This window comes from Panthera leo, chromosome E1 (genome assembly GCF_018350215.1).
Source record: "Panthera leo isolate Ple1 chromosome E1, P.leo_Ple1_pat1.1, whole genome shotgun sequence".
In the NCBI taxonomy this organism is placed as follows: domain Eukaryota; kingdom Metazoa; phylum Chordata; class Mammalia; order Carnivora; family Felidae; genus Panthera; species Panthera leo.
The window spans coordinates 60,398,414-60,522,975 of NC_056692.1; the positions used below are offsets into that span (position 1 = coordinate 60,398,414).

General features: G+C 57.1%; 2 protein-coding genes across 13 annotated transcripts in view; both read right to left on the reverse strand.

Annotated features, from left to right (window-relative positions):
- The window catches only part of FASN (fatty acid synthase), an 18,431-nt gene extending 5,778 nt beyond the window's left edge, over positions 1–12,653 (reverse strand). The window contains exons 1-26 of one of the 3 annotated variants that reach the window (XM_042915103.1): positions 12,429–12,653; positions 10,599–10,732; positions 9,698–9,850; positions 8,367–8,540; positions 8,067–8,267; positions 7,805–7,927; positions 7,603–7,718; positions 7,358–7,492; positions 6,268–6,730; positions 5,989–6,176; positions 5,633–5,822; positions 4,801–4,895; positions 4,556–4,690; positions 4,268–4,471; positions 3,967–4,082; positions 3,528–3,703; positions 3,253–3,444; positions 3,089–3,169; positions 2,791–2,970; positions 2,381–2,560; positions 2,098–2,301; positions 1,317–1,621; positions 625–1,017; positions 379–543; positions 178–296; positions 1–69 (exon numbers count right to left, since the gene is read on the reverse strand). The exon at positions 1–69 is cut by the window's left edge and continues 86 nt beyond it. In XM_042915103.1, coding sequence (XP_042771037.1) covers positions 1–69; positions 178–296; positions 379–543; positions 625–1,017; positions 1,317–1,621; positions 2,098–2,301; positions 2,381–2,560; positions 2,791–2,970; positions 3,089–3,169; positions 3,253–3,444; positions 3,528–3,703; positions 3,967–4,082; positions 4,268–4,471; positions 4,556–4,690; positions 4,801–4,895; positions 5,633–5,822; positions 5,989–6,176; positions 6,268–6,730; positions 7,358–7,492; positions 7,603–7,718; positions 7,805–7,927; positions 8,067–8,267; positions 8,367–8,540; positions 9,698–9,850; positions 10,599–10,725 — 4,484 coding nt within the window. In that variant the 5' untranslated portion in view covers positions 10,726–10,732; positions 12,429–12,653. Of the gene's footprint in view, positions 70–177; positions 297–378; positions 544–624; positions 1,018–1,316; positions 1,622–2,097; positions 2,302–2,380; positions 2,561–2,790; positions 2,971–3,088; positions 3,170–3,252; positions 3,445–3,527; positions 3,704–3,966; positions 4,083–4,267; positions 4,472–4,555; positions 4,691–4,800; positions 4,896–5,632; positions 5,823–5,988; positions 6,177–6,267; positions 6,731–7,357; positions 7,493–7,602; positions 7,719–7,804; positions 7,928–8,066; positions 8,268–8,366; positions 8,541–9,697; positions 9,851–10,598; positions 11,913–12,428 lie in introns of those variants that run through there. The other 2 variants (XM_042915101.1, XM_042915102.1) reach the window with 2 other exon arrangements.
- A 3,031-nt stretch (positions 12,654–15,684) lies between these two features.
- On the reverse strand, positions 15,685–117,522 carry CCDC57 (coiled-coil domain containing 57). 10 transcript variants are annotated; one of them, XM_042917192.1, is made up of 22 exons: positions 117,340–117,510; positions 108,061–108,183; positions 107,123–107,348; positions 106,460–106,874; positions 103,872–103,980; positions 97,162–97,263; positions 95,640–95,797; positions 95,472–95,546; positions 91,815–92,015; positions 87,989–88,147; positions 83,816–83,978; positions 83,041–83,169; positions 75,737–75,959; positions 74,926–75,078; positions 69,080–69,183; positions 66,406–66,564; positions 61,964–62,150; positions 53,371–53,505; positions 53,022–53,113; positions 45,076–45,207; positions 44,423–44,639; positions 15,685–16,064 (listed from the first exon to the last, which is right to left on the reverse strand). In XM_042917192.1, exons 4-22 carry the CDS (start codon positions 106,864–106,866, stop codon positions 15,862–15,864), a joined length of 3,108 nt encoding a protein of 1,035 aa, XP_042773126.1. In that variant the 5' UTR covers positions 106,867–106,874; positions 107,123–107,348; positions 108,061–108,183; positions 117,340–117,510; the 3' UTR covers positions 15,685–15,861. The 10 variants fall into 10 exon arrangements, with proteins under 10 accessions (XP_042773126.1, XP_042773125.1, XP_042773123.1 ...); XM_042917191.1 differs by lacking the exon at positions 108,061–108,183 and adding an exon at positions 116,574–116,844; XM_042917189.1 differs by lacking the exon at positions 108,061–108,183 and adding an exon at positions 116,574–116,844 and having other exon boundaries at positions 117,307–117,510.
- Positions 117,523–124,562: the final 7,040 nt, after the last annotated feature.

Genomic DNA, 124,562 nt, shown 5'->3' on the forward strand with positions numbered 1-124,562 from the left:
AGCTCCGAGGAGCCGGGGTCCAAACTGGGGGTGCGGGACGTGCTGCTGAGGTTGGACACCAGGATGCACCTGTGGGCAGCCGCACAGGTGAGACAAGGCTGCGTGGGGTGGGGTTGGGGGGGGGCATCAGGAAGGTGAAGGAGGGCAGAAGGCGTGCAGCCGTGTCGAGTCCCTCACCGAATCCGGTGCCCGCCAGGCTCTCTGCGGAGACAGTTCACCAAGCCCACGACGCCTGAGTCGGGGCAGCTGGTGGCTGTTAGCCACACGGGCTGCTGGGAGGAGTCGGCCAAAATGTTCTGCAGGATGACAGAAGGGTTGGCCTCCGGGAGGGTCCCCAGGCCCAGGCACATGGTGCTGGGGGGCCCAGCCGAGACTGACCTTCAGGGAGTTCACCCACTGGAAACCGGGGTCCTCCACAGGCAGGAAGACAGGGCTGTCCTGTAGGACCGGCCGACGGCACAGGAAGAGCACAGAGCCGTAGAAGGACCTCTTCAGGGCCACCAGGTGCAGGGACGCCCCGGCAAACAGACTCTCCCACTCGTCCTGCACGTGGGGGGAGCAGTCAGTGCTTGCCCCGCCCCCCGGCCCCACCCCCCGGCCTCCGGCCCCGCCCCACCCCTGCACCTGGCTTAGGAGGCTCTGCTGGCCTCGCCGCGGCTCGGGGCAGGTGAGGAAGGCGACTGTCTCTCCAAGGGGGTGTCCTTTGAGCAGAGCGTGCAGCAGCAGGAAGCCGCCCTCCTTGAGAGCGGCCCCCATGTTGCCAACGGCCGTGGCCGGGTCACCGAGGCTGGCCACCGCACAGTTACACAGGAGGAGATCAGCTGAGCCCAGGCTGCCAGGGGCGGGGTCTGCAGGGTCCCACTGGCCCTGGGCTATGCCGTGCTGCTGCAGCTTGGCCTGCACGGCCTCCAGGGCCTGAGGGTGGCGGTCAGTGGCCGTGTACTCCAGCTGCAGCGTGGGCTGGGTGTTAAGCAGTGCCGGGATGTGAGAATACAGGTGGCCATCGCCAGCCAGCACCTGGAGGTGGGGACAGCTTCCTGGATCGGCCGCCACCAGGCAGGCGTCCCGACGCAGGCCGGCGACGTCTGCCAGAAGGGCCCACCCGCTGACCTGGCCCAGGAGACCGCCGGCTAGCGTCAGCCCCGTCTGCGGCGCCCACGGAATCCCCTCTCCGAGCCCGCTGCTCGGCGCTCGGGGCAGGACGGCAAAGGACGGAAGGGCAGCAGGGCCTCTGACCGGGCGAGCTCGCGGACTGGTCTGGTCTGCCCAGCCTGGGCCCGCACACGTTATGCTGGGCTGTCCGGACGGGCACCCACCTCCACGACCTTCATCTTGAGGCTGGGCATGTTCTCCAGGGCGGTGTCCACGCAGGCTTTGAGCGCCGGGGAAGCGAGGAGGCCGCTGAGCAGGGGGTCGTCCTGCAGCAGGGGCCTCTGTTGGGCCAGCAGCTGGCCCAGCTCCAGCTGGAGGCCCCCGTTGAGCTGCAGCTGGCAGGCGGCCGCCAGCAGCCGGGGCAGGCCTTGCTTTGGAGGCTCCTGGGGGGCCTGGGCCCCGTCCAGCCCAGACACCACCATCTTCAGCCCCTGCTGGGCCACCTTGGTCTGCAGCGCCCGTGCCAGCCCTGGGGAGGGACGGGCACCGGACAGGGGTCTCAGCTGGGCCAGTGTTCCCCGAGCCCCCTCCCCCCGCCCCCACAGCAAATGCCCACTGCCTGGGCAGTCCGGCCCTCTAGGGCTAGGAGCTAGTAGCCTCCAGAGGGGTTCAAGGGGGCCGTGCTCCCCATAGAGGTGTGAGCCCCACAGAGAGTGGCCTCGGGACCCTGACCTCCCCAGCTGCACCCAGCCCACCAACCACCCCCCGGCTATCTGCATGGGTGCGAGCGCTCCACAGGGGGTGGGCTGTGGGGCCGGGCCCCACCGTGGGCATCACACCCAGGCGGCTGGCCGGGACACAGCTGGGGTGGGGGTGGCCCGAATCCATCCTGGCTCCCTGTGCTCTCCCTGAAGTCTGGGAGCCTCTCGAGGAGGCAAGTCGAGGCCCCTGGGGAGCAGCAGGTTGCAAGCAACGGCGGGGTCCCGGTGGGGGGCTGGGCCTCACCCCTGCACAGCTGCAGCCCCTCCTGCAGGGCCGTGTCTCCAGCCAGGAGCCCCTCCTCCGTGTGCGGCGTGAAACAGAACTTCTCCAGGATGGGCGCAAACTGCTCCTGCTGCCGCCGTGGGGCCATCGAGGCGTGGAGGCCCGAGATGAGGACGCCGCCGGCCACCGTGCTGTTCAGACAACTGTTCACCACCACGTTGACCGCTGCAGAGAAAGGCTGAGTGAGCACGGGCAGTGCCCAGTGCAGGGACACAGGGGTGCGGGCACTGGGGCGCGGGGCTACCTTGGGCCCCGCCCAGCAGCGAGTACACCCTGCGCTGGTGGGTGGCGGGGTCGATGCGGACAGAGGTGATGCGGGTGGGCAGACGCAGGCCACACTGGGCCAGGCCCAGGATGGATGTCTGCAGCATGGCGTCCAGGAACGTCACCCAGTTGTTCTTCCACAGCAGCCGGCCCGCGTTGCCTGTGGAGAGGGGCCGTCAGTTTGGCTGGGCAGGCCTCAGGCTCATGGCACCCTCTCCCCCGCATGCCTTGACCCAGGCGCCCTTGGTGGCCCCTCACACCCAGAACAGCCCTCTCTCCACGCGGCTTGGGCACCTGGAGGCCGGGTGGCAGGTCAGGCTTGGTCCGGCCCTGAGGGAGGTGGCCCTGGGGCCCATTCCTGGAGTGTCGAGGGGGGATCTGGCACCCTACCTTCGAGGTTGGCCTCGAGGATGCCTTGAAAATGAGGGCCGTAGTCATAGCCACGCAGCCTCAACTCTTTGTACACGTCCCTCTGGCTCAGGCGGAACGTAGCTGTGGGGTCCGTGGTGTCCGGGCCGTCCCGGCTGTCGAACAGCTTGGCGTCGGGGTCCTCCCACTGGTAAACCTTCCCTACAGGTGGGGGACAGGAGAGCCTGTGGGCGGGTGGAGTGGAGCTGGCAGCCAAGGGTCCCCTCGGAGGCCAAGCCCAGTGGAGACCCTGCAGCCGGGCCAGGCACCATCTGCTCACCGCTCACTATCAGGTTGCCGTTCTCAGACACCTCGAAGGTACGGGAAGCCTGTAGGAGCCGCACTTCCAGGGGCACGGTCCCTAGGGACGGCAAGGAGGGAGATCAGCGGCGGGGGTCAGCGGCCAGCCCTCCCACCCCGGCCCTGGCGGCCAGCCCGTCTCACCGGTCTTGGGTAGGACAGTAGCCTGGTGCAGTGTCACGTCCTCAAACACCACGGGTACTTGTTCCATGTTTTGACTCAAGGTCCGTGCCAGAGTCTTCCAGACCAGGCACAGGTAGCCGGTGGCGGGGAAGAGGACGCGGCCGTCGATGCAGTGGTCCACCAGGTAGTGGTCAGGGGATTCAGGGCTGACGCCTGCACGGGCCGGGCCTCAGTGCCGGTGCCCAGGAGGGAGCACCCTCGCCCCCCCCCCCCGCCCCCCCTCAGCCCCGACTCACTGATGTTGCAGACGGTGGAGGCAGAGGAGCCACTGGAGCCGCTGGGGAAGTCCTTGGCGGTGGGGACGTCCCAGGTCTGACTGTGGTCCCACTTGATGTGAGGGGAGATGAGAGGAGTGCCCCGGGGCACCGGGAACTCCATGGGTGGAAGCAGGCCATTGGGGTTGACGTCGAAGCTGTGGGTGGGGCAAAGGTTTGAGGAGCTCGCCCAGGCCAGGTGGCCTTGCCTGGGGCTACCTTGTCCTACCCACGGCCAGCCGTCTCCCAAAAGACCCGGGGCAAGGCCAGGGTAGGGCGAGGGCTCGGCACCTGCCAGCCCACTTCCCGGGGAAGACCTCACTCTGCGGCCTGGTTAACACACCTCGTTATGGGGGACAAGCCCGGAATGGACGCACCCCCGCCCAGACCCCCGGTCCCCCAGCAGGGGCGGCCGACTCACCCCAGCAGATGCAACTTGCCCACGTTGCTGAGGAAGAACTCCAGGTTGTCTCTTTGGTCCTTCTTCATCAGAGGGATGATGGTACAGCTGGACTTCAGGCCTCTCTTGAGGACGGCCTGGGAGAGCAGACGGGCTTGGCCTTCCTGACTCGGTCCCCCGCTGACCCCCGGGCCCGGCAGACAGGCTTGGCCTTCCTGACTGGGTCCCCCTGCCCCCGGGGCCCAGACCATCGGCTTCTCTTGGCCGCTGGCCCCAACGCGCCAAGACTGCTGCCCTCACCCCGGTTCCCACCAGCGCGCACCTGCAGCAGGGCGTGGGGGGCGATCTCCAACACCACGGCGTCCCCGGGCACGTGCCACAGCGCCTCCTGGAACAGCACGGGGCTCACCAGATTGTTGACGTTATACTCCGCCGAGAACGTGCGGGCCAGGCTGCCCTGCCACTGGGCCTCGGGGATGGAGGTACTGAGCCAGCGTGCCGAGCGGGGCCGCGGCTCCCGGATCACCTGTGCACAGGACGTGGGTCAGGCCTCTGCTGCCCTGCCTCCGGGAGCCCCCGCCTCCGGGGAGCCCAAGGGTGGCCAGCCCACCTTCTTGAGGGCCTGAAGCAATGTGGGGGCGATGGAGTCCATGAAGTAGGAGTGGAAGGCCATGCCGCCCGTCCGCACCTCCTTGGCAAACACACCCTCCTGCTTCAGCTCCGCCACGAATGCAGCCACCTCGGCCTAGGGACGGAGATGTCAGGGGGCTGGACGAGTGGATCTGGGCCATCCCCCCAGGGCGCCTGAGGGACGGAGCAGGGACTTGGGGACAAGCCTCGCCTCCTAGGCCCCACCTGCGGTCCCGAGATGGTCACTGTGTCCTCAGAGTTGTGGCAGGCGGGCACGACACCAGGGGGGCAGCGCTGCTTACACTCCTCCCAGGACAAGCCTGTGGGCAGGGACGGCCTCAGGGGGCAGCTGCGGGGAGCCAGGGGGCCCTGCCCGAGAGCAAGACACTGCCCAGGGCGGGCCCTAATGACAGGGGTACGGTAATGACAGCCGCGGAGCGGTGCCTTTATGGGCCGCTCTCACTCCTGCTGTGTTTGATCTCAGGGGAAGGTGTCCTCCCTGGTGCCCCACAGGCCAGGAGCGGGCTTGGGAGTTAGGTCTGGGCTCCTAACACCTCTCCTGCCAGCTCTTTAGGGCGGTGGCTCTCTGAGGTGTCCCTCCCAGCCTGCCCGAGGCATGATCACGTCCGCCCCTTCCCCTGAAGCCTCCAGGAATAGGAGAGCCAGGACCAACCATTCCGACAACCCTGGGGCTTCATGTGTGTGTGTGTGTGTGTGTGTGTGTGCGTGTGTGTGTGTGTGTGTGTGTGTGCATACGAGGGGAGAGCTGTCCCCACCTGGCTTCAGCTCAGGCGCGTGGAAACGGCACCAGCATTTACAAACGCGCCTCAGTAAACGTGCTAGATGTCAAGGCCAGGGGGAGTGGGAGGCCACTACGGCGGGTCCTGAAAGGGTGCTGGGGTCTGTCACTCTGCTCTGAGGACGGCGGCCAGTGCGGCCCCCCCAGGACCCCGCCTCTGCCCAGCGTGAGTACCAGGAGTGCTAGGAAGACAGACCTCCCTGGACACCCTTAAGGCTGCGGGCCACACGGGATGGGGGACCGTGCGGGGACACCCACCGATGGCCGCCATGGTCCCCGGTGGGATGTTGGTCTCCTTGATGCACTGGCCCCTCCAGTAGGCGGCGAGGATGGCCTCCTCCTGAGAAAGGCAGCCATCTGCGTAGCCGCAGGCCACCTCACCCAGGGAGTGCCCGATGATTCCGTCGGGCCGCAGACCCATGGAGTTCAGCAGGTCTATGAGGGCGATCTGGGGGTGGGGTGGGGGGGGGGGTGGAACACAACACATCATGCCAGTCCTGGGGACACCAGGCTGGCCACGTGCACGGTCACAGCAGCCTTGTCAAGCCCGGTGCCCGCTCCCCTCCCCACGGTTTCTCGTCCTGCCCACCGGCCCCCAGGCCCCGCAGGTGCACCTGGATGGCGGTGAGGCTCACGAAGGCGTGGACGATGTCATCAAAGGTGGCCTCGTCTGTGCTCAGCAGCAGCTCAGACACCTGCAGTCCCAAGGGCTTCACGGCCTCGTCGGAGCGCAGGATGGAGTCCCGGAAGCTGCCCAGGCGCATGAGGCTCAATCCCATCCCGCACCACTGTGTGCCCATCCCTGTTCCAGCGAGAGGCGTCAGGGGTGGGGGCCGCGCAGCCCTGACCACCCGCGCACCCGCCGGGGAGGGCCTGGGGAGCAGGGTCCTCACCCGAGCAGATGAACCAGAGCGGACGCTTGCCAGCGGCCACCTGCTGTACCTCCTGGCTGCCGCCCTTGCCACCCAGCACGGTGTAGCCCCGGAAGGGCATGGCGGTGGGGGGGATGGCCGCGATGTCATTGAGCATGCTCACGAAGGCCAGGTCCTGGCTGTGCCGGTGGCCTTGCTCCAGCAGGCAGTGCACGGCCTCCGGGGTGCGTCCGCTGGCCCGCAGCAGACGGGGCAGAGAGGCGTGCCGGGTGGGGGCCGAGGGCAGCCGCGGATTGGGCTGGAGAATGACGTGCACGTTGGAGCCGCCGAAGCCGAACGAATTGATACACACGTTGCCTCCGCGGACGGGCAGGGGCTGCTGCACCACCTGCAGCCGTCCGTCCTGGAGCGCAGGGATCTTGGTGTTCGGGCTCCGGAAGTGCAGGTTGGGGGCCCAGAGCCCATGCTCCAGGGACAGCAGCACCTGTGGGTGGCTCGGAGTTGGTGGGGCGGCTGACCTCACACTCCCTACCTGGGGCGGGGGTTCCCCCTCCTGAGACCACACTACAGGCCCTGCCCCCCACATTCACCCTGCCGTGGCACAGGGACCCGGTGACCTAACCACACGCCCCTTCCCCTCTCTGGGCCTTGTGCCTTCACCTGGGGCCCCACTGACCCTCCAGGCTGATGGGCTAGGGGACCTGGACACAAAGGTCCCTCCCAGGCCTCACCCCTAGTCCCGATCCTTGCAGGAACTACAAACAGATTCCTGTGTCAGCCCGAAGGAGCTGAGAGCGTCAGGAAGCCCCCACCATACCCGGAAACTACCACTGCTTGGTCTCCCCACAGACCACCCAGCCCCCACTGGCTGGTGAGGAGGCTGTGGGACCGGCGGCGGCGGCGGCAGCGGCGGGGGGAGGAGGGGGGGTGAAGGATGGGCCACCTGTCTGGGGGCGTCCCAGCCACTTCACCTAGCTGAGGGTCTGACCCACAGGGAGCCAGGGTAAAGACCTGTCCTATACTCGTGCCCTGCTGTCCGGGCCTCGATGGCTGGCACCCCACAGCACAGCCTTGCCTGGCACGCGGGATGGCTCCAGACCAGCCCACCCACCTTGGCCAGAGCCGCGAGCCCTGAAGCGGGCTCCGGGTGCCCCATGTTCGACTTGGTGGACCCGATCAGCAGGGGCTCCTGGCGGGAGGGACACAGGACTTGGGCGATACCGTTCAGCTCCTGGGGGTCCCCCACCTGCAGAGGACAAAAGGGAAGGTCAGGACCCCACCTGGGCGCCTCTTAGGAGCGAGGCGTGGACCCCACCTAGGCGCCTCTTAGGACCGAGGCGTGGATGTGGCTCTCACCTTGGTCCCTGTGCCGTGGGCTTCGATATACTCGAGGGACTCTGGGCTCAACCCAGCCGGCTCGTACAGCGAGCGGATGAGCTGTTCTTGCGCCTCCCCGGAGGGGAAGGTCACACCTGCGGGAGGAGCCAGGCCTCAGTCCCCAGCCGCCGACCGCCTGCGGTGGGCTGGCCTGGCCCCTCGGGCCCCCAGCCGCACCCACCTTGCTCCTTGCAGCCGTCCGTGTTGGTGCCGGCGTTGAGGATGGTGGCATACACACGCCGGGCCAGGGACTTCTTGGTCAGCAGGACGGCCACCACGGCCTCCGCACGGCAGTAGCCGTCCCCTGAGGGCAGAGGACACCTGTGTTGGCGCCAGGCCCCCGAGGCCGGGAGCTCGGGGCGGAGCTGGGCGAGCTGGCGTCAGATGGGAGCCGGGGTGCGAGCACCGTCCGGCGGCCCCCTCACCCCCCGCCCGCAGCTCACCGGACTCGTCGAAGGCCTTGCAGGTTCCGTCGGGGCTCAGCATGCCGAGCTTCATGAACTGCACGGAGGTGTTGGGCTTGAGCAGGATGTTGAGGCCGCCCACGATGGCTGCGGGGCACTCTCCCCTGCGGATGGCCTGGTAGGCGTTCTGAAGGGCCAGCAGGCTGGAGGAGCAGGCTGTGTCCAGAGCGATGCTGGGCCCTGCAAGCGAGAGGCTCTAACAGGGCGCCCCCCACCACTCGCCCCAGTCCCCCTTCCTGGGGGGAGCCAGAGGCCGGGAGGGGCCGGGTGGGGACCCACCTTTAAAATCAAAGAAAAAGGAGAGGCGGTTGGCCATCATAGCCCGCTGGCAGCCCACCATGCTGTAGCCCAGGAGAGTCTCGGGGTCTCGGCTCAGAGCCTCTGAGGCCTCCGAGCCACTCACGCCCACCCAGACGCCTGTGTGTGTCCCTCGCAGGGTAGCCGGGTTGATGCCTGCAGGAGACAATGGTAGAGCCTGGCAGCCAGGCCTGCTAGAGAGCACCCAGCCCGCACCCACTCCAGGGGCGAGGCCTCACCTCTCGGCCTCTCTGGCTTGGGTGTGGGGGGACCTCATCTCAGCCTAACTCTGGAGGGGCCTGAGCAGGACAGCCGGCCCAGGTAGGGCTGAGGACAGATAAGTGGGTCACGAGGAACCAGGGGCCCAAGGGACAGATGGGGCTCCAGGCTCTGGGGTTAGGCAGAGGCCAGAGACAGCTGGAGGTAAGGACAGAAGGCAGCATTGTCCCCAGGATACTCCCCTGGCCCCTGGTGTCACCAGCAGGGTCTGGCAAGCCCCGATGACCAATGAGCACCCAAGCACCAAGGGCAGCCTACTCTAGGACGGGCTGAGATAAGGAGACAGAGGAAGACAAAGGCTAAGTGTCCAGGCTGGGAAAGGAGGGAGGGACCCTGGCCAGCCCCTGGGGAATGGCGTCCAAGGTCTCTGGGTGGGGCCCGGGCAGTGGGAAGCCTCTGCCCGTCCTTCGCCTCAAGGTGCTGTGTGCAGGTCGGGCGCCGGGCCTGGCCGGCACCTGCTGCAGGGTGAGAGAGCCGAGAGGCCAGGACTGGCCCCCACCCCCACCTGCCGAGGCACCACACCCACATGGCTGGCCTCCTCTCCATGCCCCTGGGGCGGCAGGGACAGGTGTGCTCCCCGTGACAAAGGACAGCTGCCTTGAGGTACCCGTCCAAGGCCAGACACGGCCCAGAGAGAGGAGTGGAGAGTGGGAGTCCTGGGGGCAGCATCCCGCCTCCTGCCCTGCCTGGCACTCCACCGGGGCCCCGAGATCAGCTGTACGTTGGGGAGGGAGGAAACTGGGCCACCGGGGCATGTCAGGGACACCTTGGTGTGCAGTTGTGAAACCCCCGACCTGCTAACAGGCCTACGCCTCCCAAGACCATTGGCCCTGGACCAGGGCCCAGGAGAGCCACGGTGGCTTCTGCTTCTGCCTGGATTTCTGTGCTTTGTGACACTTCTACCCTGAGCACGGGTTGCTTTTAGAAGCGAGAAAGGGTAACGCTGTCGTGTCTTCTGGGGGAGCGGGGACTGCAGAGACCGGCCCCCGGCCCTGAGGTGGCCACAGTTGGCCAGCGGCCTCCCGAGGACCCACCTCCATCCAGGATGGCCTCGTAGGTGACCTCCAGTAGCAAGCGCAGCTGGGGGTCCATCGTGTGAGCCTGCTTTGGGTGGACCCCGAAGAAGGAGGCATCGAACTTGGACAGGTCCTTTAGCTTGCCGGTACGCTTGGGCAGGCCGTAGAGTCCTGCAGACAGAGGCAGGTGGAGGGCTGTGGGCCCCGAGTGACCGACCGCAAAGTCCCTGCTGTGATGGGGAGGCCGCAAGCTCTCCAGGGGGACCAGGCAGCAGCCCCAGAAGCAGGGCCTAGTGCTGCTGGGCCTGGGGTGCCACTGGCAGCACGTGGCCGACTAAGACCCCAGCCGTGCTCTGAGAAGGGGACCCACTGGGCGGGCCTCAGAGCAGGGCACAGTGGGGACGGTGCCTCCCCCAACCCACCGCTGTCCTAGCTGGAGACCCTCTCTGCCTGGCCTGCCGTTGCCTGGCTGCTGAGATCGGGCCAGACTCTACCGTGCTGACTCACATCCCGTAGATCAGGTAGAGCCGCTCTGCAAAAAATCCTACTGGGCGGGAGGGAGTCAGACCAGCTTCCCAAGAGAGCTGGTGTCTTATCTGACGGCCCGGGACTCGTGGGCCGGCAGGGACAGAGTAGTGGGTGGCGGGGCCAGAAGCACCTTCCCCGCCTGGCCTCACCCCGGCTCTGCTCCCCCAGCAGATCACCTGGCTTGACTATGACATGGGCGGACGCACGCCCGGGTTGGCCCCCGGCCTCCCAGTCCCCGGCTCCGAGGCCCCTCCGGGCAGCAAGGCTCTGCAGTTAGGACTGGGACTCAGGCTGGAGCTGGTCTGCTCCGGGCAGCCGGGAGGCTGCACCCACAGCAAGCACAGGAGAGGGGCGTCCACGTGGGAGGGGAGCCTCAGGACCACCCACTCACCTGCCTTCCACCTCCTGTCATCGTCTGTCACCATGTCCACGCCGCCGATGAGGTTGGCCCAGAACTCCTCCATGTTCTCCGACTCGGGCAGCTTCCCGGACATGCCAGCAATCACAACGTCCTCCATGGCTGCTCTGTGCAGGGGGAGTAATGTGGGGGCCTGGCGCTGGTCATATCCGGCTGCCAGACCACCAGGCTGCAGCCTCTCCCCCGGCTTTCTAACCCCACAGCACCACCTACGGGTTTGTGAGCGGTGAGACCAAGATCCAGGAGGCCAGCTCCTGCGCCCTGGGCTGGCCAGGACAGACGCCTCAGGTGCATGGGGGAGTCCACACTGGTCCAGCCAGCCCCTACTTTTCACTGGGACGACTGGACCCTCTGGCCTTTGGCACTGGCCTGGCACTTCTGGGGCCCTGGCCTGGGGTGACCACCCCCCCCCCATGGCCCTGCTGCCTCATATCTGGACCCCAACAGTCCCTGCGACCTCTGCAACCTGCCGCTGGGGTGCTCCTGGGAGAGGGCCTCACAGAGGGCAGCAGGCAAGGCCATCCCAGAAGGGCCGAACTCCTCCTAAGACAAGACCGCTGGGCACTCGATCTGTTAAGAGCTAACCCGGTGAATTAAGCAAACAAAAAAGAAAGGGTACCGAGATTTGAGGAAAGGAAATATGGCAGTGGGGGAACGCCGACCCACTCTAACCAGTGGGCCCTGCACTCCAGTGCATCCCAGGCCGCTCTCCATGCTGGGGGCAGGGGCCGACTGTCACTCAGGGCAGCCCTCAAACTGCACCTAAACCTGGAAGGGCTCTGGGGAAAAGACGGCCCCTGCCCAGAGTTGGGCCCACCCAGCCAGTCTAGCCCCTCCAGCAGGCAGAATCGTTCCTGCTTCTGGCCTGCAAGTGCTGCCCAGGCCCGCACACCTGTGCAGGTGAGGAGGCAAAGGGACACTGCTGGCCTAACTCCACACAGCCTGCCTGGCCATCCGGACTAAGGTCCCCTAGGCCCCCCCTGCAGAGAAAGCCCAGGCCACCCTGGGCTTAGGGGTCCAGGAACGGGGCCCCTGGACAGCCCCTGAAGAAGGGTGCAAGGCCAGGGTTACTCTGGCAACTTCCGCCAAGGCCCGAAGGCCTCGTGGCACTAATGAGCGGCAGGCACGGCAGCCCGCCGCCCTCCCGGGTCTCCGGGTCCCTCTGAGCAAGGGCGCGTGAGCCGAAAGCAGCGTCCTCCTTGGGCGGCGCGGCGGCCCCGAGTCCCGGCCGGGAGGGAGCCCCCACCCCCGGCGCTGAATAAAGAGCCCTTTGGCGGCCCGGAGGCTCCAGCGCCCGGGCGGCAGCTTCCCCCTGAGCGCGCCCGCTGTTCTCCCTACTTGCTATTCACGCCGAGTCCGGCGCGGCCCGGGCAGGGGCTGGAGACCCCGCGGCGCCGACCTCGCCCCGCCGCCACCGCCAGCCCGCCCTCCAGAACTTCGGGGTTCCGCGCGGCGCCCACGTGATGGAGACTGGTGCCCCCCCCACCCCCGCCGTGCTCCCGGAGTCCTGGATCGCGCTGGGCCGCGTCCCTCCGGCACCGGGCGCGGGGGGTGCCGCGGGCGGAACGGGTCGGCGGCCAAGCCCGCGTGGCCCAGCCCGCAGCCAAAATGGCTGTTCGCGGCGCCCGGGCGTGCGCCCCTCGCCATCGCCCACCTGCCCCGCCGGGCCTCCGGGCGCCCGAAGCCGGCGCCCCGATCACCCAGGCCGGGGACTCGGACTCGGACTCGGAGCCCGCGACCTGGCCGGCCGACCTCTCCCCTCGGGCGTCCCCCGGGCCCCGAGCCCGGCCGAGCCGCTCATACCTGGTCTGGGCGCGGGTGGCGGGCGGAGCGGGCGGCGGGGCGCGAGGATGGAGCGCGGCGGCGGAGGGGAAGCCGGGCCGCTGCCGTCTCTCTGGCTCCCTCTAGGCCGGCGCCGACTCTATTTAACCGCGGCCGTCCCCGCGCGGACACGCCACATGGGCTGACAGCTTGGCTGCGCCGCCCAGGCCAATGAGCGTCGGGGCTGCGCCCCGGGACCCGGCGCGCCGCCGCCAGTGGGGTGATGCGGCGCGCCGCCGAGCCGCCGGGACCCGGCGCGGGGGCGCGCAGGGCTGGGGGACCCGGCGCCCGGGGGGCGCCACGGGGGGCTCCGCATCACCCCCGCCCCCGGCTTCCGTGCCCCGCCCCCCGGGCCCGTGGCGCGGAACCGCCGGCGGCGCACGCGCAAGCGCAGGGGATTGAGCCCGCGGCAGGCCCCCGCCCCCTCCCGGGGCCGCCCCCAGTCCTCGGGCCGCGGGGGCCACGTGTGCGCGCCGCGCGGGTGAAGTTGGGCGGGGATGTGCTTGGGCCACTGTGGGGTCATCGTGGGGGCACGTTCGGGGCCGGCCGGACCCCCGAGAGGACGGAAGGACGGACGGGCCCCGGATCTGGCCGCGCGGAACCGGGCCGGGGGGATGGGGGTGGGGGTGGGCGGGACCCTCTCGTCGCCGCGGCCAATCGGGGGCCGGGGGCGTGCGCGCCGGCCCAATGGCTGCGCACGAGTGGGCGTTGCTAAGCGATAGGGTGATGGGCCGGGCGGCGCGGCGGTCGTTGACCCCTGCCGAGGGCGCCCCGGGCGGGGTCACTGCCGGTCAGCGCAGCTCGGCGTGGCCAGGCCTCCCCAACCTCGCGGGCCGGCGCGCGCGCGCCCCTCTGGCTCCCGGAGTCCGCGGGGTGGGGCGTGGCACGGACACCAATTGGCGCGGTGCGAACAAAGGCCCCCCCTCCAACGGGCAGAGGTACCCGCGCGCGCACGTGGCCACTCGCCCCCACGGGCGCGCACACAACCGGCGGAGTCTCAAACCCTGCGTCTGGGCGCCTTTTCCCTGCTCACGTGGTTACCGAACTTGCAAAAAGACCTAGGCTTCCAGACCAAAAAGAAACAGGCGGCCCGTCTAGGGGTCACCTGAGAGTCCAGGACGACCGCCATCCAGCCCTGGCGACCATGCCCTGCAGGGCCGGGCCACCTGATGGGCCCCCACGAGGGCTCTTTGTGAGGCCAGAAGAGCCCCTAGCGGTCCCTTGCATGGCCAGAGCCCCGCTGCTGCTTCGAAGCCACCTCATTGTCTGGAAATCAAACGCTGCTCCCTGGGCTCCATGGCGACCCCTTCCGCCTGGCTTTCAGGAGCCCAGGAGCTGTGTGGAGCAGGACACTGGCTAGGGACACTCAGGGACAGCACAGAACGGGATTGGCACCGCGAGTCCCGACCACACAGCTTCACTTGGCCACGTGCCCCTGCATGTCCCACAGTGCTCACCAGACCCGTTAGGTCCCATTGGCAGCTGGGTGCCGGGATGCTCCAGTCTCTCGGGTGGCATCCTGTCCCTGGGGGCTTCCCACCAGGAAAAGGAGTGGGGAGGGCCCTAAGGCCAACAGTTGAATTAATGTCCTGAACAACCTTCCCATGGGTTTTTTTTCTCTTCCGATTTAATAATTTTTCAGATATCCTGCACCCCGGGTCAGGACCGGCTGGACCGTGCTGCACAATACTCCGGACTTTTGGTGACTTAAAGTATCCCAGGCTCACTTCCTGCTGCTCACTGCTGCCTGCCAGGGGCCCAGGTGATGGGGGCTGTTTCCAGGGCGACACAGCCTGGGAGGGAGGGCGTGGGTCTGCACCACAGAGACGGCTCGGGGACTCGCTCACGGGCTCTAAGGTGTCTCCGTGGGAAGTGACAGGACACCTCTACCCAGTTTTTCAGCATAAGGAAGTCACACGGCCGTGCCCCACTTCTACAAACAGCAGAGCACCGGGACTCCTGCCACCCCTGGGCAGGGCCGCCTCCCGGCTGCTGCTGCTTCCTGGCATGTTGGGAATGACCCTCCGTTGCCTGGGCAGGTTCCTAGAAGTGTGGCCCCCTAGGACGAGCCTGCAGTAAGGGTGTCCCCCCATGCCTGCGTGTTCACATGGAGCTCATTGAAGCACATTACCGAGGCACAAGATGGGGCGGGGGCCATTTCAAGCCCCTGGGACCTGGCCTGTGACCCCTCGGTCCTGCACCAGGCGGCTGCGTTGGACAAACACCACCACCACCGTTCGCGGCCTCACCTTGTGACGTGCGTCTGCACACCCGCTACACCTGTGAGCCAGGCAGGCAGATGACGCCGTTCACATTTTACTCGAGGGCAAACTAAGCCACAAAGGCCACATGATGCATACAGGTCACACGGCAGCCCAGCGGCCCTCTCCCGTCCTCCCGGTTCAGTGACAGCCGGCAGCCCCAAAAGGGAAAGCCTCAGTGCAGAGCGCCCAGGCCACCTGAGGGCACAACCACGCTCTGCCCGGGGTTGGGGACAGGCTGTCTCCGTTTCTGAGCACGGCTGCAGGCAAGGAGTGCTCTGGCTGTGCCGACCAGGTGTGGACGCCAAGGGACAAAAAGGCTGAGGGCTCTGGATGAAGGGGGCAGCACAGGCCCTGGCCTCCCCCACGCTGACCCCCGAGACCAGGGACCGTGGTCCCAACTGCTGAGTTCACTGCAGAATGCGCCCGCGGGTGTGAGGGGTGCGCGCTCACGATGTGGGGCGTTTCTCGGGCACCGAGGTGTGGCCGTGGTCTTGCGGTGCTTGGAGCCCAGGGGATCGGGCGCCCGGCTCCAGGCATCTGGGCGTCAGGAATGCCTCACTGCGGGGTGCACGTGGGAGGCTCTGGAGTGACCCGCCGCCGTGGTGGCCTCACGGGGCCGGCTGAGGACCGGAAGGGCCACGTCCACCACAGCGGCTCCCTGACGTGAGCGCCCTGGCACGCAGGCCAGAGCTCGGGGACCCGGACTGGCCACGGGGGCTCACCCTGACCCCCAGCTTTCACTTCTCCCAGGAGGGCCCCTCACACACACAGCGCTCTGGGGATGCTCCGTGTGCGGGCGTTCTGCTCCCCGTGTCCCCCACCACCCTCAGCGGGCTCTGGGGGGGCCGTGGTGCCTGTGACCGCCCCCCACACCCCCGCCGTGGAGGCCGGCCTGGACTCCTCTCACGTGGCACTCTCGCGCTGATGCCCTTTCCCAAGGGGGACAAGCAGACGGCTCCACGGCCCAGAGAGAGCACGGGAGGTACGGGCTTTAATGGCTCCAGGCTGGTCAGTGGGGCACCTCGGTGGCTCTGGGAGCCTGCTCTGAAGCTCTCTGCCTGCACCCCACGCTCGTGCACACATGGGTGCTTGTGCACACGCACCCCTGCCGCGTGATCAAAGCTTGGGGCCCCAAGCTCCGACAGGGGTACTCAGTCCTTTAAGTTGTAGTTACGGATCTTGGGGGGCCTCTGGCAGCATTTAGTTTCTGCAGGGTGAGCCCTGGCAGTTCTGGCGGGCCTGGCCTTGGCCTGGGCTTCTGTCTTCACCCCTTCGATGGCGAGGGCAGCCTGTGCGCCCACGGGGCTCCCGTCAGGGTGTCTGAGGCTGTCGGCTGCTGGAGGTGCTGTGAGCTCTACCAGAAGAACAGCAAGAGAAAAGCACGTCACACCACAAAGGGCAGGAAGGGGCAGGCAGCCGGGTGCTCAGGAAGCTGGGCTCCCCGAGTACGAGCCGCTGTGTTTCTTGCCGGTGGGACCCACACCCCCACACTGGGCACTGTCACCAGAGCCCGTCAGCCCAGAGGTCTTTGCAGGGAAGCCGTTCAACGGTAGCAACTGTGCCCTGGGGTCCTGGGACACGAGGTCTCTGTGGGCACGTGCTCTCCAGCTGTACCGCAGGGCCCAGGCCTGCCCCTCCACTGGGCACTCTGGACATTTGGCCCTGAAAACGTCATCCCCTGCCGTGACCGTTTTGTAATGGGTCCCAGGGGGGTGCCGAGGTTAATGGTTGACTCGTGGCCGGTCTCAGGCGCTTCCCCAGCTGCCAGCTGCCCTCTGCATGCTGGCCATGCCTGCCAGGCACCTCCAGCCACCCAGCAGCCCCAACACACACGGCCAGGCACAGGCCAAGGACGCGGGAGCTGGACCACGCGTCACAGGCATGGGCTGACACTCCGGGGCCACCCTTCCAAAGCACCCACAACAGCGAATCTGCACTAGGGCGGGGTAGGAGAGTTTTGTCTTTCAAGCTTTTCTTATCTGCCAAGCTTTTAGAACTACAGATGTATTTCTTTTGTGCAAAAAAAAAAAAAAAAAAAAAAGAAAAAGAAAAAGGGAAAAAAAGTTGTTATTAAGCAGCAGTTATAAGAGACGAGCTAGAGTGGCTCCCTCTCGTGAGCTGGCCCAGCAGGTAGGGCCAGGACCTCCGGAGCCCCAGGAGGGTCCACGCGGGACGGGACCACCACCCCAGAGTGTACAGACGGGGAAAGGTGGGGTCTGGCAGCAGCATCTCATGCGTGAGACACATGGGGGACACGCGTGCCATCTGCCCAGGGTGGCTGAGCCCGTCACCCTGGGCCCGGCCAGCACAGGACTGCACACAGCATGAGCGGGGAACGCTGGACGGTGGGGACCCACCCGGGTGAGACCTGAGGACGGGCGGATGGGACAGAAGCGGGCCAGCCTGCAGCCGGTGATGTCCACTGCACTTCCCGATCGTGTCCCCAGTGCTGTGAGCTGCAGTTCGGGTCCCTGGCCCTCACCCAGAGCCCCTTCTGTCATCTCCAGCCACCTGGCTCCTTTCCCTGCAGCCTCCCCAGGGTCACACACCCTTAGGTCTCCCTCCTACGCCCTGGGACCGAATCCTGGGGCCAGGCCCTGCTCTCCTAGTGCCTGGCCTGCGGTCACCGGGGTCCTGGGGTGGGGCGGTGGTGCGCTTGGTCCCTGGACGCTCCTGTGCCCCTCTCTGCTTCCCAAGGCCATGGCTGCTTCTCTCTCATGAAGGGAGGGCCTGTGTCTTTGGTTGTCCAACCCCGGACCTGTTCCTCCTGTGCACATGCTCTCCCGGCCTGCATCCTACAAGCAAACCCGCAGGCTCGGACTTCCAGGCAGCCCCTTCCTGCTACCCTGCCCCCTCTCTGTCCCGTGATCCGCTTGGTTTCCTTCTGGAAGGCAGCAGCCAGTGGGGAGGGACAGGGTCACAACCCTGGGGGCTCCCCCCCCCCCGCAACAGTGTTGGCACCATGTGCGGCCTTGGGGAGAAAGGCCAAGAAGACCGCCCACGGAGCCCTCCCTGAGGAGGAGGCAGATTCCCCCAGGGCAAGAGCAGTCCGGGCTCAGGCATGAAGCTGGACAGGTCAGGCCCGTTCATCCCCAGCACACACCCCATGACCATGATGTGTGTCTTCCCTGCTTAACCTGAGGTGTGCCCTCGAGCAGGCCTGTGGCTGCTTTGTGGAAACGCGGCCTCCTCCACGCTGCCCTTTTGATCCCTGCCCGAGCCACTCTGCAGAGCCCGGCCTGGGATTTCTCTCTCTGCTCTGGTCCTCATCAGGCTTCAGTGTCTGAGCACAGGACTGGCCTCCTGTGTGCAGCTGGCCCAGCTCCCACCCTCAGGAAGGCTCAGCGAGCTGCCCGAGGCCTCCAGCTGTGAACCGGTCCCCGTCTCGGAGGCTCCCGGGACTCTATGTACACGGGTGGCGCTGGTCCCAGCTCCCTGGGTGCTCAGGGCCGCTGCTCAGCCCCCTTCTGACCTGGGGATGCTTCCTGGGGTTGGGGGGTGGGGGGCGAGCTGCCCTGAGCACGTGCCACCTGGGTCTCAGAAGACTGCCGGGCCCAGGGCTGTCCTCGCTCTCCAGAGCCTCCCCTGGGGCTGGGGGCGCTGCAGGCCTCAAGTCCCAGCCGTAGTCTTGGACACAAGGGATGAGGTCTCTTTGGCTGGCTGCAGCCTCGGCTGGTCCCTCCGGGCCTTCAGCGTCCCCTCCGCGCCCCCGCACGTCACCTGACACGCTGACGGACGCTGCTCCCACGGAAACCTCGCACCTGCTTCCGTGGGAGCCCTCGCGCCCCTGGGTTCAGCCCTTCTCAGTCTCCTTGCCCCTCATCCCAAACCCCCTTTTTGATTAGTGGTTATGAATTAGATTATGTCTTGCTCCCCAAAACCTTCCAAGGCTTCCCGGCGTGTTGGGATGGAACCCAAGCCTCTAGCGAACAGTGGATGTGGAGTAGCCTGGCTTCCCGACCCCGTGTGTCCGGAAGCTGCAAGCTTCTTCCCAGGGCTCTGGGCCTGACCTGAGTGACCCTGCAGGAAACTGCTGTCCGCCCTTGGTGCAGAGGCTCCGGGCACACATTCCTGGACTCAGCAGGTGGAGGGGGGTGAACAGGAGACCCCAGATCCTTCCTCGAGCTGCTCCTGGCCTTGGGCTGGGGGCACTGATCACAGACCAACCTCCTTGTGAAACATACCAGCATCTCCGTGCTGTCCCCTTCCTTCCTGAGGTTAACACCCAGCACCAACCCCTAATCGCTCCTTCCTAATATTTTCAGGGCTCCCCCTGCCCCCAGTTCTGAGCTTACCCAGGCCTGTCTACTGGGGCCTCTCAGTGTGGCCCAGTGTGGCTCCTGTCCTGGGCCTGGGAGCACACTGGGGCCCTAAGGAAGGGAATTTAGGGGAAATGCTCCGTGAGTACAGGCCTTGAAGAGAGGCCAGTTCTGGCCTCGTCCAGGGCCGCCTTGTCCAAGGTGGGCAGGCAGGACCTGGAGAGCAGTCTCTGCCTTCCATGTGGACTCTGTGCCCTCTCCAGGGCCTGAAGCTCAGCTGTACAGGAAAGAGGTGCTGAGAAAGGCCTGAGGTGGGGCAGGTGGGTGGCAGGTCTGTGGGTGCAGGGGTGGGGGGCAGGGCCAGGGCAGCCAGAACTGGAGATCAGGGAGGGAGCAGAGAGCGGTGGCCAGGAAATGAAGCCTGGCTTGCCCCCAACCTGGAAGGCAGAGGCGACGGCAGAAAGAAGCCTCTGGGCCCCAGAAGGGAAAGGAGGCACACAGAGCACGCTGGAGGTGTGCGAAGGCTGAACTGGCTTCCGGACACCGGGGCCGTGCTTGTCTCTGCCCTCACCCAGGACCCGGGGCTGCGTTCGGACAGCAGGCCTGTGAGGAGCTGGGTGGGGATGGCAGAAGGCCAGGGGCGACCAGATGGGACGGGGCGGGTTCTGATCTGCCTCCTTCCCACAGATCTAAGCCTAAACACTAGGTACACAAGGTAAGATTCGCACTGTGCACGGGGACAGTGGGAGGACAGTGGCAGGTCCTCTCCCGTCAGCCAGGCAGGCTCACCCTCTGTCGCTCACTCTCCCTCTCCCTCTCCTCTCTCTCTCTCTCTCTCTCTCCCTCTCACTGCTCCAGGCGGCCGGGGACCCTCACACGTTAGGGGCTGCTGGTCCTCATGCCCCCCCGCCCCTCCCCCCCCCCCCCACCGCCCATGGCAGTGAGCTGCCCTCCGCCTCTCTTGGCAGGGGAGCAGCTGTGAGCGGCTGAGGCAACACTCTCCTTTTCCACGAAAATGAGGCCCCTTGGGAGGACGGCCCCTCGGCCATGGGCACACAAGCTGCCATCGTGCTCAAGGCGCTGTGAGCCACTGTGGCCACAGGCATCCCCACACCGGACCAGGCCCTCAGGTTGCTCTCTGGACATCTGATGATGGCCTTCGGGACCCCACGGCGGCTTTCGGGTAGCCCAGGGGGAGGGGCAAAGGGACAGAGCCGCCAAGAGCAGGCACAGCTCCATCAGGTGGCCGGCAGGCCTCCTCCGCTGCTCCCTGTTGGATTCCAGCCGCGGTGGGCAGCAGGGCGGCCGGAGGTGGCTCCCAGGAGCCTTTCCCTTCGGCAGGGTTGAGCACGTGAGGACAAGTGTCACGTGTGCCGAGTCCCAACACGCAGCCAGACGGGGCTCTGAGCGAAGCTTTTTGTGCACACGCCTGCCTCATCCTCCACGGGGGCTGTGGTGACCCCGGCCTGCCCGCCACCACCAACCAACGCAAAGGGAAAGCGGGTGGCACCCACCCCCCAGGTAAGGAGCGTGGCCTGCCCTGGAGGCTGCCTGGAGGAAGCGGCCGAGACAAACTAACTGGAGACTCCTCTATCACGAGTTGAACTTGGGGCAGACAGTCCCAAGTCTGGGCAGTTCCCATTTGCCTGGCTCCTCACGGAAGAGCGGCCCCAGCCTCACTGGGGAGGCAGGACCGGGCTCAAGGCCTCCGTCGCGGTGCTGGTGCTTGGTAAATGAAAGCAAATCTGATGAATGTGTGCTTCCTCCCCCACCCTCGGGCCATACCCGCCACCTCTGGCCTGAGACGTGAGCCTAAGAGAAGTCAGACGGCAGGGCGGCCCTCTGCCCACGAAGCCCGGGGCCCCGAGCTCGGCTCAGCTTCCAGCCAGCTACCTGTGGGCTGGTGTGTGACACAGGAGGCCAGCAGACGGCAGGGCTGCAGGGACCGGTGATCTGGCCCAACCGGGGGTGCCCAGCCCAGGATCTGGGTGGAGGTTAGGTGTCCCGGGCTCCCGACTCCGTGCTCCCGGACAGCACCTGCTCCCATCAGTCCCGGCACAGCGCCTACCCCCTGGGCCAGCAGGGAGAGGGTCGGCCCCTGCCCAACCACTCTGGGAGGGGCCAGCGGAACCACGTTCCGGCCTCAGCGGCCTGCAGTGCTTCTGGGTGCTCTCCAGCGGACATTTCCAGAATAGGCTCTTCTACAGAAAAGGGGAGCTGGCTCCAGGGCCTGGGGTCACCATGTGGACGCCTAGGCAGTATCACTCTGGCTCTCAGAGGTGCAAGTTCGTATCAGAAAATGCAACAGCCTTCCCAGGAAAGGCCCTGTCTGCCTCCCGCAGTGATCGGGGACCTGTTCCCAACCTCCCCGGCTTCTGTGCATACTGGTTTAGGGGCACGTAAACCAGAGCAGTGAGCCACTACCATCCTGTGAGTCAGTGGCCAGAGGTTAGCCTCTCGGCCAGGTTAGCTCCTTTGTCCAGCACGTTGCGGGCAAATGGCCAAGGCTGCCGGTCTGCGTTAGCTCCCGGGTCAGTGAACCGTAAATGCCGCAGACAGGACAGCGCCTGGTGGGGTGTGAACCCCCGAGCTGGGCCCCCTTCTGCGGACAGCTGGGCTTCCCACTCGTCCACAGGGTTCCCTCATCCCCACGGGGACCAGGTCACAGAGTGAACTACGAAAGCCGCACATCCGTAGCGGTTCCCATCAACGGCCTGAAACAAAGGCATCCCACGTGCCCGTGTGTGACTGCATCGTCGGGACTGCGGTGACTCCGGCAAACTGAGCTACAAGTGAGGAGCGCGTGCGGTGGAGCCTTCCACGCGCCGGAAACCTGGTCACAGGAGCCGAAGACGCCCCGGAAATACCTGTCACTGTCCTTCCCGAGGCACAGGAACAAGCCCCTCCCTCCCGGTCACAGTCACGCTGTTCCTGCACCCACCGCAGGGCCGGAGGGTGTCCTCCTGGAGCGTGACGGCGGAGGACAGACTCTGGAGGAGGCAGAACTTACACGAAGCCTCCGCGTCCTTGTGCCGAGTTCTCAGACACGAACCTCTAAACACCTGCAGGGACTCAGACACGAGGGTTTGTTAAGCAAGGGGGAAACAAACCCGGTTTTATAGAAGGATCTACACTGAAAACCCTCTCGGGAGAAGTGCTGACATAAGGAGAGAAACAGATCCAGAAGAAGCTACAACGGGCCTGAGCAACAGGGAAATCAGAACCCTGAGCACGACACCAGCGACCCAACGTGAGGGTTCCAGCCGGTGGGGGGGGGGGGGGGGTCTCGGAACCCGGCAGGGCTGCACGAACGTGGTTCGGAATCAGTGACGCTAAGACAAAGTCAAAACACGAAACTTGTAACACAGCAGAAGCCAGCTGGACTTTTCCCATGAAAAACAGGAATGTGGAAGAACGAAACAAAGAAAGAAAGTAGAGCAGAAAAATTAAATCCCAGAGGTAAGAATTTAATAAATACAAATAAGTTAAACTTGCTAATGAAGACAAAAAACTCTCAGACTAATTGAAAAAAAAACCCAGGGTCCCATGAGATGTTGTGTGGAGGACCCATTTAAAATAAGACACACAAGGGGTGCCTGGGGGGCTCAGTCGGTTAAGCGTCCGACTTCGGCTCAGGTCATGATCTCGCGGTCCGTGAGTTCGAGCCCCGCGTCGGGCTCTGTGCTGACAGCTCAGAGCCTGGAGCCTGTTTCAGAGTCTGTGTCTCCCTCTCTCTCTGACCCTCCCTTGTTCATGCTCTGTCTCTCTCTGTCTCAAAAGTAAATAAACGTTAAAAAAAATAAAATAAGACACACAAAATTTAAAACTAAAAAAATAAAACACAATGATACAACAAGTGTCATCACCGGGGAATAAGGACTCTGTACTGGTCCAGGTCTGGCTTCAGAGTATATCTGAAAACAACTGACAGAGCTACAAGGGAAAAACAGATAATTCAGCACAGGCACATGGAGACTGTAACTTGTCCCTACTGCTCACAGACAGACAAACCCACACAGAGGTGGCAAAGGCTAATCGAATTGATTTGCCTGAGTTATCAGACACACAGACATCTAAACCGATGGGCAGAGAATAGAATTTCTTCTTCAGCAAATGGACCATAGGCAGAATCAGACCACATGTCAGACCTGCCATAGAGCAAGTCTCAATTCCTTCCAGACATAATGCAATAAAATTAGAAACCAATAGCAAACCCTCCAGGGTCCCTTCAGATGTGAAACTGACACCACATTACGGATTCATCCTTGCGTTAGAAAGGAATCCATAAAATGAATTAAGAACTATTCAGAACTGAGTCCCAGAATTTGCAGGACACAGCTGACACCCACTTCTTGGGGACCACAGCAGCTCACCCGCAAGGAGGTGAGCTATACTTCCAGCAGAAGAAGCCAGAGAGAAAGCAACACAACAAACTGAGGGGAACAAGACGTAAAATTGTGAAGTTAGAGGCGGACTTCGGTAAACCAGAAGCCCCGAGGAAAACCGCATACAGAACATCAGCGGAGCCCAAACTGTTGCCTGTGGTGACGAGAACTTCTGCCAAGACTGATCCAAACAAGGGGGAGCAAATAAACACAGCAGGGGATAACTGGGCACAAGTGAGCGTTAACAGCTACCCACTAATACACTGAGAAAACCTGGAAACAACAGAAAACTCCAAAATCACAACCAAAAGACAGCATTTGAAATATCCAGTAACTATTAAGGAAATTGAACTGCTGAGTGATTCTCTTGCCAAAGGCCCCAGGCTCAGATGGCTTCACAGGTGGTTCTACTGAATTTTCACAGAAACCAAATTTTCAAGGGACAGTATGTTTCCATCTTATTCAAATTACTCAGAAAAGTAAAAAAGAGTGCGAGATGCCTGGCCAGTTTTATTCCCAAACCACACAAGGACAACGCAAGAGACACAGGACGATTTAACTTGTAAATACAGCTACAAAAACTATATATAAACATTATCAAATCACATCAACCAAGTATTAAAACATAACATCGTTATCAAGTCAAGTTTACCTCAGTAACGCAAGGCTGGCTTATTTTCGGAAAATCTACCACCATACTTTACCACACTAATAAATGAAAAAGAAAATGTTTACCAGGATCAACGCCAAAAAAAAAACCTGACCAGGCTTAACACCTATTTGTGATGAAAACACTTAGTAAATCAGGGGCATAAGGGACAATTTTAGCTCGACAAAGGCTGCGTTTTAAAAGTGCAGCAATCACATTTAGTGGCGGACCCGGCCTCACCACCTTCGGGTTCACGAGTGGCAGAGATGCCCGCCGCGCGGGTGCGGGAACCTCTCCGGAGAACCGCACCCACCTTGTGAGCGTAATATCCGGAACGGCAACGAAACTCCAAACAAGACTGCCTCCGGTTTCGTAAGTGAGCGCTCGCTGGAACGCAGCCAGGTCCCTTATCACATCTGTGGCTGGAGGGGCTGCTGGTTCCCGGTGGCCTTTCCTTAGCAAGGGGACAGGGGTGTGACCTAACTGTGCAGTGTTCTCCAGAGATGGGATAAACCGCTTACGAGCCCAGAAAACCGATGTTACACCCGAAACTAATAGGAAATCGTTTGCCAGTTATCCTTCAATAAAAAAACCACAGAGAGAAAACGAAAGCGGGTTTGTTCTATAAACTGGGCTTAATGTTTTTTTTTTTTAAGTCGAGGTACTTCTTCAAACCGGATCTCGTGCGCAGGCCTGAGGTGTCGGCAGTTCGGGCCGGGACGAGGGTAGGAGCTCGAGGCTCCTTCACGCTCGCGGCGGCCCAGGGACTCCTGAGGCCTGAGCGGCCCGGGCCGCTGGGAGGGCCCTGCCTGCGGTAATGGCCTTCCCCGGGGAGCTCCTAGCTTCCACCGTGCGGAGTAATTAGGAGAGCCGGGTAAATAATAAGGGTTCCGCAACCAGCAGATGGTGGTGTCACCGTGGGGGAGCCCGTTCTGCTGTGACGCGCTCGGCTGCCCTATGCTAGGAACGGAGAACAAATGCATGGCCGTGGGGCAGGAGAGACTGAACGGCGACGTTCGCCGGGAAACTTCACCGGACCACGGCCGCTCCCTGATGTGTGGGTGGCGCTGACCGCAGCTGCTCCTTATTTTAGAAAGTTTCGGGGCGCCTGGCTCAGTCGGCTGAATGTCTGACTTTGGCTCAGGTCACGACCTGTGAGTTCGAGCCCCACGTCGGGCTCGCTGCTGTCCGAGCAGAGCCTGCTTGGGAGGTCTGTCCCCCTCTCTCTGCCCCTCCCCCACTAGCACGCGCACACGCATGTTCCGTCTCAAAAGTAAACGTTAAAGAAAACAATTAAAAAGTTCCTACTGAGTTACAGCTTACAGGCAACAAAATGCGCCCATTTGGGGCACCTGGGTGCTTCGGTCAGTTGAGCATCTGGCTCTTGATTTCGGCTCAGGTCTTAATCCCAGGGTCACGGGATTGAGCCCCATGTCACACCCCGTGTGGAGCGTGGAGCTTGCTCGGGTCTGTCTCTGCCTCTGTCTCCTTCTCCGCCCCTCTCCCAGACTCAAGCTCTAAAAGATTTTTTTGACGCGCCCATTTTTAAGTGTACATTTCAACGGCGTTTATCTACGTACGGAACGTTTTCATCACCCTGCAGCCCCAACCAAGCACTGACCGGCCTTTTGTCGCTACTGGTCAGACCGGCCTTCTAGAATACACTAGGTGCTTTTTAAAGTCTGGTTCTTCCGGAGACCAAAGAAATGTTTCTTGGGATTCATTCATGCTGTCTTGGGTATGCTAGCTCTTTTACTTGTGGAGCAGCGTTCCGTTACACGGCGGCACCCTTGGGTATCCCATCCATCTGGGGGTGGGTACTTGTGTCGCCCCCTACGTGGGCAGGTCATGAATGAAGGTGTTGTGAACACTGATGCTAAAGTCTCCGGGTGCACGGATAGTTCTTTTTTTTTTCTATTTGAGAGACAGCGTGGGCAGGGGAGGGGCAGAGAGAGAGGGAGAGAGAATCCCAAGCAGGCTCCGCGTTGTCGGCGCAGAGCCCGATGTGGGGCTCGAACCCACGAACCGTGAGATCGTGACCCGAGCCAAAATCAAGAGTCAGATGCTCGACCGACTGAGCCACCCAGGTGTCCCAGAGCTTGGATATTTCTATTTCTTCTGCACGGTTACCTCAGAATGGAGCGGCTGCGTCGTGCAGTGAGCGTACGTGTAACTTTTTAAGAAGCTGGCAAACCGCTTACCAGAGTAGTGGCACCATATTGCGTGCTGCCACAGTGTGCGTTTGGGTTCCCACTGCTCCACATCCCTCTACCACTTGATATTGTCAGGCCTTGAAATTCTTTTGGTCATTCGAGCCAACGTGTAGGGGCACATCGTTGTGGTTTCAACGTGCATTTCCCTGATAACCAATAATGTGGAGCATCTTTTGTGGGCTTATTGGCCACCTAATTATCTTCTTTTGTGACGATTCACTGAATTCTATTCCTGAAACCAATACTGCACTGTATGTTAACTAAAATTTCAATAAAAACCCTCCAAAAACCAAAAATACAAAAAAATCTTTCAAAAATTGTCTTTTCAAGGAGTTTCGCTGTATTTTATTGTATTTGTTTCTTATCGACTTTGTATGTTCTGGATACACGTCCTTGACGCACACGGCGTCTCTCCCAGCCTGAACCTTGTTTTCCCGCCATCCGCACGGCGCCACTGGACAAGCGGAACTCTGCACTGTTGATGGGAGTCCCACCTATCAGTGTTTTCATTTATGGTTCAGACTTCTTGTACCCCAAGGGATCTCTCTCTGCCTATCCAAAGTCACAAAGATTCTCTACTGTGCTTTTTTTTCTAGAAGTTTTATAGTTTTAGCTCTTATGTTTAGGCTTATAATAGATTTTGGCTTTTTTTTATTATTATTATTTTTTTAACGTTTATTTATTTTTGAGACAGAGAGAGACAGAGCATGAACAGGGGAGGGACAGAGAGAGAGGGAGACACAGAATCGGAAACAGGCTCCAGGCTCTGAGCCATCAGCCCAGAGCCTGACGCGGGGCTCGAACTCACGGACCACGAGATCGTGACCTGAGCCGAAGTCGGACGCCTAACCGACTGAGCCACCCAGGCGCCCCGGCTTTTTTTTTTTTAAGCAGGCTTCACGCCCAGGGCAGAGCCCGACGTGGGACTTGAACTCACAGGACCCCGAGTCAAGACCTGAGCTGAGATCAAGAGTTGGACGCTCAACCAAATGAGCCCCGCAGGCTTCATTTCTGTATTTGGTATAAGGGAAGGGTCGGGGTTCATTTCCCCCCCTCATGTGCATGTGTAGTTCTTCCAGCACAATTTATTGAAGCAACTATCCTTTCTCCTTAAATTACCATAGAATCTTTGCATTAACCAAAAAATCAGTTAGTGTGTGTGTGTGTGTGTGTGTGTGTGTGTGTGTGTGTGTGTGTCTACCCACTCCTCCCTGGACATGTATACACTTTGCCAAAACCATGCTGTCATGATCACTGTGCCTTTACCCTGAGTCTCACAATTAGGTAAAATCTTTCAACTGCATTCTTTGTCGAGACTGCTTTGGCTATTCTACATCCTTTGCATTTCTGTGTAAGTTTTAATTTTTGATCCCAATTTTAAAAAGCCTGCTGGTTTTGACTGGGATTGTGGTAAGTGTATAGACACATTTTGGAAAAAATGACATCTTCACACCGAGTCTTCCAGTCCATGAAGATGGTATGTCTCTCCATTATTTAGGTCCTAATTTTCTCTGCAATGGTCTTCTTTGGTGCACAGATACTTCGTTTAGTATATCCCTAAGGACTTCATAGTTTTGGATGCTACTGTAAATGGCATTCTTATTGCCTTCCAATTCTCATTGCTATGTACAGAAAGATAACTGATGTGGCACCTTGACCTCGTATTCTGGGCCTTTACTAAAGTCGCTTCTTAGTTCTCATAGGTTTTTTTTTTGTTTTTGTTTTGTTCTTAAGGCTCCTTAGGATTTTCTATGTACTGATCACACAGTATGTGAATAAACACAGCTGTACTTCTTTGGCACTCTGCGTGTCTGCCCCCCCCCACCCCCACTCTTGTTCTGCTTTATGCCAAAGTTGGGGCCGGCAGTGCCGTGTGGGGTGGAAGTGGTCAGCGCTGGCATTGCCTTTGCCCTCGGTGATACGCCAGCTGCGGGTTTTCTCTAAGAGCCCTTTGTCAGACCAAGGGAGTTCTTCTCTAGCCTGCATCTGCTGGCTTCCTCCTCTTCTGGCCTGCTCACCTTTCTATTTCTTCTTGAGTCAGTTTCGGTAACTTTGGTCTTTCGGAGACTCTGCCAATTTTATGTAGGTCAACTTGTCAAACTACCGGCACGTGGTTGTTCTTCTTCCAGTGTTGTCTCCTTAATATCTACAGGACCTACAGTGACATCCCCCCCTTTCACTCACGACACAACTTGTAGAGCCACCGTTTTATCTGAGTCAATAGCACCGCGCGTTTGTCAGTTTTGTTGATATTTTTCAAAGAATCAGATTTGGTCTGATTTCCTATATCATTTTTCTCCTCTCTATTTCACTGTTCCCCACTTTTACCCGTATTCTTTCCTTCGATAAACTTTGGATTTAATCTGTTCTTATTTTTCTAGCTTTTTATGGTGGAGGTGTAGATTACTGACTTTAGACCAGTGTTCTCTCAAAGAAGCATTTAGAGTCTTAAGTTTCTAACTACTACCTGTGATTTCTTCTTTGACCCATGAGTTACTTAGAAGCGTTCTGTTTAGGGGCGCCTGGGTGGCTCAGTCGGTTAAGCGTCCCACTTCAGATCAGGTCATGACCTCACGATTTGTGGGATTGTGCCCTACATTGGGTTCTGTGCTGACAGCTCAGAGCCTAGAACCTGCTTCAGATTCTGTGTCTCCCTCTCTCTCTCTCTGCCTCTCTCCTGCTCACACTCTATCTCTCAAAAATGAATCAATGTTAAAAAAAATTTAATAGAAGCATTCTGTTAATTTTCAAATTTTTTGGACATTTTTTCTGCTCTGTTCTTGATTTCCAATTTAATAGTTTTGTGGCCAGTAAATACAGTCTGTATGATTTCAATCTTTTTAAATTTACTGAGACTAGTTTTACGGCTCAATATATATGGCCTATTCTGTCGAATGTTCCACATGCGCCCGAAAAGAATCTGTATTCTGCTGTTGTTTTTAGAGGGGTCCACACCTGTCATTTAGGTCAGGCTGGTTGACAATGTTGAAATCCTCTATATCCTCACTGATTTTTCTGTCTACTTGTTCTGTTGATTACTGATAGAGAAGTCCTAAAGTCTCCAGGTATAATTATGGACTTCTCTATACAGTAAAACCTTGGTTTGCGAGCATAATTCGTTCTGGAAACATGCTTGTAATCCAAAGCACTTGTATATCAAAGAGAATTTCCCCATAAGAAATAATGGAAGCTCAGATGATTCATTCCACAACGCCAAAATATTCACATAAAAATGATTACAATACTGTAATATAATACAAAATAATAAAGAAACTACAAAATATAAAGAAAAAACCAACAAACTAACCTGCACTTAACTTTGAAAAACTTAGTGGCTGGTGTGAGGGAGACGAGAGGAGGGTTATTGTGTAGGACGACTTTCACGATCGCTAATGGAATCAGTGCTATCTATTGGCTCAATGGAATCTTTTTCTTTTCGCACAGTTTTAACTAGAAACCTATCAATGACATTTGCTTTTGCCCCCTTTTGAGGCTTTCACGGAAATGTGACATTGCATTGTTGTTAAACACTCACTGCTCGCACTGTTACAGCCTTATTCAGGTGGTGCTTTTCTATAAGATTTTGCACTGTTTCCCACATTTTACACATCTCCCTAACCTCATTTGAAGTGAGGGATTCCTCTGCCCTTTTCTCCTCCTTCTACGCAGACAAGAGGCAGACGTAGACTTCTTATAAAATCTTGCCGTTTTGGCCACTCACGTATCTCGTTCGTACTTCTCGATGATTTTCTTCTAAACTTCCCCTGTAAGCATCTCCTTCTTCTTACCCCCTTTCTGTTCAACCTTTTCCTGCATGGGGGCCGTTGTATACACTTACACGGATGTTGACTCAGTACAGTATTAATAACCTCTTGTCATATTCTGGATTTAATGTAACTGGCAATGAGGCAGCAGAGGAAAGGGTCTCTATCTGCAGGCAGCCTGACCTAGAATGAAGCAAAGCCTTCCTAAGCTCACTCTTGTCCGGAAAAGCAAAGGACTGTCCACAGGTGCTTTGAAGTGACAAAAATACACTAGTGCCAGTTGTGGGCACCTTCCAACGTTCTGAAAAATCACTGATTTCAGCCAAATACCGTGGTCTGAGACCCAGCATCTGAGCATGGGAAATGATCACCCACAGTCCCGCAGCGAGACAGGGAGAGGGAGAGGGAGGGGGGGAGGGACCAATGGTTCAGCTGTGATCATGTGACGTTCGGTGTCACGTATGACTCGTATTGTAAGACCTCACTGGTTTATCGAGTTGAAATTTATTAGAAACGTTTGCTCGTCTTGTGGAACCCTCGCAGAACAAGTTACTTGTGACCCAAGGTTTTACTGGATTTCCTTTCGTTTCTGTGTTTTTAAATTGCATGTGTTTTACAGCTCTCTTATTAGGAGCACACACATTTAGGATTGTTATGTCTTCCTGATGAGTTGACTTCTGTATCATCATGAAACGTCCCTTTTTACCTCAGGTTAATATTCCTTACTGGGAAGTCTACTTTGCCTGATGTGAAATAGCCATCCAGCCTTCTTAATCTGTATCTACAATTAAAGTGGGTTTTTTTTTTTTAATCTATCCTGGGAGTGTGCACGTGCGTACAAGTGGGGGAGGGGCAGAGAGAGAAGACCGAGAGAATCCCAAGCAGTCTCCATGCTCAGTGTGGAGTCTGATGTGGGACTTGATCTCACGAACCCGTGAGATCATGACCTGAGCCCAAATCAAGAGTCACACGCTTAACTAACTGAGCCACCCAGGTGCCCCTCAACATGATTGGTTTTAAATGCACCTTCTTGGGGCGCCTGGGTGGCTCAGCCGGTTGAGCATCCGACTTTGGCTCAGGTCATGATCTCACGGTTTGTGGGTTCAAGCCCTGTATCGGGCTCTGTGCTGCCAGCCCGCAGCCTGGAGCCTACTTCGGATTCTCTGTCTCCCTCTCTCTCTGTTCCTCCCCAGCCCACACTACTTACCTTTCTCAAAAATAAATAAAGATTAAAAAATAATAATAAAATAAATGTACCTTCTTGCTAAATTGTTTTCTATTTATCTTACCTGTCCATCTGTCCTTTGTTCCCTTTTTCCTCCTTTTTTTGGCTACATTTGGGCTGATTTTTTTTTTTAAGATTCATTCGTTCATTCATTCATTCAGAGAGAATCCCAAGCAGGCTCCACACTATCACTGTGGAGCCTGATGCAGGGCTCGATCTCATGAACCATGAGATCACGACCTGAGCCGAAACCGAGAGTCAGGCACTTAACTGACCAAGCCATCCAGGCGCCCTGGGATCGATGGTTTTTATTCCATTTTGTCTGCAACACCGTACTACTGGCTATACTTCTTTGTTGCTGTTGTTTCCTCTCGTCTTAGAACGGCTGTTCTGTGGTTTCCAATGTGCGTTTGTAACTTCTCTCGTTCTGCTGTGACACAACGCTGCACAATGTCATGCGTGAGAGCCTCCCAAGGGCACACCTCCTCCTCCCCTTCCCACGTGTGCCGTCTGTCATACGTTTCGCTTCTGTACATACGTCACAAGCCCCATAACACACTGTGAATGGATGTATTTTAAACGATTGGTGTTTAAAGAAAAATGTAGGCCTCTCCGCGTTCCTCTCTGTTGGCCCGGGTTTCCATCCGGTCCCTTTTTCCTTCAGCCTGAAGAGTGCCCGCTAACAGTCCACGTAGTACGGGTCAGTTGGTGGTAAGTTCTATCAGATTTGTTGGTCTGTGAAAGTTCTTATTCTGCCTTAATTTTTGGAGGCTATTTTTGCTAGCTATAGAATTCTATCTCGACAGCTTTTCCTTTCTTTCGGCACTTTAGGATGAGACTTTGTCTTCTGGCTTGCACAGTTTCTGAAGAAAAGTCTTCATTCCATCTTTGTTCATCTCTATGTGATGTGTCCTTTATTCTTCCTTTGACTCCTTTTTTTTTTTTTAATTTTAACGTTTTTATTTATTTTTGAGACAGAGAGAGACAGAGCATGAACGGGGGAGGGGCAGAGAGAGAGGGAGACGCAGAATCTGAAACAGGCTTCAGGCTCTAAGCTGTCAGCACAGAGCCCGACGCGGCGCTCGAACTCACGGACCACGAGATCGTGACCTGAGCCGAAGTCGGCCGCTTAACCGACTGAGCCACCCAGGCGCCCCCCTTTGACTCCTTTTAAGATTCTCTTTATCACAGATTCTCAGAAGCTTGATTACGATGCTCCCTGGGTGACAAGCTCACGTGCGTGTTTAGCCAGCTGCTTGGGGAAGCTGCACTTCCTGGGTCTGTGAGTTAAGAGTTTGCATCAAATTTAGGGGAAAATCTGGTCATTCTATCTTGAAATACTTTTTCTCCCCCTATCCCTCCCCCTTCTGTTAGACTGATGGACACTGTCCGTCATGGGGACAAGGCTGTTCTCTCTTCCCCCATTTCTCTCTTTGTGCATCATTTAGGACAGATTCTATTCCTATTCCTTCGAGTTCTCTGTTCTTCCTTCGACCATCTTTATTCTTGGGTTAATTCCATCCAATGAGCTTTCTTTACCAAATACCAGAGTTTTCATGTCTACAAGTTTTGTTTGGTGCCTCTCCTGTTTTCAATCTTATTATGTAGATGCTTTTTTTTAAATACTTAGATACAGTCATTCCGGTTCTTTAAACGTCTTTGCTTGTTCCCTCATTTCTGTTATTTCTGGGCCTCTACTGACTGGTTTTCCTCTTGCAAATGGATCACGTTTCCATTTCTTCATGTGTCTTATAATTTTCGATTAGGTGTTAGGCACTGTAATATAATATTTTCTTGAAAAATATTTTTGTTCTAGAATGCTGGGTTTTGTTTTGATAGGCAGTTAGGTTCCTTGGTTGGTCATTTCAAAGACTGTTTTTAAGCTTGCCTAGGCTAAGTCTACGTGGGCCTTCATTCCAGAGATACCCACCCTACTACGGACGTGTGACTTCTCTACGTCTCCACTGAATGAAGCTGCTGATGGGGACTCAGCACTCTGACTGAATATCTCCCTACCCTGTGAGAGCTCTGGAAATGGTTCAGCTTACAAGTCGTTTGTCTTTCCTTTGCCTGGAACTGTGGAGCTTTATTCTATACAGCTGGGGCTAACACGCAGTGAGGACTCAAGAGAATGTCTATGCAGGTTTCTGGAGTTCTCTTCTGTATATACCCTCCTTTCTGGACTCTATCCTGCAACTGCCAGCCCCTTCTGCCTTCCCAAACTCCAATTCCCATTTCCCCAACTCAGTACGGCTTCTGAGTTCTATTTGGCACCCCCCTCCCTATGATTGCAGCCCAGAAACTGCCTTCAGACAGAAAGCCAGGGGGTCCTGGAACTTGCCTCATTGGTCTTCCTTCTTTTACGGACCACAGTCCTATGCTGTTGGCCAATGTCCAAAAACAGTCGTTTCATATATTTTGCCCAACTTTCTAGTTGTTTATGGAGGGGTGTTAAAGTCTAGTCCTTATAACAGCCTAGCCTGAAGACGTGAGGGCTAGCCGTGCTGTGGCCCCAGAATACGTACCGCGGAAGAATAAGCCGATTTCACTATTTCTTAAAGTATTTACTTTGTTGTAAAAGTTATTTCAATACCAGTCGTTTCCCAAGTGGTAGTAAATGTTTCACCACAGTACGGTCAAGAGAAGAGCCAACAAAGATCTACTTGACGCTTCTCAAGAAGTTTAGAGGATACTCTGCACTTCTTAAAAAGCCTCAGGTTATAATTGGCGTGGGCAGGCAGCTGGCGTGGTTCACCCGTTCAGAACACAGCGCCGCTCCCTCCTTTGACCAGAACGCCGTTCTGGGACCTTCTTTAGCCGTGATCACAATGGTGCTGAGGGGCGGTAGACGCCAACCTGTGGCGATTTCACTGGTGTGCGGGCGCTCACACCCACTCCTGTCCTGACAGCGGTGACAGGCAGAGCCAAAGAGAGAAAGGGTGCTGGGCAGTGAGGGCAGGACCTGTCACCCCCTGGGGTCCTGGGACCGTCACAGTCACAGTGCTGAATAAGTCTCCCCGCTCTCGTGGACAGCTCCCAACCCGATCTGCCTCACGAGGTCTCTGCGGCAGTGGTCGGTGGGCGTGTGCGCCAGGCCCTCCAGTGGGAAGCAACTCGCCCTGTTCCCAGCTTGTGTTCCTGGAGCCCAGCCAACGAGCCCTGACTGGCGATTGCATCAGGACATCTTTCTGGTGCAGAGGACAAGCCCTCCCCGGCCCTAGCTGGCTTCCTTCCCCGTGGCTCGGGCTGCTGGTCTCTGAGCGAGGTCTCACAAGGCTCTGCCGCGGCTGCCCACCTCACTGCCGCTCGCATTCCAGAAAGGTTCTCAGACCCGAGGAGCGTTCTCTGGTTAGTGTGCCAAAGAACAGGATGTAATGTTCCAGGTGCGTTTACAATGGGACCACAAGCTGTTCTCTGAGATCACCTACTCTATGTGATTTTAAGCTTTTCTTACTTATCACAAGGTGGCTATCACTCAAAAACAGCGCTGGGCCATCAGCCTGCCCTCCTGCGCTCAACCAGAAACGCAAACACGACTGTGGGGCGGTCAGATGGCAGTATTCCTGGTCTTGATGGTGTGTGGACAAGGTAACTCTAAGGTCCCGTGCCTACAGTACGTTTTCATGTCCTCAGAGCCACGGCCAAATCAATCCGATTTCAGAGGAAGGTCCAAAGCACACGCATCCCTCCAGAGAAGGCGTGGAGTGGTCTCTGCTCAGGAACACAAGGGGACAGATGAGATGGCATCCGGGGGCCCACTCAGCCCTAGCCAGAGGCAGGCGACACACCGCGGGACGGACAGGTGGACAAGGCCCGGAGGGCCTGCTGCGCTTGCCCTGCAGTATGGTCACGCGGGAACGTACCGCGACCCTCGAGTAAAGGGAACCCCAGTTATGCCAGCAGTCACCTGACGCCCCGGTCTGGGACGGCCCTTGGCCACAGGCCGGGCCTCTCTCTGGAGCCCACCCGGCCGATCTGGCCGGTCCGGGTCATCGGAGCATTTTCTTTGTCTTTTGTCAAGCGTGTAAAATCGTGAACGTGGTAACGCGGCTCCAGCTACAAGACCACACACTACCAGGCACGGCTGGATCTGGCTCACCGCGGGCGTAGCTCGCGGACTGAGCTGTGATTTGGTCCACACTCTGGTTTTTTAATTAGTTGCCGATTTTCAATAACGAAAACATTCTATGTAAAAAGCAAGATTTCCAGTTCTTTTGGAAAACGGGAAGATCTGGCTTGTCGGCCATCTCCCCCCGAGGAGCAGAAGCACGATGGCATCATCCCGGACGGAGCACACCCGCCGGCCCGTCGCTGCCCCACACGGTCAGCACGGCCCCTGCACGCCTTCGCCCCGCCGCCCGCTGCCTGGGGCCTGCGGGCACCCGCACCCGGGACTCGTCTGGCCCAGTGGGCTCAGGGTCTGAAGTCCGACGGCTCCGACTCTGGTCTCGATCCGCTACCGGGGAGCTGGGAGACTCGGGCGAGCAACCTAGCGTTTCTGGGCCTATGACTCCACCTCTGGCTGCACGGCCCCGACCTCTGGCCTCCAGTAGCTGCTGCGGGAGGCCACTGCCGGGAGGCTCACACCCACCGTGTGCAGCAGTGGCCAGAGGCTCCACAAACGTTTGGGCTGTGAACAAGAGGGGGCCATTTTTGTTTTTTCTGGATGGTCAGGTAACAACAGCCTGGCAGTGTGGTTACCTGAGTAGGTGTCCTCTCTGTCGAGAGATCTATAGAAGTGTTCTCACTACACAGGACTTAAAATTAATTCTGGAGTAGTAGCTGGTTGATAGCATCATGTGTACCTTTTCTGAACATTTTATGCAATCCTTCTTAAGGGGACAAACGTTTAATTTCAAGAAACACGAATGTAATTTTCAAAAGAACAAAAATTAAAGAAAAAGAACCCCAACATTGCTCGCTTTAAAAGCTGTAGTCCTCGCCCTTCATCGTTTTTGATTCCGTCATCCTCAGTGGGGGGTGAGGGTCCCTCCACACACGCTGGGTGTGCTGTGGGACCTTCTCAGGCCCCAGGGGAGACATCTGGGGAGCTCCCTCCACCAGTACACAAGGGGCAGAACACGGAGAACACGGTGGGTGTTCAGTGGGTGAGGTCTTGAGGTCTTGAGGACAGACCCCGCCTCCCTTTCTGGGGGAGTGTGACCCCCCCCCGCCCCAACACACCCCGGCTACATTCCTCAGGAGCTGCCTGCCATTATCAATCTGACCTCTGGGACAGCCTCGGCCTTTCTCCCAGAGGCCCGCCCCTGTTCCAGTCGGGCCTGTCCCCTCGGGAACTCCAGGAGTGCAAGGGGGGCTGGGGACCTCTGGCTGGGGACACCGGCCTTGGGCAGGAGCTCCGTGCCTCGGGCGGGTTTCCTCACTTGACAATGGGATTCCAGTAGCTCTGCAGATGGGTTTACTACTGTGGGGGTGACTGCATTCATTTGTAAAAAACAGATCTCCGGCCCGCCGCCCCCCCCCCCCCACCGACCCCAAGCTGGGGCCCAGTCCCTTCTAGAGCACACTTCTCTGTCCCTGTGTGTTCTGACTGTCACAAATCACAGCGAACACGCACTTGCTGCTAGCTTTCAGTCACCTTACAATGGGTACGAATCCTAACAACATGCAAAGCACACAGAAGGCGGCCAGCTTCACCCACAATTTAAAAACTGCAAATTCAAGCCAATAATGAAATACATTTTTCATCTGCCAGATTGGCAAGAAAGAAAATGCCGGATAAAAACACAGCCGCACCAGAGTGAGGAAAGACACTCTTACACCCTGCAGCCACGAGCACGAACGAATCGGGCCAATTTTTCGGGGGCGATTTGGAAACAGCTTGCAGAACTCCAACCACTCACACCTTTGACCCAGTGATTCCAGATGCTATTCTGACGACACCCTCCCACGGCCCTCCCTCCACGCCGCGAGCTTCGCTGCGGCACCGCCTTAGGAGCTAAGACCACAGGCCACCCGAAGTCCGGGCATACAGGGCGGTTAAAGAACGTCCTCGCGCCCCACGTCACCGAACTACCCAGGACGGGGTCGAAGGAGCACGCTGCCTACCGGCACACGTCCCTGAACACAGCGGGTGCACACGCGTGCTCGCCGTCTGCTTCTACAGTCACAGAGCGCAGGGCAGGTGTGGAGAGGGGCAGGGGACCCGACCGCTGTGGTCAGAGGGGGCAGGGGGCGCGGGGCCTAACTCCTCCCCAACAACCCCAGGCACCATTTCATTTCCCAGCCACACGGAGGCGTCACTCCTGACCCGCCGAGATCAGGAGCCCCCTTTGCTCCAGTGGGCGTCCCGCACCCTGAGCGCCACGGCGTGGCTGGGCCGCCTGGGAGGCGGAGTGGTCTAACCACCCCTGGAGCGGCTGCGTCATACGTGGCCCTCCCAGATGTCCCAGCACCCGGCGTCGCCTTCCGGGTGGGGCCCGGCTTTCCGAGGCAGGTGCCGCTTTGCCGGTGGGCCCGACAGCTGCCTTGGCTGAGCGCTCCTGTCCTGACTGATGTGGATGAGCCATTGCCGTGTGACTGACCTTGGTCATCTGTCAACCCAGTCTTTCCAATTGGGTTGTTTTTGAAGTTAAAAAATAATCATTTTAGAAACACGTGATTTTTCTTTATTTTTTTTAAAGTTCACTTATTTGTTTCGAGAGAGAGAAAGAGAGCGCACGCTATCAGGAAGGAGGCAGACAGAGAGGCAGAGGATCCCTGTACTGTCAGTGCAGAACCCGATGCGGGTCCTGATCTCACCAACGAGCTTAACCGACTGCGCCTCCCAGGAGCGCCAGAAATGTGCGATTTTTAAACCACTAGATACTCAGTTCCAATTCTGTACATTTTTAGGTTTGATTTTAAGCCACTGAACTCTGCGTGGGAGGCATTTTAGCGTGTGGCCGGCACTGCTGGTGGGCAGTCGTGTGCCGGGCCATCCTGTGTCGGCCTCTCCTTACGTAACATATGCCCACAGCTAGAAGGTTCCTGCTGTGTGTGGCCTGCTCCCCGTGCATTTTACTGGCCTTGAAAACCACTCACTTCGCTTCAAGAGAAACTGTCCGTATTTCAGTTAGAATTACACGGACTCCTTAGCGTAGAGAAAACAGCTTTATAGTATGTAATACTCCCATCCAGAAGAGCTGACTTATAAAGATGTACTTTTCCCACAATGCCTGGTAGGGTCTCTCATCACATGGTTTTCCTGAGAGCACAGACCGCTGGGCTGCAGACTCAGGGCCTCCCTGGGCTCCATTCTCTCCAGTCACCTCCCTGCTCAGCTCGACTGAGCACCTGTCGTGCACCTGCTGTGCTAGCCCTGCCCCAGCGCCAGGCTGTCCCAGGACGGAGTGGGGGCGGGGGGGGGGCGGTGCGCTAGTGCTGAGGGAGGGGAGGAAGCCAGCTGGAAGGTGATGGGCCACAGGCAGGTGCTCTGAGAGGATGGTGGGGGGGGGGGGAGGTGTCCAGAGGTGTGGGCAGGAGGGGCCTGGGGTGCATGGGGCTCCGGGGAGGGGTCGGAGCCCCAGGCTCTGCAGCAAGGAGAGAGGACAGAAGAGTAGGGTCAGGGTCAGCGTGGAGCAGGGGTGGGGGTGGGGGGTCAGGAGAAGGGGCCGGATCCCTCGGGCAGGGTGGAGAAGGGGGGGCACGGCGACCCCGAAGTCCTGGGTGCAGTTGTGGGTCCGGACCCCAGGCACCCGTGCAGACCCAGGGGGTCAGGCTTGGGCTCAGGCCCTGCCCCGGGATAGGGTTGCAGCAGGGCCTGGCCAGGCCTCCTGGGGCAGTACGGAGGCCAGGAGGGGCTCTGGTCCCACCTCAAAACCAAAAGGAGTACGTCTTTTCAGCGCCAAGAGCCAAGCGCTTGAGAAATCCGTGTAATGGAAGCAATCCTTCATGTTATTAAGTGCAGATGTCAAACACTGTTACACTATCTCAATATTGTTTTTAACTTTTCACGACTGCTAGGACTCACAGTTTGTTCCTCACAATGCACGGAACACTTACAAAAGGAGAAGACGCTTCATCCCAGGCTCTATAATGGAGCCTCTAGATTGCCTGTCTGGACGGATCGCCCACGTTGTACTTTATCATAAATGCTTACGATCACAGGTTTACGTCCGAAGCAGAGTTACTGACTTCCTGAGAGTATCACTGAAGAAACCAGTAAGGTTTTAAAAAGTATTCTGAGGGGCGCCTAGCTGGCTCGGTGGGTGGGGCCTGTGACTCTCGATCTCAGGGTGGTGGGTTCAAGTCCCATGTTGGGCATAGAGATTACTTAAAAATAAAATCTTTAAAAAATGATGATAAATAGGGGGCACTTGGGTGACTCGGTTGGTTGAGTGTCCAACTCTTGATTTCGGCTCAGGTCATGATCTGACAGTTTGCGAGTCTGAGCCCTGAGTCAGGCTCTTACTCTGACAGCACGGAGCCTTCTTGGGACTCTCTCTCTGCCCCTCCCCGGCTCGTGCATACTCTCTCTCTCTCTCAAAATAAGTAAACACTTAAAAATAACAATAAAAAAGACGTATGCTTACAGAAAGTAGAATATCATACAGATAACTCCGTTATGCATACTCGAACAGTCAACACATGAGGGGAGCACAAAGAAACTCTGTAGACAGTTGGAACGACCACAATGCGTTCATTCCAACCTTTCCTCCCGCCTCAATGCTTCCCAGGGTGAGCCAAACATATCTCTCCTACTTCTCAATCCCAAAGCGCTGCTCATAAAGGGCAGGGGCGACAGGCCCAGCCCCAGCCGGTGTGTGACCACCCTCCCCTGCACAGACCGTGCTGAAGGCCCGCCCCACAGCCTTCCTGGTTTCCTTGCCGAGGCCCTGCCTGCTGTTCTCAGGCTCTGAGACAGTCCCCTGGTGGAAGACGGTCTGTCTGGAGCTCTGGGGAAAACACTTCCCTTCCCAATGAAAAGAAAGAAGTGTGGGGAGAGAAGCGGGCCTTCTGACGTGAGGCTCGGAGCTGCTGCAGCTCTTCTGGACCATTAGGAGGAGACAGAGCCCCAGACCAGCCAGCCCCTGGCTCATCTGCCTCTGGGCTCGACACACAACTTGACGGACTCCTATGTGTTGGTCAGCGAGTCAGTGCCACCGCCGTGCCGTGCTCACTGCGTGTCAGGAATGTGACCAAATGCTCACCACCTCGGCTGTCTCCTCCTGGGTCCAGTGAGCACGTATAAGTTTCTGGGGCTGCTTTAAGTCACCTTCAGGAGGCTGTCTGTGACCTGTGCACAGCAGGTCAGGGCTGCCGAGGGGCTTCGCCGGGCACCGGCACTGCCGCTGTGCTCCTCCCCACCCGGAATGGTCCCCGCTGTCACCTGCAGCAGCCGGCTGGCCGCCCTGCTCACCAACCGGCCCCGCTTGGCCCCTGCTTCTGCCTGCTTCCCGACTCGCCGCCCTCCTCACCCCTGAGCCATGGCTCTGTGCCACTTAAAAGCAGGAAAGGAAGGGACTCTGACAGGAAGTCACCACCAGGCCGTCCCTTCCACCTGCACGTGGACGGGCGTGGCCTCTCGGAACTGCTGCTTTTCAAGAGCACGGCTTCTGGAAGAAGTCGTCTGCCCCATTCTTCCCTCCAGCTCCTCCCGCCCGGAAGACTGGCATGGCTGTGTGGCCCGTCCGCGGGGACCACCTGTAACCCCACACTAACCTTCACCTTGCGTCTTGACCTCACCTGGCCTCCCGGCCACACGCCCCGGGGAGACCACTGTCTCTCTCTTTAAGACTTTCTATTACAAAGGATGCCCAAAAAGTTTCATCAAACACATGTACATGTACAGTTTAAAGTATAAAAATAAAATAACTTGAAGAATAAAACAAACATTGGGGCGCCTGGCTGGCTCAGAGGAGCGTGCAACTCTTACTCTCGGGGTCGTGATTTCGAGTCCTGTGTTGGGTGTAGAGATTACTTAAAAAAGTAAAAGTTAGGGGTGCTGGGTGGCTCAGTCAGTTGGGCATCCGACTTCGGCTCAGGTCATGATCTCGCGGTCCGTGAGTTCAAGCCCCGCGTTGGGCTCTGTGCTGACAGCTCAGAGCCTGGAGCCTTCTTCGGACTGTCTCCCTCTCTCTCTGCCCCTCCCCTGCTTGTGCTCTGTCTCTCTCTCTCAAAAATAAATAAAAACATTAAAATAATAATTCTTCACCTTCTTGAGGCACCTGGCTCAGTCGGTTAAGCATCCAACTCTTGATTTTAGCTCAGTCATGATCTCAGCTTGTGGTTTGGAGCTCTGCCTCAGGCTCTGTGCTGACAGTGTGGAGCCTGCCTGGGATTCTCTCTCTCTCTCTCTCTCTCTCCCTCTCTCTCTGTCACTTCCCCACTTGTGCTGTCTCTGTCCCTCTCAAAATACACAAACTTAAAAAAAAAATTCTTCACTTTCTTGCCACGTATGGACCCCTTCAAGTGTGACTATGGCATTTTTCAAAAAGGCAAGCCCTGCTTTCTTTCTTTCTTCTTTTCTTTTCCCCTTCCTTCCTTCCTTCCTTCCTTCCTTCCTTCCTTCCTTCCTTCCAACTAGGCTCCACGCCCAGCATGGGGGTCGAACTCCCCACCCCGAGATCAGGAGGCCCCAACAGTGGTATTTTCTGTGGACATGTGCAAAGGAAGCCAGTCCGGCACTTAGCCGGCTATGTTGTGAGAAATGGGGTGCTCGCTTAACTAGAGCGAGTCAGATGTGAGGCAGAAATAAAAGTCCTCCCCACATGGACGGCCTCAAAGAGTTTCCCATATAAAAATTCTCTTCTAAGGCTATTCTGGAAGAAGAACAACGTATCTTAGAGGCTACTAAGGTAGCCACGGATAAGTTTGAAGGAATTGAATCAAATTTATTTTGTCTAAAAGATACCCCTCCCGAACAGCTAATATCCTCATGGATGGTAACAGAAAAATGCAGACGTCCACAAGTTTAAGAAACTGATGGGTGAAATGAAAATAAGCTGGGAGTAACCACCAGAAGAATAAAACTTGAGTGTCACTTAAAAACAGGCTGGAGATGGAAAATGTGACCTATTCAATGAAAGGCGTGAGAAGATAAAAAATTCTTCAAGCACGCCAAGCAGAAAATACACAAAAAGCCACCGGAGGGAAGTGCCAGCAATGAGGGCTCCCAGGGAAGAGCATGTACGGAGCCCCTGTGGCAGACTCGCACACGGGTCAGCGGGGCACAGGGGACGCGGACGGCGCTGTCCTTTCTGCAGAAGGCGCTGCCCCAACAGATGGGTGCGGGAAGGAGGGGAATCAAAGGAAGCCGGTGAGTCAGTGAAATACGAAGCGAGCAGGGCTGAGGCCCACCTGGGAAACCCAGGGGCAGAGTCTGGGGAGGAGCATGAGGCTGAGACCGCGCGGGAATAGCCGGGAAAATGCGCAGAAAGGTACAGCGAGGAGAGCCCAGGCCGGCCGAGGGCCGTGTGGCGGTCACGACGCCAACAGCCCAGCACCGCCCACGGGCAGGTGGAGACCCGGGCGCCATGGTGGGATGGGCCAGACACAGACGCCCTGGGGAAGTCAGCACCGCAGTGACAGCGGGACTTCCAACAAGAGGGCAACACGGGCCACTAGTGAGTGCCGCTGGGCCATCGGGACGAAAACTCAGTTTGGTTCCTATTTTGTAACGTATACAGTGATAAATTCCAAATGATTCACGGATTCACACATTAAAAAAATGAAGCCATAAGTATTAGAAGAAGTCAGGGAAGAATAATCTCCAATTGTGGAGTGGAAAAGACCAAAAAAAGGCACAGGAACCAGAAAGGGTGAAAAACAAGAACACTAACTACACACACACACACACACACACAAATACACACATGACAAAAACCACCATAAGCCGAAAGTCAAATGAGAAACTGCCGGAAGGTGGGAAAGTATTTGTAAACTGTGTCTCGGGAAAGGGGTAATTTCCATCAGGAAGGACGAGCTCCTACAGATGGAGCCGCGGCAGGTGGGAAGGGGCAGAGCGGGAGCCAGGGGAGAGGAGGGGACTCCTGCCCAGAGCCACTCGGGGAAACGCCGCACCACCTCGGACAGGAGACGCGGGTGACGTACGCGGGTGACGTCCGCGGTGCCGTGTGCGCAGCCTCGCACACCCTGCTGGTGTCCGTGTGAGCGGGGGTGGTCCCACGGACCCCACCGGACCGGACCTTCCCGAACTAGAAATACACCTGCTTTTCGACCTGGCAACCCCCACTCTGGGGACTCACATACAGGCTTTCAGCGGGAGGCATGTGTCCCAGGCCATCACTGTAATGTGACTTGTATGAAAAAAGATTGGAAATGACCTAAAATATCCACTGCAGGGACAACAGTCCCATCGGTCAGGGCACATCTACACGACGAGGTGCGGCCCACGTGGGGCTGAGACCCCGAGCAGGGGCGCTCCCTGTGGACGGATTCCGAAGGGATTTCCTCCGGCTTCTGGCTACTTCTCGGGGTCAGGCTGCCCTCCCGACAGAGCAAATACATCTCCTGGACGCCCGCGAGGACCTGGCGGGGCAGGGACAGGGACACACGGGCGTGCTCGGGAGGCCGGAGGGTGGCCGGCTCTCCCAGACGGAAGGACCGCACCAGCCCCCGTGGAGGGGACCCCGCGGCACCGGGCAGCACCCGAGCAGGAGGACCGGCACTGTGGTGACACAGCAGGAGCCCGCACAGGCAGAACGGGCGGAGAGAACGCGGTGTCTGTCTGCACATCAGCCACCGCGGACCCAGCCCTCCTGGACAGCGGCGGAGGGGAAGCGCGTCTCGCCTAAGACAGGATGTCGACTCCCTCCATTCTGACTTCCTACTTTCTGAACGAGTAAGTTCTTCCTTCCAGCTTCTCCCTTACCTCAGGCAAAGCATCCGTGGTGGGAACAGAAACTACCCCTCGGCAACAAGAACCGCCCTGCAGGACACCGGGCCCCCGTGAGACAGCCCCCGACGGTGATCTGCCTGACCCTCACCGCCCACCTACACGGGCCCACTGACCGCCGGCCCGCATTCTCCCTATAGATAAGCCTGGGACTGTTTTCCCCACTTTGCAGACCGTCTTCGAGTTGCTCGCCCACGGTCCTCCTGACATCGGCCTCGCTGCAGTAACCACCCTTCTCGTGTCACGTCCGCTCATCTCTCTGCCTCTGGAGTGTGTTGGTGACGAGTGGCCGAGCCTGGCGTGTCTGGGACCCCGGAGCCAGGCACTCGTGCGCCCCTGTGTCCCGGCCCCAGCCTACCTGGCACAGAGTCGTCCTGGGACGTGAGGCCGGAGGGGCTGGATCCCAGGTCCAGTAACTTCCACGTGTCCTGGAGGGGACCACTGGCTGGTGATGAGGAGCTTTGGGTGTGGTGGCTCTTTTCCTCACGGGATTCTTGAGCCAGGTGTGGCTTTGGGGACCGGCTTTCCTTCTGCCGAGCTGATCTGTAAGTCGCCCTGGAGATCCCGTGTTGCCCCTATGACGGTAAACAAAGACAGAAACAGCCCTCAGAGTCCTGCTGGGTGAGTGGTGGGACGGTGGGCACGGCCCTCCGTCAGGCCCGCGCTCCCCGGGCACTCCAGCTAGGGTTCCCCTGGGCTCCAGAAGGCCTCGCGATGTGCAGGGCAAAGGCAGTCCAGTCTCTACGGGAGGTGGGACCTGGAAAGAAGGGCAGATGCCCCAAAGCCCATGCTCTCCGGCCGCGAAGGCCCGCTGTGGGGGCCCGTGTGTGCCCCGGGGCGGGGTTCTCACTGTGCAAGGGCATGACGGAGACCCCCCCTGCCCCCGCCCACGCGAGGAGAGGTGTCTGGTCCTGACACCGCAGTCACTCAGGGCAACAGCCACCCACTGGGACAGAGGGCACACGGGTTCCCCATAGTGGGTCCCTGCACTGAGACGCGGCCCTGCTGTACCTGCCCCGACCCGGCCTCAGCTCCTGCTGTGCAGCCTGGCAGACTGGACCTTCTGCTGATGCTCTGGGCCAGGTGGGGCCGGGCCTCCCCGGGGCGTCCAGAGGAACGTTCTGTCTCGGCGCTCTTAGAGCCCTGCCGTGGAAATGCAGAGAAAAGGACTCAGTGCCATGTGTCATCGAGGGGGCATGTCACCCAGGTCTCCCTCAAAAGCAGGAAGAAACGCTGTCCCCAAGTCTCCGGTATCAGGGACTCGCTCACATTGGGGACTGGCCGCAAGGGAGGGGCGTGGTCGTGTCCACGAGCCAGGATGACCACAGCAGGCCTTCAGTGGCCATCTGAGTGCCCCTCACATCCTTCAGGAGACCAAGAACCTAACGTCACACAGACCCTCCCAGGGCACATGTCCCTGGCACATCATCGGTGCATCGCTCTGATGGCTCTTTGCACCCCTCTCTGTGGGGACGCCTGCAGGACGGCAGTCAGAAGCGAGCATGAGGGAGTTTCTAAAGAGGCACAGAATGAAACATGGAAGAAAATGTAAGAATTAAAAGCAGGGGCACCAGGGCAGAGCCCGGGCAGCAGGCCACTGGGGCCCCTGGGAACCAGCCAGATCCACCAGCCTCCTCCCGCCCCAGGGAGCACTCACACCCACCACCCAGCTCTCCTCCGCTCTAGTTCAATCAATATTTGAGTTTTCAACTGAGAAACGCACACAAATCTTTTGGATTTAATTGACAGCCCCTGGGGCAGCACTGACAATAAATGGCTTTTCGCATTTGTTGAGGGACTCACCGTGCGTCTTCCTCTGTGCTTTCTGACCATACCCTTTGCTTATTTATCTATTGGTTAAAAAAGTGGGCCCCAGAGTCTCATCTTTTCTCATGTTTTAAGAAAGGAGTCCTTTCACTGGATTATCCAAGACATGGTAGTTTTGTAGTTTGAAAGAGATTAATAAAGTGTAATAAAGTACTTTTCAAGTTTATTTATTTGTTTTGAGAGAGAGAGAGAGAGAGAGAATATCCCCATGAGGGCTCCATGCTGTCAGCACGGAGCCTGACTTGGGGCCTTGAACTCACAAACCTTGAGATCATAATCTGAACCAAAATCAAGAATCAGGCACTTAACTAACGGAGCCACCCAGGCGCCCCTAGTGTAATAAAGTACTTAATGTTCCAGAAAGAAGTGAAGGTACAGATAACAATATGCATGTTTTACTGTAACGGCTAACGGGCATATTTATTCTATGACTTAGGACATTTTCCTCAATAACACGTATGCAGAAGTTTAATTAATTAATGCAGATGATTTGAAAAGTTATGAACAACTAGCTGAGGCACTTCGAAGTTTTAACAGCATTTCCCACAAGCGGAAAAAGCGTCCTCCAGGGGATGGGGGGTCTTCTAGGAGGGGGGGTCCTCCTCCAGGAGAACGGGTCCCCTAGGGGAGGAGGTCCTCCAGGGGAGGGATCCTCTGGTGGAAAGTGCCATGGTCTTCAGCCCCTCTCTGTGGCCAGCCCTGCCCAGTTGTCTCAGGCCACGTCTCCTCACCAGGCACACAGCCGTGGACATCTCTCCCACAGAGCCAGAGCCATTCCAGACGGCCTGGCGCGTCCCCGCTGTCCCATGGCTCAGACCCTGCCCTTTGCTGAGGGCTTGTGTTTAGCTCCAGCAGAAGGCCCCCAACACCCCACGAGGTGTGTGTGCCCACGGACGAGGCTGGTGGGCAGCTCGGGGATCGCTGGTCCCAGACCGCCGCTCGCCTCCCCCCGGACAGCTGCCAGGCCTCGAACCCGGATTCCTTCCTTCTCTCACATTCCATGTCCATCCCACAGCAAATCCAGATCTGACGCATCTCCTGGCCGGCCGCCCCCTCCTCCCAGCCAGGACCCCCCGCCGACTGGCCCCGCACCCACCCCCAGCTCAGCGTGGAGCCCAACGCCGCCGCCTCTGCCACCTCGCCAGGGCCGACTTGGAGCTCGCGTCACCCCACGGCCGAACAGGCCGCCCATCACCCACCTGGCGCTCTCTGATTTTATCCGACGCACACTGGAGACCGTTCGCGAGACATCAGCATATGGTCTAGGGTCAAGAGTTTATGAAACTCCCACCCCCTTCAGAGAAGCGGAATATTAGCGAATAAAAAACTACACACGCACACACGCACAGACACGGCTCCGGGATGCACGCACGATACTTTTCAACGACTGATGAGAGGCGGAAGGTTCTGGTCGTGCGGAGAACCGTGCTGTGAACACTCCGAGGGCAGCGGCAGGCGGCCCGCGCTGGGGGGCTAAGGTGCCAGGCCCCAGCCGGCACGCGGCCAGCACGCTGGACGGGCATAAGCTCCCTGGAAGGGCAGCAGCATCCAGCCGGCCGGGAACCCGCTCGGGGCCCCTGGGGTGGAGCCAGAAGCACCCGCCCACAGAATTCAGCATCTACTCTGCGTAAAAACTCAGTAGATCAGGAGGAGAGAGCGCTGCTTTAAACTGACGAACGGTCTGGAAGAGGCTGGGCCACATAAACTCGCTGATATTTGACCGCTTTTAACCTACAAAAATGGCAGTTTTGTAGGATTCAACATAGTACCCAAACCTACAGCAAACTTTCTACTTGAAGATAAAATGCAAAAAGCATTTGGAGCTCCTGACTGGCTCGGTTGGTGGAGCGTGTGTGACTCTTGATCTCGGGGTTATGAGTTCGATCCCCATTTCAGACGTAGAGATTGCTTAAAAAAATAAAATCTTTAAAGAAAAACGCAAAAAGCACTGTTCAAGTCAGGACAAAGGTGTGGATGCCAGCTAGCCTGCTCTTGTTTCCACTGCATGGGAGTCAGGAGACAGGACTGAGCAGAGACAGGACTGAGAAGGAAGGAGCCTGACCTCAGCAGGGGCTCTGTCCCCATAGAGAACCGAGGGAAAACTCTGGCCACGCGCACCAGCACCAATCACTTCTGCAGAATTGCTAGATACCAAATCATCTGAGAAAAATCAACTAGGTTCCCAACGGCCTGCAACAGCTAGAAAATGTGTGTTTAGAAATATTCAAGATAAACGGTACAGTCATCAGAGCATTGCCCAGCGCTGAACAGAAATGAGCTTCTGACCCCTGAAAAGACGTGGAGGAAACGTAAACGCACGTAACCAAGAGAAGGAAGCCAGTCCGAGAAAGGCCACATAGCGTATGATTCCAACTCTGTGACATCCCAGAAAAGGCAGAACTGCGGGGTCCGTAAAAAGCTCATTCGGTACCAAGGACGGAGTTGGGAAAAGGGGGAGGGATGCACAGACACAGGGGATTCCTAGGACAGTGAGACTACTCGGTGTGAGACCGTGATATGGACACACGTCAGCATCCGTTTGTGCAAACCCTTACGATGTCCAGCACGAGAGTGCACCGTGGCTCTGGACTCTGGCGATAGCTGTGTGTCACTGAAGGTTCGCAGTTGCGACGGACACGCCATCTGGTGGGGGATGCCGATAATGGGGGAGGCAGAGGACATTCATAACACAAGAGGACATTCATAACAATGTTTATAGCAAAAAATAGCCTAAATGCCCACTGACAGAAGAATGGATAAATAAACGTTGATATATTCATACGATAGAAAGAATATACACAAACCAGTGTCTAGACCTCTTTAAGCCATGCCTCGCAGGTCAGACCCCGCCCACCACCTTTTTTTGGTCCAGCCCATGAGCTAAGAACAGTTTTTACATTTTTATTTATTTTTTTAAAGATTTTATTATCTTTTATTTTATTTTTTTTACATTTATTTATTTTTGATAGAGCACAAGTGGGGGAGGGGCAGAGAGAGAGGGAGACACAGAATCCGAAGCAGGCTCCAGGCTCGGAGCTGTGAGCACAGAGCCCGATGTGGGGCTTGAACTCACAAACCGCGAGATCATGACCTGAGCCGAGGTTGGGTGCTTAACCGACTGAGCCACTCAGGCGTCCCTATTTTATTTTTAAAGTTTATTTTTACTTATTTATTTGAGAGCAACAGAGACAGTGAAAGTGGGGGAGGGGCAGAGAGACAGGGAGAGAGAGAATCCCAAGCAGGCTCCACACTGACAGCGCAGAGCCCAACGCAGGGCTTGAACTCATGAAACTGGGAGACCATGACCTGAGCCAAAATTAAGAGTCAGATGCTTAACCAACTGGGCCACCCAGGAGCCCCACGATGTTATTATTTTTAAGTAATCTCTACACACAATGTGAGGCTCGAACTCACGATCCTGAGATCAATCCCGAGGTCAAGAGTCATACACTCTACTAAGCCAGCCGGGTACCAAGTTTTCACATTTTAAAATTAAAAAAAGATTTTTTTTAATGTGTATTCATTTTTGAGACGGAGAGACAGAGTGCAAGCAGGGCAGGGGAAGAGAGAGAGGGAGACACAGAATCCGAAGCGGGCTCCAGGCTCCGAGCTGTCAGCACAGAGCCCGACGCGGGGCTCGAACTCACGAGCCGCGAGATCATGACCTGAGCTGAAGTTGGACGCTCAACCGACTGGGCCACCCAGGCGCCCCTACAGTTTTAAATAGTTGAAAAAAATCAAAAGAAGGATGTTTCATGACATGAAAATTACATGAAATTAAACATTTCAGGACCCATAAAGTTTTACCAGAGCACCACCCATGCCCACCTGTTCACATACCACACCTGAGACACCTTCAGGCTCATCGCGGAGCTAAACTGCCACAGAGAATGTAGGGTCCTTAAAAGTGGGGCCCTACATAGTTGGTCTCCAGCCCTTTACAGAAAAGTTTGCATCGGCCTTGATATTATCTCAGAAACATAATGTTGGATGAAAGCACCGTGCAGAAAGATACACACACGACCGGACGTGATTTATACGGATTTTCAAATATCTGCTGAGAGCAAGTCCGAAGGGGGGGATGTCTGGTAGGACACTCAAGGGGGTTTTCACTTGATAACATTGTGTTTATTAAGTTGGATGGTGTAGTTACATTAGTCTTGGTATCTTCTTAGAAGTTTAAAATATTTATAATAAAAATACATAAATGATAATATCCACTGAGTAAAGCCCAAACGGGGAGAACAGCTAAGAAAACTTTGTAAAGGGACAGAAACAAGGACTATTACAAAGCTATGGTATTAAAGGGAAGAGACCCTTCACTGGGGCCATGTGGAAAATAAATGCGGACCTGAATCTCACAACGCACAGGTGTCACTCCACGTTCTGCAAAATACTGTCCTGGCTCTTCCAAAATGGCAGTGTTGTGAAGGACAAACAAGGTCAGAAGGCCCCCTCTGGGGTGGAGGAGATGTCCACACAAGCACCTGCACGTGACCGTGTGCACACCACGCACACGCATAAATACATCTCCACATGCACCACACACAACCACACACACTCACGCACAGGTACGCAAGTGCTAGAGGCAACACGGGTCCTGGACTTGTGATCGGCAAAATGTGAGTATAGGACGTGTATGAAATTCTGGGATTGTGTTTTATTTGTGTTATTTTAGAGAGAGAGAGAGAGAGAGAGAGAAGAGCGTGGAAGTGTGTGCATAAGCAGGAGAGGGGCAAAGGGAGGCAGAGGGAGAGAGAGAGGGAGAGAGAGAGAATCTTAAGCAGACTTCACGCTCAGCACGGAGCCCAACATGGAGCTTGATCCCATGACCCTGGCTGGGACCATCACTTGAGCCAAAATCAAGAGTTGGACGCTCAACCAACTGAGCCACCCAGGCACCCCATGGATTGTACTAATGTTGTTTCCTAATTTTCATAATGTCAGAAGGTATCTTTGTTTTCAGACCTGAAGGGGCTTATTCTTAGCTGGTCCAGGAGCAAAGCTGTCTGACTCTGTGTGTCTCTCTCTACCTTTCCTCCAACTATATCTCTTTATCCATCCATCCATCCAACATCTATCTATCATCTATCTATCTATTATCTATCTATCCATCTAACATCGATATCACGTATCTATCCATCATCTATCCATCCATCCATCATCTATCCATCATCTATCCATTATCTATCCATCCATCTATCCATCCACCCACCTATCATCTATCCATCCATCCATCATCTATCTATCCATCTAACATCTATCTATCATCTATCCATTATCTATCCATCCATCTATCATCCATCCATCTATCATCTATCTATCCATCCATCCATCTAAAACGTGGGGGAGGCAGAGGGAAGGAACAGAAAGAATGACAAACCAAATGTAGTAATGAGTTAACAACTGGTGAATCTAGGTGAAGGGTATATGTGTTATTTTTACAACTTTGTGTAAATTTGAAATCATTTCAAAATAAAACATTAATTTAAAAAATACACAAGAGTTGAGATGTTTAGCACATGATAAAAATATCAGTTGGAAGTCAGTGAGAAAAAGGAGGGTAATTACTTATGGGTGTCATGATAATTTGTGAGACAGAACAGCCAGAAGAAATGGGTGGATATTTACCCAAACTCAAAATAGAGAAAAACACTCTAAGCCAAAAACCAGTGAAATAAACCATTAAAGTACACTGATGGAGCTCATTAAAGAAAGTTCTCTGTGGATTAAAAAAAAAAGAAAGAAAACGTCAAGGCATATGACAAAGGTTTATAATAGACAAGCAGCAGTTCCGTCGTGTATGAAAACCTCTTAAGAACTAACAAGCGCAAGGATGCCTGGGTGGCTCAATCGGTTGAGCATCCAACTCTTGATTTTAGCTCAGGTCGTGATCCCATGGTTGTGAGATCGAGCCCTGAGTCGGGCTCTGAGCTGGGAGCCTGCTTGGGATTCTCTCTCTCTCTCTCTCTCTCTCTCTCTCTCTCTCTCTCTCAAAACAAAAACTGACAAACACAGACATACAAGTAGAAAAATTAACAAAATACGTGTATAAATAACCCACAAAAGAAGACATACAAATGGCCAATAAACAGATTACAAATTTTAATACCACTAAGGATATAAAAAAACTTTTAAAAGATGTAATTTAAAAAAAAATTTTTTTTAACGTTTATTTATTTTTGAGACAGAGAGAAACAGAGCATGAACGGGGGAGGGTCAGAGAGAGGGAGACACAGAATCCGAAACAGGCTCCAGGCTCTGAGCTGTCGGCACAGAGCCCGACGCGGGGCTCGAACTCACGGACCCGTGAGATCATGACCTGAGCCGAAGTCGGCCGCTTAACCGACTGAGCCACCCAGGTGCCCCAAAGATGCAATTTTTTTAACCCATCATATTGGTGAAGATTTGAAAAATAATACCCAGGTGGGTAAAGCTATAGTAAAATATACATATGATGTAATTTCTAATTTTATGTTTATTTTGTATTTATTTTTATTTTATTATTTTTTTAATTTTATTTTTTAAACTTATTTTTGAGAGAGAGAGAGAGCGAGAGCGAGCGAGCACGCACACAAGCAGGCTCTCCGATGTCAGCGCAGAGCCCAACGTGGGGCTCGAACTCACAAACTATGAGATCATGACCTGAGCCAAGATCAAGACTCGGATGCTTAAACCGACTGAGTCACCCAGGTGCCCCTACTTTTGTAATTTTAAAAAAACAGCAGGAAACACACTGAGACGTCACAGGTCACTATGTTCAGGTGCTGAAAAATGGAGACCTTTTCAATCATGTCTACTGGATTTTGACGTTTTGGTAATGAAATGCAATACTTAAGCAATTGGGTAAAAAGTTACTGAAAATGCTGTTCTTATAGATTTTTTTTTTTTAACGTTTATTTATTTTTGAGACAGAGAGAGACAGAGCATGAACGGGGGAGGGTCGGAGAGAGAGGGAGACACAGACTCCGAAACAGGCTCCAGGCTCTGAGCAGTCAGCACAGAGCCTGACGCGGGGCTCGAAGTCACATACCGCGAGATCGTGACCCGAGCCGAAGTCGGACGCTTAACCGACTGAGCCACCCAGGCGCCCCGAAAATGCTGTTCTTAGATACAGGAGTAAGTATTACCTGAGCTGCAGAGTGGGGCTTCACCTGTCCCAAAGGTGCTTCGCTCTGGTTCCAGGCCTCAGGAGTGGGCAGGGGTTGATTAGGTGGTTTCCCTAGAACAAGAACAAGGAGAGGAAAAGGATTGGCTTTCTTATTATTTCTCCTTCTCCTTCTTTTTCACCTTTTTATTTTAAAGTAAGCTCTATGCCCAACATGGGGCTTAAACTCGCACCCGGAGATCAAGAGTCACATGCTCCACTGACCGAGCCAGCCACGCACCAGCAGGGTTTGCTTTCTGCTTGCACCTCATTTCTGGGTCTCCCTCATGCCAAACACAAACCCCGAGAAGAACACCGCGTTCCTCCCCTACCCCAGTCACTTCTCTCCTGCAGCACGCGGTGGGGGGTGACGCGCACACAAGACGTCCCGCAGCTGCGTGTGGCCTGACACGGCTTCTCAAAGCAGAGATCAACACCTTCACTGACCGTCCCAACGAGCACTCTCTCTGCAGCACAGAAACGCAAGCAGCAGGAGGTTAAATGAATAAACTCAAAGATTCCGCCTGTCATCTTGCAAGCATCCTGTCTTACTCAGAAATGATCCGGGTCGCCAAAGAATACCCATTCGTTAACTCAACTTGGGTTAAGTTACCTAAAAATCTAGGAAATGCATCTTTAAGCTGACAATACTCCAAGATACAACTACTGTTGAAATAAGGTTTGTCGGAATAACAAATCATCGTGGCTAAACACAAGCTTAGTGAGGACTCCGAGGTTTTGGGGTGTGTGTGAGTTGTAAACACTGATGTTTACTGTATTAGAAACTGAAACAGAAATTTTGAAAAAGCTTATTATCCATCCATCTGAAGATGGTGGTGAATATATTGCATGTTATTAGCATCTAGGTACTCAAGGAACCAGCCCTGTCACCGTGGAGCTCCAGCAATGGGTCCCAGAATACTCCGTCAGCTTCCTCCAGGAGATAAAAGCACATGGGAAGGACCGAATCCGGAAGTGAACTTGTTTTCTTTAGATTTTAAACCCGGAGCTTAAAAGCTATGGAATCCGAAGACCCACGAATGGCCAACGGGCCCCTGCAGAGATGGTCTGCGTCGTTAGTCGCCAGGGAAACGCGGACTCTAAACCACAGTGAGCTACGGCTTCTCACTCATCAGGACGGACAGAATGGACAAGATGGGAAGTCAGTGGTGCCCAGGATGTGGAGAAGTCGGAACCCATGCAAACTGCCACTGGAAAAGTAAGGCGGTGCGGTCACTGTGCGAAAAGTTGCACTTCGATAAGAAGAGAGAAGAGGAGAAAAACGAGACAAGAGGGAAATCTCTAGAGCGAGGCCAGCGTGCCTGTCGTCGGGAGGACCATCCACGAGCCTGTGGAAAGGCTGCATGGGTCTCGGCCGCGGTCTCAGCCACAGGCGCCCCCAGTCATTCGCTGTCAGCGCGTCTGGAGACCCACGGTCCCCCTCCTAACCTACTGTCTGTCACACACCCACAGCATCCACCTCCTCCGTCTCCTCACGCAGGCATTTCTCTGTCTCACGGCATCACAGGAAAGGGGAGACAGCTCGGTAAGGCTGTGCCGAGACCACAGTCACAGGACTTTATTTACAACATATGGCTCTAATTGCTCTATTTTCTTATTAGCTATCATCCTAGTCTCTTACCGCGCTTAACTTATAAACATTATCGTGGGCGCGTACGTCTAGGAAAAAACGTGGAATGCGTAGTGTTCGGTACGGTCTGCCGTTTCGGGCACCCCCTGGGGCCGAGGGGCCCGCTGTACTTTGGGCACAGGCTTCTGCTGGCGGTGCCTGGCCCACTCTGAGATGCTCCCAGTTGCGTGAGGCAGGATTTCCAGAGCTCCGGTCGAGAAGAACGTGGACTCTTCTGACCTGGAACCAAAATCCAACGGATCAAGAATTGGTCACCGAGGACGGAAGGGATGGGCAGGGGCGATGGCAGCTCTTCTCTGGATACGTCGCTTTCACGTTCGACGTCCTAGCTCTAGACAGGGCCCGTTCTCCCTCCTCTTAGCCAGCCGCAGTCTGTAAGGCTTCAGGGGTCTCCGCTTTTGTGAGCTGATGTGAAACATCTCTACGTGGCATCTTCTTCTCTCCCTAAGTCCTTCAGAACTCAGATACTCTTGTTGAGTCTTCTTACTTTTTTCTTTTTTTAAGTTTATTTGTTTTGAGAGAGAGAGCAAGGGAGGAGCAGAGAGAGAGAGAGAGAGAGAGAGAGAGAGAGAGAGAGAGTCAGTCCCAAGCAGGCTCCTGCTGTCAGCACAGAGCCCAAAGCGGGGCTCAAACTCACAAACCATGAGATCATGACCTGAGCTGAAACCAAGAGCCGGACGCTCAACCTACTGAGCTCCCGGGCGCCCCAGTCTTCTTTTTTTTGTTCAAAAGCAAATCACAGGCCCAAACCAGGGCTTTGTGCCTGACCTAGCTGCAACCTCCCCCAGAAATGCAGCTTTAACCGGTTGTCAGGAGCCCTGTAGTCAGTAGAGTCTGCCACTGGGTCCTCCCCAACCCCAAAGGACCCCAGCCCTTACAGGTAGGGAAGCTGATCTTGCTGCAAACAATCCTTTTCTTTCGCTAATGTACCTCTTGCCCCCACTGTCCTTCCTGTAAGAACCTTCCACTCTGTGCAGCCCCTCTGAGCTCCCTCTACTTGCTGCATGGCATGCTGCCTGAGTCCTGAATCGCTCAACAAAGGCAGTTAGATCTACCAATTCACCCGCTTGAATTTTGTTTCTTAACACCCTCCTGCAACACAGTTCTTTACTTGCACCGGTGCCCTGAGAATCGGTGCTCCGTTTTACCGGGACTTGACTGGAAACACGGGTGGTGCGGGCCAGATTTGAGCGTGATGCTCACTTAGTTGTCAGGACCGGTCACCAGAAGTTACTCTGGTTGACTTAAGGAGCCGAGGCACACAGCTGGCAAAGAGCTGGGAAGGTCACCTCCAGCAGGCCGTGGAGCCTCAGGGTAGTTCTGAAACCTTGGGATAAAAGGAATTTGCTCAAAATCATTTAGCAGATGACACCGGTGCGTTACTGGCTTCCTGGCCTCATCAGAACAACAAACAAGAAGCTTGTAAAAAGTCCAATCTGGACTCCTGATGGAAACTTCTAGCAAAGTGAACTCAGGAAAGCCGGCTCGGTGTATTAACATTCTTGCTACACCTATGGAAATAATCCCGCCAAGTGACCAACCAGCCTTGCTTATGATCACGAATCATCCTTGTTTGAGCTTATGTTTTATCCAAAGCAGAAAAACGGTAAGAAAACATATGCTCTGGGGTGGAAACCGCTCTGAGTGCAGCAAGGCCTCGGCCCCCACGGCCCGCCTCCTGCCCCACAGACCTGCAAGTTGAGGTGTGCTTGCAGTTTACGAGGTCAACCCACGGTTTCCCTGACAGCCCCTCCCCTTAGAAAAACCAGATCCGGGGGTGCCTGGGGGGCTCAGTCGGTTGAGCGTCCGACTTCGGCTCAGGTCATGATCTCACGGTTCGTGGGTTCGAGCCCCCCGTCGGGCTCTGTGCTGACAGCTCAGAGCCTGGAGCCTGCTTCGGATTCTGTGTCTCCCTCTCTCTCTGCACCCCCGCCCCCTGCTCTCGCTGTCTCTCTCCCTCTCTCAAAAATAAACAAACATTAAAAAAAGAAGAAGAAGAAGAACCAGATCCAGCTCCACTGGCAATTCAGTGTCTTCATTCTGCAACTCGTGACTGGCCCTTTCCTGGGAGCTGGCTGTCACTGCTGAATGACAAGAAAGCCCCAAATCTGTATCTTTTTTCATAGGTGTCCAAGAGCCGTATTTTGCCTCCTTCTGGAAACGACCCTTCCAAACACCTGATTAAAAACGTCATTTTTTCTGCCCCCGATGGCGCTGAACATCAGAAAGGAGACTGCACAACCTGACCGGCAGGACCTGTGACCGTCTGGATATTTCACGCCGAGTGACGCAGCAGGAGAATAGACGGCGCACACGGTGAGGAAGGGAAGGAGAATCGGGCAAGACTTTAACACAAAAATCGTGGTTCTTGGCAACTACACATATATTTAGAAAGAACGTTAATAAGTTGGTATGATAAGGCTGCTAAAGGAACAGGTTCAGAGGTAAAATTCAACACGTTTGAAAATGACTAAAAAGTCCTGAAACTCTCCTAAACAACGTGAATGAAACAGAAGACCTGAGTCCATAATGGCAGAGTATGTGGACATTAATCAAACTGACAACGCTATCCCTCAAAACCTTTGCAACGTGGCAAAAGCAACACTCAGATGGAAGATTCACACCTTAAAAAATGCAATCACTAAAAAGAATCAAGTACATGTTAAAGAAATCGGGAAAAGAATAATCAAACAAACCCAAAGGAAGGAATGAAGAAACGTGAAATGCAAACTTGCAAAGACACAGGAATCCGGGGCGCCTGGGTGGGCCCTGTCTCCCTCTCTCTCTGTCCCTAACCCACTTGCATTCTGTCTCTGTCTCTCTCAAAAATAAATAAACATTAAAAAAAATTAAAAAAAAAAAAAGACACAGGAATCCATCCACTGGCGGGAGGGAGGGAGGGAGGGGGAGGGGAAGAGGGAGAGATAGAGAAAGAGGGGGAAGGGAGAGAGAAAGAGGGAGGGAGAGGGACAGAGAGAGAGAGATGAATGGAGAGAGGGAGGGGGAAGAGAGGGAGAGAGATGGAGAGGGAAAGAGACAACATGGGCGAGAGACTGAGGGAGAAAGCAGGAGGGAAAGAGGGGGGCAGGGGGAGAGGAGAGAGATTCCCAGCAGGTCTAATGAGATCTCCAGAAGAGATTAGAAAGAAGGGAAGAACATTTAAAGAAACAATGGCTAAAAATTTCAAAGAATGGGAAAAACCAACAAACCACAAGTCTTAAGATTAAAAAAAACAATCCCATTCCTGAGCAGGTTAAAGTAACACCCGCCCACTCCCGCTCAGACCCAGGCTGGCGTCACAGGAGAAGAGCATCCAGAGGGAACAGGGACACCCCCCCCGCAACCCCCCAAGGAAGGGGCTTCACCGGCCAAGGGCCAACTTCTTCAAAGACAGAGAAACACCCGCTTTGGAAAGGTTAGAAGAAAATGCCGACATGGAATTCTTTCTCCAGCCAAGCCATCATTCTAGACCCTGGTTCAAAACAAAATGTGGGCCGCCAGGGAGAGGCTCCAGGAAGGTGTGGCCTCAAGCGTCAAGGAGCCCCTGGCAGGCGGAGGCAAAACAACAGAAGATCACCGCTTCTGTTTCCAACAGGCTTTTAAACGTGCATGGAATTATGAAAAAGAAAGGTGAGGAACTATTTACTCACGTGTACCTGCTAAACAGTGTGGGGTCAGCAGGCCAACGAAAGCCTCATTTGTCCTTTTTTAAACTTTTTCCAAGTGTTTTTATTTATTTTTGAGAATCCCAAGCAGGCTCCAGGCTCTGAGCTGTCAGCACAGAGCCCGACGCGGAATCGAACCCACTAACCGTGAGATCACGACCCGAACTGAAGTCCAGACGCTTAACCGACTGAGCCACCCGGGCGCCCCAAATGTTTATATTTGAGAGAGGGAGAAAGAGAGCACATGTGCAAATGGGAGAGGGGCAAAGAGAGAAGGAGACACAGAATCCACAGCAGGCTCCAGGCTCTGAGCTGCCAGCACAGAGCCCGACGCGGGGCTCGAACTCAACGGACTGTGAAATCACGACCTGAGCTGAAGTCCAGATGCTTAACCAACGGAGCCCCCCAGGCGCCCCTGTCCTTTTTTTTTTTTAGCAAATCACTTCTGGACGAACAACAAGTTCAGCAGGAAAACGACATGATGAGGCATCACGCACTGGCAGCACACACGCACACACTGGAAATCCGAGTTAAACGACGATGCGTTTTCCCTGAGTGGACAGGCACAAACAGCTCCGAACGAGCACGGCGTCTTGCGAGGCTGTGGTCGGACAAGCGCTTTCATTCACTGTTGGGAACGCACAAGACCCGCTTTGGCTGGAGGTGGGCTCGGCCGTCCGGGCCCCACGCGCCCTGAGAGGGCCGGTCCAGAGCTCGCGTGGCACGCGCTCCAGCGTGGGGCCGTGTGGGGGCTTGCACACTCACACCGTGATGGACAGACAGCGCCCGGCATCGTCTCCGGGCCGCGGGTTTGCTCAGGTCAGTAATCTGTGCCTTCCTGTAGGAATTAACACCTCCCTGCACACACTTACATCTTTGCAATGAGCAAACAGCCTTTTTATAATCAGAACACACAAAAACTCAGGGGAAAAGGCCAGGTATGAAAGGCTCCAGGCTGTGTGACTCCAAGTGCCAGGCACCCTGGGAAAAGGCAGAGCTGTGGGGACAGGACAAGGATCCAGGGCTGCCGGGGTGGGGGAGGGACGAGCAGGCGAAACGTCCCTGCACGAGGCGGGTACGTGGGCAGGCTGTGCGCGAGGGGCGGGCACGCGGACAAGCTCTGGACCTTCCCGGCAGTTTTGCTGCGATCCTGAAACTGCCCCCAAAGCAAAGTCTTTACAACAGCACTGGATGTGAAGATTCTTGCAGATGACCCCTCGAGGAGCCCCGGGCTGCGGGGACGGGGACGGGGTGCTTGCCACAGGCAGCTGAGGGAGGACACGCCCCGGGGCGGGTGCAGGCGGGGCCGAGGGGGTGGGGTGGTCTGCAGAGGCGCCCGGAAAAGCGCCTGGAAACCACGGGAGACAGATGATGCCACCTAGGCTGGACTGTCTTATGTTATTCATGCTGTTAAACGATGATAAGACATTTTTGTCACAGTTGGTTTACACGCCACCTGTATTTACGCACCAGATAAATCATCTCTGTAAAATAAATGCAGACAGACCAGTCTCGCCTAAAGCCTTTACCATGAGGTCCAAGCACCCCTGTGGGAGAGCAGAAACCCCACCACCCACATGGTTTGGGGGAAGATGGCCTTCCCAGAAGGAAGCAAACTGAGAGCGTTTGGTATAGCTGCAGATTGCAAACAATACAGAAGTATTCAGAGAAAACTCCCAAAATCTCATTCGGTAGCTTCCTCCCCAAACCGCGGAGAAACGGATACGCTTCTTCGCAGCCCTCCGTCTATGTGCGTGCACAGTCACACGCACGCGCACACACCGTCTTCCGTGTGCCCGCCCGCTGACACAGACACGCTCTCCGGCGGTGGCTTCTGTCCGCAAACGGCTTGTCCAGGCGGCATCTGCCCAAGAGGGGTCAGTTGGCCCGGTGGTGCACAGACGACACCGGACCCACGATGAGAATAAGCGTTAGGAGCTTTGGGGGTGACCTGGCACCGCCACCTTTTTATTGTATTTGCCAAAGTATCACCCGCAAAAGACTGGAGTCGAACGGCGGAAAAGCCAGCTCTCCGCCCCACCTGGTTCGATTGCGGGTGGAGGCAGCACCCTGTGGGGGTGACCTGCAGGGAGCCCAGCAGCGCCCCAAGCTCTGGACTCCGGGGTCTGCCCTGTTCCCAATTACTTTCTCACCACAGCGAAAGTGCTGCCGAGAATATCCTGCACATACATCCTTTTCCCCCGTGAAGTATCTTTTAATTAGATTTTTAAGAGAAGCATTGCCGATTCAAAGGGCAGAATCGTAGAAAGACACAGACGCAGTCAAGTTGTCCAAAAGCTTCAACGACGAAGACCCCCACCGACACGCACGTGCCCCATGCTCCTCACTGCCAAGTGACACTGCTCGATCTGAGGTTCGGACTCAATGCTGACTTCAGTGGCTTCCTCAGACTCCTGAGGCCACGTGTCACCCGCACCCTCATCAGCTACGTGCACTTCTCCTGGGACTGGCCTTCTGGGCCCTTGCGTGTGATCTGTAGACACCTGTTTTAGGGATCGATCCTTTCCACCCGTCAGACACGTCGAAAACATCTCCCTTTGTCTGTGTTCGCTGCGTCTTTTCCCTAGAGACGTTTAAATGTACCGTCACAGCGGTCGATCTTTGCCTTCCCCCGCCTATGGGGTAGTTTACTTTTTATCCTTGTTTAGGGAAGCCTTTCTCCATGCTTAGGGTTGCTGCAAAGGCGAGCGTAGGCAATATGTGCACAGACGATGGGGAGAGGGCAGCGTGGACTGAATATCGCACCACCGCTCACATGAAGGCCTCAGAAAACGAGGACAGCCACAGGTCCAGGAGAGAGCAGAGTGCTATGGGCCACCAGGTACCACTCTATGGTGGCACTTTATGGGCTGGCAGCTAAATCCGGGCCATGCCGGCCGTCTTCCCTCGCCTGGAACGACGTGCCGTTAGTCTATCATTGGCTCGGAGCATATGATTTCCTTACTGGTTTGTTCAGAGACCTTATCCTGTACGCTGTGGCTTATGAAATGCCACTACTATAAATGAAGTCCTGCAGCGAACCCACGTCTAACAAATTCTCGCCAAAGCGGTATCAGTCTGAGTCTCACCGGCTGCAAGCGAAGCCCCGGGGTTCTGTGAGCTCACAGAACTCACAGTGGCTGCCGGGGCCCGTGCCGCAGGCTGGAACAAGGGCACGTCTCTTTCCAGCCCGGTTTCAGCACTGCCTGTCGGTCTCGGAACCCAGCACCCTCTCAGACACCTGTAGGCAGCTGGGCCCGGGTCGCAGCGCAGACACAGCGGCCGTCACTCGGAGAAGCCCAGCACAGCCGGCCCAGGAACACGGTGGCCCAGAAAGGCCGCCCGCTTTGCAGTATTTTTCTCACAAGTGCTGCCACAGGAACCGGTTCGTGGAAACCCCGTGGCAGCGTGAAGCTCTGCTCTGTGCCCGTGACCCCTGACCCCAGCTTCACTCCACAAGGGAGGCTTCTGTTCTCCCGCCTGAGAAGCCAGGCCAGGCCCTCCCCCGGCCCGTTCTCGCCGCAGGGCGGCAAAGCTTCCCCCCTTCCGGGCGGCAGGCCAGGAGAGAGCAGGTCTGTGAGGCCCCCGGCCCGCCAACCCCACGCTCACCTGGGCCGCGGCCCAGCTCCGCTCGGAGCCTGTTTCCTGTCTCCAGGAGCTGCTCCTTCTCCAGGCGGAGGCGGACGATTTCTCGGGCCGCCTCCTTCAGTTTCCTCTGGAGTCGGGGCACAGACGACACCTGCGGGGGCTGTGGCTTCTGGTCTTTGGTCCCCATGGGTCCTTGGTCTGCAGGGACCTGTGAACAAAGCCATAGGCAGAGAGCTTGTAAGCCCAGCCCTCCAGGTGGGAGAGGGGCAGGCTGGCCGCCCCAGAGCCCGCACCCCTGGGGAACATCCTTGCAGGATGAGACAGAGGAAGGGCCAGAGAGTCTTGACAATGAAATGGGGACCCCACATGCTGGAGGCCACCTCTTCCAGGAGTGGGGTGAACGAAGACCACAGACTGTGGAGACCAGGCCTGCTTCTGGCCTCTTGTGACCCCCACCGAGCCTGTACCTTTCCAGCGAGGACAATGAGGAGCCAGCTGGCACCCACACTCGGCCTCCGGGACCCACGAGGGCTGCGTGTGCACCAGGGTGACAGGCTGGGTGCACAGGTCATGGGCACCGGGGTCACCTGGCGTGGAGGGGCCGGCAGAGGCCTCCCTCTGCTCTCTTCCTTACTATCTGGACCCTGCGCTGTGGGGTCCCTGTGCTGGGTCACCACATGGCCCCGATACACGCGTGCAGTCCACTCAGAGGGGTGTTCAGAACGAGGCGGGGAGTAGAGAACGAGAGAGAGGGAGAGGAAAACGTGTGCGGGCTGCCTCTGAGCCAGACAGAGGCCCAGGAGGAACTGGTGTCCAAGGCCCCTAGGGAGGCAGGTGGCCTACTTAGGCACGGCTGCTCCCTACACCCATGAAAAGCTGCACTGTGCCCCTGTCCCAGCCACACACGCTGGAGCCAGAGCGGGAAGCAGCCCGGAGTCCCTGGAACAGACCAGCACGCTCTGTCCTGGCCTCGTTTCCTGGTGTGCCTCTCCAGGGCTGGCGGGCATCTGTGCCCTCCAGTGGCCACTGTTCCTCAGGCAGCCCGAAAGCCTCTGGAGGGTGCCAGGCTAGTTCGGCAGGAAGAGAGGTCGGGGCGGGGAGACGGCCCGAGGCACTGAGGCCCCAGCACCCAAATCCACACCCTCTCCCCAGTGGCGGGACCCGGGCCTGCTCTCAGCCTCGCGGCACACCGGCCTCACCGACCTTCTCCCGAGAGCCCAGGACACGAGTGGGGCCCTCGGGTCTCTGGAGGAGCTGGGATAGACCCGGAGGAAGGGAGGACAGGGCGTGCCCTCCCCGGGAACGCGGTGTTGGGAGTCACCTGAGCCACTTTACGTGAGGAAAGAGCAACCCTGAAAAGACACTTGCTCAGAGGCCTCAGGGAAAACCGACTTTCGGGAGCAGGTCTGCAGCCGGCAAGGCGGCCCCCTGCAAGAGCCCGGAGTCGAGCCCTCACCGGGGGGCCTGTGTCCAGGTTCTGGGGGGCCACACTTGCAAGTGGCCCAGCTCTAGCCCCCGTGGCTGCGTAGCGGGTTCTGCAGCCCTGTCCCCCAGCCGGGGGCCGTCCTGGGTTCCGTTTCTGACCCAACTGCTCTGATCTCTTTCTATGCTCTGCCCACGCCCACGACGTGACGCCTGTGACCACACATTCCGGGACTCGCGAGCGACTGCGGGCTGGGGCCCAGGCGGCCCCTCACGCCAGCCCCGTGGGTGTGCTCCCAGCATCCTGGCCAGGGAGGCGTCCCCGTGGGGACTCTGTTCCAAGGGCAGCGGCCGCCGGGTTCCACAGAGAAGCCCTTCGGAAGGCTGTCAGAGCAAGCCCCGACCCGGGGTGCAGAGGGGCGCTGGCCAGGGCGGCTGGCTCCCGCGGGTTCTCCTGAGGGTTGCCAAGGCTGCAGGCAGAGCCGGCGGGGAGGGCCGCCAGCCAACACTGCCCCCCAGTGGACCCAGAGCGTCCCTCCCGTTGTGCTCGGGGCTGGAGGGTCGTTAGGACTGGGAGGAAGGTTGGCAGGCACCCAAGGGCCTCAGGCGCTGGCCACAGAATGAGCAGGACTTGCAGCGTGGGGACAAGGAGAGGGTGGAGGCGGGAGGCTGGTCCCCCAGATGCGGAGGGGCCGGTGCACCGGGCAGCCGTCCTGAAGCAGACAGGAGAACGAGGCTGCGACGCAGCACCCACGACGCCTCGGTTACAAAGGGAGAGGGCAGCTTTCCAGGGGAGCAGCCTGCAGACGCTGCTCCCGAGGGATGTGCTCCTATCGCGGACGCGGGGACAGACGGGTGTCCCGGGCCTCGGTCAATCCCCCCGGGCCGGGGGTCACCAGAGACAGGACAGCTGCAGGGATGTGCAGGTGCCGGGCGGGCAGTGGTCTCTGCTGCCCTTGGGGAGGGTGACTGAGCTCTGCACGGTCCCTTGTTCTGGGCCGGGGGGTGTGGGACCTGCCTCCACCCGGGAGAACGTGAGACTCGCACGGGAGCTACAAGGGCAGTGCCCTGGCGGCACCGACCCCCCTGCTCCGTTGCCACCGGCCCCCTCACCTTACGGGTTGCTCCCTGATCCGCCGACAGTTAAGTTGGCGACATCAGGCTCCCTGACACCTGGATGCTCCAGTCCTCGCCTCCCCAAAACGGACGTTCTCTTCAAACCACGGTTTCGAACAACCGACGTTTACCCCGGATGCAACATTATGACCTGATACACAGGCCACGCACAGACCTCGCCAACCGTCCGGTCACGTCCTACACAGCTGGTTTCTCCCGCCCTGGGCACAGAGCCCCACGTGACAGCTGTCTCCCGGGTCCCTGCAGGCTCCTGACAGGCCGGTTTTAATGCGTCGCTCGTGGCTGCGGTCTGCGGCCAGGCTGTGACCCCCGGGCGCGGCTGGCTCGGAAGCCCAGGACACCCGTCTGTCCCCGCGTCCGCGATAGGAGCACATCCCTCGGGAGCAGCGTCTGCAGGCTGCTCCCCTGGAAAGCTGCCCTCTCCCTTTGTAACCGAGGCGTCGTGGGTGCTGTGTCGCAGCCTCGTTCTCCTGTCTGCTTCAGGACGGCTGCCCGGTGCACCGGCCCCTCCGCATCTGGGGGACCAGCCTCCCGCCTCCACCCTCTCCTTGTCCCCACGCTGCAAGTCCTGCTCATTCTGTGGCCAGTGCCTGAGGCCCTTGGGTGCCTGCATCCTTCTGTCCCATCGCCCTGTTTCCGCGTCTCCGTGGTGGAGCCCACCACTTATCCTGCTTCCTCTCAGAGCGAGACACTCGGAAACGGGATCTCGGCACTGGGAGCGCTCAAGGCTCCGGGCCGCCAAGATGCTGGCGCTCCCGGGAGCGGCCCTCGTCTGGGCACCGGGACCGGCCCTAGGTTTCCTGTGCCTCGACTTCTCCCCAAGGTCACACGTGCTTCAGCCCCAGAATTCTGCCTGCCACGGAATTAAACATCTGGATTTTAAATGCTGCTGATTTGTAGGATCTCTTCCCCCTAAGCAAGCGGGATCCGCGAAGCAGGCGAGGGGCGTTATGGGAACCCCCACGCAGCCGACCTCGGGGCCGCGCACAGGCAGCATCTGAGATGAACGGTGGACACGGGGTGAGGGGGCCCGTGGCCGGGATGGCAGGAGGGCTGGCCCTCCGGGCGGTGTTTCTGTGTCCCGCCTCCCCTCTGGGCCGTTTCTCACACAGCTGTCCGCCCCGAGGCGCGTCCAGGCGCTTCCAGCGTTTCCACGCCAGCAGGGAGTGGACCCACCTTCCCTCCAGTCCTTCGGCGACGGACGTGGTCGCGGAGCTGAGTCCCACTCATGCTCGTCAGTGCCGCCCCTGGGACCGAACTTGGCATACATGAGGACTGTTGCCCTATACCACCGCGCCCGGAGCTCTGGGCGCTCTCTGGTACCACGGTACAGTCGTGACCGCGGGCCACCATATAACACAGGTAACCGCGGGAACACCGGGTCCCCCCAGGTAACAGACAGTAAGGAATGCGCGCTCTCAACAGCATTTCCAACAGACGTCGGTGAGAAGGAAAGTGGCCGGTCTGTCAGATCTGCGGGGACGGCGTTCACGGCTCGGAACGTTGCCTCAAACATGGAGCCACATGGGCACTGGCTGCGGAGGGCCTGACGGGGACCATGACGGGAAGCCCAGTGACACCCACACGGGGCCCACTGTCACGTAGGGACGTGTAGGGACCGTGGCCTCAAGCACTCTGGGAAATCCTCACCAGGAAAACCCCCAATTTGCATTTCATTTCAGGGCTTCCCAAAGCCCTAGCAAGAGTCAAGGACTCCCTTTTAGGGGAAACAGAAGAGCCCTCTTCACGCGTGCGGGTTTCCTACGCTGGCCTTAAGTGGAGGGTCCCAAGGCCCGGAGGCCTGAGGTGGGGCCGCACCCCTCCGGCACCGTGTCTGCCGAGGACCAGGCCCGACTGTGAGAGCGGCCAGTTGGAAGAGGGGGACGGTGGGGCGGGGTACCCACCTGCCTCGCCAGGGCCACCTGGTCCAAGGCTCGTGACCGCCAGTGGCTCCCGATATGCTCCTCGAGCTCAGCCACCTGCTTCTGCAGCTCCAAAGCCTCCAGGTGCACTTGGCCCACCTCGTGCTGGACGGTGTCCGCGACCAGGGGTTTCTGCAGCACCTGGGGGGCCGTTTCAGGGGCAACGTTAGGAGGGGTGCCGGCTCCAGAGGGCAAGAGGGCAGGGAAGCAGGAGAAGGGCAGAGGCGCAGAGCAGAAACTATGCGAAGATCAGAAAGGAACACGTTTGTCAGTCTCTCCTCTCTGGCTTAACGCAGTGGCCACACAGGCCTGTGCCCCACCCGTCCCCTGCAGGGTGGACTCGGGCACCTGTGGCGGAGCCTGCACTGGACTCCAAGGCTGGGTGGGGAGCATCCAGGCCGGGAACTGCCCGGGCGGAGGCAGAGGCCCAAAACCCTCTTCCTGAGCCTAGTACAGGTGGAAACAAACACCTGCAGGCAATCCGGGGCCTGGGAGGGGGAGGTGGGGGGTGGGAGGGGTGAAGCCAAGGCTGTCGAGAGGAGGTGACTGACAACTGGGGAGCAGACAGAAGGCAGGAGTGCACGGAAGGTGAAGAAGGGGAGTGCCAGGCGTGCGCGGCAGCTTTGGTCGCCACAGGACAGCCGTGAGGTCCCCAAAGTGGGTCTCTGGCCAGAGCTCCGGGCCCAGCCCCTCACTTTGGCAGCTTCTCTGGACAACATCTGTCCTCCTGCTGATACAAGGAAGGAAAAAGGAACCAACGGACAGAACGGCACCTCTCTACACTCTGACTTGCCCACTTTATTCTCAGGAAGATAAAAAATATTGTGTTCCTATTCCAGGAACTCCTACAGCGAAGTCCTGGTGAGTATCTTATTCTTTGAATTTGTCACATACGCATCAAAGAAGGTGACCGTTGGACAGACGCTGTTAATTAAAATAGAAACAAAAACCACTTTGAAGTGGACATTTTTCCTCACAATAATCCTATGCTCTCTATCAAAAGAAAATTAAAGCTTTAAATGCTTATTTCCTGCTTGTAAAGTGTGTGCACGCCTGTGTGTGAAACTGCAGCAGTGGGCAGAACGGGAAGCAGCAAGGACAGCGTCCCGAGACCCCTCCCCTTGCGTGCGTACGGAGGTCCGTCTGAATATACAAGGTGGTGTGATTCACATATTTACAGACTCCAAGGACCGTGTGAAATTCCCTATTTCTGTTGCCTCACGAAGAACATATCCACACAGAAGGCGACGGGGCGGCCCGGCACCAGAAGCATAAGCAGGGAGAAAACACAGACAAGACCAGGAATCGTAAAAACTAAAAACCTGTGCTTCAAAGGACCCTGTCAAGAAAGTGAAAAGACAAGCCTGAAAATGGGAGGAAAAATTTACAAACTGGACATCTGATAAGGGACTAGTATCCAATGTACACGAAGGACTCTTCGAACCCAACGATAAAAAAGACAATCCAATTACAAATGGGCAAAGGATTTGAAGAGACATTTTTCCAAAGAATGCACACAAATGGCCAATAACTCCATGAAAAGATGCTCCGCATCATCAGTCGTCAGGAAAAATGCAAATCAAAACCACTGTGAGGTATCATTTCGCCCCACTAGATCGGCTAGAGTCAAAAAGACAGAAAATAGGTGGTGTGAACCAGGACGTGGGCCGCCGGAGTCCTCACGCGCAGCCAGAGGGACACCAAACGGTGTAGCCGCTCGTGAAAACAGCTCGGTGGTTCTTCAGAGTCACCATCGACCCAGCAATTCCACTCCTACACACGTACCCCAGAGAATTGAAAGCAGGGGCTTGAACAGATGCTCGGACACCATGTTCACAGCAGCGTTCTCCACAAGTGCCAAGCGTGGGAGCAGCCAAGTGTCCATCGGGGGACGGACGGTGTGGGAAACACAGCGGTTTATCACCCCGTCCCTAGAAGGCGTGAGCACTGGTTTACGCTACTGCCCATGGGTGAGCCGCGAAGACATGAGGCCGAGGGAAATGAGCCAGTCACGCGAGGGCAGATTCCGCAGACCCCGCTCACGGGAGAGTCGTCCAGCTCCCGGAGGCAGGGCAGACGTCCCCGGGGGAAGGGATGTGGTGTCAGTGTTCGATGGGGACGGTTTCTGTTTGGATGACGAAAAAGTTCTGGGAATGGACGGTGGTGATGTTTATACACGTTGTGAATGTAGTTAACGTCACTGAACGTACGCTTGAAAATTGTACACTTTATGTGTATTTCACCACGATAAAAAAAAAAAAAAAACTCTAAAAAAAGAGAAATTATGAATCTGTAGCAATAAAGCACGGCTGTGACCCTGGCAACACGTGTGACAGGGCAGAACTTGCGTCCCAGGAAACAGTGGGCGCCGGCCAGCCTGACTGAAAGGGCCGGGCCTCCGAGGCGTCTCCCGCCACACCAGGGCACCCCCCATGCGCTCTGGTGTGTCCCAAGGGGGCAGCAGTCCTGCATGGGCTCCACCGTGGGCGCTGCACCTCTGGACTTTCCTCTCGGTGGCCGGGCCTGACTGTGTGCACCTTGCTGGGGACATGTTATCTCACAATAACCCCTTCCTGGGAGGGAAACTGAGGCACAGAGACGCCAAGAGGTCCAGCCAAAGACCCGCCCAGCCCAAGTGTCAAAGGGGAGGCCATACCTTCTGCCTGAGCCGGGCCACCAGGAAGTTCAGGAGACGTGTCCTGTTTCTGAGCCTCCCGAGCGCTAGACCCATGGGTGTGCCATCGGCCGGCACGGCTCCTCCTGCAGAAAGAGGGATTCTGTCAGGTTCAGGTCTCCTTCCCTTGGGGAAGGTTCCGGTCAACTGCCCTCTTTGGGGAGTAGACGTCTGTGCCGTCCAGGGCTGGGGACGCTTACTGTCACCGTGTGTCCACCCGGAAGTGAAGATCCCCTAGGACTGAGTGGAAGGCACGTGGTCCCAACACAAACTGAGAGGCGCTGGCGACAGATGACGTATAACCCTAGTATCGAGAGAGCAAGAATCTTTGCAGGAAAACAGTGGAAGCTTACCACCTAATGTCTGCAGAGGCCAGTCTGCACCAGCCTCCTAGTCATCTGGGAATTAGAAAAAATGTTCCTACAACCCAGAGGTCAAAGAAAGAATCAGTAGAGGTAAGAAATTATTTTGGCCTGAGTTATCATTAATACAACGCTTACCAAAACTTAATGAAGGGATTGAAAACTGTCCTTTTAAAAATGTTTATGGCCAGGGGCGCCCGGGTGGCTCAGTCGGTTGTGCGTCTGACTTCGGCTCAGGTCATGATCTCACAGTCCGTGAGTTCGAGCCCTGCATCAGGCTCTGTGCTGACAACTCAGAGCCTGGAGCCTGCTTCGGATTCTGTGTCTCCCTCTCTCTCTGTCCTTCCCCTGCTCACGCTCTGTCTCTGTCTCAAAAATAGATAAAAACATTTTTTAAAAATTTAAGAAAATATTTATGGCCATAGTAGCTTTTTTTTTAGAAAAGAAGGGTGAAAAGTCAATGAGCTGAATAGCCATTTCAAAAACAAGAAGGCCAACTAAATAAAGTAGAAGAAAGGAAAGAATAAAGGTAATACTACATACTGAGAAAACAGAAAATAAATGTGTAATGCAGCTGGCTCCTTGAAAAGGCTTTTTAAAAGATAAATTCCTGGTAAGACTAAGGAAGAAAAAAAAAGTCAACAGAAACAACACAATCGATGAAAACACAGTCATTACTTTAGATCCTACAGGCTTTTAAAGCTTTTAGGACAATACTATAGGCAATTTTATGCCAAATTTTCAAAAACTTAGAGGAACCGGATAATTTTCTAATAAAATATCAAAAAGTGACATGCCAAAAAGAAAATCTGGATCATCTTTTAACTGTGAAAAAAACTGAATTCACACCTTAAAACCTTCCCACAAGGAAAATCCTAAACCAGGGGGTTCAGAGTTGAAATCTATTAATGGTTCAGGAAAAATTGACGTCTGTCTGACACAAACTTTTCCAGAAAGCAGAGAAATAGGGAACATCTTCCAATATATTTGAGGCCAGAATAACTGTGATCCCCAAATTTGACAATGAGCATCGTAAGAGAGAGTACAAACCAGCCTCACTCATGAACATAAACGTATTAATTCTCAAAACAACATTAGTACAAGGATGTATCACATGTTGGGTCCATTGCAGAACTTTAAGTCTATTTAACACTCAAAACCCAGCGCAAGCCTGCTGTTTGGACAAGACCATGAGCGTGTGCCCTGTCCCTCTCCTTCCTGGAAGCTGAAAGCCCAAAGCGACTCTGAGGGTGCCCAGCGGGCGAGGGTGGGGCCCGAGGCCAGGGGTGGGGAAGGGCAAGGAGCGGGGGGTGGGGGGGGGGGGGGGGGGGGGGGGGGGGGGGGGGGGGGAAGGAGGGGGGGGTGTCTCAGGGGACGCTCTGCCTCGGGTTCCTGAACTTCCTTCCTGTGTTTCCGGGCTTTGGTGCCAGAGCAGCCACAAGCCAGAAGCACCAGGAGCCCAGACGAGGGAGACTCCGCTGGTGCGGCCCATACAGACAAGGGCCCACCCTGCACCACCCTGCACCACGCAGCCTGCACCCCTCCAGGGAAGAGCATGTGGGGAGGATTGCAGAGAGGGGGAGCGAGAGAAAGGAATTCCTTCAATCTGCCCACAGAGTCCCTGAGGGGCCCGCGTGGAAACCAGGCAGCATCCGGACAGCCAAAGCTTTCAGAGCTGGGCTCTGTGGGGCCAGGGAAACCGCCCAGGACTTAACTGGGCTCGGGCGGCACCCGTGCAGGCACGGCAGAACAGCAGGGCAAAGACTCTGGAGAGTAAGTGGTCCTTCAGAGCCAGCCCAAGAGAGCGGGCCAGGATACAGACGAGCACTGTGCCCCAGAGAGGTGGGGGGCCTGCTAACACAGAAGTGGAGTAAAACCGGCGTGGTAAGGGTCGGAGGGTCCGAGCACCAGAGTCTGAAGTTACTCATCACGCCGATAACCAGGAAGATCTCGACACAATGAGAAAAGACAACGCTGAGGGGGACACAGACGTCGGGATCATGGGGTCATGGAATAAGCAGGCCGGATGAGGAACCGTGCAAGCTGACTCACTGTTAAAACGGTAGAAAAAGAAAAGTTTTAGAGGAATAAAAGGTACAAAGAAAACAAAATGGAAATCTTGAACGGAAATCGAAATAAAAGTCCCCCCAGTGGGCTCAGAGCAGCGCTGAGAGGACACGGGCCTGGCGAGCACGGGGACAGACGCAGGGATCACCTGCCTGAACAGCAGAGAAAACGCACTGGAAAAAGGAACAGAGCCACAGAGACCCTCGGGAAAAGAACAGAAAAAGCTAGCATTTTTGTCAGCGGAGTCCCTACGGGAAAAAAGAGCATAGAGCCGAAAAAACGCTTAAAGAAATGATGGTTGAAAACATCCCAAATTTGGCAAAAGACAATCACCTTAGATTCAATGCCAAACAGGATAAGCCAAAGAAGCGTGTGCCCAGACACATCATCATCAGACTTCGGGCACGAATGACACTCTTGAAAGCAGGTGGACAGAACAGGTGTGTGGCTTGTGGGAGACAAAGGTTTGGGCAGTAGAAGCCTTCTCAGCCGGAAGTGGCACGATTATCTTAAGGGTTGAGAGCTGAGAACCGTCAACTCCTACTTTCATACCAGAGAATAGATTCTACAGGGACACAGGTGAAAAAGGAAAACCAGAGAGCTTGTTATCAGCACATCTGCCGTAAGAGCTGATGACAGGGAGGCTAGAACCTCGGGACTCAAGGACACACACAAAGGGCAAACGTCCAGGTGAACGTCACAGACGCTACCTTGGTTTTTTTTTTTTTTTTAATATATGAAATTTATCGTCAAATAACCTTGGTTGTTTTTTTTTTTTTTAATATATGAAATTTATTGTCAAATAACCTTGGTTTTTTTGTTTTTTTTTTTACTGTTTATTTTGAAAGAGAGAGAGCATGCAAGCAAGGGAGGGCGGAGAGAGAGGGGGACACAGAATTTGAAGCAGGCTCTAGGCTCTGAGCTGTCAGTACAGAGCCCAATGCGGGGCTCGAACTCACGAACCATGAGATCATGACCTGAGCTGAAGTTGAACACTTAACCGACAGCCACCCAGGTGCCCCGATACTTATTTAGTTTTGAGAGAGAGGGGGAGAGAGAGAGAGAGAGAGACAATGTGAGAGCAGAGGAGAGGGGCAGAGAGAGGGAGACACAGAATCAGACACAGGCTCCAGGCCCCGAGCCGCCAGCACAGAGCCCAATGGGGGGCTCGAACTCACAAACCATGAGATCATGACCTGAGCCGAAGTCAGACGCTTAACCGACAGCCACCCAGGCACCCCTCCTCTTAAGTTTTTTAAAATTATGTTTGACAATTTGGGACACCTGGGTGGCTCAGTCGGTTGAGTGTCCAACTTTAGCTCAGGTCATGATCTCACGGCTGGTGGGTTCAAGCCCCGCGTCGGGCTCTGTACTGACAGCTCGGAGCCTGGAGCCTGCTTCAGATTCTGTGTCCCCCTCTCTCTCTGCCCCTCCTTGGCTTGCATTCTGTACTTCTTTCTCTCTCTCTCTCAAAAATAAACATCAAAAAAAATAATAATAAATAAATAAATAAATAAATAAATAAATAAAATTATGTTTGACAATTAAAAGCAAGCATGCTAATCCTGACTGAAGCAGTTCTCCACATAGGAGAGGTGATGTTTACGACAGCAACGCGGGGAAGGGCCTAACGGCAGGAAGATGGTGCTGACGGGAGCTGGCTGCGAGAGGTCACATGGCCGTGCTGTGATCCCTGGGGCCCAGACAGATACACTCAGAAACAACACATACATTAAAATGGAACACAAACAATGTTCGGATGACCCACAGGCACAGGAAAGAAGACACCTGGGCCAGAAAGCGGGCAGGAAGCGGCTGCTCAGATCAACACGACAATAACTATAAAGCGTGGATGATATAAATCCTATCAGTTAAAAATATTAGCAAATGAGAAAAAAAAATTAGCAAAATGGGGGTGTCTGGGTGGTTCAGTCAGTTGAGCGTCTGACTCTAGATTTCAGCTCAAGTCACGGCCTCACGGCTTGTGAGATCGAGCCCCGCATCAGGCTCTGTGCTGACAGCATGAAGTGTGCTTGGGATTCTCTCTCTCTGCCTCTTCCCTGCGTGTATGCACTCTCTCAAAATAAACATTAAAAGAATGAAAACCGTAACTGAAAAAAAATTTTTTTTAATTAGCAAAATGGATTTTAAAAATTGACCTGCCTATATGCTGCCTACAAGAAATTCATTTCAAATGTGATGCTGTAGCAAGATTCTCGCACAGAGAGTCTGACACCCAGGCTTTTCTTTCCGGAAGCAACTTTATTTGTGCTAGCACTGTTCAGTTGGGTTTGTACCCGAAGAAATGAGCCCCTGAATGCCACGTGGCATAGTTTTTACATATTTTCTACTTCTTTGTCTCCCATATATGGTAACATGCAAACATGCACTCTGATTAAGTGGTCTCATGTTACAAGGTCATGAGGGATTTTGTCATGTACACACATAGCCAGGTTACCTTGAGGTATTTTATTTTTCCTCAGGAAGGGGACTTTACCACAATATAAGGAGTTAAAAGTTAAAGGATTATAAAGATACACCAAGCAGACTCTAATCAAAAGGAAGCTGGAGTGATGTGATTAATACTAGACAGAGCACGCTTTAGAGCACTGCACCCCTAACAGGTAAAGAGGATCATTACGTGATGCTATCAGGGCCGGTCCCCTCTTACAAACACAGAAACTCTAAACGTGTATGCAACCAACAACAAAGCTCCAAAACACAGTAAGCAAAAACTGGCAGAAGCATGATAAAAAACAACCATGTATTACAGCAGGAATAGAAAGGAACTTCCTTAATCTGGCCCTGTGCCCCAAAAAACCTTTAGCGGCTTTAAAGTCAAATGTTGAAATTTTTCTCTGGAGTCAGGAAGAAAGTCAGCCATTACCAACACCATACTGGAGATTCTGGCCTGGAAAAGTAATATAAGGAAAAGACATAAAAGATGCCAGCACTGGGAACGCAAGCAGGCCCCTGGCTGGAGACGAGCTGATCTGTAGGTGGAGCATCCCACTCCTTCACCTGTCTTCCTACACAGTCAGCCCCAGAAACCAGCCGGTGGGACGCGTCCATCCCCCTAGAAGGGCTCTCCACTGGGCCAGCGCCCAGCCGGGCAAGGGGGTGTCTGCGTGGCGCCAGAGCAGGGGTGGGGCAGGGAGGTGCCCACCCGGAGAGGTAAACGAGTGTAAACACTTTGAGAATGGGTGGCATGGGGACCCTTGCCTGGGTGCCGGGAAGGGGGGGGGGGACCTGTAGTCTGCGATCTTTCCTTGATGCGTGCGTTTGCATTTTGTGGACTTTCTGGGGGTTTATATTTCAATTAAAACGATGTAAAACAGATGCAGAAACCAGAGTGTTCCTGGAACAAAGCATTCAACAGGACAAGACAAGGACTCTTACCAGGCACTTCGGCCAAGAGGTGGACGCTGGCTTGAACGTCAGAGTGAGATGAGGACATCTTCGAAGGATCTAACACATCTTCTACCTGTCCTTCCAGGGTTTTAAATTTATGCTTCAGATTTCTGATTTCTGTTTCGAGGACCATGATGTAATCTGCCGCAAAACAACCCAATAAATACACCGGCACACGCGTTACACTCCCCTCGCCCGTCACAAGATAGGGCTCCCTCCCGCTGTCCCGCTCTTCCCCCCGCCCCGCCTCCCACACCCGTCCTGGCCCCAGTGCCCCCCTCCCCTCTGGTGCCGGGCGCGCTCTGAGGATGGCTGCGCCCCTGCGCTCCCTCAGACCCATGAGCCTGCGTACACGGAAGCACGAGTCTCAGGCGTGGAGTCGTGAGCTGGCGCCCTCCGCTCAGGACCGCTCCGGGGCCCCTCTTAACGGTGCACAGGAGGGGTGGGGGGAGCCCAGCTCCGTTACGGCACAGGCCCCGAGGAGAGGCCTGGTATCCGCCAGCCTGCACAGCCCGCCTCTTGGAGAACACAGTGCCCACTCCCCTCCCCATGCAAGTGGCCTCCAGGCTCCAAGTGCCAAGTACACATCCTTCCCTTCTTTCTGCCACTTTATCGATAAAAAGTTGCTGTTCTACGTATAAACGTGGACATTAAGATCCCTTCCTTTGGAGGAGAAGCCTCTATCATACTCTGAATTCGTCAGAGCGGATGTTCATCTATGAGACTCCAAGTGAAGCATGTTTTGGACCCACTGGAGATCTGTCCCCTCCCCATTCTCCCTGCCCCCGCTCCGGCTCACCAGGAGCCGCGGCCTCAGCTGCTGCCTTTGGAAGGGGCTGTGCGGGGTCAGAGGCCTGACCCCCTGACTGCTCAGGAGGAAGAACCTGGTCGTTCAGGGTCTCCATTTCCTCCCTCATCTCCGCAACAGCACGTCGTAAGCTTGCGTTTTGCTCCTGGAGCCTCTGGATCTCACTAGATGGAAAACTTTCACTTACTTCTTCTTCACGATGCCTTAGGAGCACCTGTCAAGCACAAAAAGAAAGAAAATGGTTACAGCTACAGAAGAAGCCCACAGGCGCGCCTGGCTGTCTCTGCTTGGGATTCTCTCCCCCCCGCCTCTGCTGCCCACCCCCCAAATAAATGGATAAACATAAAAGTCCCTTAAGAAAAAAAGAAGAAACCCACGGTTTGCTGCCCGTCCAAGGCTCTGCCCACCCGTCTGCCCTCCAGGCTGGGGGAACCTTCCATCTAGACTGATGGGGCGATGAAAGCCCCCTCCTTCCAGGTGTCACAAAGACAAGACTGCTGCTCGCCACCGGGAGCGCTTACTGAGAAATCGGGGGCCCCTTCCCTTTCAGTCGCAAAACCGTCAGCCACCCACAGGGCGGCTGCCGTGGAAAAGACGCAAGAACAAGTGCCGGCAGGGAGAGAGACGACGTGGGACCCCTGCCCGCTGGGAAGGTGAACGGATGCGGAGGCCTGTGGGTGAAAGATGGGGCGCCGCCGCGGAAAATCGCCTGGCGGTCCTCGAGAGATTAAGCGCGGAGGTGATTACACAACCCGGCAATTCCACTTCGAGGCGTATGCCCAGAGAACAGAAAACGTTATGTCCACGTGAAAACATGTACACGCACGTTCACGGCAGCAGTCTTCACAGCAGCCAGGGTGCGCAAACGCAAATGTCCACCGATGGACAGACGCGTGGGTGAATTAAAGACGTGACACAACAGAGAGTACGAAGCCACACAGGAATGCAGTCTAGCGCGTGCTACAACACAGACCAGCCGTGAAGATGCTCCCAGTGGTGCCCGCGACTTCGATACGGTTGTAGGTATACATATGCTCAAGGGTTTGAAGAAAAACAGGAACGTGAAAGGAAGAGGAACAGGAGGTAATTTGACAAGAACACAACGGCCTCTGCAGAGATGAGAAAGATATTATTTGAAATAAGAAATTCACTGGAGGGGCCCCTGAGGGGCTCAGTCAGTTAAGCGTCTGACTCTCGATTTCGACTCAGGTCACGATCTCACCGTTTGTGGGTTCAAGCCCCGTGTCAGGCTCTGCACTGACGAGGTAGAGCCTGTTCGGGATTCTCTCTCTCTCTCTCCGTCTCTCTCTCTCTCTGCCCCTCCCCTGCTCATGCTCTAAGTAAATAAACTTAAAAAAAAAAAAAATTCACGGGGCACCTGGGTGGCCCAGTCGGTTAAGCGTCCGACTTCGGCTCAGGTCATGATCTCACGGTCCGTGAGTTCGAGCCCCGCATCGGGCTCTGTGCTGACAGCTCAGAGCCTGGAGCCTGCTTCAGATTCTGTGTCTCCCTCTCTCTCTGACCCTCCCCCGTTCATGCTCTGTCTCTCTCTGTCTCAAAAATAAATGAACATTAAAAAAAAAATTAAAAAAAAAAATTCACTAGAGAGGCGGCCTAAGACCAGACGTCACAGGAGAAAGGGTCAGTGAGTGTGGATACACAGCAACAGAAAGCATTCAGCCAAGCAGAAGGGAAGGCCAAAAAGAGAGTCAGCAGAGGCCTGGTGACCCTGAGAACAGCATGGAGCCGGCTCAGGGCAAGGACCCAAGAACCCAGATACAGGAGGCAGAGGACATATTGGCCAAAATATTTTCAACGTTTATTTATTTTTGAGGGAGAGAGAAAGCACGTGACAGAGAGCAAGCAGGGGAGGGACAGAGAGAGGGAGACACAGAATCTGAAGCAGGCTCCAGGCTCCGAGCGGCCAGCACAGAGCCTGACGTTCAGCTCGAACCCACGATCCATGAGATCATGACCTGAGCCAAAGTCGGACGCTTGACCGACGGAACCATCCAGGTGCCCCTGGCCAAAATATTTTCAAATTTGATGAAAACAAGTCCACAGACCCAAGAAGCCCACTGAAACCCAAAGCAAAATAAACACAAAGAAAATCATACCAAAAAGTACATCATAATCAACTTGCTAAAAAAATCACAGATAAAGAGAAAAAAGGACCAGAAAAGCAATCCGAGGAACACAGCATATTAGGTGGCATGCACAGGGGCAAATACGAGGTTTCTGCCAACTTCTCACAAGAGCCACCGGGAGCCCCGAGACACAGGAAGGAAAAAGCCCTACCGCCTCGGAATCCTACAGTCAGTGCCTGTGTCCTTCCAAACGACAGCGAGACAGGCCGCTACCTTTGACCACCAGGATTCACCGCAGCGGGACCTGCTTCTGGCTGCAAACAACCAGAAAATCAGACGAGTTCCAGGAAGCCAGCGTCTGCCGCCATGCCAGCACAGGACCGGGGTGCCCGACACAAGGGGGCAGGTAACTGAGCCCTGTGGCCTGGCCTGGCCTGCATGAGCCCCGGAAGGGCCCCCACCTTCAGGGATGTGCACTTACAGACCGCGCCCGCTTCCTCCCCTGCAGGGACCCCCCACCCCCCAGACAGAGCCTCCTCCCCTGCAGGGCCCCCCTCCCACAGACAGCGCCGGCCTCCTCCCCTGCAACCCCTCTCCCTGCCTGCCGCCGCTGACCCTGCGAGCAGGCAGGTGGGCCGCCCCAGGGTGCCATGGGCGCGCGTGCGCGCGTGCACACACACACACACACAAGGTAGTTCCTCACTCTCCGGCTGGTGGCTGGCCCCCCTCTGCTTGCACCAGGAGGGCTCTGGCCGGCCCTGCGGCACCTCACTACCCAAGAAGGTGAGCTGCTACCGAGCTCAGAGGGAGGCACCCACGTGCCTGTGCAGCCTTAGGGTGACAGGTGCCAGTCACCTCAGCAGCCGCTGGGAAGAGGAGGGCCACACGGTAAAATACACAACCATTTGCAAAGCGTCTTGAAGAATTACAATGACATGAAACATAATGATTGGAGAAATGAAAAAAAGGAATCCCAGTTACACAGCGCAACACAGACTATATAGAAACAGCACGTGCACAGGAACACATACCGAGATCCAGAGAGAGCAGTAACTAGGAAAACACCAGAGGGTGCCTGGGTGGCTCAGTCGGTTGAGCGTCCGACTTAGGCTCAGGTCATGATCTCACCGTCCGTGAGTTCGAGCCCCGCGTTGGGCTCTGTGCTGACAGCTCAGAGATTAGAGCTTGCTTGGGGTTCTGTGTGTCCCTCTCTCTCTGTCCCTCCCCTGCTGATGCTCTCTTTCTCTTTCAAAAACGAATAAACATTAAAAAAATTTTTTTTTAATAAAAAAAATAAAAAAGAAAACACCAGAACACCTGCACGGTGCGACCATGTGCGACCTCCATGTCCTCAGGAGTGGTAACACGCCCCCCATGCCCCGCGAGCGGGCTCCCCCAGCTGGTGCCAGCAGCGGGCCAGGTGCTGGGTCCCAGGCCCCCTTTAATGCTTCGCAAAGAGCCCGCATCAGATGCAGGAAGTGACGCTCGAGTTAACGAGGGGTGACCCGACCACCACGCTGTCCGTGCTGCCGCCACGTGCTCAACCCACCACCCCGCTCCAGGCACTCGCTCGCATCTCACAAAAGCGCCACGGAGGCCACGGAGGCCACACGGGAGCCGAGCTGGGCCCCGGGTCCACCTGGTCCCCAAGGCCACTCCCCTAAACTGAAACTGTCGAATTCCCGCAGTGGCCACACGTTCCCTCTCCTTCCAGAAGGAAGCCAGCTCTTCTACTGAGCGCGGACCCAGCTTTCCCACACCCCTCGTCGAGGCGTCGAGGCCTTCGCGGGCTCTGCTCTGCACCTGCCCTGCCTTCCAGCCCCGACTCCTCTGCCCCCCGCTCGCCGCTCACACTGCTGACAGGAGGGGCGACCTGTTTTCCTGCTCTCGTGCCCGCCACGGCATTCCGTGGCTGCCGGGCAAAACCTCCCAGCTGCTCCCGCGCGGGCACGACAGCAGAACCCGACGGCCCTGGCGCTGGCCTGGCCCCGCTCAAACGTCCCTCCGCCACACGTGGGGCAGGGACCACCCTCACAGGGCCTTGGCTTCCTCGTCTATGAAGTGGAACGACAGCATCAGCCCCAAAACCCCCGGGCAGCCCAGCCAGCTCCAGGAGGCACGACCTCACCTGTGACGTCGCGTGGCGCCAGAGCCTCCGTGGCCCGGGCTGCGTTCTCTCCCCTGCAGCTCTGCACGGGGAGGGCTTGCCCTCCGGAGCCTGGGATTACCACCGGGGGCGTGACTGACGCGGTCCCCGCTGAGGCCCCACGCGCACCTCCGTGCCCGAGCGGTGCCAGTGGGAAGGGGCCGCCACACAGGTAAGACGCAGCCGGGCGGCACAGCGGGGACCTGACGGCTCATCCCCCCGACTTTTCCTTAGAGACCCCGCCCGCTGCCCCTGACCTCGTATTTGCCCAGGACCCGCCTCTATGCCCGCGAGGCAGCCTCGGCACCGACGTGCTGACACCCACGAAGCGGGAGTACAGGCGCCCCGCCTCCTGCAGGGATCGCATCAGAGGCTCATCCCACCGTGTCAGCCCGACCAGCGCACAGCTCCCAACCCCGGTCCCGGCTCTGAGACCGCGGGGGCACGCCAGCTGGTGCCTGCACACAGCCCTGGGGCGCGTCCCGCCGCGTCCCGCCTGCCTTGGCTCCCGGCCCCCGACACGGGGTCAAATGTGTGCGCGTTTGTGGACAGGAGTGAAGGGTTTTCTCGGCGTGGCTGGCGGGCTACAACCTTCTCGGCGGGACTCCCGGCGCCCAGCCCGCCTCGAACACCAACCGCGGGCTGAGTGCCGTCCTCGGAGGGCACGGCCAGAGGCCCCGGGTCCCCCCACCCCACTCCGCAACGAGCACGGGCCACCGCCGGCGAGGACGGGAGCTGCGCACCCACGGCCTGGCCCACGTGGCCTCGGTGCAAGAAGGCGGGGCCCGGTCTGCACGCGACCCCCCCCCCCCCCCCCCCCACCGGCTGACACGGCGGGTGGGAGAGGCTGCCCCGCTGGGAAGGTCTTCCCGAGCACTTCCGAAGCTCCGTCACCCGGCTCCGTCACCCGGCACAACTGGCTGAGTGACTTTTCGTGAAGGGACGGAGGTCAGACTACTGAACAAACGGCCCTGGGACCAGGAGGATGGGGTCCGAGGCAGGGTCAGGCCGGCACCTTCCCGTGTGGGCTTTTCCCAGACCTCCCAGCGGCCCGGCGACACGGCTTCCCTCAGGGGCCCCGAGGCGAGCCCCACGACGGGCCGGGGTTCGCTACGGGGCACACGCCTCAGGCTGGGAGCAAACCTCGGAGACTCTGGTGAGACTCCTTCCTCCCTCCTCCAGCTTCTAGTGTTTACCAGAGAACCCTGGTGTCCCTTGGTTTGGGGCCACGCCACTCCCACCTCCGCCTCTGTTGGCGCGTGGCCCTCTCCCTGCGTCTCTGTCTTCCACGTGGTGTTTTTTATCAGGAGGCCGGTCATATTGGATTAGGGCCCACCCTGCTCCAGCGTGACCTCGTCTGCACTGGTTACATCCACACAGACCCTATTTCCAAGTAAGGCTGCATCTCAAAGAGCTGGCGGCTAGGACTGGAGCCTGTCCCCTCGGGGCCACCGTGCAACCCACAGGCATCTCAGTCAGCGTCAGGCTCTGGCCAGCTATCCGTCAGCGAGATCTGTGTGGGGAGAAAACGGCCACGGCTGTATGTCAGGTGGCTCAGACACCACGGGTGAAGCCGCGTGTCTCTGGGATAAAGTCTAACCTGTTAGTTCTGACCTCCCCGGAGAGACCCAGGCTTCAGTCACAAAAGAGCCCTTTGCTGCACCCTGAGATATCCTCCTGGATGTCTGATGGCACGCTGAATTCTCCAAAGTCGGCACCAAAACCGACAAAGCTAGCAGGACAGGAAGCCTTATTTACAACTTTTAAAATGAGGAAGTGATCTGGCTCTGGGGCCAGCGACGTGGCAGGAAGGACACCGGTGTCCCCGCCACCCGCTGATCCTTCCCCACGGGCCTTCCCACCCTGTGATGCCGAGGCCTGAAGAAACCTCCGCCTCCAGCACCACGTTCTCTCTGGGGCAGAGGCTCCTGCCCAGATGCCCACACAGACACGGGATCCATTTCCTGCGTTCTGACAATTCTCACGAGGGACCATGACAGAATCATCAAATGTCCCCTCTGACTCTGTGGTAGAACCTAAAACCCTTGAGACAAGTAGAGGTCCTGGCTTCTGCACACAGGTTAGGACAAGTCACGGATACCCTTTTTCTTTAGTGATCTCTGTACCCAGTGTGGGGTTCGAACTCACGACCCTGAGGTCAAGAGCTGCACCCTCCACCGACTGAGCCAAATTGCCAACATCTTAATACCGGTTAGAAGCCGGGTCTACAGACATGTGGCCACTGCATCAACTTAGAGCAAACCTTGCCCACCCGGGTCCCTACAACCAGCTAGAAGTCCAAGCGGCTGCTGCCTTTGGGGTGAGCAGGGGGCCAACGGGAAGGGGTGCGGCCAACTTTCCAGGGTGACAGACATGCTCTGCATTTTGTTGGAGGGCTGGGCCCATGGGTCCTTCACGTCAAACTCACGGACCTGTGCCCTGAAGGTCTGTGCGTTTCGCTGCATATAAAACAAGAAACGAGAACTCTTCACAGGCCTGGAGGAGTCTTCCCCCACCAGCCCCTCCTGCTCTCGCCGCCCCAGCCTCAGGCTGCCCCCCCCCCCCCCCCCCCCCCCCCCACCGACCGTGGCCCTCGGGCATCCGGGCTCGCAGCCCAGCTCCGCTCCTTGCACACCGTTACGCGGGGTCCCTGCGTCTCTGGGGCTGCGGCACCGGCCTCGGCGTCAGAGGACCCAGGGCCACAGACGAGGCTCTCGGGCAGCACCCGGATGGCGGGATGGCGGCACACGGCGACCTGCCGCGACAGCTCCGCGGATGAGACACGACCTCACGCTAAGCGTCCGCGCGGTGTGACGTCCGAAGGCGGGGTCTGAGATTTCAACGTGGGGTCCGCTTGAAATCTGGACTCTGAGTCCAGAGTCACCTCAGCTCCTTCAGGTGTCAGACTGGCCCCCGTCGTGCCGACGCCTGAGGAGACCGGGTGCCGCTGGGACCGCTCTCCCACCACCACGGCTGGGGGCGCGGGGGAGGCGCAGAGGAGGGCTAGGGAGGGGCGTCCCCGGGGGAGGCTCAGGGCGGGGGGCGGCCGTGCCGACCCGCACCTCCTTCTCAGGAAGAGGCCCGCGTGTCCTCAACGCCTGCACGGCCCGGTCTCTCTCAAGGGTCAAGGCCTTCAGCACCACCTCCCGGTCACACAGCGTCCGCTCTGTCTCCTGGAGCTTGGCAGCAACCTGGGGAGACACGGGGGAGTCGGTTCGTGTCGGAAGAGTCGAGTCACGAGGCCCCTGGGAGCAGAGAGCAGGCGCGTGAGGGAGCGGCCCCCCCGGCCCAGGACCAGGCGGCGGTCGGGGCTGGCCGGGCGGCAGCACCAGGCTCGGGGTGCGGCCCTTTCCGCCCGGTCCCCTGTGCACAGCGGGCAGGGATCCTCCTGGCGCTGTTTTCTCAATGGGAAACAGGCTGACGCCATAAAAAATAAAACAGCCGGGGGCGCCTGGGTGGCTTAGTCTGTTGAGCGACTGACTTGATTTCAGCTCAGGTCACGACCACATGGTTTGTGGGTTTGAGCCTCATGTTGGGCTCTGAGCTGACAGCTCAGAGCCTGGAGCCTACTTAGGATTCTGTCTCTCTCTCTCTCTCTCTCTCTGCCCGTTCCCTGCTCACGTGCATTCACTCTCTCTAAAAGAAACAAACGGGTAAAAGGCTGGTGGGCAGGACAGGGACACCTTCCGCTGCCGTAATTTTTGTTGTGAGTCAAACTGCTCGGCGGGGTTCGCGAGCCCAGAGCCGCCTCCCCCCCCCCCCCCCCCCCCCCCCCCCCCCCCCCGCCACCGGTGCCACAGCGCAGGAAGGAGTGCGAGGGCCACGCGGGGCACAGACCTGGTCCCGCGCGGCAGTCAGAGCCTGCAGCAAGTCCTCAGACGCGCGGTAGTGGTCCCTCTCGCGACTGTCACAGCGGTGCCGCCAGTCCAGCTCCAGCTGCACCTTGTCGCGGTGCAGGCACCGCTCCCGCTCCACCGCCGCCAGCAGCTGCTGCTTGTACCTGCGGGGACGCCGACGTCCTCCTGAGGCCCGTCCCCTCGCACGTGAGAAGCGAAGGCGTGTGGCAGGTGGCAGAGCGCGGGGAGGCGCCACCGCCCGCACTCGGGTCCCTCCCGGGGCCCCGCTGGGCCGGCCCGTGTTGGCCCGCGCGTGCTGACACGCGACGGTCTCGCGGCACGGCAGCCGGGACGAGTCTCTGCCGTGTAGACACGGAGGATAAGTGGAGTCTACGGGGAGCCTCGGGGTCAGAGCCGGGCAGACAGCAGGGACGCCCGGGAACCGAGGAGACCAGCAGCACGGAAGATCAACCTCAAGAAAGAGAAGAACCAAGAAAGAGAAGGGAAGAAACGAACAAACTTGAGGAAAAGCACGAAAGCTGCCTCCACTGGAGAAGGTGCGAGGGTCCCGGAGCCGCGGAGAGCGACCCCGGAGAGCTCGGGGGCGTGTGCAGCACAGAGCGCACGGAGCCGCAAGGCCAGAGAGAGACCTCCGAAAGCCAGCAGCCCCACGTCCACGGAACGCGGGTCTGCAGAGGTCCCAGCGGAGGGGACACAGGAGGAAACCCGGCGCCATGGGGGCACGCGCGTCCTTGGGCTGGAACGGGGCAGCGCACGCCGTGTGCAGTGGGCACGGGGGGAGGTGGGGGGAGCAAACTTGAGGGTGAGAGAGCGAGCGCCAGCCCGGCCCTGGACTTCTCGCCCGCCGCGCGGCGGGGGCCTCTGCACACGTCTCCCGAGTGTGACCGGGCGAGAGCGCGGGGGACAGGCGGCCCCCGTTTAGTGAGGCCCTGGAAGACCCCGTCCTGCCCGCTGCAGGGGGGGCTCCTGCCGGCCTTGCGGAAGCAGCCGCGGGCCGCGCGAGGCCCCGACGGTCGGGACCTGAGGGGCGCCGTGTGCAGGCTCTGTGCCGCCACCGGCTGCGGCCGGAACAGAAGGCGGCGCGTGCGGGAGGAAGCGGACAAGCCCCGACGCTCTCCGCACGAGGGCACTGCATCCGACCAGCGGGCCTGGCGAGAGGCGCAAGGAAGCGAGAACGGCCTGGAAACAAGAGGGATGGGACCGCGTCGTGAATATGATCGGGAACAGAAAGCAACCACACACGTAAGACGGAGAAAGGTGAAAATGAAAACTCCTCAGCCTCAGTGGGACTGACCGAGGGGATGCTAACGCACGGGCACCTAGGACTCCCAGGAGAAAGGGGGCAAGCAGAGAAAGGCCGGTGGAAACCGCGGCAGGCGACGCACGCAGAACCTCACCTACAGACACGAACAATCAAATCACCACAAACCAACGATAAAGGGAAAAACACGAATCGGGAGGAAAAGGCACAACACGTGTGGAGGAACAAAGGGTGCCTGCGGAACCCTCCTGAGAAACAACGAGTGCCAGGAGAGAACAAGTCGTCTTCAACGGGAAGAAAACACCACCAGCCTGGAATTTTCCGTCGAGTAATAACACGCTTCAGAAAGATAAGGCAAAGAAATTCGGACAAACGGGCTGAGTGCAAGGCTGCGCTGGGAGGGACGTCAAAGGACGTCTGGGGGCTGAAGAAAGATTACACCTTATGGAAACTTTCAACTTGACTTTTCTCTAATTTCACTGGTTTTTTTTTAATTTTTAAAAATTTTTTATTTTTGAGAGAGAGCACGTGAGCAGGGGAGGGGCAGAGAGAGAGAGACAGAGAGAGAGAGAGAGAGAGAGAGAGAATCCCAAGAAGGCTCTGTGCTGTCAGCAGAGAGCCCAAAGTGGGGCTCAAACTCACAAACCACAAGATCGTGACCTGAGACGAAACCAAGAGTCAGACACTTAAACTACTGAGCCACCCAGGTGACCCTAAATTTGATTTTTAAAAAATGAAAAGCCATCAGAAATAAATATTGGAAAAAGCATAAAGCTTTTCTTTCAATTTTTGTCTTTAATTAAAGGACATTATCGGATCAAAGCAACAAAAACAACGTATGTAATTATATACGCACACAAAAGTAAATGTTCGACAACAGCAAAGGAGAGTGAAGAGAAACAGGACGTCGTAAGGATTTTGTATTACGTACAAAGAGCTAGACATTATTAACGGCAAACTATGCATTCTGTGAATCTTAGAACAACCATGAAATAAATAAAAAAGTTTATATAAGACAACAGTGGAAATAAAATGGAATCCTAAAAAACACTCAACTGTTTATCCACTTATTTATTTATTTTTAAATTTATTTGTTTATTTTTGAGAGAGAGAGAGAGAGAGAGAGAGAGAACGAACGAACAGGGGAGGGGCAGAGAGAAAGGGAGAGACAGACTCCCAAGCCAGCTCCCCACTATCAGCTCAGAGCCTGATGTGGGGCTTAAACTCACAAACTGTGAGATCATGACCTGAGCTGACACCGAGAGCTGGACGTTTAAACAACTGAGCCAGCCAGGCACCCCCTCGACTGAGTTTTTAAAAGGCAGAAAAATTAAGGAACAAAAAATACGAGGAAAATATAAAACCAACTGGAGGTTGGCGATTTAAACCCAAACACATCAATCCTGGCATTAAATCAAATGATCTAAACGGTCCAGTGAATGGGCAGAGCTGTCAGGGGAGACAGGAAAAGCAAGACACAGCACGCGCGGTCGGTAAGAAATGCACTTGACCTCAGCACAAGTCAGAGCCAGTGCGTGGAAGGGTGTGCACGCAAACACCAGGCAGGAAGCACCCAAGTGGCCGTACTGACATCAGACACAGCAGACAAGCAAGGAGGAGGACTATCCAGAATAAAGACAGCTGCTTCCTGCTAATCGAGGGGCAGTCACCAAGAAGCCACAGCAACCCAGGACGCCTGGCTGGCTCAGTCAGAAAAGCGTGCAGCTCCCGATATCGGGGTCAGGAGTTTGAGCCCCACGCTGGGTGCAGAGACCACTTACATCGGTAAAACAAGATAAAATAAAATAAATAAAAGAAGCCATAACAACCCTAAATGCAAATCATTAATAAAAGACTTCGTGACTGGGGCGCCTGGGTGGTTGAGCGTCCGACTCTTGACCTCGGCTCACGTCATGATCTCACGGTTCGTGAGTTCAAGCCCCACGTCGGGCTCTGTGCTGTCAGTGTGGAGCCTGCTCGGGATTCCCCGTCTCCCCCCTCTCTGCCCCTCCTCCCCCTTTCGTGCTCTCTCTCAAAATAAATAGACTTAAAGAGAAGACCGATACAACGGATACGCCTCCAGCCAGACTCCTCCAAAACAAGAGTGGATGTTACCGCAGACTCTGCACACGTCAGAGACGAAACACACAAACACCGTACACGATTTTATGCCACTGAAGTCAACAATTCGACGAGACGGGCAAACTCACTGAAAGACACCAATTCCCCAAACTGAGACAGAACAACAGAAAACCCGCAATTAATGTCCGAATAAATACCACGGGAAGCCAGATGCTGCGTGAGTCCGTTGAGACGGAATCGCGGACGGGGCAGAAGGGACGCGCAGCGGCGGGGCCGGCGCAGGTGGGCGGCGGCCGCGAGGCGGTGAGGACATGCCGGACGGTGGGAAGGTTTCGGGTCCTGACTACAGGCCTGCTTGACAGGTGTTCATGCTGGTCAGGACTCCAACCGCACAGCCGAAACGAGTTTCCTCATATCTAAGCTATTCCTCAAGGAAGAGAACGTGACCCTCACTCCAGCGTTCATCCACTGGATGAGAAGAGACGGGGGTGGGACAGGACACACGGAGAGGTGCTTCCCCACACAGGACCGGGCAGGAGAGCTGCCGCGGCACCGGCTCCAGACCCGACACCACCTCCGGGGAAAGGCCTCCGCTGGCCGCCCCCCATCAGCCCATCCTGCTGGCTCTCCCTTCTCACAACCAGACACTCCCCTTCTCTGTCCTGTTTCTCGTCTTTTCCCCACAATAGGATGTGAGGCCAGGGCCTCGACTCCGTTCCCTTCTGTACCCTTGGCACCCAGAATGGCACCCGGCCCCCACGGGGCGCACAGCGAGAAGAGCATCTCGGGAACGTCCCCGGGGGCAGTCACCTTCCGACGTCCTGCTGGCACCTGGCCAGCTGTGCCTTGAGCTCCACTGCCTCTTCCTGCAGCGCCTGAATCTGAAGGTCCTTGGAGATCAGGTCCTTGGACAGCTGGGCGACCTGGGCATCCCAGCCCGATTTTAGAGCCGACGCCTCTTCACGAAGTCTGCACGAAGGAGGGAAGCTCTGTGAACGTGGGCGTGGAGCTCGCCCGCTCGCTCGCTCGCGCTTTCTTGTACACGGCGCCCCGAGCACACAGGCTCACACGCGCGTGCAGCCCTCAAAGGGTACGCTGCACACCGGAGTGTCTTCCACGTCAGGGTGGAGACCTCCTTGCCTAGATCAGGAGACGGTCCCACGCGAGACGTATCCACCATCCATGCCACCCACCCAGCCGTCGACTGAGCACCTACGACGTGCCAGGTCCGTGCCAGACGTGCAGGGAAAGGCGAGCCACGGAGGCTGGCGGAGCCTGTGGTCTTGAGGTGGTGCCGTGTGGCTCACCTGGGCCACGCCGCACGCAGCCCCTCAACATGGAGACGCTCCTACAGGTTTTCAAACTGAACAGTAAAACGAGGTTGTACAGGAACCCCTACGCCACCTGGTAGAATCACTACACTTGGATAAATATCCCAAAAAGAAAAACGACACCTAGAGATACTAACTAGGGAAGCGATAGCCTTGACGCACAAAAGGCCGCCTGCTGTGTGTTCACCCCGTTTGTGGCCCTGGCCCATTTCCTTCCCCATCCTTACGGGGAAAGGCACAGAACCCACACCTCGAGAGGAAATCAAGGCTGACCAGTGGACCTCAAGATTCCGCGGGCTGTACCGCTAACCTGCCTGGAAACAGCATGGAATAAATCTGGAGTCACAGACATTCTCAAAGGAGTAAGAAAGGCTGTCGAGTATACAGTTTCCAGCGTCATTCTTAGCCACAGGAAAAAGTCCGTTTTTCTTCACATACGTTGAACAAATTATTTCTAGTACAATCCGTACAAACTCATATTGACCTCTTACCTAAGACAACCTGTCCTAAGATCACAAAGGGCTGCTAAAAGTTGGAAACCAGTTGAGACACCTGCAGGTGACAGGAGAGGAGGGCTCGGCCCCAGGGCCAAGCTCTGGGGGGCGCCCCTCGGTGTGCGCTACCCTGGAGCCCCATCCCCGCGGGATCTGGGCCTCGGCACCGAGTAGTGTCTGACGTGACGGGGGACGTACGCGATCTCCTCCGGCTACGCTGTCGGCCACATGTCACGGAGAAGCTGGATGGACACAGAACACCCGGGACCCGATCTGGATTTCTAAAGTGTAACTGTGCTCATCACCCACCCGCCAGCAACTTTATTCTAAGGGGCAAAGGATGCCAGCCAGCAGGTAAACCGGTCATTGGGGCTTTTTCTGACTTTCCAGGTGGGAAACAGAGCAGCTGGCCGCCCGGGAAGTCACCCGCCCAGGCCTCAAACAACATCAAGAGGCACGTCCCGTACGGACTTCCTCTTCTCCCGGACGCTGCTCCTACCAAGTCCGTGTGTGTGTCGGGCCTCCCGAACCGCGAGAGAAGTCGCCAGAACTCTGGAACTATATTTTTATCTCTTCTCAGTTTCCAGCGAACACCTACCAAGTATCTGAATACCGCGAGGGTTCTGCTGCTCTCCCGAATGTGATCCCGGTTCCTGCTCCAACGTGCCAAGAACAACCCAGCCCCGTGAGGTCCGCACTCTGGAACCGTGAGGATCCACCCTTCCAGGTCCTGGACCCCCGCAGTCAAGCACTCAGGCCCGTGCTGTTCAACATGGGGCCACGGGCCACACACAGCTCCCGAGCACATGGCTGGTCCGAAACGAGATGTGGCTTCAACATTTAGCACCGAAACAATACAAACTATCTCAGTAATAATTTTTGTCAGGTAAAAAATGATTAGTTTTTATACCGATTACTTGTTAATGTGGTGCAACACGACAGTATCTTGGATGCACTGGGTTAAATAATTCCCTCTATCTCTTTGCGCCTCGACCGTGGGCCCTGGAAGCGGCACGGCCTGTGTGGCCTGCCGTGCCTCTCTATCGTGGGTTACATGGCGGCACAGGGTGTGGTCGGGTTCTCTCAAAGCCACCTTGGGGCCACTGCTTCTCGACTGTGGCGTTCATCATCACAAATAGGCCGAAGTAACAAGCCCAAAATATGGGCTGTTTTCGTTGCTGGTTTTCAAACAGCCTCTGTCTCAGTACGAAAGGGCAGGGACTGTCCCGGGCAGCGAGGTCCCAGGCAGCACTGGGCCACAGCACACTCCCTGGGTCGCACGGAGGAACACAAGGAGGGACGCGCTGCAAGGCGAGTGCAGGCAGAAGGAGGCCGGCCCACGGCCTCCACGCGAGGCAGCGCTGTAGATCCCGACAGCGGCCACGTGAAGGGCCCGGCAGAGCCCTCCCAGCAGGAGGGACAGCGGGAACACATTTGCCCATCACGCTGTCCCTTCTGCTTCTCCAACCACTGCTGCGTGCATTGAACAGATCAAACAACAAGACCACACGCTCCACCCAAGGAAACCTTCCTGGATAAGCTCTGACTTCCCTGTATTCTGTGGTTGTCAGAGCCATCGTCCTCCAAAATGGAAATGTAACTCGGCAGAGCCAGAAACATTTCCCAGACAGACAGGAAAAGCCAGTTGCTAAGGAAGGTGAACCCTAGAAGTGACCGATTTAACTGTCTGAACCATCGTCAGTAAACACAGCCTCTTCCTCACTGGCAGCCAGGAGACTGAGTCCAGTTCCAATGGTCCCGTGGGCACACACGCCGGCCTGGACACTGCACAGGCGAACACGGCTGCTTACGTGGCGTGACTTGGCTTAGATGCTGGGGAGAAAAATGGGTTTAAGAAGAAACCAGCTGATGGAGAAATTAGAATCTTTGTGCAAAGCAGCGCATCCGCTGTGGAAAACAGGGCGGTGGTTCCTCCAAAAGTTAAATGCAGAATCACCATGTAGCGACTGACCTTCTGGTGTATCCCCAAAACAATTCTAAGAAGAGACCTGAATAGGTATTTGCACACCCACGATCACAGCAGCACTATTCCCAATAGCTAACACGTGGAAATGAGCCAAATGTCCATTGACAGATGACCGGAAAAAGAAACTATGATCCCATCCACACAACGGAATATTACTCAGCCATGAAAAAGAAGGGAATCTTTGGGGCTCCTGGGTGGCTCAGTTGGTTGAGTGTCTGACTCTTGATTTTGGCTCAGGTCATGGTCCCAGGCTCATGGGATCCAGCTAAGCGTGGAGCCTGCTTAAGATTCTCTCTCCCTCTGCCCCTCTCCCCTGCTCACGCTGTCTTGAAAGTAAATAAAAAAAAAAAAAAAAAAAAAAAAAAAAAAGGGAGGGACTCCTATCACAGGCTACATGAACGGACCTTGAAGACATCTCGGCAAGTGGAACAATCCAGTCACAAAAAGGCAGGTATTACAGGATCCCACTCACATGGGGGACCTGCAGGAGTCAAGTTCACAGGGACAGAGAGGAGATGGTGGGCCCCAGGGCAGGGGGAGGGGGGAGCTGGGGTTTAGCGGGGACAGCGTCCACTTTCCGAGACAGAGTCTGGAGACGGACGGCGGTGGAGGCTGCACACAAGAACGCGCGTGTGCTCCGTGCCCGCGAACTGTGGCTTCAAGTGGTTAGGACGGAAAATTTTACGTTGTGTGTATTTTTCCACAATGACTGCGTACATAGCAACGACACCATTTCAAACAAAGAAAAGGACGAGAAACGGTGGAAGACAACAACCAGAGAGCCCCAGGAACGCGCCCAGGCCCGCCCGCCCGCCCACGCTCACTTGTCCATGGCGGCGTCCTTCTCCTTCAAGGCCTCGGCCTGCCTCCGCTCCGCCCCGCGCAGCTGCAGCTCGAGGCTGTCGCCGTGGGCCTGCAACTCCAGCGCCCTGGCCTCCAGCGCCTGCAGCTGCTCCACGTGGGCACCCTTCATAGCCACCAGCACCGCGTCCTTCTCCCGGGCCAGGTGGTCCAGCGCCTCGTGCCTGAAACACAAGCAGGTGCCCCGGCAGCCGGCGTGGGCCCCGCTCCGGTCCCCAGGCACCTCGCCCGCGGTTGCCTCGCTCCTGCTCGTACCCTGGACCTGGGGCTGTCGTGCTCATGTCCTCAGCCAAGGAAGCTCCAGCCCCCCAGCCGCGTGGACACTCGCCGGGTGGACGCTGGCTGAGAGGCCCCTGGCCCGACTCTGGAGCTCAGCACCCCCGGAAGAAAAGCCCCGGAAGCCGGGGCTCCGGCAAAGCAGCATAACTAGCACCCTCACCGGTTTTCCTAGCAGCCCCTGAAGGTGGGACGTGGCCGTCACTGTCCATCGGTCCAGGACCCGGATGCCTTCCCTGTGACTGGGGACCGGGGGACGGCGGCCGCTTCTGTCTCTGCTGGGAGACGCCAAACTTACCAGAATCCCATCACCAGAACAGACGCCCGTCTTGACCCCACACCAAATTGGCAGGTGTCGTGTGCACATCTGACTGGCAACGCTCAGCCCTTTCTATGCTTTTCTTCCACTTGGTTTCAGTGAAAAGTTGAAAGCCCCAAAAATATAATTCTAGTGGTTTCTTTTAGATTCCACCAGCATCTCCCAGTGAAATGGTGAAGCCTCTCTGTCAGGTCACATTATGTACTTTTCGTTCTAACTACAATCAAGCCTCATCTTACCCACCCTGCAACCTGGTCAGGATTTTCTACCTTCTATCGGCAAAGACACGAACGCACGCTGGCTGCCGTGCCTGTCACTTTCTGGCAGCACATGCCCTTCTCTGCGTCAAACCAGGAAAGTCCGATCGTGACGGCTGGTGAAATGAGTAGTCATTTCCAACTGCACCGCCTGGCCCCATCCTTCCGTCGCCGTGGCCCCATCTGCCGCCTGTGACGCCGCATCATCCCACGGCAGGTTCCGAGGCGAAGCATCCGCGTGTGCCGATAACGCGCTTTAAAATGTGCCAAGTACACTAGCGCGAATTTGCCTTCGTCTGGACCGCTTTAGGACGTGACATCTTACGAGGTGTGTCCTAGAATTCTCGGTGTTTCAGTGACACTCCTCCAAACACAGACAAATTCACTTGCTTGGACTGAAAAATGAAGAGATGCGGTCTCGCAGAGCCACCTGACCCGCTAATGGTTTCACAGCGAAGGTGGGTTTTGCCGTTTAGGTGGTCTGGTGAACGTTCTCCCTAAATCTGCAAGCTTGAGGTCTTAGAGAGAAATGGTAAAGCTTGCGACAAAATAAAAACCATCTTACTGTGTAAACATCGTGTTGGCAAACGTGCTCGAGTCACAAGGTCCCAGCTTCCCAGACACAAAGTGTCGCTGAGTGGAAAGACACCTGGTCTATGCAACGGTCACAGAGTAAGTCTTAAAAAAGCCTCTTATCTAAGCTTCTGGAAACAGAGAACGTGGACGGTCCTGCTCACCGTACGCACACACGTGGCCAGCCACAGACGTGGAGGCGCTGCCCCGTGAGCAGCAGACACAGGACACGACACCATTCCGGACGAGAAGCCAGCAGGTGGATCCAGGCACGTAACCGGAAGGCGCTCAGAGCCCAGGAGATGCGGCAGAGAACCCACCTAGCTGCCCTCTGGCCGTGAGTGTGACGAGGTGGCCAGCCCCACCCAGTTTGCTTGCAAACTGAAGTGGGGACGTCTTGCCTCATGAGAGGGGCGTTCCTAAGGAGACTTTACAGTTTACTTAGTAATTACTGAATTTTATGGTATGTTGTTTTGCAAAGTACGTACTACTATCGTAAGACCTGCACTTAGAACCCTCTCAGAACACCTAAAGCCTGGTGACCCCGGTCAATGTCGTTTTTAGTTTACGTAAATCTACATATTGTTGTTAGAGGTGACGGAGTTCAAATTTCTGAAGTGCAAAAAAATTCATTATATTCAGACAAAGGTCCTGAGGAAGTCAGGTAAAAATGGGAGTTCGGGCAGGAGAAAAAGTTATACGTAAGGCTGGTTCACGTACTTTTAAATCAATGGTAGGGATTGTTTCAATACGTTTTAAATAGTAACCAAACAGTTTTACTTCTTTTTTTTTTTTCAAGAGATTTTATCTTAAAGTCATCTCTTCCCCCAGCGTGGGGCTCGAACTCACAACCCTGAGACCAAGAGCTGCACACTCCACCGAGGGAGCCAGCCAGGGGCTCCTGAACACTTTTACCTCTTGATGCCAACAGTTCTGATATGCTGAAAATTAGGGGCGCCTGGGGGGCTCAGCCAGTTAAGTGTCTGGCTTCGGCTCAGGTCACGATCTCACGGTTTGTGGGTTCCGGTCCCGCCATTGGCCTCTGTGCTGACAGCTCGGAGCCTGGAGCCTGCCTCGGATTCTGTGTCTCCCCCTCTCTGCCCCTCCCCTGCTCGCACTCTGTCTCTCTCTCTCAGAGATAAGTTTTTTTAATTATGTTTATTTTTTAAATTATTTCAGTTTATGATTCAAAAGACTCTGAAAGCGCCAAATTCTTCCACGGCCGCCCAAGCCAAAGGCCAGTGGCCCCAGCGCGCCAAGCAAGAGGTCCTAGCACTACCGGCCTACGGGTTCAAGCAAGGCCACGGTCTGCAGTGCCTGTGGCACCCACACGCCACCAGCAGGAGCGCACCAGCGAGGCCCACCCTCTCGGTCGTGTGCGCAGGGCCCGGGCCGAGGTGGATACAGGTCGATGGTGTCTGGAAGGCAGCTCCCAGCTCAGGGGGCTCTAACTCCGGGTGAAAACGGGCAGCACACGGGCTGTAAAGCTTTTCTCCTCTGCGAGCACGTGCTGCACAAACACCACAGCCACACGAATGCCCCCGGGTCGCCCTTGCTCCACAGCCCCCCGAGTTCTTGCTCCCGACTAGCTTCCCCATCGCCACACGCGTGCGTCACATGCAGTCTCGTGCTGCTTCTCCGGAAAAGGGAACGGGAGGCAGTCCCGCAGCAGCTGGACGGCCGGACCCACGCTGCCCCCTCGGGCTCGCCCGGGCTGCTCCCGAGGGCACGGGCTCGCCCAGAAGCCTTGTGCCTTCTCTGCGCCCTCCTCGTCCTGCTGGCCTCACACGCCTCAGCCTGGGCGGGCCACCGAGCGCTTCGTTAGGGTCGCTGCCCCAGGGGGCTCGCCGCCTACCCACTGGGCCACCCCGACGCCCGGCAGGCAGCGGGGGGCGCACGGCCCACACCGAGGTAAGCGATCAGCGTTTCGGCAGGAAGAGGGGGCTCCTGAGAAGCCAGAGGGCGCGGGGCCGCAAGGAAAACGAGAGGCGCCCTTATCGCTACAGTGACGTTTGTTGCTGCGATCTAAAATTAACAAACTGGTCAACACGACTTTTAAGTTTAAAAGTTTTCAAACGCCAAAAAGCCTGAGCACCACTGAGAAAATCCCGAGCAGTGAGTTCAAAGGCCAGACGGCCCAGGTTGACGGCAGCCTCCGCCTGGACCCAACCCCGCGCGCCAGGGCGGACACTCACTTCCTCCTGAACGCCTCCTCCTCCTTCTTCCTGGCCCGCTGCTCCGAGTGAAGTTGGCCTTCTAAGTCCTTGATCCTGAGGCGGAGGAAACGTTAGCGGGAAAAGCGGGGCCCCCGCCCCCCCCCCCCACCGCGGGCCCGGCCCCAGGAGGCAGGCGCGGCTCCGCACCGTGCGTCCTTGGCCGCCGCCAGGTCCCTGAGCTCTTGCCCGCCGCGCTGCAGCTGGTCCCGCAGCTCCGAGTTCGCGGCCTCGGCGCTCCGCAGCGACTCCGCGGCCCGTGCTGCAGCTTCCTTCAGGGCCGCGAGCTCCTTGTCCAACAGTTTAACCTTCGAGGGAGAGAGAATCCAAAATGAGGCCGAAACTGGAACAACCTGAGGAAAGAGAAGAAACCTCACGATCCAAGAGGCGACAAAACCGCGAGGCCGTGCTCACGCGTGAGGAGCGCGCAGCGAACGGGCGGGGCAGCGCGGCCACCTGGGCGGGCCCGCGGCCCACTGGCGCCGGCACAATGCTACGGTCGCACCTGGCTTCCTGCCTCATCGGTGAATACTAAACACTCGAATCCAGCACTCAGGTGGAGAGTGGAAGACCGCGCTCCCCACACGCTCCATCTTAGAAGAACCTTGCGGGGCCTCGGTCTCCTCAGCCGTAAGCTGCGGGTGACGTAACGGCTGCAGCGCCCCGATCAGCTGGTGTGTGTCAGCCGCGGCCTGTGTAACAGCCCCGCAGGGCAGACGGGGGAGGGGCGGGCCTGCAACGTGCGTGTCCCCGGCCCCACCACCCCTGCCGCCCTCCGCTGACGGCAGCGCCCACCCCACCGCGGAGCCCAGGGTGCGGCCCTGCGTGTGCTGCCTGCTGTCTGGCCCGGGACTCCTAGAAGTCACCAGGCGGCCTCGTGAGGGTCCCTGTGGGGCCTTCTGGGGGTGGGGCTGCGGTACCCATGCAGAGGTGCCCCTTGGAGGGGGGGGGGGGGCGCGGCTGGCACTAAGGGAAGAGCTAGGGTCCCGGCCAGACGGTGAGGTTGGGCTGGGCCCTGCCCGGCCTAGACACAGCCACGCAGAGCTGCCAGAGTTCTCGGGGCCCCTGGCTGACTGGGTGCTGCCCCCTGGACCGCGGCACCGTGGGAAGGCTGGCGGCCTGGGAAGACCCTCACTGGGCACTACGGCAGGGGTCTCTCACAGGCACCTGCTGAACGCCCACGCGGTGTAACCCACACGGGTGGCGGCCTCGGGCCAGGTGCCAGCCCTGCTTCCCGCTCCCCCACGCCACCTCCCACTCCCTCAGGGCCGGTCCCTGCGTCCGTGCCAAAGGCCGGGCGTGCACGCTAGTGTGCCCCAGCAGCACCTGGCTGGTGTGTTAAAGAACCCACGTTCAGGAAGGGCGGCCAGCACCCCGGCCGGGGGCAAGAGCCGCACACGGACCCCAACCACTGGCCTGGCCTCCTCCGCCCGAAAAGGATGCGCACCACCACCCCCACCGGCCCAGCCGAGCTCGTGGAGCACACAGGTGGATGGCGGGGGGTCTGGCGGGGATCGGGGGGACAGCCTACCCGGGTGGGAGCCCACTTCCCCAGGCAGGGGCAACCGGAGCAGTGGCGCCAGCCCTCCTGTGGCATCACCCCCGCCGCCCGGCCCAGAGGCGGCCTCCCTGCTCCCGAGCGGGAACTGTCACGGCCCGAGGGCCGCCGCACCTTGAGCTCGTGTGTCAGGACCTCGTTGCTCATGCGGTCAGCCTGCAGGCGGAACTCGTGCTCCCTCTTCTGCGTCTCGGACTCCAGCTCCCGCAGCAGCTCCTGAATCAGGAAGGGACTGCGGTGAGAAGAGGCGGCGGTACCCAAGCAGAAATCACGGCCACGGCCAGGCGCCAGGCAGGCGGGCCCGAAGCCGGCAGGACGCAGAGATCCTCCCCGGTGGCAGGGGCGCCACGCCAGCATCGGAGACACGGCCTGTCACGCTCGTCTAAAGCACCTCAGCGGGCCCGTGGTGTCAGGTTGCCTCGACGGACGTGAGCACCCGCTGAGCCACTGGGCCTGTCCTGGGGGCACACAGACAAAGACCCGCCGGGGGCTTGGCACGGGGACCCCGGTCCGCTCATCCTGCCCCTGCACGGGCGCAGCGCTGCCGACAGCTTTCCGGGTGGTTCCCGCTGCGTTTCCACGTAGCACACCCACGCCACCGTGAGCCCGCCCGCGTCCTGTGCTCTCTGCTGGCTCCTCGCCAGGATGGGCAGTAGAGAGGCCCATCCCACACGTCCTGACGTGGCAACCACGGTCCTAAGGAGGCCGCCTCCTGTCCCCCAAGCTCCCCCCACAGGCTGAACCTAAAACATCGCTGCGGCATCATGAGGATCATGAGGCCAGAACACTCACTGTGCACCACCAGTGAGCTGTGAGCCTGGTTCAGATGGGCAGCCCGCTGTTTCTCCGGGACTTCCGGCTACCGTGCCCTTCCCTTCCCCTCATGCCACTCTGTTCCCTCCCACCCCTTAGTGCCGTCCACTCGGGCAGCGTGACGGACTCTCGTTCTCCAGGCTCAACGCTCTGCCCGGGCTGCTCTTCACGGGCCCCTGTGTGCTCGCCAGGGCTCCCGAGCCCCTTCCTCTGGGGTGCGCTCCTGCGGGGAAGACCCTCCACCCCTCCGCCCCTCCGCCCCTCCGCCCCTCCGCCCCTCCGGGGGGCTGAAAGCCCAGCCCCAGCCTGGACCAGGCCCACCGGCTCCAGCGGAGCCCTCGAGGAGCAGGAGGCTGCCAGCTCAGGGCCCCATCCTCCTGGAGGCCTTCTCCAGCCCCAATCTCTTGGTTCCCACCGTTCTGAACTTGGAAGGGAATGGAGGCGGCTGCAGGTGGAGCCCTCGGCCACAGGCCGGGCCCGCAAAGCTGCTCCCCGGAGACTCCCCGGAGACTCCCCGGAGCCTGGCATCTGCAGGAGTCTCCCCGCCCCTGCGTGGGCAGACCCATCTGCCGTCCTCAGCCGCAGCTGGGAAGCGGGACAGGCTGTGTCCAGTGTCCCCTCTGTGGGTTTCCAGATGCCTCTGAAACACCTCCCACTTGCTGCTCGGGCCCCTGCAGGCCTTTTGTTCTCAAGTCCCTGTCCTGAGAAGCGACCGGGCCATCTCAATAGTCTCCCCTTCCTGGTTTCCACTGTACGTTTCTGGAATGTGACCACTGAATTGGACATCCTGATTTACCCTCCACGTCTCTTAGATCTTCTCCCAGATTTTGTCTTTTTTGGTCTATATTCTGAGTTAATTTCTTTAAATATACTTTTAATTGTCAGAATTCTTTCTTGATCTGTGATTGGCCCTTCCTCCCAGCATCTTGTTCTTGGGTTCAGATGCAAAACACATCTCTGGTGGCACTAATCACGGGAAGCCCCCACAACGCACCCTGAGACCCTGAAAACTACGACACATCAGGAGGAGTGGCTGACCCTGTCCTCACCCCACTCTGGACCGGCTGAAGGGCAGGGGGAGGGAGTCACAGAATCACTGGTTGGTCAATGGACATCGAGGCCGGCAAGGACAACCAGATGCGTGCGTGGGCACGTCCAGCCTGGGCCGGATGCCTCCTGCTGACCGCCCAGGAGCCTCACATCTGAAGTGGGCACACGGTGGCGGGCTACAGGACCAGTGACTCAGCAATCATCTCTGTTCTCTTCAGGGTCATTTTCCCTGTTCTTCTCAGCTCCTTTTCCATGCGGCTGGCAATTCTCAAACGTCCCAGCTGTCAGCACAGAGCCCACTTCGGATCCTCTGTCCAACCCACCCCTGCCTCCCCTCTGCGCACGCTCTCTCGCTTTCAAAAATAAATACATATTAAAAAAAAAAAAAAAGAAATATAAGCAGCTCACTAGAATGTCATCAAAATTATATCACCTGCTGTTCATAAGACACTGTTAAGGAAAGGAAAACACCAGGCCCAGAATGGGAGAAAATTGTAATATATGTACCTAAGAACTTGATTCCAGAATATATAAAGAACTCTAACAAATCAATCACATGATGGCAAATAATCCACCTTTTAAAAAGGGCAAAAAGGTGAACAGACGCTTCACACACAAAAATATATTAACGGCCAACGAACACACGGAAAGATGCATAAACATCGACCGAGGACAAGAAAATGAAACCCACAAGACACCACGACTCGCCCCTAAAATGGCTGAAATGGGAAAAAAAAGCTGAAAATACTCTGTGCCGACAAGGACGCAGAGCGGCGAAAACTCTAATCTGCTGGCGCTGGGAGGAACATAAAATGGTACAAACGTCTTGGAAAACAGGTCGGTGATTTCTCCCAAAGTCAAATACTCCCCTAGCACACAAGCCAGAAACTCTACTCCCAAGTTATTTACCCAAATAAATGCAGGCCTGCCAAGCACGGCCACAGCAACTTTATTCTTAATGGCCTCAGAGTGGAAATGACACAAATGTCTGAAACGTCCACGCGCGGGTGAGGAGCCGGCCGGTACAGTCACACGTCCCCGCGACGGCAGGAAGCAGACCCACGCTCGCTGGGGCCAGAGTGGTGCTCACTGACCACGAGGGCGCACGCTGGGACCGCAGGTGACGGGGGCTTCTGTCTCGGCCCTTGCACGGGTGCACGTACCGTATGTAAATCGCTGGGCCGACCGGGGCACTGTCGCCGGATGGGGGTCCCACCTGTCCGCCCCACACCGCAGGCACCAGGGTCCACGCCCGCGGCCTGCCTTCTCCCCGGATGGGCACTTCCACGTCGTCGCGGAGAAGTGTGCCGAGCTCCTACCCGCTGGCTGCTCCGCCTGCACACGTGGGGGTGGCTGCCCGTACACAGACCCCCGGCTGACGCCAGGCCAGCCCCCACCACACGTGGGGCCTGAGCTCCCCGCGCCACGTTCCCAACAGCCCCTCCCCGCGGGCTGCTGCTTCTCCAGCCGAGGCCCCTCCGCTCCCTCCACTGCACGGTTCTCTCCGTCTTTCGTCTCTTACTGTCCATTCCCAACGGTCTCAGGGGAAGAGACAGCCCCGCAGGGTCCACCTGCCCGTGGACCAGAGGCGTGGACGTGCTCGGTCCCCGGGAGAACATGGATGCTGAAGCCACACTGAGGAGAAGCAGACTGGGCTGATGCAGAAAACCGCAGTTCATCTTGGTCTCTCCTGCCCTGAAACCTCACGGTGACCTGGCCCAGCCCTGTGGTCAGAGCAGAGGTGACGTCGGGCCCGTGAAGCCCATCCCCGCGGAGAAGCGCGCAGACAACACAGCACAGCAAGCAGGACCCCAAGTGACCCTGCTCTTGAAGAGACCTGGACAGACTCGGCTACGCAAAGGAGGCTCTGGGAGGAGGCTGAAGCCGGCCTGACAGTGTGGCCACACCTGCCACCTCCCTGGTCCGCCGTCTCCCGGGGAGGCGGGCGGGGGCCACACACCTGCCCAGCGACGTGCCCACGCTGGATCCCTGGATCTCGGAAGGTCAGCGGGAGCCTCAGAGACACTCAGAGAAGTACAATGGAAAGCATGCTTCACTCTTTTTATCCTTTGAAAAGCAAAACGATGTATGAGAAGTCACGTGAGTAACACTCACCGGGACCAGAATACAAAAATCATTTGGGATTCTTTCCTCCTAACATATTACAAGACCACGAAGCGTTTGGTCTCCGCTCAAAGTTCTGCGGGCTGTGGGGGGCTGGGTCACGCGGCGGAGCTCTGGCCCGGGTGACAAGGACCCTTCGCCCAGCCCCCAGAACGGTGCACACCTACTCTCACCCCTCCTCTTGCTCCAGAGCGCCCACTCTCCTGCTGGTTCCCTGACAGGCCCCTCACCTCCCATCCTCCCCCTGAAGGCTCTGCCCAGGCTCCCTGGTCTACACCTGCCCTTTGGCAATGCCCCAGGCTCCCAGCTCGTACCTCGTGGCCTCCCCATGCTGACCTCCGGAGTGCAAAGTCCCCTCTTACCCAACACACTGGCCTGGACATCCAGGAGCCACCTCCCACGCAGCCTGACATCATTGGCGTTCTACCCAGGGCTGCTGCCTGTGAGCCCTACACGGCCACCAGCACCTCAGCCCCCCTCGACCTTGAAGGCCTGCCCCAGGCCCCCAGGTGCGCCCTCCACACACCTTGCCACTGGCAGACTTCTGCTAACAAGCCCTCTTCCTGACCGCCCTCCTTAAAAAGGCCAGCCCCACCAGCCTGCCTCACTGTGTCATGCAGGTGACACCCTTGGGACATTCCACCAGAGACTACACCCTTCAGGTGTCCATCTCGCCCCATGGAGGGCCAGCTCGCCCACACCCTAACTCTGGGCCCGGGAGGACGCCTAGCACACGGTTCGTGTTAAAAAAATATTTGTTGGGGCGCCTGGGTGGCTCAGTAGGTTAAGCATCTGACTTCGGCTCAGGTCATGATCTCACAGTTCATGGGTTCGAGCCTCACACCGGGCTCTGTGCTGACAGCTCAGAGCCTGGAGTCTACTTCGGATTCTGCCCCTCTCTCTCTCTCTCTCTCTCTCTCTCTCAAAAATAAAAAACATTTAAAAAATTAAAAACAATTTTTTTTTTTGCTAAATGAACGAATAAATCAATCATTCCATTTCTACTCCAGTGGCTTCTAATCCTGTGATGCTAACCAACACAGGGGGAAAAAAGAAAAAAAGCTTCCCTTCAGCCCACTGCCTACAACTCGCGGGTACAGTAAGAGTCAAACAGACCAACTCAGTTCCCTTTATCTTGTATTTCATTTTTCAGGAGAAAAACCATTATCACCGTTGAATCAATTCTACCTTCTGACAAGTCAATAATGGACACAGATCCTTAGAAACAAGAGACAGGAAACCCTGAAGCCAATGAGCACGTAAGAGCCTGGGTCAACCAGAGTTGGGGTCAAGCAAAGGCATCCCGCTCCCCGCGAACCCGCATGGGCTCAGACTGTTCCAGAACCACGTTAGACAAATGCTACCACATTCCCAGCAGCCACCTTGGGTGCAACACCAGAGCTGGGGAGTTTAAACATCGTTTTCCTCCTTCCAGAAGTAGGGCCGGTAGGAAAACCAGCGTTCCCCATGGCTGTGAGGGGCCCTCCTGACTGACGGGGGAGCTGGAGCCAGAGCCTGCCTGGGTCACAGCAGAGGCCCGGCCCAGCCGACCACCATTCCCCAGGGTCATCGCTGCCTCCAGGGGCCGCTGAGTGCCTGCCTGCCAACTGGGACGGCCCACCACTGCCCAGGGCCCTTTGGAAATTCCTCTGGACGTGACCCTGGTGCTGACTCAGGAAACCTCCTCACCTCCCGGTGAAGTCACGACTGCTCTTTCCTTCATCCCGCTGCTCGGGCCCCAGTTTCGTGCCCTAACAACTTGAGCCGTTTCCAAAATCAAATCCATCCATAATGGACAAAGTTCTTTAGTTCCAGAAAACTCTAAAAGAAATCCTCTGCAGGAGATTTCAAAAGCTCTTTCTCCTTAGTTCAGAATGACGTATATATCTCATTTTGGTGGGTCTCTGGAATTTCCCTGTCCGTGTGGATTCCCCGTACGCATGCCTGTTACACTTGGTTTTCTCCTCTTAACCCGTCTCATGTCAATCTGACTCTTACTTTAAGTAGAGGACCCTTGAGGGGACAGGAGTTCTGGCTCCCCGACAAGAGCAATCCCAGGGCAGGAGAACAGTGGTAAGAGCTCACACCCCGGAGACATCCTGAACTCATATGACATCCGTGCCGTGTATGAAGAGGATCCCGGGCAGGCTGGTCACTGATTCTGGGCTCAGTCCCCCACCTGTAAAATTCTGGTCAAAACCGTGTCCCTGCCGTGAGGAGCACAAGGACCTTCGTGGATGCACTTTCCATGAACACTGCTGTGGCTCTCAGGACAGCAGCTCAGCACGTGCTCCGTGGAGACCAGGGGGCCTGTCACCCCAGCACCTGCACCCACGCGGCTCCACGAGTGAGAACGGGCCCCTCCGGCCAAACCCCAACGCGGCTGAGTCCGTCAGACGTGCAGGCTGGGTTTCAGTGTCACGGAGGGGAAACCGTGGCGACAGGCTCAAGCGCCACCTGCCAGCCGGCACAACTCTGGCGAAACTTAGGATTGGCCACCTATGGTTTTCCCCAAAAGAAATACAGTTACCGCGCTGTGAGTCCCCAGCTCTCTTCTACAGTAAGTAACTCAAATTTTAACTCTTCGATACTTTTTTCTAAAATAAATAAGGGCGACAACGTGTATCCTTTTGTGAGGACAGAGACACCCAGGGAGTCACTACAGACGAAGGTTCAGACGCCCGCCACATCCCCCAGCCCACCCCAGAATGGAAATCTGCCCCAGTAGTTCAACGTAGACCCCATGGATACCACACAGTCAACAAAAAGGCCGACTTTCCCTCAACAACTCGGTTTCCAGGCGGCAGCCGAGACGGGGCCGCGGTCGAACGTCCTACCTGCCTCTGCAGAGCAAGTTCACCATCCAGCTCCTCGAGCTTCCTCTCCAGCCTCCATTTCAGGTTTTCATACTGCTCCCGCTGCTGGTCGATCTCGCCGTTCTTCTCACTATGCAAACATTGCGGCGTTAACAGAAGTCTTGCTGAAGAGTCCACGGGACCCGCGTGCTACACACCGCACGGGCCACCGCTGGCACAGAGAGCCTGGGATGGAGTCCAGAGTCGCACGGCACAATTCCCGAAGTGTCCAGTCACAAGCAAAAGGCACCACGAACCAGGAAGAGAAAAGGCAGTCACAGGTGCTGACACCAACATGACACAGATGTTCAAATTCTCTAAGAAGGACTTTAGAGCAGCCATTAATTATTTAAGGCGCTCCAACAAGCAGTTTAGTGCAGCCTGAGAAAAACTCACAAAGAATCAAACAGAAACTGAGGACGAAGAGGTACCGTAACCGAACAGAAGGTTCGCCGGGCGGCTTAACGGCCGAGTGAATGTGACAACATGACAGAGAAAAGAGTCCATGAACTTGAAACCAGAACAACAGAGATCACCCCGTCAAATAACACAGAGAAACAGACTGGAAAACATGAGCAGAGCCCAGGGAGCTGAGGGACAGCCACAAAAGCTGAGTGTTGGTGCCACTGAGTCCCAGAATGGAGGGAAAAGAGGAGAGCTGAAATGTACTGGAAGAAGTCATGGATGATGTCTCAAATTTGTCAAAAAAAAAAAAAAAGAGAGAGACAGAGAAAAGAAAGACAGAAAGAAAAAAAGAATGGGCAAATAAATGACCCGAGGAGACACTTTAAAATGTAGAGCACTCGGGGCGCCTGGCTGGTATGCGGTCAGTTAAGTGACCGACTCCTGATTTTGGACCAGGTCGTGATCTCACGTTTCTTGGGACCGAGCCCCACACTGGGCTCTGCGCTGACAGCGGGGAGCCTGCTTGGGATTCTCTGTCTCTCCCTCTTTCTCTGCCCCTCCCATGTGTCTCTCTCAGAAAATAAATAAATAAACATTAAAAAAATAATAAAATGTACGGCACTCCAAGAAGGATGCTTGAAAATCAGCGTGTCCACGGAGGGCAAGCTGGCCCACGTGTCACAACGTCAAAAGCACCTGCCACTCATGCTACAGGTACATCACGGTGTAATTTTTAACGATGAAGTTGGAGAACGGCCAGAATGCCAACATCCATCCTGCAGGTGCAGGTTATGGGGCCCCTCCCCGGCTCCGGGGGACGCTGACCTTGGCCGAACTCCGCATCTCTGTTCCCTGGCCCCCCAGTGAGGTGGCGTGGGCTGTGAACATCACGCACCACGCCGCCTGAACAAATGGCGGGCCTCCTCACACGCTGCGTCGGAGCTGGGAGAATCAGCAGAGGGCCACGAACACCTCGGGCTTCCGGGCTTCCAGGCTTCCCTCTCGGGACCCTGGAAACCGTGCCCGTGTGTTGTTACAGGAGGCTGTTGTTACAGAGCCTGCGGGCCAGTCTCCTCCCCTCACGCCCAACCTGCCACGGAGCCCGGAACGAACAGGCCCAGAATCCACTAAGAGGGCCAGGGAGCCATCTGAAAAGATGTGGCAGAGCTCAGCGCATGACACGAAGAACAGCTTCCCGGATAGACGGGAATCCACCACGGGCAGGTTGTGGGCAGCGTGTGCGGGACACGACTTTGTGGGCGTAAAAGCGAGCTCTCCTGGAGGGAACACAACGGACACCTCCGGCAGCTTTTCCTTCTCACCGGACCATCTTCACCTCACGGTACAAGTCATGGTCATGACAAGAATTTCCTTACTGTTGTGATTTTTTAACAAGTGCTTTAAGCACGTACGTAACAACGTGAGAAACTATTCAGGGGCCGCCTGGGGGGCTCGGTGGGTTAAGCTCCGACTTTGGCTCAGGTCACGATCTCGCGGTTCGTGAGTTCCAGCCCCACGTTGGGCTTTGTGCTGACAGCCCAGAGCCTGGAGCCTGCTTCGGATTCTTCGGATTCTGTCTCCCTCTCTCCTTCTGCCCCTCCCCTACTCGCACACTCGTGTGTATTCTCTCTCTCAAGATAAATAAACTTAAAAAAACAAACCGCTATTTAGGACCCCATTCAGTGACAAGAGAACCTGCAGGATGCGGCCCACCGCTCTGTGCACACACAACACACTCTCGCGTGTACACACACACATGCACGCACACGCGCACACCAGGGAGGTGGACCCCAAGTGTTAACATGACATCACGAACGTACACGCTGAAATCAGGGGAAGGACACCAGATTTTTAAATGAGGCCGGTCGTATCTGCCTTCCCGCTGGGGAGCCGGGGAGCAGCCGTGACGAGCGTGTGACAGTGAGCGGCCTCCCGGGGGGCCCAGCCAACGGGACCCTCTGAGCCGAGCTGGGTTCCTGGTCAGCCTGTCTCAAGTGAGCTCACGGAGTTTGGGGATTGAAACGTATTTTGCATCATTAACAGCCACGAACTCGAACAGCTTTTATTGAAACGATACAGATTTGTCATCCGTGGAGAAAACGGCCAGCGTTTCAAGCAGTGTCCCGCTCGCCCCCCCACCGCGCCGCGGGGCGGGGCCGCCTCACCTGTGCGCGCGCTCCAGCTCCAGCCGGTGCTCCTCCAAGTTCAGCTGGTGCCGCCGCTGCAGGTCGTCCAGCCGCCGGGCCTCGCTGGCCAGCGCCCGCCTCAGCCGGGCCGCCTCCACCCGCAGCTCGCTCACCTCCGCCTGCCGCGCCTCCTCCCGGGCCCGGGCCCGGGCGAACGCGGCGTCGTAGCGCTCCAGCTCGCGGTCCCGCTCGTCCAGCACCTGCAGGTTGTAGACGAAGTCCTCCCGCAGGCGCCGCAGCGCCCCCTGCGCCTCGTGCAGCTGGCTGTGCGCGTCCTGCAGCGCGGCCTCCTGCAGCTGGCAGCGGTGGGCCCGCAGCGCCCTCCACTCCTCCTCCTTGCGAGCCAGCAGCTGGCCCGGGGCCCGCTCCGAGGGCGGCGGCAGCATCGGGGCAGCTGCGGCGGGGGAGGGGGCGCAGAGTCAGGGGCTCTGGCCGTCCTTCCGCCGCGCGCCCCCTCAGATCCCCATCTGTGGCACCGCTGTCGCCGAGCGGGAGGACGCTCGGGGCCAGTGAGCAGCTGTGCGGTCGGTCACACGTACCTTCCGAAGGGCCCTTTCTACCCTATCCTCACCCTGCAGCAGAGGGAGCGGGGCAGGGCGTCTAGGACCACCGAGGAAGGGAAGACGGGGACCGGCCGCTCACCGACGAGAGCCAGGTCCTTTGGACAGGCTCGCGAAGCGCTCTCCCACTTTGCAGATGAGAAAACGAGGCAGCGAGGGAGCTGAGCGAGGACTGGAGCCCAGAAGCTTCCGAGAGCCAGCGGCCCGCCCGTCGCGCACACGGCTCCGCTCGGGGGACGCTCCCCCCGCCGCACTCGAGCAGCTTCCTCTGCTCTCTTATCTCCAATCCGTCGCGGAGTGGCGCTTCTCTGAAACACAATAAAAATAAAGCGCCGGAGGAAAAGAAGATGAAAAAACAAAGGCATATAACACACAAGTCCGAGTCTTTAACATTCAGAGTCCACAGCATAAAGCTCCTTCGTCAAACTGCTCTAAGCGTCTAAGACCTCTCGCTCCTCCGTCTCTGCCAAGGACGGGCCGCGGGGCTGCGTGGGAGGTGTGGGCAAGGGCTGCCCCTCACCAGGTGAGCCCGAGGCCACACAGACCGCTGAGGGCGCATCACCTGGCAGAGAAGGGGTGGATGCCCACGCGTAAAACCACGTGGTGCTCCGGGCCTCGACCTACAGGAACAGGCCGGAGGCCTCACAGCGAGCCCAGAGGGTAGGCAGGCTGGGCCCAAGGGCCACTGTCACCCTGGGGACAGACAGCAGCCCTTCTCTGACAACACCTTTCCAGAAGGGCCGGGAGCATTCCAGGCAGGCATCCAGAAGTGACATTGGAGTACCACTGTCATCCCAAAGAATCTAAAACGGGGGTGCCTGGGTGGCTCAGTCGGACTGGGGGAGAGGGACAGTGGGCGGGACTTCAGAGGCCTGAGGTGACACTCGGAAAGGGGGTCACAGAGGTTACAATGCAGCCACGCCTGAAGCGGTCCCCACGGCATCAACACCGGTCGACCCTGGTCAGCATATAGGCAACACCGACAAACTCAGAAACAGGAGAACTGAAGGGGCTACTTACTGCTTTTTGTTTTCTTTACGGTAACTCTAGAATTCTTAAGCAAGCTACCGCTCTCTGGGCAGCAACGCTAAATCAGCAATGCTACTTTTGGGGGGCACGAAGTTCACTTCACTCCTGAAGTTACTAAGAACAAAAACCACCAACAAAAAATTATCCATGTAACCCAATCTGTTACTATAACATTTTGGTAACAGAATGAAAAAAAAAGCCAATAAATTCACAAGCATTGGTAGCACGCTGCCTGAGGGGCACGTCTGCTGCTACCACCACACGGGTCTCTGGCCCAGTGAGTGGAGTTTGACAGTAATTCTGGCTACAAGTGGGAAGAAAGAAGGAAGGAAGGAAGGAAGGAAGGAAGGAAGGAAGGAAGGAAGGAAGGAAGGAAAGAAACAGTAAAAGAGAAACTGTCAAAACGGTCCTGGCCGGTATTGGAAAATCCCCAAATACTGTCAGGACCCCAGAAATAACGTGCCTTTCACAGGAAATGGGTGCTATGTGCTCAGCCACCCCAGCCAACAGTGGAGACACTCGCCCAGGTTTTGAGCACAGGTCAGCTGAGCTCACAGAACAGTGCTTAGGACACAGAAAGGGAGAGGGGAAAACGTGATAACCATCAAAATCGGGCAACAGAGGCCACGCAACCAGCGCGTCTCAGACGACGGAGGACAAAGTACCAAGAACAGGCTCGAGCACAGGGCCCACAAGTCTGGTAAGGAGAAAGCAAGGCGATTTCCCAGGCGAAGCCAGTATCTTCTCGGCACCGACACCAGACCTGAACGACTCCCTTACGAAGGTCCTCCTACAAGAGCAGTGAGACGTGCAGGACGGCGCTGGCCAGCCCCTCCCACAGAGGGCAGCGGGCGTCGAGGGCTCCGTGGGACACAGGCTCCGCGCCAACCCCTCGGCTCAGAGCACGGACGGCGCAGGCTGGGTCCGGCCCACAGGCCTGCTCTGTGGAGGGGACGCTGTTCTCGGCATCGTGTGACAGGCCCTCGTAGCCCCTAACCCTCAGGGCCCAGTCCCAGCCCAGCCAGTCTTGGGGCGACTCTGCAAGGCAGAGGAGCAGCTGAGTCCGGAGGGCCCGCACAGGGCTGTGGAGACGGCGGGGCCCAGCGATACGCCACGTAGTAAGGAATACGTGTTGGCTTCATTCGCGGTTCCCGGCACACTCCTCCGAAGACCCTCACCACGCCGAGCGCCGGGAGCTACGGGGGCAGCTGCTGTTAGCTTAGTTTTTGTGCCCAGGTCCTGAAACGATCCCAGGTGAAAGGGCATCTTCTGTTTCTCCGCCCCTGGGCTTAGGAGGGGACTCTGGAGCCGGCTGCCGGGGGAGCCAACCTGGGGGCTACGGGGCTGGGACTTTCCCTCCCACCCCCCAACTTCCCCTCCAGCGGGAGGACAGGGGCTGGAGGCCGACCCATCACCCATGGCCCACGGCTCAATCAGTCACGCCTGTGTGACGACCTCCACAGAAACCCTCGGCGAAGGGGTCGGGGAGCACACAGAGGTGCCCTGAGACGGCCTGGAAGGTCTGCCTCCCGGACACTTCACCCGTCGCACCCGTTCCATCTGGCTGTCCCTGAGTCATACCCTTTAGAATATGCTGGGGAGCTACAAAGAACGTTCCTGAGCTCTGTGAGCTGCTCTAGCAAGCTGAACCCGAAGAGGGGTCGTCGAGGGGTCTTCTGACGTAGAGGCGTCCGGGCGGGGTCGGTCTTGCGGGACGGAGCCCTGAACCTAACCTGCGGGGTCCGTGCTAACCCCAGGCAGTCACTCGGAACCAAGTTCAACCGCAGAGGATGCTTGGTGGAGGAAAAGGCCCCGCACGCACGCAGGCCGAGCTCCCGGAGCGGAAGGGAGGCCTGGGAGGCAGGGGCATGATCGCCAGGGGCAGCCGAGGTCTCCGCCCTGCAGGGTCTGGAGCAGGGCGGCGCCCCTCCGCAGCCCCATTCCTGCTGGCCTCCGGGCCTCGCCCAGTAAGCCGGCTTCAGCCTGCCCTCGGCTGCGACACACCCATCCAGCACCTGCCTGCCACCCGAGCGCCACCCCAGGCTCCTGCCCCCCAGTTTCCTTGGCTCCTTCCAAGGCACCCCTCTATCCAGCTGCCCAAGCTGAACACGTGGGATTAGCCTTGACTTCCCGCTTCCTCTCCTCCCCACGCACCTTGGCCACCACGCAGGGCTCTCGCTGCAAGACCCCTGGACTGGCCCCTCTGCTCCACTCGCTCAGGGGTGCCAAAGGGATCCTGTGAGTGGAAGCAAAAAGGCTAACTGCCCAGGGCTTCCCGTTCCACACAGTCCTGTTCTCTCAGGGCTGGGACGCGTCAGGCCCTGGAGCCCAGCACCTGCTGCCATGTGCCGGGTGGGGTCAGACCCCCAGGTGGCTCCACCACAGGGAACGGCCCCCTGTCTGCTGAAGCACCTGGCCTGCCCTGGCCGCCCTGGTCACGGTTTCTCTCAATCCCGAACACCCAAGCACCCCACGCTCCGATCACCAGCCCTCACCCTTCAGATGTGTTAATGGATGTATAAATGAATCACAGAAAAACTATAGACTCACTTTTAAAAGTGTTTCATTCAGTAATAAAGGAAGCTACTGGCTTCAAGTTCAGTCAGTGGCCAAGCACCTTCCCCAAGCAGACAGCTAGGATGTGCAGAGGGCACCTCGGACCGGGTTCTGAGCCCCAAGCCCCAGCACACAGAAGGTGACGACAACGGTTCATTTCATTCAGGAGCCAACCCCTCCGATTATATTTCAGGTGCTACAACTGTGTAACCCGAAAAACTGAGGCTGCTAATATAAAATTCCACCAGACACAGTTCCCTTTCTTAAATTCATCCATTTACTCATTCAAAAAGTATCTGTTTAGCACTCAGTAGGTGCCAGGGACTGTTTTACAGTAGGACAGACAGTAAGGCCACTGCACCGATGGTCTGTCTGTCAGCCTGGGGCAAGATGAGAGCGGCTGAGGACACGGGGCGACTCTGCACAGAGGCCAGGGAAGCCCACGAGGGAAGAGCAGGAAGGGGTTCTGCGTGGCCTCTATGAGGCTTGCACGTCCCGGCCAGGTCACGGTCCCTGTGCTGGCTAGAGGGCTCCCAGGACCACGGGGAAACCGGGGTTACGGCAGGCCGGCCACAAAGCCCAGGGAGAGCCCTGGTGTGGAACTGGCGACCTCCACGGTTAGGGGTTCGTCCACGCTGTCTATCTACTGGCTGCGCAAAACACCCAACACCCAACACACACACACACACACACACACACACACACACACACACACACCCCAACTAGCAGGGGAGCTGTATGAGCGAGGGGCCAGTGTGGGGCCCAGGAGCTCTGGAGTCTTGACAGTCTTGACAACAAAAGCTCTGGCAGTCTTGACAACAAAAACCGACACATAGGCCACCCACATGACTGCACCCACTCACAGGGACAGGATCAGGATTCAAGCAAACACACACCAGTAAACAACGCCCCTGCTACCGTGATGACTCAGACTGTCTCCCCAAGCACCCATGAGTCACCACTATGGTCCTTCACAGATAACACACCACGGTCTGCGAGGTCAACAGGCCTCCCTGCTTCTGGAGACTGCTCCTCAGCGCCCTGTCCTGTGTCACAGGCCCCGCCACCAGGTCTGCCTCTTAAATGCACTGGTTGCACAGCCACCCACAGGAGTTACTCTTGTGAGACAGCCAGCTGACCACATGATACCACGCCCGTGGCTCTGGCCACCTGCAAGGTAAAGTTCAACTTGTTCGGCATAGTAAACGAAGAATGAGGGGACAGGGCCTGGCCCTTGCTGCCCACCGCAGCTCCCTCCCTAGAGAGACCAGCTTCTACCGTGCATGCCAGATTCTATGGCACTCAGGACCCACAAGCAACCTGACCGGTCCGGGTGCCCCTTTCCTCCTTACCCCATCACAGGACAGCCTGCGCCCTGCCGCCCTGTGAAACCCTAACCCTAATAGCCCCGAGGCTGACATTAATGGGCTTTAAACATCACAGCTTCAGAGTGTGGACGCAATCTGCCCGTCAGCCAGCAGATGTCCCCGACAAGCACCCAGTTTTCAGGGGGAACCACATGTAACTTCTGGGGAAACGGCAGAAAGAAATCTCCACAGAAGGGAGAGGCCCACAGTTAAGGTGGCTTTGCTTGCGGCATCCACGGTGTTCTAGGAGGGCCTGTGGGGTCAGCCGGGGGTGGCGCAGGGACGCGCCAGGTCACGTCATCGCTTCGATCTTCTCATGTGTAAGACTCGAAGCTTTCCAACCCGTTGGTCTCAGGCAGATGTCGTACAAAAGCAACTGCAGACCCCCGGGTGTTAGGAAGATGGAAACAACCCCTCGCGAAAGCCCTCGTTTCCCACCCACAGAAAACCTGTTGGTCCCACACAGACACAAGCCCCATCTGGAAGTCGACCTCAGTCATCAGTTCCTCTGAATGCGCCCCGGTGTTAAGACAGGGCTGCGAGGAGCGTGGACCAGTTTGGGACTCGCTTGCCGGAGCCCCACCAGTGCTCTGCCGCGGGCGACCCCGACCACACGGGCCAGCCGGGTCGGAGGCCGGGGGGCGACACCCGGGGTCTGGCCTTCCACACTCAGCACAGGGGGGGAGAGGCTTCCAGTGAGATCCTCAGCTCCTCACAAACTAGGACAGAGCCAAAGACCGCCCGAGCTGCAGGTGGGGTCCGTGCCAAGTCTGCTTGACAGCCGGCCCCCCGGTTAAGAGGAAGGAGTTCAAGACAGAGGGTGAGTCCCAATGAACCACAAAGAGGCAGCAGGCAGATAAAGGGCTTTCCAAGCGCAGTGGGCTCTGCAGGGGGCTCCCCTTGCCCTGGGGGTGTCCCCACCTCCCCGACAGTGACTAGACGCGGGATGAACAGGGAAGGAGTGTGACAAGATGCTCCTGATCCACAAAGACCCTCCCCCTCGCCTAGACCGCCAGATAGAGTAGAACACGTCGGAGATAAACCAGGGGGTTACCCAATCCACACACAGGATTAGGATTAATTAGAATTAATCGCCCTCTGCGGCTGACCAAAACTTTGAAGCAATTCCTTTTACAATAAACATTTGATAATTACTAATTGGAAAAGCATTGTGTAACCTCATTAAAACACAAGCAGTTACAGACTCTACAATTTACACAAAGGGGCCATTTGTAAAGGCTAAAAGTCGGTCACCAGACGCTTATGAACAGGCTGTTCACGCACACTGGCCGAGCAGAGAGCCATCCAAAGCGGGGGTTTCTCTCTACCTCCTTCCCCTAAAGGACTGTGGCTCGGGATGGATGCATTCGGCTTTGGACTCGGCTACGAGCAAGAGAAGTCCCTAACGCAGAAGAACTCAGACCTATCTCATCAAGCAATGCCATCTTGTTGGAAGTACACTTAGCGAGCTTAATTTACAAACCACCTTTTGTGGTGCTCGAAGGCAAGTCCAGAGATGATGGCTCATCTGTTCTACACGCAATACGGGGGCTCAACGCCAGCTCCCCGAGAATGGGCCACCTGAGCTACACTCAGCACCCGCAATCTTCAAGGATATCTAGGGGATGGACGAAAATCACACCTCTGTGACCGCGAGTCTGTTTTCCCATCCTTCACTGACTGCCAAACAGCACCCACAACCATTTGTAAACTCTGAAACAGGGCAGATGAGCCACGGGTAGGTCTGAATTCCACCAGTGGCCCTTGTGGGGAGTGAGGGGTATGTGGCACTCTTCTATGTGAATTTACGCCTGCCAAATCCCTGTGCCAGAACAAACAAAAACAAACATCGAGTAAACGAAAAATAAAATAATAAAGTAAAGGGAAACCGAATCATCTTCTAGCTAAGAGCTGCTGACTTTTTTTCTTTATTTATTTAAGTAATCTACACCCAACATGGGGCTTGAACTCACAACCCTGAGATCAAGAGCCATTTGCCTCCACCAATGGAGCCAGCCAGGTGCCCCAAGAGCTGCCGACTTTGAGAATCGCATGGTTTACATACCAAAGCTTAAAATCATAATGAAATACAGGGGCACCTGGGTGGCTCAGTCACTTGGGCGTCAGACTTCGGCTCAGGTCATGATCCCACAGTTCCTGGGTTCGAGCCCCGTGTCAGGCTCTGTGCTGACCGCTCAGGGCCTGGAGCCTGCTTCCGATGCTCTGTGTCCGTCTCCTACTCACACTCTGTGTCTGTCTCAAAAATAAATAAACGTTAAAGAAAACCATAATGAAATACAAACAGAAACAACTGAATCTAACCTCATCACAAACGATTAATATAAATGCAAACGATACAAAACAAAAAACACGGGGCGCCCAGGTGGCTCAGTCAGTTAGGCAACTGACTCGAGTTCGGCTCAGGTCGTGATCTCACGGTTTGTGAGACAGAGCTCCGTGTTGGGCTCCACGCTGACAGTGCGGAGCCAGCATGGGATTCTCTCTCCCTCTCTCGCTGCCCCTCCCTCTGCTCACGCACATGTGCACTCTCTCAAATAAAACATAAAAAAAAAAAAACAAAAAAAAACAGGGCACCTGAGTGGCTCAGTTGGTTAAGCATCCAGCTTCAGCTCGGGTCCTGATCCCACGGTCCGGGAGTTCAAGCCCCACCTTGGGCTCTGTGCTGACAGCTCAGGGCCTGGAGCTTACTTGGGATTCTGTGTCTCCCTCTCTGCCCCTCCCCCACTTGCACTCTGTCTCTGTCTCTCAAAAATAAACATTAAAAAAAAAATTAGAAAAAAAAAATGCCCTGGGGTTCCTGAGTGGCTCAGTGGGTTAAGCGCCTGACTTCGGTTCAGGTCATGACCTCGAGGTTCGTGAGTTCGAGTCCCACATCAGGCTCTATGCTGATAGCTCAGAGCCTGGAGCCTACTTCAAATTATTTCTGCCCGTCCCCCACTCACACTCTGTCTCTCTCTCTCTCTCTCCCAAAAATAAATTGAAAAAATATTTAAAAATTTTAAAAAATACACTAAAATAACTTCATAAAAAACTTTATATATTGTAAGGATAAAAACAAAACAACTGTATGCAAATATCATCCTCTAATACGTTTGTTTTTAACAGAAATATGGACTAGAAATTCTGAAATTACTTCTTATGTGGTCTAGGATTGAGCAGATAAGTAAATACATTGAGGACAATAGGAACCAGATTTAGAGAGGAAAAGAAATGTAGAATGAACCTTGGGATAATTAACTGGAATTGGAGATATCAATATAAACTCACAGCCCTTAATATACACACAGATATATACACTCAGAAATAGATACAGATGTGTCTGGTGTGAATAAATATAGGTTTCCTAGCTCCACCCACTGAGAAACCCAAAAGGCAACGACCCTCCAGTAGCGATAAAGCATACCTACAACCTGATCTTGGTTTCTAAACACCTCCTTGGACACTAAAAGGGGGGGGGGGGCGCCTGGCTGGCTCACTCAGTGGAGCTTGCAACTCTTGATCTTGGGGTTATAGGTTCGAGCCCCAGGTTGGATGTAGAGCTGACTTGAAAATAATAAAATATCTTAAGAAAGAAAAGAAAAGAAAAAAAGAAAGAAGAGAAGAAGGAAAGAACTAAAAGGAAGCAGGGCTCCTTAGAGAAATGACTGACTCAGGCCAGGTCAAGGAAACACAACATGAGCCTGGTACATCTGGTGGTGCCAGAAAATAAGGGCTCAAAAATGTTGGGGGACATGCTGAAAGGACACGGAAGCCAACCTGAAAAGCCTCCTAAAGCTCAAATCTGGAAAATCAGCAACAAAATAAATTATAGCAGTGGATTATAACCAATGGTGGGGGGGGGGGAGACACAAAGTAAAAACATGTATACCAACATAAATGCAAAGAAAAATGGCGAGAAGGGAAGGTTCTTGGGGCACCTGGCTGGCTCAGTCAGTACAGCCTGCGACTCTCGATCTCAGGATTGTGAGTTCAAGCCCCACGCCAGGTGTGGAGCCTACTTTAATATATAGAAAGAATAATGGAAATAAAAAAAAATCTTCATTTGGTAAATATGATTAATAATAGTTTCAGAAAACACCCGTTTGTAATGGTAGAAAGTATGGTTAGAAACAAGTTATTTATATAGCCTCAAATTACCTCCCCACAAGGTGTTTATTACTTACAAACGAAAAAATAGTAACTTTATAAAGGAGACACCACCTAAGCCACTTAACCAAAGTGCCACCACTAATGGACAGAGCAGCATCACCTGCCTCCTGATAAGACGCACCGGAAGTGCACACCTTCGCTGTTGAGGCTTTCTTACAACAAATGCACAACCTGGAGCACGTTGCTGGCTCAGTCGGAAGAACTGTGACTCTTGATCTCAGGGGGTGGGGGGTCAGTTCGAGCTCCTTGCTGGGTGCAGCGATTACTTAAAAACCGGGCGCTGTGCTGACAGCTCGGAGCCTGGAGCCTGCTTGAAATTCTCATTCTCTCTCTCTCTCTGCCCCTCCCCTGCTCTCCATCTCTCTCAAAATAAATAAACTTTAAAAATAAAAGTAAAATTAAAAAATGCACCTTGTAATTAATCACGAGGAAACCTAAGACAAACCCAAACCAAGGAGCATTCCACAAAACAGGTGGCTCCTAAAAAGTGACAGGAAGACTCAGGGATCGCTCCAGACTGCAGAAGAGTAAGGACCGGAATCCTCGAGAGTAAAGTCATGGAGCCGTACGTGCGGAGTCTGCAGGAACCCTGCTTCTGGAGGAGCGCTGCTAATTCCCTGGGTGCGCCACGAGACCTGCCCCGACCTGCCCGCAAGAGGAGACGTAACATTTGGGGGAATCTCTGCAAAAAAAAAAAAAAAATCTGTGCGGGATGGTCTTTGTACTGCTTGTGCAACTTTTGTGTAAGTCTCAAATAATGGCGGGGGGTGGGGGGTGGGCGGGAAATCTCTGGGCCAGGCGGCCTGGTTTGAGCCCATCCTCACCCGCCGCACGGCTGGCGCAGGGCTGCGGCGTCCCCACCTGCACGGCCCACCCGGGGTCGCTGTGGGGACCCGAAGGGCCCGAAACCCGCGAGGCGCGGCGGGTCTGCGGGGGAACCGCACGGCTCGCGGCGCGGGACCCCGCGGACCTGCCCCCCACTCCCACCCCCGGGGCGCCCGGCCGAGCCCAGCACCCCGCGCACCTGCCCCCGCCCCGGCCCAGAGTGCGGGGCCCCGCGGCCCGGGTCCGCCAGGACCACCAAATCTCGGGGGCTTCCAACCAGACCCGTTAAAGGTGACCCGAAAAGCGGCAACGAGCGCACCTCCCACGCGAGGCGCCCAAGTCCGCGGCTCACCCGGAACGACCGTCCGCCGCAGCCTCCGGCCCCGCCGCGTTGCCATAGTGACCCGAGTCCGACGGCCGCGGTGCGGGCGCGCCCACTGCAGCGCTCCGGCCCCACCGGCGGGAAACGCGAGGCAGGAAGCAGGGTTCCGGGCTCTTTTCGCCTGCCCCACGCGCAGGCGCCGATGGGACCTCCCGCCCACCTGACTCCCGGAGGGGATCCGCCGACTTCGCCGGGAGGGCGGGGCCGATGGCGAGGGTTGGGAGAGGCCGGAGGGGCTGAGGCTCCCCAGCTGGGCCCAGGGGAGGCAGGGCGCGAGCTACTGGCTGCCTCCAAAGGCCCGGGCTGGGAGCTGCTCAGGCCGGGGCGAGACTGTACTGGAGAAGGAGAGGGGGCCGGGGCTGCACGAGGAGGGCGTGGGGGAGGGCCCAGAGCTGCAGGGGAGGGGGCCCGGGTTGTCCAGGGGACCGGGGACTCGGGGACGCACGACTCCCCCCTCCCCCTCCCAATCCCGCAGGAAAGCCGCAGACTTGAGGACGGCGGGTGGGGCTGCCCCAGCAAGCTTTGTGGGGTTGGGTTGCCCTTCTGTTTCCAGTGCTGTTGCTCCCTGTGTTGTTGTTGTTTATTAAAATTAATTTTTTTTAAGGTATTTATTTTGAGAGAGGGAGCGCGCGCTGGCGCGGGGGAGCGGTGGAAGGGCAGGGAGGGAGACAAAATCCCAAGCATGTTCCGCAGCACTGCACTATCACTATCGTCTAGCAGACCAGACCGAAGTGGGACTCGAACTCCCCAACCGTGAAATCATGCCCTGAGCTGGGATCAAAAGTTGGACGCTTAACTCACTGAGCCACCCAGGCACCCACACGCTATTTTGTTTGTGAGAACTCACCAGCTCGTGTGTGCTCACAACCTATGCACTTTTGTTTTTGTGTTCAATTGTAAGTTCAAAACAAAACGAAACGAAACCACAGCCTGCCTCACAGAGGCCACAGCAAGCCTTCCTGCCAAAGCCCCTGCAGGTTGCTCAGGGACAGCTTCCACGGGCATCTGAGGGTCCATGGGGCCTGAGGACCCAACCGGCCCAATAAGTGGGCCCAGGGGACAGTCTCTGCCACCCTCGGTCCCAGCCCTCCTGTCTGTGTTTTCTCCACCTGGATGGCTTGCTGGCTGCCCAGGGCCAGTCCCCAAGAGGGCCCTGCCAGTGACGGACAAAGATCTCAAGCCAGTTAATGGTAAGAAAGGCTCAGCTTCTGGAGGGAGGTCTAGGAGTTATTAAATATCAGAAGCAGATCAATAATTCAAGCCTTGGGGTGCCTGGGTGGCTCAGTCGGTTGAGCGTCCGACTTCGGCTCAGGTCATGATCTCACAGTTCGTGGGTTCAAGCCCCGCATCGGGCTCTGTGCTGACAGCTCAGAGCCTGGAGCCTGCTTCTGCTTCTGTGTCTCCCTCTCTCTCTGCCCCTAACCCACTCGCATTCTGTCTCTGTCTCTGTCAAAAATAAATAAACATTTAAAAAATAAAAATAAAAAAATAATTCAAGCCTCATGAAAAATGGAAGCTGTGAACCTGTCATTGCACAGAAACCAAGTGAAAATAGCCGTGCTCACTTGGAGCGGCTGTAGGTGGTCTCCAAAACTTTAATCTTCATTCCACAGGCCTTGGGCACCCTTGCTGCCTCCATACCAGGGTAACCTGCTGTCACAGGACACAGCCAGCGTTCAAATCCTGGTCCATTCCTGTCTTACATCTTTTTAGGACTCGGTTTGTTCTCCATAAAGCGGCGAGAATGTCCTCCCTTCCCCATTGCTTAGAGGGTCGGAAATAACACTGAACCACGCAGGTCCCGGCTCAGCCCCAGGGAAGGGGCCCCAGGGTATGTCTGGGACCTAACAACATGAGCTCCCTGCCTCCCCATCCTAGGCCCCCAACCTGACTCTACAATAACCCCAACACTAACCCCAACCCCAACCCTATACTAACCTTACCAACCTCACTCTGACCCTACGCTAACCCCAGTGCCAACCCTGACCCCATGATCACGCCAATGCTGACCCTAAGCCTGACCCTCGTGTTACCCCCAAGGCACAGCATGGCCTTGCTTCTCATGGGAAGGGCCAGTTCCTACTGCCCTTTTATGGGACGTGCACCTCCTGGCCCCTCCTCCAGTATCCCAGTATCAGAACTCCTGATCCTCTCCCTGGATCCCCACGTAAGGCTTCTGGGGTCCCCAGCCCAGAGAGGTGCGGTACTCACCCCCCCTCACATGTCACACGGCCAATAAGATGGTGAAGGCTGGAGTGGGCCCTCCCGAGGGCCCAGGCACTTCCTACCCTTCCAGGGGCCTCCTCACATGTGGCCAGCCCCCACGGCCCCTCTGAAGTCTGTGACCTTGTCTCCCAGTCTGTGCCACAGCCTCCCCAGTGCTCCTGATCTGTGCCCCTCGCCCAGTAGCCCAGTAGATGCCTGTGGGGAGACGAAGGGCCATCCTGGCCACCAGAGTCAGGCCGGTGCCCCTCTCAGCAGTGCCCACCCTCAGCTCGGGCCCCTCACTCTCATCCCCTCACTCACCTAATCAGCATCTAGTGACCACCTCCCCAGATTCCTCTGTCCCCCAGTCTCCAAGGCCCATTGAGGCATCAGCACACAGCAACCCAAGTAGCCTGACCCCTCTGCAGCCTTATCTCTGGTCCCCCGCTGCTCCACACCTCACTCCCCCAGGGCTCCCCACCGGTCAGGCCAGACCCCACAATTTCCCAGTGCCATTGCGGCCTAATGGCTGACTGCGTGTCAGTGTCCTGGGGCTGCTGTAACAGATGACCGCAAACTGGAGGGGCGGGGGGAGGGCTAGGACAATGGTTTTGGAGGCCACAGGTCCAAAATCAAGGTGGCTAAAGGGCTTTGCTCCTCCTGAAGGTCCTAGATAGACTCCTTCCTCCCTCCTCCAGCTTCTAGTGTTTACCAGAGAACCTTGGTGTCCCTTGGTTTGGGGCCACGTCACTCCCATCTCTGCCTCTTGTCAGCGCATGGCCCTCTCCCTGCGACTCTGTCTTCCACGTGGTGTTCTTTTTATAAGGAGGCCGGTCATATTGGATTAGGGCCCACCCTGTTCCAGCGTGACCTCGTCTGCACTGGTTACATCCACACAGACCCTATTTCCAAGTACGGTTGCATCTCTAAGAGCTGGCGGCTAGGACTGGAGCCTGTCCCTTTGGGGCCACCATTCAACCCACTACAGACTGTTCAGACTGTTCCCCTGGGGCTACACTGGCTGACAGCCCCCCAGTGCCGGCTCCCCCACCAGCCAGCCTGTGGTCACCCCATCAGATATGGAAACAGGGCAGGGGCGGTTGAAGGGGCCTGGACAGCCCCGTAGCAAGTAGCACAGCCAAGATTGGACTGTTCCTGCACCCAGAACACACGCTGCAGCTCAGTAATTGTTTGTGGGGTAATAACAACATTCGAGGTCACTGAGGGGTCAGTGAGAGGCTCCGAGGGGCCCTGCTTCCTGGTGTGTCATGTGGAATGGCCCCCCATATTGCATGGAGCCCTCACAGCCACCATTTGGGTGGCTCCAGCACTCTCCCCACTTTACAGATGAGGAAACTGAGGCCAGAGGGGCTGTCCTGCTTCCAACGTGCCCCCAGAGCCTGAGCCCAGAGCGGATCTCAACACTGGGAGCCAGGCTGACTCCATCGTAGGGTGTCGTAAGCCAGGAGGGACCACTGCTCAAAAGGGCCAGGTTTGCGCTGTGGCTCCAGGATCCCGGAGCACCCACACTTGGTGGCCAGAGTGGCCCCTGGGTGGGCAGCCTGGCCTGGAAGCTATACTCCTTCCCAGGACAGGGCCCCACGGGGAGGCAGAAAGCACCAGGGGCTGCCCAAGGAGGGCCAGGACTCCAGGTCCTTCCTCCAGTTTTGGCCCTGGAGCTCACAGTGCTTGGAGCTGAGCTCACTGGGGGACATCCCTTGCAGGACTCCCATGGGCTCCCAAACGCACAGGAATCGGGGGTGGGGTCGGTGCGGGCACAAACCTGCACGGTCTTGAGCAAGTCCCTTCCCTCTAGGCTTGGGAAATACCCACACTTCACCCCCACCCCGCGTGGGACCCGCGGCAACTTCTCCATTTGCTCACGGGCCTGGGGGTGGGAAAGGCTGGGCCACTCCCCGGTGGGGTCCTGGGGAAAAGGGGACCCAGCGGGGAGGTTTGGTCGCAGATGTCCTTCAACCCCCAGCATGTGCCCCGCCCCCAAGAACAAGGGGTGCCCTGTGAACCCGGTGGGCTCACAGCCCCACCACCAGGAAGGGACTCCGGTGGTGAGGACGGTGCTCCTGGAGGGATGAAGGGACGAGAGGGCTCGAGGTAGCTGTTTCCCAGAGGTCAAAGCCCAGAGGCGGACACAGAGCTGTTGGAAGTTCCCCCTGAGGCCGGAGAGAAAGAGGCAAGCTGCCCCGCGGGTGGGCACCAAGAGAGCCGTGCCCCCCAGGCCATCTGGACCATGGGGTCGGCATCCACCCTCCTTTGCCATCCTGCCCACGACACGGACAGCAGCCTGTGAGATGACTCCCAGGGGCTGGGGGAGCCCCACAGGACTGGCAGGTTCACACTGCTAATCCCTGGAGAGGGGTTCACCTCTCTGGGGTTGGATGTGAGAGAAGCCAGGGGGCTTGTGTGGCCCATGCATGGCTGGGACAGGACCTGGCCCCGCATGCCCAGTGGGAACCCACCCAAGAGCTGGCGTCCCTGCGTGTGGCATGGGACCGGGCACCAGCTGTCAGGTCCCCGGACGCATCCCACCCTCCCTCCAAGGCCAGCAGGGGGTTCCGCTGAGCTCTCAGTGCTGAGTCACCAGGGAGGGGGGACTGCGGTCAGAGCAGGAAGGTTGAGCAAGGCCTTGCCTTCCCCACGGGCTAGAGGGACGCTCACGCTTGGCACACAGCCTGGGCCTGCTGGCTCAGCCCCTGGCCAAGGCCTGGCTGCCATCCCCCTGCCCTCTACTCCGGCCTGCAGAAGGCTGAGACTGGCATCTCCATGTGCCTGGCAGGACCCCCGGTCTCCACCTCTGTCCCCTGGGCCTGCAATGCTCCACACTGAGATTAGGGGGGCTCCAGGGGGCTGTAACACCAGGTACCACCATAGAGGGGGCGGCCTGAGTCAGAGTTTGATCGCTGGAGAGCAAAAGGAAGGAACAAGGTGGGGCCACGCCTCAGTAGGGAGCCAGAACCCAGTGTAAGGTCAGGTGCAGAGTATATGGGCGGGGCTATGTTAGCTGGGCCCCCAGGCAGCCCACCTGAGCAGATAGATGATACCTGAATGGTGGCCAAGGAAGCGAGGACCGAGGCCCAGCCAGGGCGCTGGACCACAGGAGCGGTCTGGGAGGCTCCCTCTGGCCACTGCATGGGCAGAGAGGTGGCTGGACCAGGGACAGGGCTGGTGGCTCCACTGGCACATGGGGGCACCACCTCCCGAGTGTCCCTTCCTCGCCTGCATTCATGGAGCACCTGTTCTGTTCCAGGCTCCCATCCAGGCACTGGGGTGGGCAGAGGCTCTCCCACCTTTGGCGGGGGGGGCGTGGCCCAGGGCAACAAGAGCCCAGGATTTTCCTGGGCCTGGACACGGGAGCAAAGGAAAGAGAGGAACCCTGAAGGAAGCCTGGTGTGCGGAGGGCTAGCGGAGGGGTCGAGGGGTGGGTCACCGAGGGAGTTCTGCTGGGGCCAAGAAATGTGGGGTCCTGGGGAGCCTGAGCTACAGGACATCTCGGGGCCGCGAGCACAAGGATGGTCGTGAGGCCACTCCCCAGATGGCATGGACAGAGGAAAAGAGGGGTTGGAGCTGGGGGTCTGACAGAGAGCACAGGGTAGGCGCCCCCAGGGCCAGGGCCCCTAACAAAGCGGGGGGTGTGCATGTAGGGCTCAGCCGACTTCCTGAGCTGTCTCTGACCGGGTGTGGGTGCCACGCCTCACCTGCAAGGCAGGTACAGTAATGGGCCTGGCATGGCCACCCTCAGGCTACACACAGGCCATGGGAGCAGGCCACCCTCAGCCGAGGCCCTGTAGCCACCAGTTCTGATGGGACCCCCTGTCTCTCTCTGGTTGCTGAGGATGCGCAGGGCCAGCCAGGTCCGGCCAGTGGGGGGCCCCGGTGGTGCCTCTAGCCACCAGTCCCTCCACAGGTGGCGTCCAGCGTCCCTGCCTGGACCACCCACTGCTCCTCAGTAGCATCTCACTCCGGCCAGGGCTGGGGACAAATGGTGGCCACAAGGGAGACAAGGGCACAGGGAGGGGACGTTCCACAGTCATTGTCCTGAGTCTGGGGGACACGGGGGAAGGACAGGACCTCAGCAGCAGAGAGGCTGTCCATCGGTGCCTGGGCCGGGGGCCTCCAGGAACAAGGGCAGGAGGCGTGGGCACGAGGGACCACAGGGACCAAGGCGGGTGGGACCTGCTGGACCCTGCAGGGAGGAGGGAGCAGACTCAAAGAGGGAGGTAAGAGGCTCCCGCCAGAGGGAAGAGGGGAAGAGTTCCAATCCTGACTCGATTCGTGTCCCCCTCAACCCCTGCCCGAGCCCCTACCCCCAGGGCTCCACCGCTCAGGAAGGACAGAGCAACAGAGCCCCCAGGGCCGTCCAGTGGAGCAAGGGGGCTGCACAAGGGCCTGAGGGCAGCAGGTGGGGGAGGGGGGGGCCTAACTGCCGGTGGCCGCTCCATCTCAGCAAGGGGGTGGGGTGCAGGAGAAGGGGATGGGACGTTCCAGCTCCTCCAGGGGCCGTCGGAGGGGCTTCAGGCGCCCACTTCCCAGACAGGAGATAAGTCTGGAGAGGTCCCGTGGTTGAATCCGGCCAGGCTCCACCTGGCTTGCTCTCTGCTGCTTCCTTCCCCAAACGGACCCGATCCTCAGGCACATCTGCGGAGCCACCCCACTGACCTCGGGAGTGAATGTTCTGGCAGCTGTGCCAACCCCCAGACGCCCCCGCCCCCAGACACCCCCATCCACAGACACCCCATCCTGACACCCCGCCCCCAGACACCCCCCATAGAAGCCCCACCCACAGACACCCCCATCCACAGACACCCTCGGCCAGACACCCCCCACCCCAGACACCCCTGGCCCACAGACACCCTCAATCCCTAGATGCCCCCCCGTAGATACTCCCACACCCAGACACCCCCCACAGACATCACCACCCAAAGATATCCCGGGCCCACAGACACCCCAAACCATAAACACCTCCGACCTCC

What these genes read in the sequence shown, in the direction of transcription:
- CCDC57 (XM_042917188.1), bottom strand. Translation starts at nt 106,866, where the DNA reads ATGCTGCCGCCGCCCTCGGAGCGGGCCCCGGGCCAGCTGCTGGCTCGC. An exon ending in TCCTGACACACGAGCTCAAG is followed by an intron (nt 95,798 to 97,161) that starts GTGCGGCGGCCC and finishes TCTCCCTCGAAG; the next exon opens with GTTAAACTGTTGGACAAGGA. An exon ending in TGGCCCGGCTCAGGCAGAAG is followed by an intron (nt 66,565 to 69,079) that starts GTATGGCCTCCC and finishes ACGGCCCCCCAG; the next exon opens with GTGCTGCAGAAACCCCTGGT.